This window comes from Erinaceus europaeus, chromosome 7, assembly GCF_950295315.1.
Source record: "Erinaceus europaeus chromosome 7, mEriEur2.1, whole genome shotgun sequence".
Taxonomy (NCBI): domain Eukaryota; kingdom Metazoa; phylum Chordata; class Mammalia; order Eulipotyphla; family Erinaceidae; genus Erinaceus; species Erinaceus europaeus.
The window spans coordinates 6347225-6471714 of NC_080168.1; the positions used below are offsets into that span (position 1 = coordinate 6347225).

At 46.1% G+C, this 124490-nt stretch overlaps 2 protein-coding genes across 3 annotated transcripts; one reads left to right on the plus strand and one right to left on the minus strand.

Annotated features, from left to right (window-relative positions):
- Positions 1-26718: 26718 nt before the first annotated feature.
- On the minus strand, positions 26719-97745 carry WDFY1 (WD repeat and FYVE domain containing 1). Of its 2 annotated transcripts, XM_060193680.1 has the most exons (12): positions 97559-97743; positions 62881-62948; positions 53132-53205; positions 51289-51343; positions 49068-49218; positions 47031-47143; positions 46271-46397; positions 43050-43155; positions 35878-35979; positions 32746-32876; positions 29246-29354; positions 26719-28237 (listed from the first exon to the last, which is right to left on the minus strand). In XM_060193680.1, exons 1-12 carry the CDS (start codon positions 97693-97695, stop codon positions 28178-28180), a joined length of 1233 nt encoding a protein of 410 aa, XP_060049663.1. In that variant the 5' UTR covers positions 97696-97743; the 3' UTR covers positions 26719-28177. The 2 variants fall into 2 exon arrangements, 1 of the variants encoding a protein (XP_060049663.1); XR_009550607.1 differs by lacking the exon at positions 26719-28237 and having other exon boundaries at positions 32654-32876; positions 97559-97745.
- Positions 97746-104786: 7041 nt separating this feature from the next.
- MRPL44 (mitochondrial ribosomal protein L44) lies at positions 104787-112056 on the plus strand. Its single transcript, XM_007531709.3, has 4 exons — positions 104787-105007; positions 108867-109335; positions 110209-110387; positions 111496-112056. The coding sequence occupies exons 1-4, from the start codon at positions 104829-104831 to the stop codon at positions 111662-111664; spliced, it is 996 nt and encodes a 331-aa protein (XP_007531771.2). The 5' UTR covers positions 104787-104828; the 3' UTR covers positions 111665-112056.
- The last annotated feature ends 12434 nt before the right edge of the window (positions 112057-124490 follow it).

Here is a 124490-nt window from a genome sequence, read left to right on the forward strand (position 1 = left end):
TGCAGTGCAGGTTTGTCATTATTTTTGCCATTGGTCAAGCTCTGAGCCTGGCCAGAGGTAAATATTATTAAGACCGCACAGAGCTTAATCCCAAGCCCTGTACATGACAAAAGGCAAGATGGTTTCAGTTTGGCCTGGAGCGTCCAGCCGTGCTGAACTTTCTGCGAAGCTGCTACCGTGACAAGCAGTTAGCATGGCGGCATCTGCACCAGGTATCCACACTGGAATTCTGAACACACAGAGGCCACATCCTGAGGAACTCTTGTGAGTCCTCAGAATCTCCAACAAGGACACTTTTCTTCTAGCATTTGCCCTTCTTCCATAGCCAGTCAACAGCGTCAGGTTGAGCCTGATGTCTGCTTGTTGCTGGCTTTGAAAGTGACTGGGATCCATGTGGATTCAGTCGGCTAGGAAGGATCGTCAGTTTCCCTAATAAATGGGTACTCACGGGATGCACCATGAGAAGGTCGATCCAATGCATCCAACAAGGACACTGGTGACATAGATGTCTTCGTCTAGGATCTAAGGCATGGCTGTACTGTTTAGAGGACCATATTTATAGCTAGAAAGGGACACACCCCTAGTTTGATAGGACTTCATGAAGTTTGGTCCAAAGCTTGATGCCCCATTTGGTGCCAGAGACAGCCCCCTCTGCAATGCATCCAACTCCTTTGCTGATATGAAAATTTCAACATCAGGGCTGGGGAGATAGCATGATGCTCATGGAAAAGACTCCCAAGCCTCAGGCTCTAGAGTTCCAGATTTAGCTCCAGGCACCGATTTCCAAGTTGTTGACTAAATGATGAACGTAAAGGCTGGAATAATGCAGATGACGAGCTGGGGGTAAACCAAAGCTGAGCTGTGCTTTGATTAAAAATAATAAGCAGGAGGGCCCTATTCGGGGAGTCCTGAGATTCCCAAACAGACATGATGGGCCTAGACCTCAAATAAATCCCTCTCTCCATTGTTACTACTCATTTCTATCAGGAACAACAAAATAGACCCCTTTGTGGGCCCCCACTGGACCTTGCCCTCAACTTGGATCAACAACGGTAGAGAATGCTCCATCCTCCGAAGGGAGGCTGGACAACATACTCTATGTTCTACCTGAGGAAGATGGGTCCTGATATTGGGGCAGCTTGGAATGTTCCTACTCATGACCACAGAATGTGAGCTCAGATCTACAGGGATGCAGAGGTCACATAGGCTCCTAAGCTGAATATGGGCCCCAGATCAGAGCAAATCGATGGGGTTCACAGTCAACAATATTTATACCCCTTTCTCATATTAGGGAGCTACTCTCTTCCCTGATCCAGCTTTTTGGTCCTTTTTCCAGCCATGACATCATCTCCCCAGACAATAACTTGGATCCACCTGCATATCAGATGTCAGGCTCAGGGGGGGAAAAAACTAGTATAGTCACAGGCCCTTTGGAATAGAACTAAAATAGGCCTACTAGCTATCAACAAAATGGAGACCCCCCCCCAACTCTTCATCTGCACTATTCCATCCTTTAGGTTCATAATTAGTCAACAAATTGGCTTTATATATTAACTCTCTTTTCAGCCACCAGGTGCTACCATGATGCCAACCAGACTTCCCTGGACAGACAACCCCACCAATGTGTCCTGGAGCTCCACGTCCCCAGAACCCCGCCCCACTAAGGAAAGAGAGAGGCAGGCTGGGAGTATGGATCAACCAGTCAACGTCCATGTTCAGCAGGGAAGCAATTACAGAAGCCAGACCTTCCACCTTCTGCAACCCACAATGACCCTGGGTCCATACTCCCAAAGGGTTAAGGAATAGGAAAGCTATCAGGGGAGGGGATGGGATATGGAGTTCCGTGGTGGGAATTGTGTGGAGTTGTACCCCTCTTATCCTATGGTTTTGTCAGTGTTTCCTTTTTATATATAAAAACTAATAATAATAATATAAGCAGGGTTGGGGTGGGTGGTGGCACACATGGATAGCATAAATATTACAGTGTGCAAGGACCCAGGTTCAAGCCTTCATTCCCCACCTGCACGCAGTGTTGCAGGTGTCTCTTTGACTCTTCCCTCTCTATCACCCCCCTTCCCTTTCAATTTCTGGCTGTCTCTATCTAATAAGTAAATAAATAAATAAATATGATTTTAAAAAATTAAATATATTTAATAATAATCAATAAATCCCCAAGGCAGGGAGAAAGGAGAACTATATCAGTCCCTTCACCCACAAGGGAGCAGGGACAGCTCTGCGAGCTGCCTGGGCCCCCTCAGGGCAAGGTGACCCCCCTGGGCCTGTGGTGAACACCCAGGCTTGTCTCCTTGGGGATGGAGGGCTTCCTGCCATCAGGCACCTGCATATTCATCCAATTTCTCTTTCTTCTAGCAGGGTGACTCTCACAAAGGTGCTGGACCTCCTGGTTCCTCGGTTCTGTCATCTGTGAACTGCTGATGATAATTGCCTTGGCTCCTAAAGACGCTGACTAGATTAGAAGGTCCAGGAATTGTGACCATCTTTACCTGAGTAATTCCTATTAACTGTATGAAAAAAGCAGCCTTGTGGAGAGTCCGGCGGTAGCGCAGTGGGTTAAATGCACTTGGCGCAGAGTGCAAGGACTGGTCGGTGTAAGGATCCTGGTTTGAACCCCAGCTCCCCACCTGCAGGGGAGTTGCTTCACAGGCGGTGAAGCAGGTCTGCAGGTGTCTGTCTTTCTCTCCCCCTCTCTGTCTTCCCCTCCTCTCTCCATTTCTCTCTGTCCTATCCAACAACAGCAACAACAACAATAATAACCCCAAAGATGATAAAACAACAAGGGCAACAAAAGGGAAAAAATGGTCTCCAGGAGCAGTGGATCCCTGGTGCAGGCACCGAGCCCCAGCAATACCCTGGAGGCAAAAAAAAAAAGAAGAAAGAAGGAAAGAAAGAAAGAAAGAAAGAAAGAAAGAAAGAAAGAAAGAAAGAAAGAAAGAAAAATAAAAAGCATCCTTGCAGACACACTGACCAAATGATCTTTCCCAAATCCTATTAAAATGTGCCTGCTTGGGGCAGAGCAATGGTACATATCCACGCTCATGTCTACACTCAGGGACCTGGGTTTAAGCCCCCGGCCCCCACCTGCAGGAAGAAAGCTTCACAGGTGGTGAATCAGTACTAATGATTCTCTCTGTCTCTCTCCTCCTCTCTCTCTCCCCCTTCCCTTTTGATTTCTCTCTGTCCCTACCCAATAAATAAGTAAGTAAGTAAAAAATATATGCTTTTTAAAGGAAGAGGGTAGGGCTACAGAGCTTTGGTGGTAGGTGTAGTACGGGGCCACACGCTGTAAGTGCACAATCTTGGTACCTACTAGTAATCACAAATACAAAAGGGGGGAGGAAGGGAGTAGACGGGTACATAAATCAGCACAAAGCATTCAGCTGCATGGGGTGATGGGATGCATTAGGCTTTGGATGGAGAATTTATTGTAGCATATGCAGATGTTGATCTTAATGATGCACACCTGAAATATATGTCATGCCATAATGCAATGTGATTGCAATCAGAAAATTATTTTAAGAGAAAAAAAAAAAAAACAGGGGCCAGAGAAACAGTTCACTGAGCTAGGGGGGGGTGTGCCTTGCTATCATGCAATCCTGTGTTCAAGTCCCATCACTCATGGGAGTGTCACCCCAGAACCACAGGAAGCTGTAGTGTTATAATCTTTCTTTCTCTCTCTCTCTCTGAATAAAAATATTTAAAAAGTCAGTTTGGTAGTTGGGCAGTAGCACAGCAGGTTAGGTGCAGGTGGCACAAAGCGCAAGGACCGGTGTAAGGATCCCGGTTTGAGCCCCTGGCTCTCCACCTGCAAGGGAGTCACTTCAGGGTGGTGAAGCAGGTCTGCAGGTGTCTGTCCTTCTCTCCCTCTCTCTGTCTCTCTCTGTCTCTCTCTGTCTCCTCTCCTATCTCCATTTCTCTCTGTCCTATCCAACAGCAACAACACCAGTAATAACAATAATAACTACAACAATTTAAAAAAGGGCAAAAAAGGGGAATAAATAAATATATTTTTTGAAAAGTCAGTTTGTGAACAGTGGTGAATAAGGTCCTGGCTCCACTAAATGAATGAAATAGAAGGGAAAAGGGTGTGATTTCTCAGAAGCAGGTTTATAAACCATGGAGAGCTAACCAGGATGGCCAGATAGCTCTGAAACTCCTATCAGCTTGCTCCCAGCAGTGCAGCTGGGACTGATTTCAAGTGACTCCCCAGAAATCAACAGCATGGTCATCTGTGTGCATGTGCACACACGGACTCTCTCTCTCTCTCTCCCTTTCTCTCCCTCTCTCCCTCCCTCTCTCTCTCCCTTTCTCTCCCCCTCCCTCTCTCTTCCTCTATCTCCCCCTTCCTCTCTCTCTCCCCCCTCTCTCTCCCCCCTCTCTCCCTCTCTCTCTCTTTCCCTCTCTTTGTCTTTCCCTCTCTCTCTCTCTCCCTCTCTCTCCATCTCCCTCTCTCTCCATCTCCCTCTCTCTCTCATCCCTCTCCCTTCCTCTCTCTATCCTTCTCCCTCTCTCTCCCTCTCTCTCTCTCTCTCTCTCTCTCTCTCACACACACACACACACACACAGAGAGAGAGAGAGAGAGAAGATTGAGACTATCACAGGGTCTTTAGGTTCAGCAGTTGTGAGTAGATGTGAGTCTCTGCTGGGTCTGCACGAGAGAGATTGTCCCCTGAGAAACTGTCCACCAGCTGTCACCCACATCCAGAAATGTCAGTGAAATAATACCTTTCCTGTGGTCTGGGAGGTGGCACAGAGGATAAAAATGACTGGACTCTCAGTCGTAAGGTTCTGAGTTCAATCCCCAGCAGCACAAGTACCAGAGTGCTGTCTAGCTCTTTCTCTCTCTCCTGTCTTTCTCATGAATAAATACATAAATTCTAAACAAAAAAACTTTCCTTTCTTCTGTTGAAAGAGATCAGATATTTTTCCTCCTGACTCTCATCTTTACAATCAAGTGCTATCATCAATATCCAATTACGTTTTAGCTTTATTTTTCCTCCTGTGGATCAATATCTGACAAATGGAGTTAAACAGTAATAGGTATCGGTTGTTAATCTTATCTTTAAAGCAGACATCCTTCCCTCTGAATCTTGTGATTCAGACGTGGAGGGGGAAGCAAACAGTTGCAGGAATTCATTTTTGGGTGTGGGTGTGGGTGTAAGCTCATTCCCGTGTGGGGGGAGGATGGGTGTGTGTGTTGTGTGTATGGTATGTGTGTGTGTGTGTGTATGTGTGTGTGGTGTGGTGTATATGTGTGCGTGTGGTATATGTGTGTGTGTGTGTGGTGTGGTGTGTGTGTGCATGGTATGTGTGTGTGTGTGTGTATGTGTGGTGTGGTGTGGTGTGTGTGTTTGTGTGTTATGTGTATGGTATGTGTGTGTGGTGTGGTGTGGTGTGGTGTGTATGTGTGTGTGTGTGTGGTGTGTGTGTGTGTGTGTATGTGTGGGTGTGGTGTGGTGGTGTAGTGTGTGTGTGTGGTGTGGTGTGTGTGTGTGGTGTGGGGTGTGTGTGTGTGTGGTGTGGGGTGTGTGTGTGCGTGGTGTGGGGGTGTGTGTGGTGTGGTGGTGTGTGGGGGGAGGGGGGTTGTGGTGTGTGTGTGGTGTGGGGTGTGTGTGTGTGTGTGTGTGTGTGTGTGTGTGTGTGTGTGTGTGTGTGTGTGTGTGTGTGTGTGTGTGTCTTGGGGCAGACAGGAGGAAGCTTTCCCCACAGCACAGGCTTTCTTAGACAGCAGCAGTGTTTTAGTCAGTTCCGACATTATTTCTGTGTAGGAACCAGGGGTCCCAGTTACCCTTGGGCGCGCTCCAAAGAGTCTGCTCCTTGACTCAAGGAAAGATCCCTTTCATCCTTTCATTGTTCTCTTCACTTAGCAAATTCCAAGAGCTTTAGAGCTCTGGACCAGAGAAAGCCAGATTTGCTAGACTACCACACTCGTTTTTTCCACTTTATCCACTCTCCTTTATTGGTTTGCTGTTTTGGTCTTTGACTAGAGGCCTGCTCAACTCTGGCTAGTGGCAGTGCCGGGGTCTGAACTGGGGCCTTTCACATGTTATTCCTATTTCTTTTTTTAAATTTTTATTTATGTATTCCCTTTTGTTGCCCTTGTGTTTTACTGTGGTAGTTATTACTGTTGTTGTTGATGATGTCATTGTTGTTGGATAGGACAGAGAGAAATGGAGAGAGGAGGGGAAGACAGAGAGGGGGAGAGAAAGATAGACACCTGCAGACCTGCTTCACCGCCTGTGAAGCGACTCCCCTGCAGGTGGGGAGCCGGGGGCTCGAACTGGGTTCCTTGCACCAGTCATTGCACTTTGTGCCATGTGCACTTAACCTGCTGCGCTACCACCCAACTCCCTCTATTTCCCCTTCTTTCTTCCTTTCTTTCTTTCTTTCTTTATTTCTTTCTTTCTTTCTTTCTTTCTCTCTTTCCCTCCAGGGTTACTGCTGGGGTTCAGTGCCTGCACTATGTATCCACTGCTCCTGGAGGCCAGTTTTTCCCCTTTTTGTTTATCATTGTTGTTATTATTGCTGTTGTTGTTGTTGGATAGGACAGAGAAAAATGAAGAGAGGAGGGGAAGACATAGAGGGAGAGAGAAAGACAGACACCTGCAGACCTGCTTCACCACTTGTGAATCGACCCCCCCCCACCCCCGCAGGTGAGGAGTTGCGGGCTTGAACCGGGATCCTTACTCCATTCCTTGTGCTTTGCACCATGTGCGCTTAACCTACTGCACTACCGCCTGGCCCCCATCATTTCTGTTTCTATGTGCTGCTGTCATGCTACCTCCCCAGCCTCCCGCACGCCTCCCTGTTTTTTTCCCCCACCAGGGTTACCACTGGAGCTCTATAGACTGCTTCATTCCAGGTGGCCTTTATTCTTTTTTTTTTTTTTTTACTGAGTGGGTGAGTCAGTCAGAGAGAGATAGAGAGGCAGACAAAGATAGAGAGATGGCCTAAGGCTGGGGAGATAGCACATTGGTGATGCAATAAGTTTTTCATGCCTGAGGCACCAAAGATCCTAAATTCAGTCCCCAGCATCTTCATAATCCAGAGCTGAGCAGTGCTCTGGACAAACAAACAAACCGGCTGGGGGAATATCTTAACTGACAGAGCATGCCCAAGGCTTCTTGTTTGGCCCTGTGCCTTGTGCACTATGCATTCTGGCTTCTCTTTCTCCTTCTCTTTCTTCTGTTGTACTCTTTCTCCTCTCCCCATCCCTACACCCTATCATCATCATCATCATCATCAAAATTGTAAATAAACTCAAGAAATAAGTCCTGGGTTCCTAGGAACATATTCAAAATAGGTATCCTAGCCTCTTTCCATTACAGGGTCCCTATTTTCTTTGGCTTGAATCCTACCCCTTGGTTCCTGTTTATTAAACATTTTGTCTTGCTTACTATCTTACTGTCTTTCAGCCACCAAATTCCCAATGCTACCAACATCTCTAGTTGACTTCTCTGTATATTCTCTAGACCTTGTCAACGTGGCCCAGAACCTCATCCCTCCAGAGCTCAATTCAACTAGGGAAAGATAGAGACAGGCTAAGTGCATGGATTGACCAGCCAATATTCATGTCGAGTGGAGAAGCAATTATGGAAGCCAGAACTCCTTCCTTCTATGTCCCAAAAAGAATTGTGTTCCGGACTCCCGGAGAGGAACATGTTAGGGGAAGATGACCAGGGGGTTCTGAACCCCAGTTCCACTGGGAACCAGAACTTTTGTGACATGCAACTTTTTTTTAAATTGTTGTAGTTATTGTTGTTGTTATTGATGTCGTTGTTGTTGGATAGGACAGAGAGAAATGGAAAGAGATGGGGAAGACAGAGAGGAGGAGAGAAACATAGACACCTGCAGACCTGCTTCACCGCCTGTGAAGCGACTCCCCTGCAGGTGAGGAGTCAGGGGCTCGAACCAGGACTCTTATTCCGGTCCTTGTGCTTTGCGCCACATGTGCTTAACCCGCTGCGCTACTGCCCGACTCCCGCGACTTTTGTTTTTGTGTTGTCACTGAGAGGGAAGAGATTCTGGAGAACACCTAAGAAAACCAGGTGCTCTTTGGATTATCTGAGAGGGAAGAGGAAAAAGGAAAGACAACTATGAGATGATTTCACTCATAAGTGGAATATAGAGAACTGACACACATGAACTTGAAAAAAAATTATATATTGTGAGCCCATAACTTGGATCTTGGGAGAACTACGGTGGTTATCATTGGGGGAAGGAGGAGAAACACAGAATTTTAGTGGTAAGAGTGGTGTGGAATTATACCCCTATTATCTTATAATCTTGTAAATCATTAATAAAAATTGTAAACAGAGAGGGGGAGATAACAGAACACTGCTCAGTTCTGGTTTATGATAGTTCTGGTGATTGAACCAAAAGTCTTTTGCAGAACTATCATGCTTTCTCCCAGCCTATATATATATATATTTTTTTTCTTTTAAGCACCTCTTTCCTTTAGTTTTCTGAGTAAAATAGAACCCAAATCACATTATATGTCATGGTTAAGGAATTAGAAAAACAGATTCTTGTTCCACACCCCCTTTCCCCTCTTGGAATTCTTTCTCAGACTGTGGCAGTTGAAGAGACACTTCCAGCAGCCCCTCCTTCTGCCTAAGTGACAGAGGGAATCATTTTTCTTGGAAGGTAGCTACTGGGAGTGTTCCCCATTTTCACCTTTCCTGGGGAGCACTCACTGAACATTCACCAAGACAGTTCTCTTGCCTCAAACTACACTCAGACAAAATGGGGCCTGAATATTAGCTCACAGTTTGGTTTCTGATGAGAGAGAAAGAGAGAGAGAGAGAGAGAGAGGTGGAGAGAGAGAGAGAGAGAGAGGGGAGAAGAAGGAGGAGGAGGAGGAGAAGGAGGAGAGGGAGAGGGAGAGGGAGGGAGGGGGAGGGGGAGGGAGAGGGAGAGGGAGGAGGGAGAGAGAGAGGGAAGGGAGAAGGAGAGGGAGAGGGAGAGGGAGGGAGAGGGAGGGAGAGGGAGAGGGAGGAGGGAGAGGGAGGAGGGAGAGGGAGAGGGAGGAGGGAGAGGGAGAGGGAAGGGAGAAGGAGAGGGAGAGGGAGAGGGAGGGAGAGGGAGAGGGAGAGGGAGGAGGGAGAGGGAGAGGGAGAGGGAGAGGGAAGGGAGAAGGAGAGGGAGAGGGAGGGAGGGGGAGGGAGAGGGAGAGGGAGAGGGAGGAGGGAGAGGGAGAGGGAGAGGGAGGAGGGAGAGGGAGAGGGAGAGGGAGAGGGAGGAGGGAGAGGGTGAGGGAGAGGGAGAGGGAGAAAGGAAGAGGGAGAGGGAGGAGGGAGAGGGAGAGGGAGAGGGAGGAGGGAGAGGGAGAGGGAGAGGGAGAGGAGGAGGGAGAGGGTGAGGGAGAGGGAGAGGGAGAAAGGAAGAGGGAGAGGGGGAGGGAGAGGGAAGGGAGAGGGAGAGGGAGAGGGAGGAGGGAGAGGGAAGGGAGAGGGAGAGGGAGAAGGAGGAAAGGAAAAGGAGGAAGACGAGGGGAGGGGAGGGGAGAGGAGGGGGAGGGGAGGTGAGGGGAGAGGAGGGGAGGGGGGAGGGGAGGAGAGGGGAGGAGAGGAGAGGAAATATGAATCCCGGAGAGAGAGAGCAGTAAACAGCCACCATCTGGCCTACTCCAGGAGGAGGTGTGGTAGAGCTTTGAAGACAGGAAGTTTCTGCCAGTCTAATGCCAAGACGCAGCAGTGGAGACCCCCTGTGTCCATTCTGAGTAATGACGGCTAATGTGAATTCTTTTTTTTTTTCCTCTTACATATAAACAAATAATATATAATATATATTATATACTGTTCACCCATGACTGAATAAATAAGAAAATCTGCTCAAATTCAGTGGAGCCAAGACATAGAGTCAGTGAAGAAGGGTCCTCCTAGATCTATATGGAGCCTTTGGGGTATCGTCTGTGAAAGTGGCAAAGATAGCTATTTTGAATATGTTCCATAATAGTACACGCTTCTGACACGGAGGCTTTGGGAGATAAAAGTTGTGTACTGCCGTTGCTGGAAATCCAAAAAGTTCCCATTCTGTGACGGAGCTCACACAAAGCACAATGAAGAGACTGGAGACAACGTGGGACAGCTTATCATTAAGAAAAAGGAAACTGGGAGTCAGGCGTAGCGCAGCGGGTTAAGCGCACGTGGCTCAAAGCACAACAACCGGCATAAGGGTCCCGGTTCGAGCCCCCCGCTCCCCACCTGCAGGGGAGTCGCTTCACAGGCGGTGAAGCAGGTCTGCAGGTGTCTGTCTTTCTCTCCCTCTCTCTGTCTTCCATTCTTTTTTTAAAAAATATTTTATTTTATTTATTTATTCCCTTTTGTTGCCCTTGTTGTTTTATTGTTGTAGTTATTATTGTTGTTGTTGTTGTTGGATAGGATAGAGAGAAACGGAGAGAGGAGGGGAAGACAGAGAGGGGGAGAGAAAGACAGACACCTGCAGACCTGCTTCACTGCCTGTGAAGCGACTCCCCCGCAGGTGGGGAGCCGGGGTTCGAACCGGGATCCTTATGCCGGTCCTTGTGCTTTGCGCCACCTGCGCTTAACCCGCTGTGCTACAGCCCGACTCCCTCTGTCTTCCATTCTTCTCTCCATTTCTCTCTGTCCTATCCAACAACAACGACAACAATAACAACAACAATAACCAGCACAACAATAAAAAACAACAAGGGCAACAAAAGGGAAAATAAATAAATACAAACAGTTAAAGAAATGAAATTTAAATGGACAACTTCAGTGCTATATATAAGCCAAGTTATTGCAATATTACCCGATTGTTAAATTAGTATAACTACAACTTCCGTCTAATTTACCTCCCTAGATGTGGTATAATTGCCAATTGTAGCTTTCACATTCACTGCATTTGCCTTACTTGTTGAACCATTGTGGTATATACATTGTTTAAACAAAAGGAAAAAGTTAAAACCAAAAAAAAAAAAAAAAAAAAAAGGAAAGAGTAGCCAAGAGAACCGGAGAAGAAAGCTTCAGACAGGAAACCAGAGGGCAGGGCCTGTCTCTCCAGCCATGCCCTCACCCAGCCGGGATGATACAGGGACTGGCATTGGTCCATCACGTTCATTGCCCCACAGAAATGTCAACATCACCTGCTCAGTACCTGGTAGGCCTCTGAGACTTTTCTCTGAATATTTCATCTCCTGACCCAATCAGGCACATCAAAATAGTTAAAATTTACTGGGCATTGAGTGTGTGCTGGTGTTCAAAATATTTTGTATGTGTCAACGCATTTTTTGTTGATTACAATACAGTTTGGAGAGAATTACTCTTTCCATTTTACATGAGAGAAGTCTAGGGCCAGGGACCAAAAAGATAGCTCACCTGGTAGAGTGTGTGTGAGGCGCTGGGTTCGAGCCTTGACACCACAGGTAAGTAGCATGGCATAGGGGTGGGAGCAGAGCTTGACAGATAGTGGAGGGAGTACTATGATCTGTCTTTCTGAAATAAAAGAACAAGAAAGTTGACTCAGGAGCAATGGTATCATGTGTGAGGTCCCTTTGCCACTTCATCTGTATGTATTTCTTTATCTATTTTTTTTTTTTTAACCAGAGCACTGATCAGCTGTGGCTAATGGTGGTGCAAGGGACTGAACCTGGGACTTTGGAGCCTCAGGCATGAGAGCCTCTCTACATAACCATTATGCTATCTACCCCCACTTTTTAAAATTTTATTTATTTCTTTATTTATTTTTGCCTCCAGGGTTATTGCTGGGGCTCGGTGCCTGCACTATGAATCCACAGCTCCTGGAGGCCATTTTTTGCTTTTTGTTGCCCTTGTTCTTATTGTTATTGCTGTCATTGTTGTTGGATAGGACAGACAGAAATGGAGAGAGGAGGGGAAAACAGAGAGGGGGAGAGAAAGACAGACACCTGCAGACCTGCTTCACCGCCTGTAAAGCGACTCTCCTGCAGATGGAGACCAGGGGCTTGAGCCTATATCCTTGAGCACTGTAACATGTGCACTTCACAAGGCGCATCACTATCTGGCTGTGAGGTTAAACAAAAGCCCCGAATCTTGAGAACAGCCGTTAACCCGAAACCAACTGTTCCTTGTTCTGCATAAATATTTCCACCTATACCCACCCTGTGATAACTATAAAAAGGTGAGATGAAAAATGATTGGGGTCGCAGACTTTGTCCTTGCATGGAAAGGTATCGGCAGCCCACGCTTAAGCTTGCTAATAAAGGCCCTTGCTATTGCTTGTGATTCTGGTCTTCTTTGCATGAGATCAGGACTCGAACCTCTGGGCATAACACTGGCTCCTGGAAAAAAAAAGACTTTTTTTCCCCCTTTTGTTGCCCTTGTTTTTTTATTGTTGTTGTAGTTATTGTTGTTGTTGTTATTGATGTCATCGTTGTTGGATAGAACAGAGAGAAATGGAGAGAGGAAGCAAAGACAGAGGGGGAGAGAGATTTAGACACCTGCAGACCTGCTTCACTGCCTGTGAAGTGACCCCCTGCAGGTGGGGATCCTTCCGCTGGTCCTTGTGCTTCACGCCACCTGTGCTTAAGCCACTGCACTACTGCCCGACTCCCAGACTTTTTTTTAAAGGAGGGAAGGAAGGAAGGAAGGAAGGAAGGAAGGAAGGAAGGAAGGAAGGAAGGTGTGAGAGGCAGTAACTCTAGAATAGTTATAAGTATAGTTGCTTTTTGAGTTTGAGTTTTAAGAATAGTTTAAATATAGTTGCTTTTTGTCCTCCTGCCCAGTGAGGTGGAAAATTCCTTGCCCTTTTCCCCACGACAGAACCTAAGAGGCCATCAATTATTTTGACAGACCCTGCAGTGAGCAGGACTCATCATGACCTCTGCAACAGAATACTGTTACCAGACAGTTAAAAATAGCCTGACAAATGATGACCTGATAGATTGCAAACAGATGGTCGGTGGTCCCAATAAAGAACAAAAAAATGTGGTGACCCCCACTTTGGCTGGGACCTATTGGTCTGGTGTAATGTCTAAAACTAGCCCATGCTTTGCTCTGAATAGATCAGACTTTTGCTAAGTTTGAAATGATTGGATATAGGCTGGTAAGGTGATGTGTTCCCCCTCCCTGAGTGTAGTCTGAATTCCTATAAATTGAATGGTTTGAGCTTTGTTCAGGGTCGAACTTGGTAGACTAACACCAGTCACCATCTCGGCCCGGATTGCAATTCGTGAATAAACATCTTTTACTTCCTTGCAGTGGATGGTGGTTTGATTTCGCTCTTTAACATTTGGAGGCTCCAGCGAGATCTCCTCGGACAAGAGATTCCTGAGGACACCCCATCCCAGGTCCGGACCCCAGGAGGCCTTGGAAGCTCTGCCCGGCGCCGGTAAGTCAGGCCTGATTTTTTTTCTTTTTGAGTACGGTACCGTCTGTGTGTCCCTGCAGGGCTTGGGGGTCTGTGGATTGCGGGACGCCGCATTGAAATCCCAGACCGCAGCACTGGGAAGTGACGACTTCCAGGCTGCTTGGGTTGGGTGATAACTGGATCTGAAACAAGGTCCGCATCCTAAGGATCTGAAACAGGGTCCGACAGCCCAGGGTTGGGTGATAACTGGATCTGAAACAGGGTCCGCACCCTAAGGATCTGGAATAGGGTCCGACAGCCCAGAATATTAGTTCTGTCTCTTGTGGCCACTCTTTGTGTCTGTTCTCTCCCACTCTCAATGTGGAATCCAGGGTGTTAGATATTGTCTAGACATTTGTTAATATCAGATTGATTAAGCACGCTTGTCTGTCTGTGTGTGTCTTGTCTGTTTGTCAGTCTGTGTTTTGTGTTCACTCACTTTCACTTTGCAGGAATGGGCCAGGCAGCAGCTCTAGTGCAGGGACAACACCCCCGCTCTGCCTAGGCATGGCCCGTGAGTGCTCCCTCCCCGCCTGCTGTTCGAGTCCCAGCTGCAGGGGCATGCCTGGCCGGCTTGTGAGCCCCCCAACATTTAAAGCTTTCTGCCCACTCATGGTAGCTGAGTTTCCCTGTTGTCTGTTATCCTAATGATTGTTGAACTAGATATTCTCAATGCTCTCCTCTTCCATTAGGGTTTGGTTTCTGATACTCCCCAGCTGGAAGAACAGGCTCCTGGTAATTTTAGTTTTTATCTTTGGAGTACCTAATTCCTGGCCTTTTGCTGTTTTGGTCTGGACCTGACCTGATCTTCAGCACTGCCTGACAAGCTATGTTTTGTGAGTGAGTGTTTCAAATGACTGAATTCTTGGGTGTGTTACCCATTTTGGAAGAAACTTGGTCAGGGTAACTCTTAAAGATGGGCACAGCAAGAGTTTTGTGAAGATGAGCTGAATAGAGATGTCTGGAAACTGTCCTTAATCCTCTTGGGCTTCTCGTGGAGAGAAGCAGAAAGAATTTGTTTATTCCTCCTTGTTTTTTCTAGGGCTAGTTAAGGTCGTCCTAGGAGCTGTTAGTTTAAAAAAAAAAGTCTTAGTATATAAATGTGAGATGTTTCATCTTGAAAAACTGTGTGAGTGCAGGTCTAAATTTGTGTTTGACCAGGTATGTTGCTAAGATGTGTCTGTACTGGTTAAAAGCTGCTCTTTTCCCTTAAACAATCAGCCCAGATATATAAATGATAAAAAGGTGACTATGATATGTCTTACATGTTTATATGTGTGTGTTAGGTTTGTTTTTGTGACCTGAAAAACGTTAATCTTAAGGTTAAAAGTATAAGTGACTTTAAATCTATATTCTTATCAAAGTACTTTAAAAAAGAGTTTTCAATACAGTTCTTATGTGGTAATATAAGGGTAAAAATTAATTTGCTAAGGCAGCTAAAGATTTAAAGTCTTAAGTATTCGATGTGACAATTCTTCTCCAAATTGATATGCAAATTATCTATGGATTTAACTGATATTGGTCCACAGCAAATTTGGCATTTGTCTGACACTGGAGATGTTTTGAGGAGTCACTAGTATGTGTTAACTCTCTAAGTAATTAAAGCTCGTTTAAAGTTTAAAAAAAATTAGTTAAACTGAATTTGGTTTAGAGATCCTGGTTATGGGAATTGCTACAGGAGGTTAAAAAGATAACTTTTAAATGTATGCTCTTTAAAATTCAAACAGAGCTTCTCAAGTTAGGTATCACACACTGAAGATGTGTCTCTATCTCCTGTGTAAAAAAAAATGGCAGAAAAGGTTATTGACATGTAAGAGTTTTAAAATACCTTCTCAACTAAAGAAGTAGAACTGGCTTAGGTGAGTGAAAAATAACACAGTGGTTATACTAATGATTTTCTAGCCTAAGGCTTTTGCTCTGGTTTTCCTCTTTATTATCTTTCTGCTTTTAAAAATTATCTGGTTTGTTTTAAGATGCTGTCAGAGATTTATTCTTGGCAAATGGTGTTTTTGGTCTGATAGAAGACTTGTTTTGGCAAATCCTGATTTAACAAAATTATTGTTTTGAATATTTAAGTTATGAGGTTTACTTTAGCCTTTTAAGTTGCCATATTAGAGCTCTAAGGGGTAAAATCTATTAAGAGTTTTATATCTATGCCTACTCATGATAGCTTTGTGATGAGTAAAGATCTTAACAAAAACTGTTTTAATATTGTGCTTAAATTGTTTAAGCAGTTTTAAATAATGCTAAAGAAATGGTAATCATTTTATCATGTCAACACATTGGGTATTGACTTTATATACTGTACTGGTATATCTGTTTGTTAAAAAGGCCTTCTAAAATTATATAGAGATGTAGAGGCCAATTCTGGTCATTAGATTGTCAATTTTGGTAAGCTCTTAATCTGGTTTTGTGTATGTCTTACTGGTTACAAATGTACAAGTACAGCAGTGATACCCCTTCAATCATACTGCCAGACTCTCTTAGGGGGTCCCCAAGGGGCAGTAAAATGGCCCACAAATCTCTCTAAGGTAAATAAAATGGCAGTAAATTTGGCCTTTTGTTGCTCAAATCTGCCCCAGGTATTAAAAGAAAGTTACAGAAGACAAAAAGATTTTTTTTAAAAAAAGCTGAGAGATTGCTCAGAAGGTTTTTTTAAAAAAAGTTGGCAAATGTTTTGACATTAGACTTAAAAAAAAAAAAAGAAAGAAAGTCAAAAAGATGGGTCTAGGGGTAGAGAAAGACCAGTGATGCTACTGAAAAGAAAAAAGACACTAGAAAAAAAGGCTGTTTTACCAACAAGCCATTTAGACTGCTTGTGGATGAACTTAAAGGCATAAGCCGGGGAGTGCTGACCCAAAAAAACTTGGGCCATGGCACAACACTGCTTATTTGTCAAATATTGGGCCCAGTAGCTGCTGGATGGACAAAATGCCTGAGGACAATAGCACGTGTGGCACAGCTGGTAAGGAAAGCGGACAAGCCATCACTGGGGCAAGTCCAATGCCCACCTAACCTGCTACCAAGTTCTGTTCCTAGACCAGCCGTGAGTGAAATTCAGTGCTGCCACCGGCCTGAACCCTGCCACCCTGATGTTGGAGACGGATCCTGAGGCTCCCCGCAAAAACATGACTACCAAGAGGTATGCCTTTACTACATGGCGTGTGCATGGAGCACGTGGGGAGGGAAGATTCCTGACTCCCGCCGGGAAGATGACCCAGCACAAAAAAAAAAAAACCTACTGGAGGCCACATGGACCCTGCAAGAAGCAGCCGTGACCCATTGTTCCGGACATCAGAAAAGAAACTAGAGGGCAGATGAAGCAGCTTGTACAGCTACACAGCAAGCAGGGCCAGCCTTGGCATTGATTCCACTAGACTCCCTGCTTCCAAAGGACCCTGGATACAGTAAGGAGAAAGATAAGATGGGCGAGAGATTAGGACTAGAGACTAAATAGATTTTACAGAAGTAAAATCAGAGACTTTTGGGTATAAGTACTTGCTGATATTTATAGACACATTTTCAGGTTGGGTAGAGGTTTACCCAATAAAGTCCGAGGGGGCATAGATGGTGAGCAAGAAAATTTTAGATTAAAAACAGTGCCCAGGTGGAGAGTTCCCTCTCACCATTGGTTCTGGTAAACAGACTTTCACTGTTTTTGTGCCTCAGTTAGTGGCCCGAGAAATGGGAACAAATTGGAAATTTCATTGTGCTAATGAGCCCCATATTTCTGGGCAGGTAGAGAGGTAAATTAGATCCTAAAGGAGATTTTAACTAAATTAACCCTTGAAACTGGCAGGGGATGGGTATCGCTCCTGGCTCAGGCCCTTCTGAGAGTGCACTATTTCCCATTTGTAAACAAACTGTCTCCCTTTGAAATGGCTTTTTGCAGACTGCTGCTGTCATGATCTGTAATTCTCTTGTCTCTGATCCATTCCACAACTGTTATCAAGTTCTTACAGATCTCCAGCCTATATTGCAGGACAAAGTAGAGTGTTGTGCTACGAGTCTTTGGGAAAGACCTTATATCGTGATCCTGAATACACCAACTACTGCAAAGGTTGCTGGAAAGTGCCACTAGATTCATCACACTCGTTTAAAGAGGACAGTTGCGGAGCCCACTGAAACAGAAGACTCTTAAGATAATGGTTCTTAGAACCGGGTATGCTGAGGCTTCAACAGAAAGAGAAGATGAAGATGAATCAAGGATTTGATTCCCAGCTAAGACGAGTGGGGAATGTGAGAGGCAGTAACTCTAGAATAGTTATAAGTATAGTTGCTTTTTGAGTTTGAGTTTTAAGAATAGTTTAAATATAGTTGCTTTTTGCCCTCCTGCCCAGTGAGGTGGAAAATTCCTTGCCCTTTTCCCCACGACAGAACCTAAGAGGCCATCAATTATTTTGACAGACCCTGCAGTGAGCAGGACTCATCATGACCTCTGCAACAGAATACTGTTACCAGACAGTTAAAAATGGCCTGACAAATGATGACCTGATAGATTGCAAACAGATGGTCGGTGGTCCCAATAAAGAACAAAAAAATGTGGTGACTCCCACTTTGGCTGGGACCTATTGGTCTGGTGTAATGTCTAAAACTAGCCCATGCTTTGCTCTGAATAGATCAGGCTTTTGCTAAGTTTGAAATGATTGGATATAGGCTGGTAAGGTGATGTGTTCCCCCTCCCTGAGTGTAGTCTGAATTCCTATAAATTGAATGGTTTGAGCTTTGTTCAGGGTCGAGCTTGGTAGACTAACACCAGTCACCATCTCGGCCCGGATTGCAATTCGTGAATAAACATCTTTTACTTCCTTGCAGTGGATGGTGGTTTGATTTCGCTCTTTAACAGAAGGAAGGAAGGAAGGAAGGGGATGGAGGAAATATCTAAGACCAAAGGCTAAACAGTTGAACTGAGACCCACAATCCTTAATAGAATTCCAGTGCACGTGCTTGGCTCCACAGCCCAAGCTCTTAGCCAAGCTTCCCCTCACTGTGCCCACCCACCCAGCTCCATCACACACACTGCTGCCTCTAGTGCCCAGAGCTGTTACAGCACGGACACTCTTGAGCACAGTGGAGTGAATACCAGGAATGAGAGTTTGAACGTGTGGTCACAGAGCTTTTTCTAAGGCCCCAGGAAAGAAAGCTCTGAGACTCCAGGCTCCCCTGTGCGCAAATAGATCACTGTAGATTCGTTACCTGGGGACAAGCATTGGGGGGGGGGGGGGGAGCAGAACACAGTGACGCAATGGAGTGGCGTTACCCAGCTCTACTTTTTGTAGAAACACCCCAGGAACTGAGAATGGCATCAGGCCACAAACCTCAGCTTTCCACCCCAAAGTGAGCTTGCTTCATGGGGCAGTCTCTTCACCAGCTCCTCCAAAACAGAGCTGGGCTTCACTTCCTCCCTTTCAGGTTAGCTGGAAGGAGAAGAGAACAGCTAACATTTCTGTCTACTGTGGCTACCAGGACTGATTTCACACACCTGGATTTTTGCATCCGTTTAACAGGTAGTAGGGGCAGGGCCAGAGTGTTTGCACAAGGCAGCACCAGAATTCAGACTCAGCTTGGGGCCAAAGTCCATGCTCAATCTGGTCTACTTTATCCCATTTTGAAGGCACCCCTCAGCATTTCCTGTTGGCCTCCTTTGGGAATTTGGGCAGGTGGTGAAAAGATATGTTTTAGAAACAGAAATAAAAAAAAGAAAAAACTGGGGATAAGCGCTTCATCTGTAAAAAAAAAAAAAAAAAAAAGAAATCAAAATCAAAATCATTCTCACCACACAGGGTTAAGGATTAAGGATGAAGAATCCGGGTAAAGAATATAGCACTTTGGTTCGAAGGATATACATTTGGCGCCTGTTAGTGGCCCTCCCCTTCCTCCTCCCCCTCCTTTCACTTGCTCCTTCTCCTCCTCCTTTTACCCTTCTCCCTCTGCTTCTCCCTCTAGACCTCGCAGGGCAGCAACAATGCACCATTTTAGAACAGGATCCTCCCACCTCAGTGAAATCTTCAAAGGACTTCTGATCTCAGCCACTCCCAAATTCCTTTCCCCTAGAAACCAACAAGTTTGTAAGTACAAACTTTAAATATTTTGGAATGTTTAAATACTTTGGATTTTTTTTTTTTTTGGAGTGAAACATCTGTAAATAACAAAGGTAAACTCAGGCAACACTTTGCATGGTCCATTGTGAGCTGGCAAAACAGATTATATTACACGGTCATACCTGTCCACATATCTGAGAACTCCTGGAACTCTGTAACACAATACATATCGGTTTATTCATATAGTTTAAGTGGAACTTGTACAAAGATTTCATTATCTTGTTATTATGAGAGAGGGGGAGACCACAACACTGCTCAGCTGTGGCATATGCTGGTGCTAGGAACTGAACCTGGGGCCTCTGGAGCCTCGGACATGTGAGTCCCATCTCTATATCCCTGACCGAGATGTACTAGTTTTAAATGGTTCAAATCCAGACATCACACTGAGGTGATTGCTTAGCTGGTTAGGTATGCCAAAGGACCCAGAGGTGGAGATGTGTGTATCACCCAACTGAATCCTCTCCATCCTACTCAACTGAGGAGCCATCTCTAACTCACTGAACCATCCCAAGAAAATGGGATAAATAGGGGTAGATAGCATAATGGTTATGCAAAGAGACTCTCACACCTGAGGCTACATAGTCCCAGGTTCAATCCCCTGCATCACCATAAGGCAGGGCTAAGCAGTGCTTTGGTAAAAAAGAAAAAAAAGAAATGGGCTTCTCCTTCTTAATCAATCCTGTGTGCTTTGTTACCCTAGAATTTTAACTCAGGTCTAGATAGATTAGCAAGATTCCTGGACACCATCGTTTCAGCAAATCCCTTCTCAGTTCCATCTCACCATAGTGTGATATAATGTCCACTAGGACCGAAACTCATGTTTTCTTAATTCTTTCTTTATTCATTTAAAAAAATATTTTATTTATTCATGAAAAAAATAGGAAGAGAGAAAGAACCAGACATCATTCTGGTACATGTGCTGCCAGGGATTGAACTCAGGACCTCGTGCTTGGGGGCCCAATGTTTTATTCATTGCACCACCTCCTGGACCACTAATTTTGTTATTTTTATTTATTGGGTAGAGACAGCCAGGTACTGAGAGGGAAGGAAGTGATAGAGAAGGAAAGAGACAAGAGAGACACCAGCAGCACTGCTTCACCACTCGCAAAGTTTTCCCCCTGCAGGTGGGGACCGAGGGCTTGAACCTGGGTTCTTGTGCATTGTAACATGTGCAGTCAACCAGGTGCACCACCACCCAGCCCCATCATAGTTTCACTGGAGATATCCAGAAGAATATATCAAGGGAGATGGGCAGTAGTGCAGCGGGTTAAGTGCACATGGCACAAAACTCAAGGACTAGCGTAAGGATCCGGGTTCGAGCCCCCGGCTCCCCACTTGCAGGGGAGTCGCTTCACAAGCAGTGAAGCAGGTCTGCAGGTGTCTGTCTTTCCTCCTCTCTCTCCCTCCTCTCTCCATTTCTCTCTGTCCTATCCAACAACCACGACATCAATAACAACAAGAATAATAATTTTAAAAATCCTTCAAAAAAAAAAGAATATATCAAGACATTTTCTTTGTCTGCATTGATTTTAATAAGGCCCTTGGTGCCTGAGAAAAGGCTGCTGATACCTCAGGGTTTACTCAAAGCACAATTCCCTTCCATGTTCCTTTCAATATTTGGGTTTGTTGTTGTTGTTATTGTCTTCCCGTACCCCCTTTCAATATTTGATTTCCAGACACCAAGGGCAAACCCTGAGCCCTCTTCTGCAAGGTTATTTTTATTTTCTGAGCTGTGACCACACTTGGGGCTTCTGCTGTGACTTGGTTCTCAGGCTTGGGTAATAGGTATAAATAAACCTCTCTCTGTGGTCTGGGAGGTGGCACAGTGGCTGAAGCATTTACCTTTCAGGCATGAGGTCCCTGGTTCAATCCCCGGCAGCACATGTACCAGAGTGATTTCTGGTTCTTTCTCTCTCTTCTCCTATCTTTCTCATTAATAAATAAAAAATATTTTTTTTAAAAAGACTATATACTTGAGAAAAGTCTTATTTATTAAAAAAAAAAAAAAAGCCTCTCTCTATGTACTTAATGAGAAGCTCCCACTGCATTCATTAGGAAGCAGATAAATGGGGCCAGGCAGTGGCACACCTGTTAAGTGCACACATTCCGGTGTGCAAGGACCCAGGTTCAAGCCCCCGGTCCCCACCTGCAGGGGGAAAGTTTCACAAGTGGTGAAGCAGGGCTGCAGGTGTCTCTCTGTCTCTATCACCCTCTCCCCTCTTAATTTCTCTCTGTCTCTATCCAGTAATAAATAAATAAACATTTTTTTAAAAACAGAAGCAGATAATTAGTTTAACCAGGCAGCTTAAAGAACAACTGACATGATTATAAGAACACAGAGACAGTTTCACAAGTAGCGAGGATTTTCCTCAATGTGTGATTACATGGGTGCTTAATTGTGTCCTGTCTTCATGATACATCTTAACATCTCAACACCTAAAACAGTGTTAGAAAAAAAAATCGGGAGTCGGGCGGTAGTGCAGCCGGTTAAGCACAGGTGGCGCAAAGCGCAAGGACCAGTGTAAGAATCCCGGTTCGAGCCTCCAGCTCCCCACCTGCAGGGGAGTCGCTTCACAAGCAGTGAAGCAGGTCTGCAGGTGTCTATCTTCCTCTTCTCTCTCTGTCTTCCCCTCCTCTCTCCATTTCTCTCTGTCCTATCCAGCAACGATGGCATCAATAACAACAATAACTATAATAACAATGAAAAACAATGACAAAAGGGAAAATAAATACACATAAAAATATCTTAAAAAAAAAAAAGAAAGAAAAATCTTTCTACTGTCATTTGGGAATCTGCAGAATACGCAGGGGCCAGGTGGTGGTGCACCCAGTTAAGCGCACATAGTACGAAGCACATGGACTCAGGTTTGAGCTGTAGCAGCCCTGCAAGTGTCTCTCTTTCTCTCCATCTTTCTAATTCCTCCCCCTTTCCAATTTCTCTCTGTCCAGTCAAATACAAACAGAAAGAAAAAAATAGCCACCAGGAGCAGTGGATTTCATGATGCAGGCACTGAACAAAAGTGATGATTCAGGGTGGGGGGGGTAGATAGCAGAATGGTTATGCAAAGAGACTCTCATACCTGAGGCTCCAAAGTCCCAGGCCAGGTTCCCCCGCACCACTATACGCCAGTAAAATAATAATAATAATAATAATAATAATAATAATTCATTGTGGCAAAGACAAAACAAGTCCCAAAGCAGCTCCTCGTCTGTACAATGTTGCTTTGTGGCCACTTCATGGAGGTGAAGGCGTGGGCCTTACCTTCTGGCTTCCAGATGAGGAATTAAGGGTCCAGCTGCCATTCCTCAGCTTTCTCCTACTGTGTGAGAAATCATTCTACAGGGACTGGCGTAAGGATCCCGGTTCGAGCTCCTGGCTCCCCACCTGCAGGGGAGTCCTTTCACAGGCAGTGAAGCAGGTCTGCAGGTGTCTTATCTTTCTCTCCTCTCTGTCTTCCTCCTCCTCTCTCCATTTCTCTCTGTCCTATCCAACAACGACGACATCAATAGCAATAACAATAATAACCACAACAATAAAGCAAGGGGAACAAAAGGAAATAAATATTTAAAAAAACAACAATGGCAATAAAAAAAAAAAAGAAATCACTCTACAATTTAAGAGTTGAAAGGAACCATTTATACCTTCGTGGGTTAAGAATTTAGAAGAACTTGGACGGGAACTCTCCAGCACTAGAGATCCAAGATGGCTTCTCACAGAGAATCAGGTGGAAGTTGCAATGGTGTTTCTGATCTAACCTCAGGCATTTGAACTGTCACTTCTGTCTTGTTCTGCTAGTGAGTCTCTAAAGGTTGGCCCACGTCCCTAACCCAACTCTTAAGAGGAAGGTCTAAGAACTTGTAGAAATGTTAAAACCACCACCCTGATTTTCACACAAGCCCAGAAATGAACACATTTCTGTTTGACCATATGCTTTCTGTCGTCCCCTTTCTTCCTCTTTTTTAATACCACCCTGGGTTGATTCAAGCAGACGTTCTTATTTATTTATAGAAGCTGTTCTCCAATGAGTTCCACTAAAGACTGGTAACCATAATTTAACTTCCCATAACAGAAACTGTCTTCATGTTCAGACTAACACGGCATTCTCAGATGCTTGGGAGGAATATCCCTGCGTGTGCTCTCTGAACTTTTCAATAAGTCAATGAAACGGGCAAGATTTAGATAATGTAAGACCTAAAATTACAGGCTTGTCTGTTGTTGCACAGAGAATCAGAACATGTGAGCTCCAACAGGTGTGCACCAAGTGTCAACATGAGCTGAAGCATGGGGTTTCCAGCAGAGGGAAGGTTTAAATATAATCAAGAGTAGGCGAGACACTCAGGATGTAGTTGGTAGAAAACTGATCAGGGCTGCCATGACTCTCCTATGTCCCCAACAAATAGAACACAAATTAAATTGAGCCAATGGAGTAACAAGCAAGGAATATTTTATTGTATACATATTCTTCCAACAACAACAACAACAACAACCACCTGAACTCACAAGCAGGAGTAAAAACAAAGGGTCTAAGCTCTCTGGGACCTGCAGGGCATTGTCTTACAGAAAGAGCTACAAGACAAAATGGAATCAGCGTTGTTCTGTGCTTTCCCGGGCAGTCACAAAAAAAGGCTGTACAGAAAGACACTTTATATTGGACTCTGATATAAATGTGCTGCACAATTAAGCTTCAGCTTACTCAAAGAGTTATTGTATCAAAAACTGCAGAAAAACAAAGGAGGCATCAGATGCAATCTGCTCACAGTTAATAAGCAAGAGAACCTTGAGTACAGATCGTATGTTACTGGTTTGTTAAAATGCCACCCTGATTCAGGAGCAGAGAGGTTGTCTTTAATAGTGACTGGTTTCAGGGGGCCGGGTGGTGGCATACCTGGTTGAGTGCACTGGTTACAGTGCGGAAGGACCTGGGTTTGAGCCCCCAGTCCCCACCTGCAGGGGGAAAGCTTCGCAAGTGGTGATGCAGGACTGCAGGTGTCTCTCTGTTTCTCTCCCTCTCTGTCTCCCCCTTCCCTCTCGGTTTCTGGCTGTCTCTATCCAATAAATAAAGTTAATAAAAATAAAGAAATAAACAAAATAGTGACTGATTTCTTCGAGGTTTGGAGACGTCAGATCCAGTAATGGAAGTAAGAAAGTGATTTAATGAAAACTAATCTTGAGATACACCACCATCTCCTTGGGCCTCAGCCCATGTCAAAGAATTTCAGTAACACGTCAAGGGTGAAGAATCAGCATTTGCTTGTCAGACCCATAAGAGCTAAGCATATGGACTGTCTCCAACATCCTTTTATTTATATACTTTTATTCATTTATTTTATTGCCCTTGTTTTATTGTTGTAGTTATTGACGTCGTCATTGTTGGATAGGACAGAAATGGAGAGAGGAGGGGAAGACAGAGAGGGGAAGAGAAAGACAGACACCTGCAGACCTGCTTCACCGCTTGTGAATCGACTCCCCTGCAGGTGGGGAGCCTGGGGCTCGAACGGGGATCCTTATGCCGCCAGTCCTTGTGCTTTGCACCACCTGTGCTTAACCCACTGGGCTCCCCGTCTCCAATATTCTGTGCGGATTAGTGTGAACGCACAGGAATGCAAAGCCCAGACAACTATTACTTGACAAATGGTAACTTTGAGAGGAATGTAGCTATTTCCCAGAGGCCTCACTTGATTTGCCCAGTCAGTGAAATTGAGAAAATAATTTTTGCCCACCTCCACCTAAAACTGTCCCAACAGCTACCTGCGACATAGTAGACAAGAGAAGGTTACCCTGTGCTTGTAAAAGGGAAATAACAGGGCTGGGAGACAGCTCCCCTGGTAGACCCCATGCCTGACCATGCACAGGCTGGAACCCTGGTACCACATGAAAAGAGCTGCCAAGGGCACTGGGAAAGCTCTATGGGTGGAGTGGCACTATGGTATCTTTTCTCCCTCTCTGTTTTTGCCTTCAGGTTTATGGCTGGGGCACTATGAATCCACTGTCCCTGGTGGCTCCCCCCACCCATCTTATTGGATAGGACAGAGAGAAATGGAGAGAGGAGGGGAAATCAGAGAAGGCGAGAAAAAGATAGACACCTGCAGACTTGCTTCATTGCTTGTGAAGCGACTCCCCCCCACCCCCGCTGCAGGTGAGGAACTGGGGGCTTGAACTGGGATCCTTGCGTGGGTCCTTGTACTTTGTACTATGTGCGCTTAACTCAGTATGCCACTGTCCAGTCCCCTCTTCCTATCTTTTTCAAAATTACAGAATGGAAAAGAGAGAAAGGAGAGAGAGAGGGAGGGAGGGAGAGAGACAGACAAGACAGACAGACAGCAAGGGAGAGAGAGAGAAGACTCTAGTAAAAAGAATATAACTTGGAGCGTTCCTTTTCAATGCCTAGTGCCACTTCCTATTTCCTCCTGGATCTGCAAGAGCTTAACCCCTCAGGAAGGACTAGAACCATCTTAGTTTCTCTATGGGTTTTTTATTAGACTTTTTAAAAAAGATTTATATTTATTTATTAATGAGAAAGATAGGAGAGAGAGAAAGAACCAGACATCACTCTGGCATATGTGCTGCCTGGGATTGAACTCAAGACCTCATGCTTGAGAGTCCAAAGCTTTAATCACTGTGCCACCTCCCTGACCACTTTATTAGACTTTTAAACAAAGTTTGGAAAGGTGGGTTCAGTCTACCACAGACATTTAAAAAAAAAAAGCTACATTTTACAAAAGTTAAAGGAGAATAAAGCCACAGTCCAGCACTCTTCAGCACAGCAAGGCATCCATCCTACTCTGCTTTCCTGGAGGAAGGGCCTGGTGAGCACTGCCGGGTGGGTAGGAGCACTGACCTTTCAAACCATTTATTTCCAAGTCACCACCGCTCAATTCTTCTTCCAGACTGTTAGTATAAAGAGATATTTTTCAAAATGCCTAGGCATTGTTTTTGTTTGCTTTGTTGTTTTAGCAGAGTACCTCTTCTAGGTGCTAAGAGTATTTCATGGAACGGCAGCACCTGGCCGTTTCGCTTCTGAAGGCAAGTCCACTTCTACGGTGGCTTCTGGAACCCATGGTGCTGGACCTCCACCCCTTTCCTAGTGACCGAGACGTCTTAAGAGTCTTTTGTACACATTGATGGTGAACGGTGAGAATCACTATACCCTCTCACGGCTCTCTGAACAAATTTAGCCCCTTCCTCACATCACAAAGAAAACCCATCTGGTCTTGATGGGATGCTTGTAAGCATTACTAAGTTTGTATCATCTTTGTTACAAAAACTAACCAAAAAAAAAAAAAAAAAAAGGGTTGGCAGACCTCTGGCCACTCATTTCCACATCCACAGCCCTACAAAGAACTGAGGCATGTTCCCTTGCTGAAAAAGAACGGATAAGTGCATGATTATTAAAATATACCCCCCCACCTCTTCTGCATCTAGGGATTAAGGAGGTTGAAAGCTCTGAGAAGTCATTTGCTTCAACTGATTCTGTTAGTTTGTTAGGAAAACAGGTTCTAAGTTAGGAATTACAGGGCAGGACCTGGTTAGGGGTCGCTGTTCTCCGGGTTTCCCACAGAATATAAGCAAAGATAATTGCAAGAGAAAACTAGCATGGTGGGAAATGCTTTGGTTTGATTTTTTCTTCCTTTTTTTTTTTTGACTGCAGCACAGCTTAGCTCTGGTTAACAACAGTGTTGGGGTTCTAACCCCCGGACCTTTCACACACAAGCCCTGTGTGTGACCACTGAACTATCTCCTAGGCCCTTCTGGAGATCTTTACTGAGATGTGTACTCAACTCTCCCGGCCTCGCAAGGGTTCATGTTGGAACCACAGCTCTGAATGTGTCTGGTCGGAGGACTGGGCGGTTCCAGGGAATGGACTTGTCACTTCCCGTCGACAGCTGGGTTCCCTTCAGTTGCTACTAACTGCAGAGAGCAACAGCCGGTGGCCTGTGGGACTCCCACACCAACAGCACCGTAAAAACTGGCTGATCTCTGGAGCACTTCTGGGGGCAAGGGGAGGATGTGGACTGCCCTGGGGTAACACAGAAGTTTCACAACCCAGCAAGGGTTGAGGTGGGTCTCCTGTGACTTGGGAACCAGGAAGTGAGTGAGGTGCCTACTAACTGCAGGGAACAGTCCCACCCCACCGGAAAAGAACAGACACCTTTACCAAGTCTGTCCTTAACTAAATGTGGAGGAAACGCCCCTCCTGCCAGCATGGGAGGAGGTAGGTGGCCCTGGGTCCTTAAGCTCCTATTACACCTCAAGAGAGAACAAATCTTCCTTCTCCCTCAGATTCCTGCTCCATCAACAGAGAGCCACAGGGGGCTGCCCTGCTGGCCAACAACCCTGAAGGGAAGTGTGATTTGGGACAGCTGACAGGAAGTTCCAAGGCTGACAGGAAGTCCTAAACAGTGTTGCTTGTCCTCTCAGACGCTCGCCCGGCTGGGGAGGAAGCTTCTCTGAGGTGATTCTGCACCTGGCTTTGCCACTGCAGACGTCGGGCCTTTTCCACATGGGCCCCCACAGGTTGTTCCGCCGATGCCCAAAAACACACCTGTACATTTTTTTTCTCTTTTTAAAAATGCTGATTCTTTTTTTTTTTTTTTTTTTTTTTTTAGTGGCTGTTGTCTGCTCACAGGACGGAAGGTGTGGAGCGACGGGGAAGGGTGGCATTCGGTGCCGGCTGCCATCAGTGAGGTCCGGACAGTGCCAGGGGCCCGGGTCAGTGTGGGGAGAAGCCAGTGGCCAGGCTGCAGCCCACCACGGGTGTCATGTCCCAGATCTGCAAGAGAAAGGAGACGCAAGAAGCGACATCAACAACAACAATGACCACAACAAGGCTACAACAACAAGGGCAACAAAAGGGGGGGGGAATGGTGTCCAGGAGCAGTGGATTCATGGTGCAGGCACTGAGCCCCAACAATAACCCTGGAGGCAAAAATAAATAAATAAAAGCAATCTGTTTCTGAAAGTGGCTTGGGGTTTAGTGAAATGAAAAAGAAAAAGCATCCCCACCTGCAGGGGGAAAGCTTTGCGAGTGAAGCAGGGCTGCAGGTGTCTCTCTCCCACTCTATCACCCCCTTCTCTCTTGATTTCTGACGGTCTCTATCCAATAAATAAATAAAGATAATAGAAAATTAAAAAAAAAAAAAAAAAGAAAGCATGGCCGCTTCTCACAACCAGGAAGCCCCGGGGCCAGGTGCTGGTGCACCTGTTTGAACGCACATGTTACAATGAGCAAGAACCCGGGTTCGAGCTCCCAGTCCCCACCTGCAGGGGGAAAGTTCTGCAAGTGGTGAAGCAGGGCTGCAGGTCTCTCTCTTTTTCTCTCCCTCTCTATCTCCCACTATCCTCTCGACTTCTGGCTGTCTCTATCCAATACATAAAGATAATAAAGACAACCACAAACAAACAACCAGGAAGCCCTCTGCTGGGGGGTGAGAGGAACACTGGTTAGGGGTAGGGATGGCCAGAGAGTGCTGGGCCGAGGCCCAGGCCAGCTGTGGACAGAAAATGCTGCATCACCCCTACAGAGGCAATGACACACAGATGCCAGAGCCTTCTCAGTGTGGGGACATGCCACCAGGAGAAGCCCCTCTTACCTATCTACCCCACCCCCCCGCGCCCACCACCACCCCTCACTCCCACCAGGAGACTCACAGGAATGCAAGGGGCCAAGCCGCAGCTCTAAGCTGTTTATAAGCAGGCAGACTTGGCATGGTTCACTGTGTGTGATGGAGCAAGCCAGTAATGGGAGTGGGGGGGGGGGAGTTACAATGAAGTTGGTTACCTTAACCACGCGGTCGGTCCCACAGGTCACCATCAGTCCCCGGGCGACGTCCATGGACATGTGGGAAATGTTGTGTTTTCCTTCGTGAAAGGTCGCTAGAGAGGTTCGGCTAGTGGAGAAAAGAAACCGCAGCTGAAGGAAGGGTCCCTTTTCCTACCTTCTTTTCTTTTTAAAATTTTTTTTTCTTTTTAAAGATTTTTTTTTTGTCCTTGTTGTTTTATTGTTGTAGTTATTATTATTGATGTCATCGTTGTTGGATAGGACAGAGAGAAATGGAGAGAGGAGGGGAAGACAGAGAGGGGGAGAGAAAGACAGACACCTGCAGGCCTGCTTCACCACCTGGGAAGCGACTTCCCTGCAGGTGGGGAGCCGGAGGCTCAAACCGGGATCCTTCCTCCGGTCCTTGTGCTTTGCGCCACCTGCGCTTAACCCGCTGCGCTACTGCCCGACTCCCTTCTTTTTAAAGATTTTATTTATTAGAAAGATAGGAGGAGAGAGAGAGAACCAGACATCACCCTGGTACATGTACTGCTGGGGATTGAATTCCGGACCTCATGCTTGATAGCCCAATGCTTTATCCACTGCGCCACCTCCCGGACCACTCTTTTTTTTTTTTTTTTTTTTTTAAGATTTATTTATTTATGAGAAAGAGAAAAGGAGAAAGAACCAGACATCACTTTGCTATCTGTGCTGCCAGGGATTGAACTCAGGACCTCATGCTTGACAGCCCAATGCTTTATCCACTGCACAACCTCCTGGACCACTCCTTCCTCCTTTCCTTTCTTCTTTCCTTCCTTTTGAATACTTTCTAGGGAAATGCCAACTCACCAGCCAATTTCCAAGTATACAATTTCATAGCTCACAATGACAGGTGTCAGAACACCTCACCCTGAGGAATTTCTATCCTTGGAAACAAACAAACAAACAAACCAAAAAAAAAAAGTGATATTTACAATAACAATACTGAAATCTGTACCTGAAAATGTGACTGGTTCTGAATATTTATTTTAAAGATTAAGGATGCTCAGATGCATGTAAGTTGCAAGATCGTTACAAAAAATTTTAGTGTGCTCAGGCAGGTGGTTCAGTGGTTAGAGCATAGGACTTCTGGGTTTGAGGTCCCATGGTCATCCATTACCATGCACCTGCCAGAATGATGGTCTGGTTCTCTTTCTCATCCTTTCTTTCTGTGTGTGTGTTTAATAAATAAATATTTGTAAAATAGACTTTTTAAGACATCAAGATTGAATGGAATTGAGTACAAATGAGGAGACAGAAAGGGAGAGAGAGAGAGAGAGAGAGAGAGAGAGAGGCTGGCAACACTGTTGGCAACACTGTTTCACTGCTCGTGAAGCTCCCTCACTGACCCCACTGAAGGTGGGGGACTGGGAGCTTGAGGTCCTTATGTGTGCACTCACAGCCTGGACCCAAAAAGATTTTATAAAACTACTCCAATAGCTGACTTGTTTGTTTGTTTGTTTTGACAGGAAGAGAGAAAGTGGAAGATTCCAGCCTTGAGGTTCGCTTCAGTGTGATGGGAGCCAGGCTTAACCCTGGGTGGTGCACATGGCAAAGGAGCAGACTGACTATCCAAGTGAGATAGTTTGCTAGCCCCTGACCTGTATATTTTTTAGAAAGATTGGGCTATTCTCAGACACAAAAACAGGAATCTTGAATGCAGAAGAGGAACCTCGCTGTGAACTCAGGCAGCCCAGGCAGACTTTCCCCAGACAGCTGGGAGCTCCCCGCCACCACCTCCCACCCGCCAAGCCCGTCTGCCATCCCACTGTCTGCTCAGAAGCCAGATCTGAGGCTCCACCCTGCTCTCACCAACCAACATCAGAGGTGCCGGCAGGACACACAGACGGCTCCTGAAGAAAGAGACGGCCGGGGGTCAGGCTGTAACGGTTTCTGGAGTTTTCTCAGCATTAGAGGACATGGAACCCCTGGCCTTCCTGTCCTCACAGCACCCAAGAGGTGCTCTGGGGTTCTGCGGTGTCTGCTCGCTGTCTCGGCCCCTCCTTCCTCACATGTCAGGCAAACCTGCCTTAGTTCGCAAAGCCAGAGCACGAATCCTCTTTAGGAACTGCACGTATGGGGGAGGCCACAGGACAAGAACTCATCTGGATCGTACACCTGCTTTGTTGGGCAACGAGCCTGTGGTCCAGAGGACAGCCCAGCCCCCACCACACTAGAGGGAGCCTCGGTGCTGTGGTGTCTTTCCCGCTCTCCCTCTATCTCTCTACCTGGAAAAAAAACCAAAAACAGTACTGACAAAAAGGAAAAGGAAGGGAAGAAGGAAGGATGTACGGTGGCCAGGGAGTTGGCTCTGGTGTAGTGCTAAACATGCATATGTAAGGTCCTGAATTCAACACCTGGGCGGAACTTGAATGTGTAATATATGCCAGTGATGCTCTGATAGGACATAAAGAGATTAGACAAAGAGACAGCCCAGGCCTAAATTCCAATTGTTTATTGGGGCTGGGTGGGGGTGCACCTAGTTGAGCACACACATTACAGTGCGCAAAGACCCAGGTTCAAGCCCCGGTCCCCACGTGTAGGGGGAAAGCTCTAGGAGTGGTGAAGGAGGGCTCCAGGTGTCTCCCTTTCTCTCTCTCCTCTATCACCCACTTCCCTCTTGGTTTCTTTCTTTCTATTAATATTTATTCCCTTTGTTTATAGTTGTTGTTTTTATTGATGTTGTTGTTGTTGGATAGGACAGAGAGAAATGGAGAGAAGAGGGGAAGACAGAGAGGGGGAGAGAAAGATAGACACCTGCAGACCTGCTTCACCGCCTGTGGAGTTACTCCCCCTGCTGGTGGGGAGCCGGGGTTCGAACCGGGATCCTTCAGCCAGTCCTTGTGCTCTGTACCATGTGCGCTTAACCCGCTGAGCTACTGCCAGACTCCCCCCTCTTTATTCCTGTCTCTATCCAATAAATAAACAAAGATAAAATGTCACCAGGACCAGGACCCAGGTTCAAACCCTCAGCTCCTATATGCAGGGGGAAGCTTCACAAGTAGTCTCTCTACCCTTTTCTGTCTCCCCTCCCCTCCCAAATTTCTCTCTGTCTTAGCAAGTAAAATAAAAATAAAGTGGGAGTCAGGTGGTAGCACAGTGGGTTAAGCGCACGTGGCGCAAAGCACAAGGTCTAGAGTAAGGATCCTAATTTGATCCCTGGGCTCCCCACCTACAGGGGTGTCACTTCACAGACAGTGAAGCAGGTCTGCAGGTGTCTGTCTTTCTCTCCTCCCTCTGTCTTCCCCTCCTCTCTCCATTTCTCTCTGTCCTATCTAACAAAGATGACATCAACAACAATAATAACTACAACAGTAAGACAAGGGCAACAAAAGGGAATAAATAAATAAATATTAAAATAAAGTGTTAAAAAAAAAACAAATTGCTTACTAACTAGGAGACAAACAGATCCGTGTCAGGTGTCAGGTTCCTTCCCACACAGAGGACAGACAGGGAGGCTCTAAAGACCCAGGAACACTCACTCCTCGTCCTTGATGGAGTCGTAGCAGGAATCGCACATGCGGACTTGGAACTCGAAGCCCATGACGGGGTAGCAGGAGCGCCTGCTGCTGCACTTCCCGCAGACAGCCTGGCCGCACTTCCGGCAGTGATGCTGCAGGGCGGGGACGGGGAAGGAGGCAATTTTGTTGTTGTTGTTGAATTTTATTTATTTTTCATTTTTTCCACTGTTGTTGACCTTGTTGTTTATCGTCGTTGTTATTGCTGTCGTTGTTGTTGGACAGAGGGTAGGACAGAGAGAAACAGAGAGAGGAGGGGAAGACAGAGAGGGGGAGAGAAAGACAGACACCTGCAGACCTGCTTCACCGCCCGTGAAGTGAACCCCTTCAGGTGGGGGAGTCAGGGGCTCGAACGGGGATCCTTATGCAGGTTTTTGCGCTTCGCACCCTGTGTGTTTATCTCGCTGTGCCACTGCCCGACTCCCAAGAGGCACTTAATTCTGACACGACATAAATGTCTCCATTTATAATCCCCTCAACTCAACTTCTTTTTCTTTCTTTCCTTCCTTCCTTCCTTCCTTCCTTCCTTCCTTCCTTCCTTCCTTCCTATCAGAGCACTGCTCAGCTCTGACTTGTGGTGCGGGGAGGATTGAACCCGGGACTTTGGAACCTCAGGCATGAGAGTCTCTTTGCATAACCATTATGCTATCTCTCCCCTCCCCCCTCAGTTCAACATTTCAGCACAAAAGGTGGATAATCTCCACACCAGCCAGGCTTTCCACACCACCTCGTTTTTACTAGCCAAATCCTCCAAGTTTGCTTACTCGTTTTATCTACCTAGTTAAAACCAAGCTCAAGTTCATTTAGGAGCCCGAACAACTAGTGACTTCAGGAAGAGAAAATCTATCCCTTTGTCAGAGAAGATTGCTGAAGCAAACTGTAATACACATCCAGTAAGAGGTAAAAACACAGTCAAACACCTAGCCATTTCTTCTAGTTCTTTTCAATTATGATTCTGGAAATAAGCTTTGAAGACGCTCCAAGAGTCTTTTTTATCGCTTATTTTGGCAGTTTCTTTCCTCTCTATTAGCTGCTTCGTAAAAGTAAGGCTGATCTCTTCAGGTTTCCTTAGAACTGGGGATAACTTCTCCCACTGATTAAAACAAACAGGTCACCACCGGCCATGCCCTGTGAGGACGAGGCTCCTGCTGGTGCTCGGGGGCCATTTCAGCGCGTCAGAAAGCTGAGCACTGGGAGTTGGGCAGTAGCACAGCTGGTTAAGTGCAGTTGGCGCAAAGCGCAAGGACCGGCTTAAGGATCGCGGTTCGACCCCCAGGCTCCCCACCTGCAGGGGAGTCACTTCACAGGCGGTGAAGCAGGTCTGCAGGTGTCTATCTTTCTCTTCCCCTCTCTTGTCTTCCCCTCCTCTCTCCATTTCTGTCTGTCCTATCCAACAATGATGACATCAATAACGACAATAACTACAACAACAATAAAAACAAGGGCAACAAAAAGGAAATAAATAAATATTAAAAAAATTATATATATATATATATTTAAAGTTGAGCACTAAAAAGAACTCTCATACTGCCTGCCCATCTCAGATTAGGCCTTGTGGTAGCTTTGTCAGTCACACTGGAGAGAGCCGACTAGCACATTAGCACATGCAATCTTTATGGGTCCATCCCTCAAGAAAGTACAGCTGGTAACAGAAGGCAAACAGACCCAGCATGCTCCCCTTACCTACAGAAACTCATATCCTGTCTAAGTGAGGCCTTCAGGGCTGCTGTAGAAACATATATGTGTACATACAGGCCCACATATGTACAGATATATATTTATCTTTTTTAAAATTTTTACTTATTTATTATTGTGTAGAGAAATTGAGTGGAGGAGGTAGAGATAAGAGAGGGAGAGAGACAGAGACAGACAGACACCTGCAACACAGCTTCACCACTCGTGAGGCTTTACCCTGCAGGTGGGGACCAGGGGCTGGAACCTGGGTCCCTGCTCACTGAAATGTGTGCACTTAACCAAGTGCACCACTGCCTGGCCCCTGATCTTTTGGTTATTATAAGAATTTTAGTATTACATGAATACCCAGTGGTCAGAGCATCTTTGAATTTATTTTATTGTTTAACTTTATTTATTTGATTTGATAGGATGGAGAGAAATTTACAGAGCAGAAGGAGATAGGGAGGGAGACAGAGACACCTGTAGTCCTGCTTCACCACCCGTGAAGCTTTCCCCCTGCAGGTGGGGGCCAGGGGCTTGAACCTGGGTCCGTGTGCACTGTAATGTGTGTGCTTAACCAGGTGCGCCACCACCTGGCCCCCAGTGCATCTTTGAAATCTGTTACGTTATTTAGGATATGTTTCTATAACTTCTAAAAAAAAAAAAAGTACTTGAAACATGCAAATAAAAATGCTCCAGGAGGGGCCTGGCAGTACCAAGTACAAGGACCTGGGTTCAAGCCCACACCTGCAGGAGGTAGCTTCACAAACAGTGAAGTGAAGCAGGGCTGCAGGTGTCTCTCTTTATCTCTCCCTCTCCTTTCAATTTCTCAGTGCTATCTAATAAAATAAAATAAGAAAGGAATAAAAAAAAAGAACTGCTAGGAGCAGTGAAGTCGTCATGCAGATACCAAGCCCCAGAGATAACCCTGGTAGCAATTAAAAAAAAAAAAAAAGTAAAAATAAATAAAAATGAACTAATCTAGAGCTTAGGGGGAAAATGTTCCAGGTAATAATTATATGGAGTAATTTATGAGTAGTCTACAATTTTCAGTGTCATAGCTACACTGTTACTTTTTCAATATGTTTGTGACAACACGAGACTTATAATCTAAGATCCTGACCCATTCTACTTGTGTGGCTGGTCAACATAACACACTGAATTTGACAAATACTAGGTCTCAGTGACCAAAGCTGACATCTGTCTTTAAATGGGTTTTGGGGTGGGGGCCTCCTCTCAGGCTCGCCAGCTCTGCCAGTGTAGGACAAGGAAGGCACCAACTGGCTCACAGTTCCACTGGTCTCAGGAAAGTCTCTTTGGCAGTGAGATTAAGAAAAAAAAAAAATGCAGGCATCTGCAGAGAGCGCTTCCCAACAAAATGGATGGCGGGCAGGCCGTCGCACAAACACCCACAGTGCTCACCTGCCTTAGCCCTAGCGTCTTTGTGTCCCACATCTGCTTGATGTTCCAGAAGAAGGGCTGCTCACACTTCTGACAAGAGTCGCTCTCCAGCCACTGCGGAGCCTATGGGGGGAAAGACAGTCAAGGCTGCAGTCAGGGGGCTTCGGACACCGATCCTTCAGAAACCAGGACAGCTGTCTAAGTCCTGGTGTGGGCCAGAATTTATTATTTCGCCCAGTACCACAGTGTTCCCAGGCGATGTACTTGGAGCTCAAACCTGGGTTGTGTGCTGGGCAGAGCAGGTACCCTACCAGGAGTTACACTGCCAGCCCTGAAAATGGGAATTTTTATAAAGTCACTCAGTATCTTATAATTGTTGCCAAGATCAATATGGCGCATACACACACACACACACACACACACACACACACATATACTAGTCATCTTCACTATTTTGCAATGTTTACTGAAGTGTTTGACTTTTAATCTATTATTTTTTTCTTTTCTTTTTTGCCACTAGAATAGTCACTGGGGCTTGGTGCCGGCACAATGAATCCACTGTTTGTGGTAGCCTTCCCCACCTCCCCCTGCCCCATTTATTTGACAGGACAGAAAGCAACTAAGAAGGAAAGGTAAGACAGAAAGAAAGAAAGAAAGAAAGAAAGAGAGAGAGAGAGAGAGAGAGAAAGAAAGAAAGAAAGAAAGAAAGAAAGAAAGAAAGACAGTTGCAGCACTACTTCACCACTTGTGAAGCTTCCCCCTGCAGGTGGGGGTTGGGAGGCTCGAACCGGGGTCCTGGAGCATGGTAGGTAATTCATGTGCTCTGCTGGGTGCATCACAGCCCCAGCCCCCTGACTTTGAACTTTTACCAGGTGAAAGTAACTGAATTTTCACCATGAACACTGAAGGGACTGTCTTGGGACTGACTGCATGGGGGTGAGTGCCGCCAACAGCATGGGATCCACAAGCGCAGGGGAGGGCAAAGAGGGCACCACACAGCTGGCCACACAGCTGGCCACACAGCTGGCCTCAGACCCGGACACACACGGTGTGACTCCTGCCGTGCCACACAGAAGCTGCTCAGTCAGCACTGGAAGGGTCTGCTCACACAGCTGTGCTCCAGTGTGAGCATGCGACTCACGTTCCAGCACACACGCAGGGGGCATGCTCAAATCTCGGTCTCCTAACGTGGTGAGGATTAATTAGATAGAATCATTCTGTGAAGAGCTGGTAATTCGGTGAAGGCCTGGCCCGCAGCTAAGTATCAGACACCCCCGGGGCAGCCTGTGAAGGGCTTTATGGGTCTCCGTTCACTTAGATCCCATCAAGAGCTGTGGGAAATTCAGACCGACATCCTCCCCCTTGCACACACACAGACGCTGGGGATCTAAGAGGAAAGCGACCATCCTTGGTTGTCCTTGGTCTTGCCAACAAAGGTGGGGTCTCCCAGATCCAACCATTATCCCCATTCACTTGAACACCAGGCGCTCCACACAGTCTGTAAATGCCCTGGTCGTTTCAACAGGTGAGCACCTCCAGCCGTGAAAGTGGGCTATGACAAACAACACAAACTGTCCTTCACCCCAGAGCCTAATTCTGTCCAAGAGATTAAGGAAGAAAAGTATTTTGCTGAGCAAGGATGGTTGTAGGATTCGAGGGAAGAGAAACATGCTCAGTATAGTTTGGGACAACAGACTAAACATGGTATCAGAAACAGACTTCTTTGGAGATAGGTTTTAACATAGAAACTAACTTTTGTTTCTTTAAATAATCAGGATTGCTATGATGTAAGGGATCACTGATCATCTAGTTTGTTTCTGTTTGTTTTTTTCTTTTTTTCTTTTTTAACCAGAGCACTGCTCAGCTCTGGTTTATGGTGGTGTGGGAGGGACTGAATTTGACACTTTAGAGTCTCAGGCTTGAGAGTCTCTTTGCATCACCATTATGCTATCTACCCCACCCACTATGCATATTCTTCAAGGATGAAAGTTTTGTTTTGACTGAAAAGAGCAAAAAGAAGACACTGATCAATTATTCTGACCACTTTTCTCTCTTTTCTGCATCTTGTTTCACTTCCCCACTCTGGACAATGATGTCATAACAAGAAGAGTCCCATTATGGTGCCAGTATTCACTACAGCACGAATACACAGTCCCCAAGCGTACCATGCTTCATGTTCTGAGACCGACTACTTTAAATTAAGATTATCTTCTCAAGAGACTGATTCTGAGACCAGGTGGTGGCGCACTTGGCTGAGCGCACATGTTACAGTGCGCAAGGACCCAGGTTCAAGCCCCTGGTCCCCAGCTGCAGGGGGAAAGTTTCTTTCTGGCGATCTCTATTCAATAAATAAATAAAGACACTAAAAAAAAAAAAAGGGGAGTTGAGCTGTAGCGCAGCGGGTTAAGTGCACGTGGCGCAAAGCGCAAGGACCGGCGTAGGGATCCCGGTTCGAGCCCCCAGCTCCCCACCTGCAGGAGAGTCACTTCACAGGTGGTGAAGCAGGTCTGCAGGTGTCTGTCTTTCTCTCCCCCTCTCTGTCTTCCCCTCCTCTCTCCATTTCTCTCTGTCCTATCCAACAACGACGACATCAATAACAACAATGAAAAACAGCAAGGGTAACAAAAGGGAAAATAAATAAATAAATAAATAAATATTAAAAAACCCTTAAAAAAAAAAGAGAGATTGATTCTAACTAGTGCTACCTGCTCATTTATACTCCATGCCCACTTCCAAAAAAGAGCCTTCTAATTATGACCTGGCAGGGAGATAGTTCTGCTTCCAATGTCTAGTATGGTGGCTGACAGCCCCAGCGCATGGGGGAAGGTTCCAGACTGTAAGGACTTCTAGAGGATTTGGAGAGAAATTCCTAGCCAGCAACTGTGAGGCTAGAGAATCTGGGACCAAGTCTCTGTGCTTTTGCCTAGGAAGTTCTACAAGCTGTGTAGACTGCTTACCACTGCACTTCATTCACTCTGCAGGTAGAGAAACAAACTAACAGAAACGGTTAGAAAACAAGGCATCTTTTTGGGCTGGGAGACAGCTCAGCATTAACACAAGGGACTTGCATACAAGAGGTTGAAGGCTCAGTCCGCAGCACCACAAGCAAACAGAGCTGAGCAGTGCACTGGCTACACAAGCAAACAAACGAATAAAAATAACATTAACAATGATCGCATAATGAATAAAGAAAGAAAAAAAAAAAAAGAATGCGTCTGACATTATTCCCTTCTCCAAAAATCTCACCAGCCATGTAGACAGATAAGTGCACAGAGGGATACAGTCAGGCACATTATTGGGGGAAATCTTCCATAAACAGCTAAAAGAAAGACAACTGTCTACACAGGAAGCACCTTGAATGCGAGGCCAATCTTTTCACTCCCCAGATACACAGAGGAACTTAATTCATAATCGCATCAAAACCTTCAAGGTAGGAAGCCCGGTTGTACTTCATGTTTACTTTTTTCTCCTTTTTGTTGCACTTGTTGTTTTTTATCGTTGTTGCAGTTATTATTGCTGTTGATGTCGTCGTTGTTGGATAGGACAGAGAGAAATGGAGAGAGGAGGGAAAGACAGAGAGGGGGAGAGAAAGACAGACACCTGCAGACCTGCTTCACCGCCTGTGAAGTGACTCCCATGCAGGTGGGGAGCCGGGGGCTGGAACCGGGATCCTCACATAGGTCCTTGCGCTTTGCGCCACGTGCACTTAACCTGCTGTGTTACCGCCTGACTCCCGTACTTTGTTTTCTAAAAGAATACACCGAGGACAAGAAAAGTGGATTGGGGGGCCGGGTGGTGATGCACCTGGTTGAGCACACATGTTACAGTGCACAAGGACCTGGGTTCAAGCCCCTGGTCCCCACCTGCAAGGGGAAAACTTTGTGAGTGGTGAAGCAGGACTACAGGTATCTGTCTCTCTCCCTTCCTATCACCCTCTTCCCTCTCAATTTCCAGCTGTCTCTATCCAATAAATAAAAAAAGATGGAGAGAGAGAGAGAGAGAGCCAGGTGGTAGTGCACTGGGATAAGTGCACATGGCATGAAGCGCAAGGACCAGTGTAAGGATGGAGCCCCCAGCTCCCCACCTGCAGGGGAGTCCCTTCACAGGCAGTGAAGCAGGTCTGCAGGTGTCTGTCTTTCTCTCCCCCTCTCTGTCTTCCCCTCCTCTCTCCATTTCTCTCTGTCCTAACAACAACAACAACAACAACAATAAAAAACAAGGGCAACAAAAGGGAAAATAGAAGAAGTGGAAGAAGGAGGAGGAGGAAAAACCACAGAAGAGATCCAAAAGGCCGAGAAACACAGGAAAAAATGCTCCAAGTCTCTGATTGTCAGAGAAATGCAAATAAAGACAACAATGAGATACCACTTCACTCCTGTGAGAATGTCATACATCAGAAAAGGTAACAGCAGCAAATGCTGGAGAGGCTGTGGGGTCAAAGGAACCGTCCTGCACTGCTGGTGGGAATGTAAATTGGTCCAACCTCTGTGGAGAATAGTTTAAAGATCTCTCAGAAGGCTAGAAATGGACCCACCCTATGACCCTGCAACTCCTCTCCTGGGGATATAACCTAAGGAACCCAACACATCCATCCAAAAAGATCTGTGTACACATATGTTCTTAGCAGCACAATTTGTAATAGCCAAAACCTGGAAGCAATCGAGGTGTCCAACAACAGATGAGTGGCTGAGCAAGTTGTGGTCTATATACACAATGGAATACTACTCAGCTATAAAAAATGGTGGCTTCACTGTTTTCAGCCCATCTTGGATGGAGCTTGAAGAAATCATGTTAAGTGAAATAAATCAGAAACAGAAGGATGAATATGGGATGATCTCACTCTCAGGCAGAAGTTGAAAAACAAGATCAGAAAAGAAAACACAAATAGACCCTGAACTAGAGTTGGTGTATTGCACCAAAGTAAAAAGACTCTGGGGCGGGGATGGGGGGAGAATATAGTTCCAAAAAGGATGACAGAGGACCTAGCGGGGGTTGTGCTGTTATATGGAAAACCGAGAAATGTTATGCATGTACAAACTATTGTATTTACTGTCTAATGTAAAACATTAATCCAATAATTAAATTAAAAAATATTAAAACATGATACTACAAAAAAAAGAAAAAGGAGGAGGAGGAGGAGGAGGAGGAGGAGGAAGAAGAAGAGGAGGAGAAGGAGGAGAAGGAGAAGGAGAAAGAGGAGGAGGAGAAGGAGGAGAAGAAGAACAGACTGGAATCCAAGCTGCTAAACTTCCAGAGAGCCTCTAGTGGGCACAGGTTCCTCATGCTCTAGAGAGCACATCTCAGACTACGTTTCCTGCTCACCCAGAACGACTGGCAAATGGCAGGCTGAGAGTCCAGGAAAAGAGCAAATGACTTGTCTGGGTGGATGCGGCCACTTAGGTGACAACGCACTGTTCCAACAAGCCCTTGGGCAGAATGTACTGCGTGCCCTGCAAGACTGACAGCTGCACTGGCTGCTAACAACTACACCGAGCTTTATCAAGTGGCCTCTGGGTAATTCCGGAGGAGGAATTAGTTAGGCATATAAGGATCTCCTCCAGTTCCTTTTCATTCTGCACCAAGGAGTAGACAAGGCCTTGCATATATGTGATACCACTGGCCAGCCTACTGGGGCCAACTTTTTTCATTTAGAAGTAGCAGGAAGGGGTGGGGGGGGAGAGGGAGAGACAGTAGGAGAGAGGGAGACGGAGAGAGTAGAGTGGGAGAGAGAGAGTAAATTGGGAGAGAGAGAGAGGGAGAGGGAAAGAGAGGGGAGAGAGGGAGTACAGTGGGAGAGAAGGAGAGAGAAAGTAGAGGGGGAGAGAGGGGGAGTGGGAGAGCAGGAGAGAAAGAGAGAGACATGGGCCAGGTGGTGCAGTGCTTGGTTGAGCACACGTGTCACAGTGTGCAAGGACCCTGGTTTGAGCTCCCAGTCCTCATATGCAGGGCGGCGAAAGCTTTGCAAGTGGTGAAGCAGTTCTGCAGGTGTGTGTGTCTCCCTCTCTCCTCTCGATTTCTGGCTGTCTCTATCCAATAAATAAATAAAGATAATGGTCTGGAGGTGATGCAGTGGATAAAGAATTGGACTCTCAAGCATGAGGTCCCAAGTTCAAACCCCCCCAGCAGCAGATGTACCAGAGTGATGTCTGGTTCTTTTTCTCTTCCTATCTTTCTCATTAATTAATAAATGAAATCTTTAGAAATACATAAACTTAAAAAAGAGAATAGGAAAACTAACTACTGTTAAAAAAAAAAAAAAAGGAAAGAGGGTGAGATTCACCCGAGATGTTCTAATGCATTATATAGGAGCTTCCTGGCACGGTCCATGGTGTTCCCACTTGGTGCTGGGGCCCAAGAGCAGTCTCCTCACACAACTGGCAGTGTGTGCTCTCCCAGGAGAGCTACCTCCTCACCTCTGTTTGCTTAATTTTTTTTTAATTTTTAATATTTATTTAATCCCTTTTGTTACCATTGTTGTTTTATTGTTGTAGTTATTATCATTGTTATTGATGTCCTTGTTGGACAGAACAGAGAGAAATGGAGAGAGGAGGGGAAGACAGAGATGAGGAGAGAAAGATAGACACTTGCAGACCTGCTTCACTGCCTGTGAAGTGACTCTCCTGCAGGTGGGGGAGCTGGGGGCTCGAACCGGGATTCTTAGGCCGGTCCTTGTGCTTTGTGAGACCTGTTCTTAACCCGCTGCGCTATTGCCCGACTCCCGCTTAACTTTTTTTTTTATTCTATGAGGCAGTAACATAAGGGGCCAAAGCACCTTTGACCACATGTTGCATTCTTTGGCCCTACCTGTGCTGCTCTCACCTGAGGTCTGGGACAGAACCTTGGACCTCCTGAACCTGCCTGTATACCCCGCCACGTTCATGGACACGATCTTGTCTGTTTGGCGGGTTATAAGGTCACTAGCAGAACTACTGATCTTGGGTTCAGAGGACGTTCACTCGGGAGAGTGTACACTTCACTGCATGTGAGGACCTGGCTTCGAGTCTCTGGCAGAGACAGCCGTCTGAACAGAAAACTATCAGGTGCTGAGCTCAGTCTGTCACCTGTGCACCTCACAGAACCCACGTTCCGGGTCACTGGGGCCAGCAGAAGGGGTGACATTCACAGCAACCCCAGACATTGGGGTCCCCCCATAACCCCCAGGAGCCTCTGCTGGGCTGGGCGCCCGTACTCACCTCCTCCCTGCTGACATCCATGTTCCACACCGCGATGCCGCCGTCCACAGAGCAGGACACCAGCTGGCGTGTGAGCTGTAGGTAGCACAGTGACTGTACCCGGTCGCTGCAGGCAAGGGACACGTGTCACTGTCTCCAATCGGGAAAACTCAGGGCGCTGCCCCACTGGGGTGCTGAGCTCACCCAGCACTCAGCAACTGACTCATTTATTTTTTTGATTGAGACAGAGAGAAGTCGAGAGGTGAGAGAGAGAGAGAGAGAAGGAGACACCTTCAGCACTGCTTCACCACTTGTGACGGACGTTTCCCCCTTGCAGGTGGGGGCTGGGAACTTGAACCCAGGTCCTTTTGCATTGTGATGTGTGTGTTCAACCTGGTGCAGCATCACCCAGCCACAATAACTGGCTCTTTATTTATTTATTACTTATTGGGTCTATATAGAGAGAAGGCAGGCAGCGACAAGAGAAGGAGAGAGAGACTGTCACACTGCTTCACCACTCATGAAGCTTCTTCCCTCCCCCTGCAGGTGGGGACCGGGGACTTGAACCCGGGTCCTTGTGCATCGCAACATGTACACTCAGCCGGATGCACCACCGTCTGGCCCCAGCCACCAGCATCTTATCCCTGATGGCTTGGTAGAGCATTCTGGATTCTGGCATGAAGCTGGCAGTCTCACTATACACAGCAGCAGCAGTGCTCTGTGAGTGGTGGAGTCGTGCTCTGGTGTCTCTCCCTCTCTAAAATAAAGACTGAAAAAGCAGGTCCCGTGTGTGCATGTGGGGCCTGGGTTCACAGCTCGGTGCTGAAGAAAACATCATACTGGAGTCAGAGAAATGATGACTAGGACTCCCTGAACCAAGCACTATGATTTCTTCTTCAGGCACACAAGATGCAGCTAACAAAGGTCACAGGAGGCGAGGCATGGCCCCTCTCTTTAGGGGAACAGAACCCATAAAAACAGGTAATAAAACACAACAGAGGTTACTGGGTTACTGGTACTTAAACTTCTCTCAAGAATTCTGCCCTTTCCTGTATGTCTGACTAACCCCTTCTGAACAGCTGGGACACACTCCCTGGCCTGTGGATTCCGGAGAGAAATTGTCTCGGTTGCCTTTCTTTCTTTTATTTTTATTTATTTTTAATTTTTTTAATTTTAATTTATTTATTTATTCTTTTTGTTGCCCTTGTTTTTTTATTGTTGTAGCTATTATTATTGATGTCATTGTTGTTGGATAGGACAGAGAGAAATGGAGAGAGGAGGGGAAGACAGAGAGGGGGAGAGAAAGACAGACACCTGCAGACCTGCTTCACTGCCTGTGAAGCGACTCCCCTGCAGGTGGGGAGCCGGGGGCTCGAACCGGGATCCTTCCGCTGGTCCTTGTGCTTAGCGCCACCTGCGCTTAACCCGCTGCGTTACTGCCCGACTCCCTTATTTTTAATTTTTTTATATTTATTTATTTTCCCTTTTGTTGCCCTTGTTGTTTCATTGTTGTAGTTGTTATTGTTGATGTTGTCATTATCGGATAGGACAGAGAGAAATGGAGAGAGGAGGGGAAGACAGAGAGGGGGAGAGAAAGACAGACACCTGCAGACCTGCTTCACTGCCTGTGAAGCGACTCCCCTGCAGGTGGGGAGCCGGGGGCTCGAACCAGGAACCTTACACCAGTCCTTGCGTGTTAAGTGTGCTTAACCCGCTACGCTACCGTCAGACTCAAGTCCCTGTTGCCTTTCTAACTCCATTCCTCCCTAACCAACAAGGAGGAGAGGAAAGGAGGGGGCTTTCCCTTTACCTCTCATGGCCAGAGGCGGGAGCGTTAACACCACCGTGGCCTAGCATGGACGAATGCGACTCCATCAAACTATGTGTTACCTTCTCTGTTTTTTTCTTTTTTAAGCAAAACAATGTGCTCAGCTCTGGGGTATGGTGGTGCTGGGGACTGAACCTGAGACTTCAGAGCCTCAGGTATGAGAGTCTTGTAAACCCTTCATGCTGTCTCCCCAGCCCCATGTGTTACTTCTTAATGAAACACATGTCTGCATTTAATAAAGCAACACAGGAATCCAGTCTCAGAAAAGGTTACGGTCGCCTGACACGTGGTCGCCTGACACGTGATCGTCCCTGGTCAAAGTCCCTGCCTCCAGTCTCTACCTCCCCAGGGCTTTAGGGAGCTGCTTCAGCAGGGTAACTCCGTGGGGAGGAGAGGTAGGAAGTGCTCTCTGAACCAAGAAAGAAGAAAATCCTGACCCGCCCCCTCTTTTACTACAGACCAGCAGACACTCAGGTACAGAAAGAAGAACGGTTAAGTACTGCACTAAAGTAAAAGACTAGGGTGGGGGGTGGGGGGTTCAGGTCCTGGAACATGATGGCAGAGGAGGACCTAGTGGGGGCTGAATTATCATGTGGAAAACTGGGAAATGTTACACATGTACAAACTATTGTATTTTACTGTCGACTGTAAACCATTAATCCCACAATAAAGAAATTTAAAAAAAGAAAGAAAGAAAAGAAAAGTGATTAAAGCCTGGGGAAATAGCAAAGTGGTTATGCAAAAAAAAAACAAAAACACTTTTAAATAATAATCAAATTATCATTTTAAATGACAGCTTTGGAGAGTCAGGGGGTAGTGCATCGGGTTAAGCGCCAAGTGGCGCAAAGCGCAAGGACCAGCGTAAGGTTCCCGGTTCGAACCCCGGCTCCCCACCTGCAGGGGAGTCACTTCACAGGCGGTGAAGCAGGTCTGCAGGTGTCTATCTTTCTCTCCTCCTCTCTGTCTTCCCCTCCTCTCTCCATTCCTCTCTGTCTTATCCAACAACAACGACATCAATAACTACAACAATAAAAAACAATGGCAACAAAAGGGAATAAATAAATATTTAAAAAAAAGAAAAAAGACAGCTTTGGAGGGGCAGGAGACAGCCCACAAGGTGGAACGGATTCTTCGTCAGGCATGAAGACCGGGATTCGAGCCCCCGACATCCCGTGGGAACACCATGCACGGCATCCAGGGCAGGGGAGCTCCGTGAATCGCGGAGCAGTGTCTTGGTGTCTCTCCTGTCAGAAAAGCAAGGGAAAGAGCGCAGGGAGCAGTGGGATCACACGTGGGAAACCCCGGCAGGCAAACACAGAAGTAAAGAAAAGGCAGGTCTGCAGAGCACAGCAGCGGAATATCGTCTCCCTGGCTCCCGGGACGCAGGCTCACGGTCACGGTCACGGTCACGTACTGGTGGCCCTGAAGCAGCAGCGTGCGGCCCTTCCTTCCTCCGATGTCCCACATGATGATGCTGTTGTCAGAGGCGCCCGAGAAGAGTAGCCTTTGGATCGGGTCCCACCAGAGGCAGGCGATGCTACCTGGGGGTGGGGAGGTGGGGAGGACTGAGTGTGATTCTGTGTTAGGACGGACATGGTCAACAGCTCAAGACCCAAGTGCGACCTGCAGAGTCTTCGAATAAACATACATCTTCCACTGTACCAGGGCCATTCAACACATTATCATGAGTCACAGGGAAGACATATCATGGGGTTAAGAGAAAGCTCAGCCAGTAGAACGAACTTTACCATGAGCGAAATGCTAGGTTCGAGGCCCGGCCCCACCCGAGAGTCCATATGGCAGAGGGAGCTCCAGATAATGAAAAGTGAAACACTGATGTGGCTGCATGTAAGTGTCTCTGTATGCTGATATTTTACTCCACTCCACTCCACTCCACTCCACTCCACTCCACTCCACTCCATTTTGCTTAACCGGATGCGCTGCTGCCTGGCCTCCCACACAAGCAATTTAGAAGAAACTCTGGCAATGCAAAGCTCAATTCAGCAGCGTCCCTTCACCGTGTTTCCCCCCCACACAGCCTCTGAGATTTATATCCCATTCATGCCCGTCAAGCTGAAATCTAACAGAACATGTGAGCTGATCACTCGTGACAGACACCACAGAGCTGAGGATGAATAAAGTGAGAAGCCTGGAGAGACCCCACAGGCTCTTACCTTCATGCCCTTTGAGGGTCGTGATCACTGAGCAGGTACTCTGTTCAAGCTTCAGCAAGGTGATCTGTCCGGAATAATCGCCAACAAAAGCGTACTGAGTGTCAAAATCATATCTGTGGGGGCATGGTCAAGGGTCAGTAACGACACTCCAGCTCAGTTATAAACGAGAAAATATGCATTTTAAGAGATTAGCCGTGGTCCGGGAGGTGGCACAGAGGATAAAGCATCGGATTCTCAAGCATGTGATCCTGAGTTCAATCCCCAGCAGCACAGAGTACCAGAGTGATGTCTGGTTCTTTCTCTCCTCCTAGCTTTCTCATGAATAAATAAATAAATAAACACTTTTAAAAAAGGGAGATTAGCCAAACATGTACTAAAGTTTTGTTGTTTTTTTTTAAGGGAAGAAATATGCAACAGAGAAACACACAGGGTGTACACACTGAACTTCGAAGCTGCTGGGATTACTGGGAAAATTAATATTCACTCAAGCATTCAGCAAGGATTCACTGAGTCCCCGCTGCTGTGCCAGCTGATACTGTAGGAACCGGAGTTAAGAAAGGTGACAGCTAGTGAAAAAGACAAGCGTGAAAATAAGTCATAATGAAGGTTGATCACATCAAACGGTAACCACCGCAGGGAAAGAACGGAAACAAAACACCTCTGGGGCTGGCACAACAGCTCACGTGGATCATACACTTGCTTCACCACCTCTGTGACCCAGGTTTGAGCCTGGCCTGCCACCACAGTGGAGGAACCTTTGGTGCAGTCTTTTCTCTCTCCCTCTCCCTCTCTGTCTCTAGCAGAAAGAAAAAAATCAGGCTGGGGGGCCAGGAGGTGGCGCACCTGGTTGAGCGCACATATTGCAACGCACAAGGACCCAGGTTCAAGCCCTGGGTCCCCGCCTGCAGGGGGAAAGCTTTGCGAGTGGCGAAGCAGGGCTGCAGGTGTGTCTGTTTCTCTCCCTCTCTATCTAACCCCCTCGATTTCTGTTTCTATCCAACAAATAAATAAAGATAATTAAAAAAAAAAAATCAGGCTGGAACTATAAAGCCTCTAGATGGGAAAAACTGCGAGGGAAGTGGGGAGAGGGACAGGGAGAGAGGGGAAAGGGGAGGGAGAGGGGGAAGGAGGGGGAAATAGAGTGAGAAGGAGGGGGAGGGACAGGGAGGGGAGAGAAGAGGCACCACCATAATGCAGAGAAGAACACTGTTACATAAATAAACAAGTAAATATACAAACAAATAAATAAATCACCTTTAAACAAAAAAGTCTGTTCAGGGTTAGAGAAAGAGCTAGCTCACCAGGTGAGGTGTGTCTCTCTTGCCAAGTACAAAATCCAGGTTCAAATCCCAGCGGGGCAGCACTGAGAGAAACTCTTTTTCTTTGACTCAAAAAAGTGGCCTCTCCTGTGTGAGGCCCCAGCTCTGGGAAGGGGGTGTGGGGAGTGTCTCAAAATGCAAAAGAATGGGGGAGTAGCATGAACTGACCTTGGGTTTTCCACAATTTTTCTTTTCTCCCTTCCTCTGTCTCTCTCTCCCTCTCTCTTTCTTTTTGCCGCCAGGGTTATTGCTGGGGCTCAGTGCCTGCACTATGAACCCACTGTTCCTGTGGCCATTTTTCCCCATCTTATTGGATAAGACAGAGAAATTGAGAGAGGAGGAGAAGAGAAGGAGAGAGAAAGACAAGACACCTGCAGACCTGCTTCACCACTTGTGAAGCCGGACACCCCCCCCCCCCCACCCTGCAGCTAGGGAGCCAAGGGCTAGAACCTGGGTCCTTGCAATTTGTACTGTGTGGGCTTCACCAGGTGCACCACTGCCCAGCCCCCTCCACAAGTTTCCTATTCGCAATTATTTGGCAGTTCCTGCAGCCAGGGGTTGTAGGCCAATTACTCTGGGCATTGTACATCCAGGGAAAGCAGAGACAGGACTGCTCGGGCCTCGCGGTCACAGGCAGGAGGAATCACTCATCCGTCCTCCAGCCTCAGGCTCCAGACTGGCCACGTGGGGCCACAGGGGGTGCAGGGCACAAGGATACTGCAGGCAGGAGGCCCAGGAGGAGAAGAAGTGCCTGCCCAGCATGTTCCCGCTTCGTGTGCACATCCAGCTGACACACTTGTCGTGCCCCGTGCTGACCACCCACTCCGCCGCCAAGCTGAAGACGATCGCGGACACCCGGTTCTGATGAGCTGCGGAGACACACAGGGATGCTTCTGTGACCTTCGGGAAGAGGTGCCCCACCCCTGTGGCATCCAGTCGCCATGGCTGGGCGGCACCATAAGGAGAATGTTGCCCCGTGCCTGCGACCAGGTTTCAGCTCTCTGATCCACCCGCCCGCCCTTCCCCCGCCCTGTCCCCTTGTCCCCCCAGGCCAAAGGACAGTCAGAAGCTACAGGTCATCCGAGAAGGACAGAGTAGAGGGGGAGACGGGGGGGGGGGGGGGGGGGAGATGAGCTCCTGTCACTAGCAGCAGCACACACCAGACAGATGGTGAGGGGGTTATGCACCCAGCATGATCTCACGGATGAATGGAAGACAGAGACACAGAACTGGGGGACCAGGAAGGGGGCTCGGCAGGTAAGTCTCCATCTCCCAGAGTAAGGCCCAGGGCTTGGTCTTTGGCACCGCATGAGTAGAGCAAAGACAGAAACGGCCAGAATTCCATGGGTGGACGGTGGGGTGGTCTTTTGTTTTGTTCTCTCTCTCCCCCTCCCTCTCCCTCTCCCTCTCCCTCTCTCTCCATATCCTAATTTTTTTTAGTTTCAGGTATTGGGTCAGAGGGGTAGTTCAGTGGTATCACACATGCATGAAGTCTTGGGTTCAATCCTGAACTAAGAAAAACAGTGGTTTCCCAGAAGGAAAAGGGGAGACTGTGGGTAAGTCAGATGCAAGGGGTCAACTAGGTGGTTGGGTGTGGAAACTGGTCACGGGGTGCGGGGGTGGGGGGTGGTCACAGTGTGGTATGTGCAAGTGTCAAGTTATGGTGCTGACATATAATGCTGCACACCGCACTACTTCAATAAAAACTGTCTTGGGGCCAAGCGGTGGCACAGCCAGCTAAGCACACAATACTGTGTGCAAGGAGTGGGGTTCGAGCCCCTAGTCCCCACCTGCAGTTGCACGCTTCACGAGTGGTGAAGCGGGTCTACAAGTGTCTCTCTCTCTCCTTCTCTATCTCCCCTGCTCCTCTCAATCTCTCTCTGTCCTATCAAATAAAATTAGAAAATAATTTTTTTCTTTAAAAATAGTAAAGTTTAAGAGGGATTTCAATACTATACTACAGATTAAAACACTTAAGTACAGATGAGTTCTGCAAGTCATACAAGACTTAGTAAAACATTGCCTTTTAAAACATTTTATTTATTTATGGGATAGAGACAGAGAGAAATTGAGAGGGGAGGGAAAGATAGAGAGGGAACAAAAGGCACACTATAGCCCTGCTTCACCACTCAAGAAGCTTTCCTCTTGTATGTGGGGACTGGGGACTTGAACCTGGGTTCTTGAGCATGGTAACATGCGCTCAACCAGGTAAGCCACCACCCCCGCCACACACACACACACACACACACTGCTTTTTATTATCTATAATGCCAATATTTTGGTCCTTTAGAGTCACAGACACTGTGAACAAGAGCAAGTACTTCCTGAAATTTAATTGTGCAGATGTGTAATTGTCACATTTACAAAGAGGGACAAGGCTTATACTATTAGTGGTAAAAATGCCGGAAGCAATAGCTACATATTCTTTCTTGGAAAGAGCTCATTGTTTATAAGAGGGCTTTTGTGTGTTTGTTTATATCTTGTCTTTTGTGAAGTGAATTTAGAAATGTATGTTTCGCGGGAGTCGGGCAGTAGCGCAGCGGGTTAAGCGCACATGGTGCGAAGCACAAGGACTAGGGTAAAGATCCCAGTTCGAGCCCCCGGCTTCCTATCAGCAGGGGAGTCGCTTCACAGGTGGTGAAGCAGGTCTGCAGGTGTCTGTCTTTCTCTCCCCCTCTCTGTCTTCCCCTCCTCTCTCCATTTCTCTCTGTCCTATCCAACAATGACGACAGCAACAACTACTACAATAACTACAACAATAAAAAAAAAGGACAACAAAAGGGAAAAATTTAAAAAAAGAAATGTTTGTTTTGCTACATTTTAAAAACTGCCTCATATGGCAGAATAAAAAGCTAGACAATCGCTAGAGCACTTCTGATCAGAAGAGAAGGCCACGTTCCAGTCTTCTGTGTGTCTATGTGCGAATGTGTTATAATTACCTGGGTAGGTCTTGATAAAGTTCATTTTGTTAAAATCTTCTGAGACATGGAATTCCTAAAAAGAAGCACATGCAGTAAGAAAAGGTATGCTTTAAAAAAACAACAGGAATTTTGCTTTCAAAGGAGACAGTAAAATCCAAACATGTTCACACAAACATGTCCACAACTAGACTTGGGATTACTCAAGGTGAGCTATGTAAGCATGACGGGAGCTCACCAGCCCTCGGGCCAGGCCACCATTTCTTTGGCAGAAAACGGACCAAGAAATGAAAGTGCATCTAACCAGAGCAACACTGTTGTTCTCTTCCTCCTCCACGTGTGATGGTTTTGGGTTCTCTCTCTCTCTCTCTCTCTCTCTCTCACTGCAAAGGACACGTCATTCTAATGTTGCTCAAGATGGCACAAAAACAAAGCCAAGCTGAAAGCCGCACTATTAGCAGTGTTTGCAGCTACAGCGAGAGCCAGCCACTGGCTACTTGCCAAGGGCACAGTCACACGATTAGTAAACAAACACAGAAATAGAAGAGAGGCAGAAGCTGCAGATGGTTTCCTCTCTCTCTCTCTCTCTCTTTTATAACACTTGTATTTTTATAGGCTATGTGATACTTTATAGGTTAAAATAAATCAAAAGTATGTATTTCTTTTTAAAAATTTTTATTATCTTTATGTAGTTATTGGATAGAGACAGCCAGAAATCGACAGGGAAGAGGGTGATTAGAGAGGGAGAGAGACGCCTGGTACAGCTTCACCACTCGCAAAGCTTTCCCCCTGTAGTTGGGGGGGGGGGGAACCAGGGGGCTTGAACCTGAGTCCTGGTGTACTGTAACATGTGTGCTCAAGCAGGTGCGCCACCACCCGGCCCCAAAAGTATGTATTTCTTAAAATGAAAATGAGCAGGAAAATGAACAGGATGATAAAATATTAAAGATCACTGCTTACAAGATTATCGTCACGACTGGAGAAAGGTCTCCAGTGGCAGCGCACTGGGCCCGAGTGTCTAAGGTTCAGTCCCCAGCACTGCAAGTACCAAGGTGTGTCCTGGCTTCCTTTTCTTTGCTCTGTCCCATCTGAAACTCTTTCTCTCCTTATGTCATGAATAAAACAAATCTTCAAAAAAAGTTTCTATTGTCCTCTACTAAATAGTAAGCTCTTACAACTCTAAGTAACCGAAATATTATGTACTATGGACTAATCAGAGTGGGAGGGAAAAAAAAAAATCCTAAAGGGATCAAAGTAGAAAAGCAGGCGTGAGGATGGCACGTGGACAACTGACCCGCGCTGGGCGGGAGGTGACTGGATCACTCACTAACCAGTAAGGAATCGGATCCACGCCGACCCTTTCCACTGAATCAACTCTTCTATCTATCCTGTAACCGCAGTTTACCCGGCAGCCAGGAGTCACTAGCGGGGCCCTCAAAAATAAACACATGACTGCTCTCACCACCAGAGAAACCGGGCAAAGCTTGCACTCGGGGGCTCCCTGGTCTGTGGTGCATCCATCCCCGTGACAATGTGCTAGACTGTCTTCAGCAGAAGAAGGGAAAACTGGCTGTCACTGTCTCACCTGTGGAGGGACATCAGGCTCACGGACTTCATTTTATCTCCCTTTCCTCCACCTGCCTGCTGGGCTCTTTATGGTCAGAAACCATGACTGCAACCCTGAGCTCCCCAGAACAAGTTTAGAATGAAGCACCAGGTAAAATTCACCCGGTTTCTTGGCTTGTCGTCTGTACTGAACCCAAAACCAGTTTTCTGCCACACCATCAGGTATGGGTGGGTCGATCCATCTTCTCGGTGAGCATGGGGAGGTTGACTTGGTGAAGACGTTCTGGAAGTGACCTACCATGACGGCTCCGTTATCCTGGCCCACAAATATCCGTCTGCTGTCCTGATGGTAAGCCAGGGCAGAGCAGGGGGCTGCCAGAAAGACAGAGACCACGTCACAGGCCAAGCTGGGCAGTTCAAGTCATTGCTAAAAGTCCACCACTATGGGGATTGTGCGAAGCTGTACCCCTCTAATCCTATGGTTTTTTCAGTGTTTCCTTTTTATAAATAAAAAATTAACAACGACAACAAAAAAGTCCACCACTAGAGAGAGAGCTACACATTTTAGACTGAGAAAAAGAGGGCGACATTGCTTAGTTAAAAGCCTTCGTGTGAACTCGACTGACTGTGTGGCGGACGTTCTTTGTTGCTGCTGCTGTTTGGATCTCAAGACTCTTCTAAATTCTGACTGTGGGTGAAGGAAAGCGGGATGAAGCTTCATCAGAGCAGAACTCCTCCTGCCTGTGGGCTGGGGAGGTCTGGGGACCAGAGCTCCAAGCGGGAGACCAGGAACCCAGGCTCCACACTCATCCTGTCCCCACCCCTTCCTCACATAGTTCAAAAAGCTGTCACTTCAAGCTGGGAGTATAGATCGACCTGTCAACACCCATGTTCAGCGGGGAAGCAGTTACAGAAGCCAGACCTTCCATCTTCTGCACCCCACAATGACCCTGGGTCCATACTCCCAGCAGGTTAAAGAATAGAAAAGCTATCAGGGGAGGGGATGGGATATAGAGATCTGGTGGTGGGAACTGTGTGGAGTTGTACCCCTCTTATCCTATGGGCTTGTCCATATTTCTATTTTATAAATAATTTAAAAAGCTGTCATCTGCAGTTAAGTGGGGTTCCCAGCACCACTATTCCTAATTATTGGCTGCAGTCCTCAGGCTGAGGAAGCTAGTGTGAAATCACTTTCTTCCTCCCAATATTCCCCCCCCAAAAAAAAACACCTCTCTCATTTGCAAAGACACCCTTTGTCTGCTGCCGGTGCCCGCCTATTCTCAGGGCCTATGCATCCCTCCCAGAAAGCCTGTGTCAGATGAGCTCACTGCCATGAAATCATTCATTTTGAAAAATAAATAAATAGTCTTTAAAAAAAAAATCAGAGTTCTAGTGGTTGAGGGAATAAGACACTGAGGGGGAAAAAAACTGTCTGGATTTGGTTCAGCCTCAAGAATTTTGATTGACCAGGGAAGAGCGGCAACAAGGAAATAAATACAAGTGGAGGACAAACGCGCCTGAGTGTGCTCTAAAATAAGGCTTCTCCGGGGCTGGGCAGTGGTGCACCCGTTAAGTGCACACGGTACGAAGCGCAAGGACCGCATCAAGGATCCTGGTTCCAGCCCCTATTCCACACCTAGAGGGGGATGCTTCCTTTCCTTTCCTTTCTCTCTTTCTTTCTCTCTTTCTTTCTCTTTTTAATATTTATTTTCCCTTTTGTTGCCCTTGTTTTGTTGTTGTTGATGATGTTGTTGTTGTTGCATAGGACAGAGAGAAATGGTGAGAGGAGGGGAAGACAGAGAGGGGGCGAGAAAGACAGACACCTGCAGACCTGCTTCACATCTGTGAAGCAACTCCCCTGCAGGTGGAGAGCCGGGGGCTCAAAACAGGATCCTTATGCGGGTCCTTGCACTTCACACCATATGCGCTTAACTTAACTGTGCTACCGCCCGTCCCCCGGGATGTTTCACAAGCAGTGAAGCAGGTCTACAGGTGCCTCTGCCTCTCTCCTTATCGCCCCACCTCATCTCAATTTCTCTATCCTATACAATAAAAAGGAGAAAAACAGAGTCGGGCGGTAGCGCAGTGGGTTAAGCACAGGTGGTGCAAAGCTCAAGGACCGGCGTAAGGATCTGGGTTCGAGCCCTGGCTCCTCACGTGCAGGTGTGTCAGTTCACAAGCGGTGAAGCAGGCCTGCAGGTGTCTGTCTTTCTCTCCCCTTTCTGTCTTCCCCTACTCTCTCCATTTCTCTCTGTCCTATCCAACACAACATCATCAATAATTACAACAATAAAACAACAAGGACAACAAAAGGGGAAAATATTTTTTTTAAGTTAAAAAAAAAAGGACTCAGAACCTCACTTATAGAAGCAAGCTGTGTCCTTAAAAAATAAAATAAAATAAAATGGAGAGAAACAAATGGCCTCCAGGAGCAGTGGATTCAAGCCTCAATGATAACCCTGGAGGGGTTAAAAAAAAAAAAAAAAGGAAAAGAAAAGAAAAGAAGAAAATGTTATACATGGAGTCGTGATCTGAAGAGGTTTTCTCTCTCTACAGTGGGTTGGTATTTCCTACCAGAGGGAGAAAATACATTATAATATGGACTGTACTCTGAAGTAATGACATGGCTACTGTATGATCAGACTATAAAAAGAAATATCTTTGCTGTAGCTGTACATAGAAGACTTAAAACTCAGAGGGCCAAGCAGTGGCGGTATACCTGGTTAAGCGCACATACTACTTACTATGTGCAAGGACTCAGGTTCAAGGCTCCACTCCCAGAGGGGAAGCTTCACAAGAGGTAAAGCAGGTCTGCAGGTGTTTCTATTTCTCTCTCTCTGTTTCCTTCTTCCTTCTTAATTTCTATAATAAATAATAATAAATACTTAACTTCTATAATAAATAATATAAATAAATAAATGGAAAAGATGGCTGCTGGGAGCAGATGGATTTGTAGTGCCCACACCAAGCCCCAGTAATAGTCCGGGTGATGCTATAAATAAATAAATAAATAAATAAATAAATAAATAAACACAATAACTGATAACTGACTCCAAACCTGACTCCTTTATCTCCCACACTGACAGCAAAATGACTATGCTTAAGGAGTGTAACTTCTTCTTCTAGCGTTTGTCCTTCTTCCGTAGCCAGTCAACAGCGTCAGGTTGAGCCTGATGTAAAGTTTCGAGACCTCCTTTGAATCTGGAGAGGTGGCAGTCGTTGGCTATGTGCGTCATAGTCTGTCTGGAGCCGCAGGGGCAGTTCGGGTCGTCTCTGGCTCCCCAGCGATGGAACATAGCGGCGCACCGGCCATGGCCTGTTCGATAGCGATTGAGGAGGGCCCAATCATAACGTGCTAGGTCAAAGCCGGGATGATGCTTGCAGGGGTCTGTGATGAGGTGTTTGTTCTTTACCTCAGCTGACTGCCAGCTCTGTTTCCAAGAGACTGGAACAGAGAAGTTCAGTGTAGGCATAGGGGACCAGATTGGGTGACGAGACGTCAAGTGTTGGACAGGGTGGACGAAGATATCCGCGTATATTGGCAGGTCCAGTCGAGCGTAGACGTGGGAAATGAACTTAGATGATGCTGCATCCCGACAAATATCTGGCGGGGCGATGTTGCTAAGAACTGGCAGCCATGGAACCGGGGAGGAACGGATGGTTCCAGAAATTATCCTCATGGAGGAATATAATTTGGAATCGACCAAGTGGACATGGGGGCTACGGAACCATACTGGGGCACAGTATTCTGCAGTGGAATAGCAGAATGCCAGAGAGGATGATCGTAGTGTGGAAGCGCTCGCACCCCATGAGGAGCTGGCCAGTCTTGCAATGATGTTATTCCTCGCGCCCACCTTTGCTGCAGTTTTTATGAGATGTTCGTGAAATGACAGACTGCGATCGAGAGTAACGCCAAGATAGACTGACTGGGCTTCATGCCGGATTCTCGTATCGCCAAGCTGCACATTAAGCTCACGCGAGGCCGAGGCATGGTGTAGATGGAAAACAGATGATACCGTTTTTGCAGTGCTAGGGATTAGTCGCCATTTTTTACAGTAATCAGATATCAGAGACATGTCTTTCCTGAGTGTTTCCTCGAGGATGTCGAACTTGGATGCCTAAGTTGTAACTATAATCAAAGAGATCTATGTCTTCATAAAAAGTGATCTTTAATAAATACACAAAGTATCTCTGATGAAGCCATCCAGGCTTTAATGATTTCAAAGGTTCCCTGTCATCATTTCTGCTTTTTTTCAGTGGGTACTAAATCAAATGAGTTACTGTTAAGATTCTTTTATTAAAGTCCAACGTTAGAACTCCATAAATATTTTTTGTCTGGGAATTACAACGTGGGTAGTTATTTTATGAGGCTGGAGATGGCATACGGTTAAGACAGAAAAAAAGGCTTTCCTGGTTTTGAATAAAGATGTCCTGGCTTTCTTCCTAGAAGGCAAGTCTCAAGTGAAACAAGCAGAAACAATTTTAAAAAAATAATGCTTTTTTTATGGCCAGTCATATTAAAAATAAATGGCACAAATCATCTTTCACAATCTTCTTTTGAGAAAAAAAAATTTTACTTCAATCTTAAATCATGTGCTTAAAAGTCTTGTTTTGAAATCAAGCTGTTTCTATTCATTTGGAGTTGAGCCAAGCCCTTTCATGAGCGGTGTTTATAGCTGCTGTCATAATGTAATGACTTGAGAAGTTGCCACAGATAGTGTTTGGCCCTTAAAACCTCAACACTGCAGTCTGGGAGGTAGTTCAGTGAATAAAACTGTTGGACACTCAAGCAAACGAGGTCCCACGTTCTATTCCCAGCAGTGCACTTGCCAGAGTGATGCTCTGGTTCTTTTCCCCCTCCTATCTCTCTCAATAATGAATAAATAAGACCTTTCAAAAAGGGTGGCCTTGTGGTGGCTCACCTGGTTGAGTGCACATGCTACAATGCGCAAGGACCGGGGTTCAAGCCCCTGGCCTCCACCTGCACCGGGAAGGCTTCACAAGTGGTGAAGCAGGGCTGCAGGTGTCTCTGTCTCTCTCCTTCTCTATTTCCCACTCCCTTTTTGATTTCTCTCAGTCTCTATGCAAATCAATAAATAAGTACAGAAAAACACTAAACATTTACTGTCTGGCCCTTTACAGAAAGAGTTAGTGGCCCCAAGCCACACCTATGTGGGAAGCAGTTTTGGGATGAGGTGAGTGTGGACTGTTACTCCAACCAAAGGCAAGTCACTGGCAGCCTCCGTTTCCTCCTCTGTTGAAGGGTAACATTGCACAGCTGAGGCAATGACATCATAAAACAGCCTCACCAAAAATAAGGTGCAGGCTCAAGTGCTACGGGGCATGCGTCTCGTCTGCTGTCACCTAGCAGAACACCTGCAGTGTTATCAGGGGACATGAGCCCAGATGGAGGCAGCAGAGAATCATCCAGAAGCAATAAGCTCCACAAGTGTAAGTACAAACCTTCCTCGGCCGCCAGCCACCCACAGCGCAAAGGTTGGGCCTGACCTTTCAGTGTGTACCAGCCTTTCCGGTATCAAAAGGCAAGGAAATCGGCCTGAAGCCGACCTCTCCCTTTGGTATATGTGTGAGCCAAAAGTCAGGGCTCAGCCGACCTGGTTCTGTGAAGAGACAGCATCCCTCAACACCTGACTCAGAGAGGGAGCACGGACCCGGGGACCCAAGACACGGTCTGCACCAGCCGCCGAGGATATGTGGCAACCCCCAGTTCCTAGCAGAGTAAGATAAAGGGGTAAATAGAAAAATAAAATGGCCTTGCCAGAAATTGAAAAACAAGATCAGAAGGGAAAACACAAGTAGAAACTGAACTGGAATTGGCGTATTGCACCAAAGTGAAAGACTCTGGGGGTGGGTGGGGAGAATACAGGTCCAAAAAGGATGACAGAGGACCTAGTGGGGGGTTATATTGTTATATGGAAAAATGGGAAATGTTATGCATGTACAGACTATTGTATTTACTGTCGAATGTAAAACATTAATTCCCCAATAAAGACATTTAAAAACTAAATAAAACAAAACAAAATAATAAAAAAAAAAGGCCTTGCATGCAGCCTCAACACAGACAGAACTTCTGCTGGGTCATGGGGACAGTCTGTGGGATTTCCAAAGTCCTTGCTTACTGTGACTCCCCGAACATAAGCACACTGTATGGAGTCACCAGGGTAGGATCCAACTGTTGGACCAGTTCTCTCAGAGAAATGTGAGGGCTTCTCCCAGGTTTGAGAGCACCCCCCTGCCTCCGCAGCTCAAGTCTTCGCTTTGACTCTTTGCCAAAACATACCAGAAATCTAAAGTATAGTGACTTGTTATTCAGTGACCGCCAGCCATGGCATTTTGGGATCTACCCGCAGGGGTTATAGTTCAGCCAACTCAGCAACGATGACAACAGAGAGCTCCAAAGCCGCGAGCCCAAGGTCTTTAAGGTTAAGGCCGAGCACACGCCTGAACCTAACTGCGTGTTTTGGTACCGTGGAGAGAAGTTAACTACGGAGGGACCAGGCGGTGGCGCACCTGCTTAAGTGCACACAGTATACACTTCGAAGGACCTGGGTTCAAGCCCCTGGTCCCCACCCGCAGGGGGGAAAGCTTCAACAAGTGGTGAAGCAGGGCTGCAGGTGTCTCTCTGTCTCTCTCCCTCTCTATCTCCCCCTGCCCTCTCTGTCAGAGTTTCTCTCTATCTCTATCTAATAAATAAATAAATGAATAAATAAAAATTTAGAAAAAAACAAACAAGTTAACTACGAGACTCTCCTAAATACATGCTGAGGAATAAATGAGTGAAGTACAAAACAAAAGTCATCACGGTTTTGTCTCCAGTGACAGTAAGCTCCCAGGATAAGTACTGGAGGAGATTAAGCTAAGACCCAAGTCTGAAACACGGGGCAAGTGGCAGGAGAGACAGCACTACTAACCCGGTTACCCACAGAGATGACAAAGGCGAGGAACTCTTTCCAGCCTGGGTCAGGAGTTACCAGTTTTGTTACTGGGCCAAGGGTGGGTTCAGAGGCCCGGCGTGTCCTGCCCCACCTTCATCCAGGTCCAGAAAAAGCCCCCTGGAGCAGCTTCGTGAATTCATGGGTCATGAATTCAGTGGTCATCCCACTTCCGTTTATCTTGTCCATCTCCAAAACTCTCTCCCTTTACACTGTCTGAACTGGAAGACGCTTTGAAGAGGGTTAAGCCGGGAACAGCTGCTGGCTATGATAACATCACCCCAGAACTCATTCTTAACTTGGGCCCCGCGGCAAAGAAGTGGCTCACTACATTCCTGTCCCACATCTTGGAATCTGAATCTATGCCCAAAATTTGGCGTCGTGCGAAGGTAATAGCAGTTTTGAAACCAAAGAAAGGCCCAACACTGGCCGCCAGCTATAGACCAATTTCTCTCCTCTCCGTGTGTTACAAACTCCTTGAGAGGCTGCTTCTGTCACGTATTTCTCATCTTAAAGAGAAATTCCTATCACCCGCCCAAGCTGGTTTCCGCCCAGGAAGATCTACCTGCGAACAAGCCCTGGCCCTCTCAACTTACATTGAAAATGGATTCCAGAAGAATTTAAAGACGGGTGCTGTCTTTGTTGATCTCACAGCAGCCTATGACACGGTATGGCACCGTGGTCTCCTAGTCAAGATCTCAAGATGCCTGCCTCCATGGATGGCCAACACTATATCGTTTCTTCTCCAAAACAGAAGATTCCGGGTGCATCTGGGTGACAAGTCTAGCAGATGGAGACTTGTCTCAAGTGGCCTCTCCCAGGGCTCTGTTCTGGCTCCTACGCTATTTAATATTTACATCAATGACCTCCCAGAAACTTCTTCAAGGAAGTTCATCTACGCCAATGACATCTGCTGTGCAACTCAGGCATCCAAGTTCAACATCCTCGAGGAAACACTCAGGAAAGACATGTCTCTGATATCTGATTACTGTAAAAAATGGTGACTAATCCCATTAACGGTATCATCTGTTTTCCATCTACACCATGCCTCGGCCTCGCGTGAGCTTAATGTGCAGCTTGACGATACGAGAATCCAGCATGAAGCCCAGTCAGTCTATCTTGGCGTTACTCTCGATCGCAGTCTGTCATTTCACGAACATCTCATAAAAACTGCAGCAAAGGTGGGCACGAGGAATAACATCATTGCAAGACTGGCCAGCTCCTCATGGGGCGCGAGCGCTTCCACACTACGATCATCCTCTCTGGCATTCTGCTATTCCACTGCAGAATACTGTGCCCCAGTATGGTTCCGTAGCCCCCATGTCCACTTGGTCGATTCCAAATTATATTCCTCCATGAGGATAATTTCTGGAACCATCCGTTCCACCCCGGTTCCATGGCTGCCAGTTCTTAGCAACATCGCCCCGCCAGATATTCGTCGGGATGCAGCATCATCTAAGTTCATTTCCCACGTCTACGCTCGACCGGACCTGCCAATATACGCGGATATCTTCGCCCACCCTGTCCAACGCTTGACGTCTCATCATCCAATCTGGTCCCCTACGCCTACATTGAACTTCTCTGTTCCAGACTCTTGGAAACAGAGTTGGCAGTCAGCTGAGGTAAAGAACAAACACCTCATCACAGACCCCTGCAAGCGTCAACCCGGCTTTGACCTAGCACGTTATGATTGGGCCCTCCTCAATCGCTATCGAACAGGCCATGGCAGGTGCGCCGCTATGTTCCATCGCTGGGGGGCCAGAGACGACCCGAACTGCCCCTGCGGCTCCAGACAGACTATGACCCACATAGTCAACGACTGCCACCTCTCCAGATTCAAAGGAGGTCTCGAAACTTGACATCAGGCTCAACCTGACGCTGTTGACTGGCTACGGAAGAAGGGCAAACGCTAGAAGAAGAATGGGTCGCTTCATAGTTCAGACGGAGAAGCCAAGAGTAAGAGCCGCTTTTCTATGGGGACGTGCGTAACAACAGAGATGTCTGCCCTGCCGCTGATGATGAAGTTTCTCTGTTTCTCAGAGCACTGCTCAGCTTTGGTTTATGGTGGTGTGGGGGATTTAACCTAGGACTTTGGAGCCTCAGGCATGAGAGTCTGTTTGTATATCCACTATGCTATCTACCCCCTATGATTAAGTTTCTAGGGTAGTCTTTGTCTAGTTCTGAAAGTATGGGAAAATATAGCCCCCTCTTATTATTATTTTACCATCAATATCACCTAAGTAGGAAATTTCTCATACAAAGCAAGATAAAGGAAAGGCTGGTATGTATGTATGTGTGTGTGTGGCAGGGGGGTAAATTCCTTTTCCTCTTCTCCTTCCCCCCAGTTCTGTTCAAGTTCAGTTCAGTTAACCCAGTGTCCCAACTTCGTCTACAAAAGCCAAGTTTTCCTGCAGTTCACCCCAGTCTGACATAGACAATGATTGGGCAACCAAGAATCCTGTTCTACAATTGATCGGTCGTTTTTTTTTCCTTTCTTTCTTGGGGGGAATTAATGGTTTACAGTTGACAGTAAAATGTACACGTATAATATTTCTCAGTTTTCCGCATAACAACTTAACCCCCCCTCCACTAGGTCCTCCTCTGCCATCATGTTTCAGGGCCTGAGCCCTCGCTACTCCCCACCCAAGAGTCTTTGACTTTGGTGCAATACACCAACTCCGGTCAAAGTTCTGCTTTATGTTTCTCCCCTTCTGTTCTTATTTTTCAACATCAGTCTATGAGTGAGATCATCCCACCTTCATCCTTCTCTTCCTGGCTTATCTCACTTCACATGATTCCTTCAAGCTCCATCCAAGACAAGGTGAAGAAGATGAATTCACCATTTTAATAGCTGAGTCGTATTCCACTGTGTATACAAACCACAACTCATGAGTGGCTTTTTTTCTTGCGCAGAGCACTGCTCAGCCTGGCTTGTGGTGGAGCCTCGGGCATGAAAGACTTCTGGCCCTAAGCACTCTCTCCCTCTCTCCCCAATCCTGCAGTGGGAGCACACCTTAATCTGACCCTTGAAACCGAAACCATCAAAGACATCAGAGGTGCTGTGCTCTGGGGGGTGGGGGGCTCAGCTACTCACAGGCCATCGTGTGGTAGATGCTGGGCCAGTACTGCCCACTGTCTCGTTTCAGCCATACTCGGATGGTTCTGTGGAGAAAAGAAAGGAAGAAAAAGTGCTCAGGGGAAACTCAGTGACTGGATTTTCAGCGGCAGGTGGCAGGGGTCTGAGTCATGCTGTGGGTCATGGGCTGTAAAGCCTAAGGACAGACACACTTTGGATTCTGAAGACCAAGCAGGAAAGATCATTCAGACCAACTGCGCTCTCAGGCACAAACAAACAAAAGTCATCTATATTATTTCCAAACTGGCCACACAGAGATTATCAAATGAACAAATGATCACACACACACACGGAGAGTATTGCGTATCATGTAGTATATTCCATACACACACACAATACTCATGTAGTATATTCCACACACACACACAATACTCATGGAGAGTATTGTGTATCATGTAGTATATTCCATACACTATTTTAAATATTTTTTATTGTCTTTACTTATTTATTGGATAGAGACAGTCAGAAATTAAGAGGATGGTGGTGACTTCACCATTTTCAGCCGATCTTGGATGGACCTTGAAAAATTCATGTTAAGTGAAATAAGTCAGAAACAGAAGGATGAATATGGGATGATCTCACTCTCAGGCAGAAGTTGAAAAACAAGATCAGAAAAGAAAACACAAGTAGAACCTGAAATGGAATTGGTATATCGCACCAAAGTAAAAGACTCTGGGGTGGGTGGGTGGGGAGAATACAGGTCCATGAAGGATGATAGATGACATAGTGGGGGTTGTATTGTTAAACGGGAAACTGGGGAATGTTATGCATGAACAAACTATTGTATTTACTGTTGAATGTAAAACATTAATTCCCCAATAAAGAAATAAAAAAAAAAAGAAGAAAGAAATTAAGAGGATGGGAGAGGTAGAGAGGAAAAGAGACAGAGAGACACCTGCAACTCTGCTTCACCACTTGCAAAGCTTTCCCTCTGCAGGTGGGGACCAGGGGCCTGAACCTGGGTCCTTGAGCACTGTAACATGTGCCATCAACCAAGTGCACCACCGCACCAGCCCCTGGTATGTATTTAAGATACATAGAGAATATGCTTATAGTCTATACAGTTACATGTCATATAGCCACCTATGATTTGGCTACAGAGTATCTACAAGTCAGGAGTTCAAACTGTTTAAGTATTAAAAAGGTTCAAATGCTGGTGTGTGTTTGTCTGTTTGTTTGACCAGAGCACTACTCAGTTCTAGTGCTGAGGACTGAACTTGGGACTTTTTGACACTTCAGGCGTGAAAGACTTTCTGCAGGACCACTATGCTACTTCCCCAGCCCGTGCTCCTAATATAAGGGCACACAAAGGAACTTGGGCTTTTATTATTATTATTATATTTATTTTCCCTTTTGTTGCCCTTGTTTTTATTGTTGTTGTTGTTATTGATGTCACTGTTGTTGGATAGGACAGAGAGAAATGGAGAGAGGAGGAGAAAAGATAGACACCTGCAGACCTGCTTCACCACCTGTGAAACAACTCCCCTGCAGGTGGAGAGCCAGGGGTTCGAACCAGGACCCTTACACCAGTCAGTCCTTGCACTTTGCGCCAAGAAAAAAGAGAAAGAAAGAGTGGGGGGAGCTGGGTGACAGGCACCAAGAGCACAGCCCACAGGGCAGGCTAGTCCGGCTGCTGCTAGCTCCGGTGGGGACGGCCCCGAGGGGAAGCCGCTCCACACAGGACTCTGCTTTCATCAGAACCCACACGGGCAGATGAGGAAATCCCGCACATCCGCAGGGAAATCACAAGTGGCCAAAATAGGCCACGTTTAAGATTCTGGATCATTGCCTCCAGAGAACAGTAAGAAAGACGGTGTGTGACCTTGTCCCTCCTCCTCTCCCAGAACCTCCTCTCAACTCCTGGCCTCTTCCTCGTGGGAATTCCTCAGGGGGGTTCTCTCTAGGGCAGCCACATCCAGCCTCCTGTGAGAGGAAGACTCCCAGCCATCTTGTCCACCGTCTTCTCTTCCTTTCCTGCCGGCTCAGCCCCAACACCTGCATCTCTCACAGCTGTGCAGTCTGGCCCACAGGCAGCTCGAAATTCATGTTCACAGTCTCAGACTAACACACCTCAAGCCCAAACCCTACAAGTTAGCATTTGGTTCACAGGTTTTTTGTTTGTTTTAAGATTTTATTTATTTACTAATGAGAAAGGAGGAGAGAGAAAAAGAACTAAACACCACTCATGGTTGAGAATCCAATGCTTTATTCACTGTACCACCTCTAGGATCACCATATATTTATGATTTTATATATATGTTATTTACTTATTTTAAGATTTTTAAAAAATACTTATTTATTCCCTTTTACTGCCCTTGTTTTATTGTTGTAGTTGTTATTGTTGTTGTTATTGGATAGGACAGAGAGAAATGGAGAGAGGAAGGAAAGACAGAGAGGGGGAAAGACAGACACCTGCAGACCTGCTTCACCACCTGTGAAGCGACTCCCCTGCAGGTGGGGAGCTGGGGGGCTCAAACCGGGATCCTTGAGCTTTGTGCCACATGCACTTAACCCGCTGCACTACCGCCAGACTCGTTATTTATTTTTAATGAAAGAGAGATACACAGAGAGATCAGAGCTCTCTACTGAGTTCTGATGTATGGTGGTGCTAGGAGCTGAACCTGAAAGCCTTTTTTTTTTTTTGTATTATGCTGTCTCCCAAGCCCAGTTTCCAGGTTAAGACAAGTGAGACTGGTCCACGAGGATAGAAATCACAGGTTGTTGGGAGGAGGTGGGGTTTGGGGGAGAGGTTGGAAGGGAAGGCAGGAAGGCAAAAGGACAAGAGGGAACTTTGCAGGTTAATGGCCGGGCAGGTCAATGGAGACCAGTCATAGAAGTGCCTGAGTAGGCCAGGACTGGTCCCACTGCGTTTCAGATCTCTACAGAGCACAGTGTATGATTAGATCATAAAAAATAAATAAAGGGGCCGGGTGGTGGCACACCTGGTTGAGCGCACATGTTACAGTGCGCAAGGACCCAGGTTCGAGTCCCCGGTCTCCATCTGCAGGGGGAAAGCTTCATGAGTGGCGAGGCAGTGCTGCAGGTGTCTCTCTGACTCTCTCCCTGTGTATCGCCCCCATCCCTCTCAATTTCTGGCTGTGTCTATCCAATAAATAAATATTTTTTAAAAATAATAATATAAATAAATAGATGTTGAGTTTCAGTCATCCAGATAAATAAATCAGATGACCTGAGCTGGTGGACATAATACCCTGTCACCTGACAGTGATGACTGGTCACAGTGTCACCCTTTTAATCACAGTGCTGAGTCTAACATGTGCTATCTCTACTTGGGTCCATAAGTTGTTTTTTGCTTTCCCCTCCTGGGAAATCAGAAACCAGGAGAGAGAGAGAGAGAGAGAGAGGGAGAGAGAGAGAGAGAGAAAGAGAGAGAGAAAGATGGAAACAGAGACAGAAATAGACCAGTAAGTCTCCTATAGTTTAAATGGCTATTTCTGGGGCCAGGTGGTGGTGTACCTGGTTGAGCGCTCACATTACAGCACACAGGATCCAGGTTCAAGCCCCTGCTCCCCACCTGCAGGGGGAAAGCTTCACGAGTAGTGAAGCAGGGCTGTGGGTGTCACTCTTTCTCCCTCTCTATCTCTTACTTTCCTCTCAGTTTCTCTCTGTCTCTATCCAATAAGAAATAAATAAAAATTATTTTTAAAATGGCTATTTCTGGCTACATGTTCTGCAGTGAGACTAGAGAAACCTTCCTACCGAAGTGTGGGTGAGGGGGGTGAGGATGGAAAGAAGCAGAAACGAGCTGAAGAGACACCCCTCCCCCCATGAGTTGGCTGCTCAAGGCCCAACTACTCCCCTGCACTCAGATTCTATGAGGCAGACATCACTCACCCTTTGTGTTTGATGAGTTTTTTTGATATGGAATAGAAGAGAAAGGAAGGAAAAAAGGGAAGAAATTCTTTTTTTGCATAAACAAAATAATAAGATGTGCCCCACCTGCAAGGAGAAAGCTTTGCGAGTGGTGAAGCAGGGCAGCAGGTGTCTCTGTCTCTCTCCCTCTCTATCTCCTCCTGACCTCTCAATTTCTATCTAACAAAGATGAAAAAGAAGAGATGTGGTAAATTCACCTCATGAAATATTATTCACCAATAAAAGGGAATGACATTCCAGAACATGAGTGAATCTGAAATATTACGCTGAATGAAAGACACCAGACAGAGGAGAATACAGATTGTAACGTGTGCGCTCAACCAGGTGCGCCACCACCCGGCCCCTGAAGAGAACATAGATTGTATGATTCCCCCACGTGGAAACTGTCCAGAGCCAGAAAGTAGATGAGTGGATGCCTAAGGCCAGATGTTAGGAGATGGGAAGTGATGTCTAGTGGATATGTGTTGGGAAATTGTGAGGATGTGGTTGAGCTTGGCAGGGCTTGAACCATAGGGGTGCGTCTTTCCTGTCAGTCTCTTTCTCTACCAAGGTTGAACAAGAAGGACAGGAGTAACCCCAAAGGTGTGCCACGTCCTATCAGACTCCCTGCCTCACAAAGCACCCCGCATTCCTGATACTATGGCCATTAGATAAAAAGAAGGGGGAGATGTCGGGCATTAAGCCAGCCCCGTGCTCCACCCTGCATTGCTGATACTATGGCCTATCTACATAATCATTGTTTTGCCTGAGAGATCCCCACCCATTCCATTCATTTGATCTATCTTCTTTCTACCTTGAGACCCTCCCTGCCTGCAGGGTATTAATTAATCCCACCAGTTAAAACACTCGAAACAGTTGCTAAGGAAGTTTCTACCTTCCCAGCCCGCTTTTGCCTTTCTCCACGCCCCTTCCTAGCCATTTCCATTTCTGACTTGCCACTTCCGGTTCTATCCTATAAAAACATTGTCTCTCTGATCAATAAAGGCATTGCGTTACCACTCTACCACGAGTTCAAGACTCTCTCTCCTGCATTGCTGAGTGAGTAGCAGCTCAGGCTGGCTCCAGTTGAGTTCCCTCCAATCCAGAGAGCACATGCCTGGTAAGAGTCACCCCCACGCTAGCCCAGCAGATATGGAGTTATCTTATGTAAAAAATTATTTAAATGATTTCCAAAATTCAATTTTAGTGTTATATAGCTGAGAGTATTCTAAAGCTATTAAATCTTACCACTCAATATGAAATTATTTACCACTATATATACTAATACTTTATATCTTTAAAAAAAAAAGGATATTTTCCTAATAAAAGTGGAAAAACAGGAAGGAAATAAAAAGAGGGAGAAAAAGGGCCGGGAGGTGGTGTGCCCACTGTAAATCAGAGCTGAGCAGGACTCTGGTAAATCAAAAAAAAAAAAAAAAAAAAAGGAAGGAAAAAAGAGAGAAAAACAGGGTGATCCTACAAAGCATGCACAGAGGCTGACCATGATTAATTTGTAAGCCTACATTTAACACAGGTGTGAGGCAATGTTTAAACCACTCTTATTTATTTATTTGTGTGTATTACAGTTCATGAGCACCTGGTGTTATTCTTTCATAAACCTCAGAGGTCAAAACTTTTCCATGACACAGAGATTTCTAGTTTGAGAACTTTTAAATCACATTATGAAAAATAGTAATATATATATATATCAAGATATACTTAAGTGGCAGGGGAAAAAGCATTCATGATATAAAGTCCCACACAAAACAAGTAACTGCAGTGTGGTACCAATTTTATTTTTAACAACTAAAATGAGGCTGAGGGGAGAAGCTGACCATCATTATTTTAGCCAGGGAGTCACAGCAACCCCCACCCCCACAGGCTCACAGGGCACCAGCCCATGCACCCCACACTCCCCAGCAAGCTGCTATGCTCAAGGGCCCCAGACACACCCTGCTGGGATCATGTCCTAGGCCTGCCACCCCCTCCATGCCTCCAAGGACCTTTCTCTTCAGGAAGTAGCTTATCCAGGTGCAGGGCAGGACGGCTATTTCAGCCAAACCCCTTCTTCTGAGGCAGGTGACTGAACTGTGCTGCCGAACCACTAACGCAAAGCTACCTCTACCTCTATGTTCTGTGTCAATACAGAGTGCTTGTGTAGGGAGTTGTGAGGATGTGATTGAGCATGGCAGGACCCCCCCATTGAAAGATGGGTGCTTGGGGGGGTACAACCATCCTATTAGTCTCTCTCTACCAGAGGCTGAGCAAGGAAGGACATGACCACCAAGATCTGCCCCCCTTATTCTCCCTGCCTCACAAGGACCCTGCACTCCCTGACACAGCAGCCCACTTCGTTGTTCCTGAACCAGATGGTCTGCTTACTCAGAGGTTACCAGAAGTTCATCTCCTTTGATCATATGTAATCCATATATCATTGTTCTACTCTGTCAAACAGTAACTGAAAGTCCTCTCCCTACTTCCCTACCTCCCCCATCCCCCTGATTATACCTGATTCATCTTCTCTCTGCCCTCAGGACCCCTCTCTGTCTGCTGGTTATTGATAATGCTATTTTCTCGTTCTTTCAACCAATTAAACCCCTTGCTCAGCAGTCACTAATCAAATCCTGACCTTTTCCCAACTCCTAACAATTTACTCGTTCCTTAGATGACTCACTAAAGAAGCCCTGACCCTCTCCAGACCCCTTGTCTCTCTACCATATATGGTATATACATGTTACTTCCCCCTGCGACCCCTTAAAAACCTTGCTTTGCTGTTCAATAAACGGACTGTACTCCGGCACAGTCCCCGGGTCATCTCTTGTCACGTTACTAGCCATGGACACTGAGAGAGTCCTGTAGTACTCTCCCCTTCTGCTTCGAGATATAGCCTTCTTGGCACCTGTTTCTGGCACACGACAGAGCGGGCACATCAGAAGGCTTGTACCTAAGAGAGGCCCCCCACAAGAACCTAGCATGCTTGGGGAAGGGAAAGCTCCTGGTCCGAACCTGCTGGGGGAAAGCTTCACCAGTGGTGAAGCAGTGCTGCAGGTGTCTCTCTGTACACCCCCCATACTTTTAACTTTTTAAAAATTATTACTTATTGGATAAAGACAGCCAGAAATTAAGAGGGAAGGGGGTGATAGAGAGGGAGAGAGACAGAGGGACACCTGCTTCACAACTCGCAAAGCTTTCCCCCTGTAGGTGGGGACCAGGGGCTCAAACCTGGGTCCTTGCAGATTGTAATATGTGCGCTCAACTAGGTGCGCCACCACCTGGCTTCCCACTCCCCCTTTTTAAATGAAACAGAAAGAGAATGAGAGGGGAAGGGGAGATGAAAAGGGAGCAAGAATGAAAGACAGCTGCAAAGCATGGGAACAGAAGCATTCTACCAAGTACACCACCACGTGGGAACAGAAGCATTCTACCAAGTACACCACCACCTGGCCTCTACTCCCAGCAATTTTTGAAAGGCCGTGTCCTTGCTTTAATAGGACTAATGTCAATGCTATCCATCACTGGGCTCCTAGATGACTCATAGAGAAACTGACTGAGCTTCAATCACCTCTGCACAGAGCAGAGAGCGAGGCGACCAGCTCAGGTGATCAGGTGGTCCGGGTCCAAGCCCCAACACCAAGATGGGAACACCACACCACAGGAAACTGGTTTTTGGTGTCTGTCCCTCACTATCTATGAAAGAAAAAGCCATCTAGAAGCAGCCAGGTTATGTGTGAGGCTCCCAGCTCTGCAAAAATAAAGTGATTTCTTGGAGTATTTGATTCTAAACAAAGACCACCTTGCTGGCACCATGTTGCTACTTGAGGGGTTAGGTGGTGATGCCCCCAGCAGAGTGCACGCATTGTATGCACAGGAAACTAGGTTCAAGCCCCCCACTTCCCACCTGGAGGGGGAAGGAAGCTTCATGGGTAGTGAAGCAGGACTGTAGGTGTCTTTCTCTCTCTCCCTTCTTCTCCCTCAATTTCTCTGTTTCTATTAACAAAAAGGGAAGGAGGGGGGTGGCTGCCAGGAGTGGTGGATTTACCATGCAGGCAGTGAGCCCCAGTGATAACCCTAATGACATTTTTTTTTAAATGTGCTGCTCAGTAAATTAGAAACAAAACCTGCTATTTGCTATGCTGAAAGCAACATGGGTTTGCAGTTTAGTTAACATTTCACAGGAGAGGCTATTAACAACTTAAAGATGTTAGTAATCAGCCATTTCATTACTGAGGTGTCAAGATCATATGGCTTCCTTTTTATAAAACTCACAATATTTTCTATCTCCATAGATGTCTCAGTCTCTTTTCCACGGACATGCAATAAAATAGCTTAACTTTTCCTTTAGTGTACTTTGACAACTTTATACCCACTCACCTAAACTCATTTTATACTTCTCTTTTGTTAGAAGATACATTTATTTATTATAGAAAAAAAAAATGAGAAGGAAGGAAGAAAAAAAAAAAAACTGGAGCACTGGGGGACCCAGCGGTAGCACAGAGTTAAGCACACTTGGTGACGAAGTGCAAGGACCGGTGCAAGGATCCGGGTTCAAGCCCCTGGCTCCCCACCTGCAAGGTCACTTCACAAGCATCTGTCTTCTCTCCCCCTCTGTCTTCCCTTCCTCTCTCGATTTCTCTATGCCCAACAACAGCAATAGCAGTGGCAACAACAACAAGGGGAACAAAATGGGGAAAATGGCTTCCAGGAGTAGTGGAGTCCTAGTGCAGTCACCAGGCCCCAGTGATAACCCTAGAGATGGTGCTGGGGACTAAACCTGGAATATCTAAGGCCTCGGGCATACAAGTTGGTGCTCTACCAGACTGAGTTCTCTCTCCTGCCCTCATTTTATGTTTTTCTTGCTGCATGTGTTACCCAACTTTTTTCTTTCTAAGTGAATAGATTTCCTTTGATATTCCAAGATCACGTCAACCAGAAAAAAAAATTTTTTTTTAAAACGAAATACCTCACAAGCACCCTGGTTTGAGCCCCCAGTCCTGAACTGCAGGGGGAAAGCTTTGCAAGGGCTGCAGGAATCTCTCTCTCTCTCTCTCTCCCTCCCCAATCCCTCTCGATCTCTGACTATATCAAAAAAAGATAATTAAAAATTAAAAAAAAAGAAAAATCTCAAAGACATATTCATTCTTTGCTGATCTTTATTTTTGCACCATTTTCAAACAATAGCCTGATCTTTTTTCCTAAAGGTGATTTAGAAAGGAAATGTGTCATTTCTTTCAGAGTCTGCATGCTTTCCAAACTTCCGCAAGGCTACAGATATTTCTGTGGAGGGCTTTGCTATCAACTGCCTCTGTCACCTGGGTAGAGAAGCCTGGACTTAGCAATAGCTGTGTATCCTCCATGAACAGATAAGAAACAGAATGACATCATCTTGTTTGCTTGTTCTGCATGGGTGATAAGAAGTTTCTTTCTTTTTTTTCTTTTCTTTTTTTCTTGTCTTCTCTTTTTCAGAGAGAGGAAGTTGCGGGGCAGGGGAAGGCAGGCAGTGGTGCACCCGGTTGAGCTCTCACATCACAGTGCTCAAGGACTCAGGTTCAAGCCCCTGGTCCCCACCTGCAGGGGGAAAGCTTCACGAGCGGTGAAGCAGGGCTGCAGGTGTCTCTCTGCCTCTCTCCCTCTCTGTCTCCTTTCCTCCCTTCTCAATTTCTGTCTCTATCCAATAATAAATAAATAAAAACATAAAAGATAGAGAGGGGAGACCACAGCACTAAAACTCCCTTCAGTGTGGTGGGGGCTGGGCTTGACCCTGGGTCACACACAAGCAATGTAACACACTCTCCATCTCAGCCCATCTTTGGCCTTGCACTTGTTTGGAACATTCATTGTAATCTTTAAAATATATGTTGCTGTGAAGGGATAAGCAAAGGAATGAGTGATAATAGTAACATAATGCTGTTTCTCTCTTCTTTTGTCACCTGGCTTAACCCAGGGGTATGCCTAAGGCCTTTTTTCACGGGTCTCGGAGCTTCATGTCAGCACTGTGAACTAGAACCACCTTGGCCAGAATTTTATTCCAAATGTCTAGTCACACATTTCCTACCTAATAGGAATGATAATAATAACAACACTTATACATTGAGTTAGGAATTCTAGGCTTGACAACTGATTCTGAAGTCAGTATGAGATTAAAAAAAAAAAACTACTTTTTAAAGATTTTTTTTTTACTTTCCAGCTGCATATTTTATAAGTTTTTCTTATACTTAAAAAGAAAGATTTTTAAGACCATCATTTAAAGGAATCAAAACTGAGGGGCCAGCTGGTAGCACAGCAGGTTAAGTACACATAGTGAGAAGCACAAGGATCCCGGTTCGAGCCCCTGGCTCCCCACCTGCAGGGGAGTCGATTCACAAGCGGTGAAGCAGGTCTGCAGGTGTCTATCTTTCTCTCCCCCTCTCCGTCTTCCCCTTCTCTCTCCATTTCTCTCTGTTCTATCCAACAAAAACAATGGCTTCCAGGAGCAGTGGATTTGTAGTGCAGGCATAGAGGCCCAAAATTGGAAAGGAGACTCAAATGATGACATAAGAATGAATATGCAGCTGGTGCATCTCATTATTGGAGTGGGGGTATGGAGTGTGGGTGGTACAGCAGATGAAAGTGCTGGACTTGCATGAGGTCTTGAATTTGATCCCTGGCATCACGTGTGCCACGGTGATGCTGATTCTCTCTGCTCTTTCATCAATAAATACAACCTTAAAAAAAGTAGCTATGAAGCTGAGGAGGTAGTTCAGTTGTACAGTGAGAGGTCCCAGGTTTAATCCCCAACAATAAACAGACTGAGTGATGCTCGGCTCTCTATCTCATGAAAACACATTAATCATAATAATAATAGATGGGAGTTGGGCAGTAGTGCAGTGGGTTAAGCGCACATGGCGCAAAGCACAAGGACCAGCATAAGGATCCCATTTTGAACCCCGGCTCCCCACCTGCCCAGGAATCGCTTCACAAGTGGTGAAGCAGGTCTGCAGGTGTCTATCTTTCTCTCCCCCTCTCTGTCTTCCCCTCCTCTCTTGACTTCTATCTGTCCTATCTAAAAATGACGACATCAATAACAATAATAATTTTCACAATAAAAACAAGGGCAACAAAAGGGAATAAATAGCAAATAAGAATAACAACAACAACAACAACAACAATAATAATAGATACAGGGCCCAGGAGATAGCATAATGGTACTGCAAAAACATCCTTATGCCTGAGGCTTCAAGGTCCAAGGTTCAATCACCTGTAGCACCATAAGCCAGAACTGAGTAGTTACGGGAGAAAAAAAAAAGTACAAAGACCAATGAGTCATGAGGAAATGTTTATGAAATGCTAAATGTGTTTGCACAAGGATCCGTTTTCAAGCCTCTGGTCTCCACCTGCAGGCAGGGAGCTTTCACCAGAGGTGAAGCAGTGATGCAGGTCTCTTTCTCTATCTCCCACCTCCCCTCTCGATTTCTCTCTGTCTCAATCAAATCAAATGTGAAAGAAAGGTAAAAAGAGGGAGTTGGGCTGTAGCGCAGTGGGTTAAGCGCACGTGGCACAAAGCGCAAGGACCAGCGTAAGAATCGAGGTTTGAGCCCCTGACTCCCCACCTGCAGGGGAGTCGCTTCACAGGCAGTGAAGCGGGTCTGCAGGTGTCTGTCTTTCTCTCCGCCTCTGTCTTCCCCTCCTCTCTCCATTTCTCTCTGTCCTATCCAACAACGATGACATCAACAACAATAATAAGTACAACAAAAATAAAAACAAGGGCAACAAAAAAGAAATAAATAAATATTTAAAAGTTTTTTAAAAAAGAAAGAAAAGGAAATAGAGAAAGAAAGAAACCCAGCTAAATTGTACAACCACCCAAGTGTAGTACTGCAGGCAGGTGAGGAGGCTGACAATGACTTTGGCCCCCAAAGGAGAGAGGGGACAGAGAAGACAGGAACACTGAGCACTGCAGGTTCTAATCCCTGCCCCCCAGCAGGTCAAGACCTGCACACCTCTGCATGAGCACAGAGGCGGTAAGAACTCCTTTTCTCTGCTGTGAGTGAAGGCTTATCAATTACCCGGTCACCTCGACCCAGAGGCAAACAGGAACTGGCAGGCAGACCCCAGCAGCTGTGAGCGCTGGAGTCAGGTGACTGCAGAGAACAGCCTCTCCTTGTCTCAGATCCAGAGAGGCCCTGGGCAGGGAGGCCTTGACTCCCTGATGATTGTCCCTCTGAAGTCAACCTGGAAAGGTTTGTGGCCCTCCCCGCCCCAAAGGCTGAAATTACGTGATGTTGTGCATCCCCGGGGTCAGTGTGGAGAGTGAGGAGACACAGGAGACGGGACCTGAGTGGGGTCTGCACGGTCTCCCTGCCCAGGGCCAGAGTCAGGGGGACAGAACTGAGCCCCAGAGTCAGAGGCAGAAAAACAGGGAGGAGCATATACAACCAAAATGGCCCAGAGCTGGCTAGACTGACAGACAGGAGGCAACAGAGGTGGGCCTGCATGAGCTCTGGCTCCTGAGTACATGTCCCCACGCCTCCTGGCAAAGGTGGTGGCCAACACCTCCATACTACACCCAGGGAGACAGAGGAAGGAGGGGTGCTGCTGCTCCTTTGTCCAATTTTACAGTGTTTCTGATTGGAGGACAACAAAGATTTCACAACTCGAAATAGAGAAAGGGAAATGATTCCAGGCAAGGCAGCTTGACATGGTAAACAATAATGGAGGCAATATTTTTAAAAGCTTCTTCAGAGGACCTGGGTTAACTGGTTGAGCACACGTTACAAAGGCCCCTGGTCCCCACCTGCAAAAGGAAAGCTTTTTGAGTGGTGAAGCAATACTGCAGGTGTCTTTTACGTGAGCGCTTAACCAGGTGCACCGCCGCCTGACCCCAAATATTTCATGACTTTTCTGTATTTTTTTCTTTTTTCTTTTTTTTTACCAGAGCACTGCTCAGCTCTGGTGGCATGGGGCATTGAACCTGGGTCTCTGGAGCCTCAGGCATGAGAGTCTCTATGCATAACCATTATGCTATCTACCCCTGCCCCTGCAGAATCTCTTTCTCTCTCTTCCCCTATGCTCTCGATTTCTGGCTGTTTCTAGTCAGTAAATGAAGATAATAAAAATATTTTTTTAAAAAAGATTCTTCTACATTTGATCCTCCAAAGCATCAACTTCAGAACAGTATGGGAACATGAAGCAAAAAAGATATTTTTTAAAATTTATTTATTTGTTATTGGATAGAGACAGACAGAAATTGAGAGAAGGTGAAGATAGAGAGGGAGAGAGAGACAGAGAGACAGAGAGACACCTGCAGACCTGCTTTACTGCCTGTAAAGCGACTCCCCTGCAGGTGGGGAGCGGGTGGCTCAAACCAGGATCCTAAGTGGTCCTTGTGCTTTACACCATGTGCGCTTAACCCGCTGCACCACTACCGCCCAACATCCAAAAGATTTTTTTTTTTTTTTTTTCAGAGTTGTTTTAACCTCTTTCATTTTCTCTCTCTGTCTCTGCTTCTATCTTGGAGAGAGAGAGGGACTGAGGGAGAGAGAGTGAGAGGGGACTGAGGGAGAGAGAGTGAGAGAGAGAGAGAGGGAGAGAAAGAGAGCTAAAAATGCTCAGTATACAATGGTAATTGTATCAGGAGATGTACTTTGATTTCTCGATGCAGCATCAGAGTTTAAACCTAGGACCTCAGTCATTATAAACTGCACAGTCTACTGGGTGAGCTATCGCCCAGCTCTTATAATTCACTGTGCATAGAAAATGTTTGCAAAACCACGAAACTTTCAGTAACATTTGCCAACCAATAAACTTTTCCTTTTATTTTCCTACTTTTTTTTTTCTAAAAGATATTTTTTTAAATCTCCAGATTAATCCATAGTATGTATAGTCAAGCCTAGGTCTAACATCAAGTTCTCAATTTACTAAAAAAAAAAAAAAAAAAAAAAAAAAAACCTTTTGGATTTAAATTGCAACATTGACTCCCACAAACCTCTCACTGTCTCCAGGGCTGGTTTTCCTTGACTTTAAGTGCTGTATGAAACATGACATGTCAGTGCCATGGGGGTGGGGAAGTGGGGAAGTTGCAGAACTGTGCCCAACTCTCTCCCTCCTTCCCTGTAGCCATGCCCTTGGCAATGGGGCTTCAGTTTGCTTCCCATCAACAGGTGGGATCTATTTCTCTGACACTGGAAAGTAGAACAGTTTGTGGCCGGGGTGGGCTAAGAGAGCATCTCACAGTGAAGGAGACCCCAGCCCCCTGAGGAACCCACCAACCACAGTTCTATGAGTAGGCTGGGCAAGTCAGCTGGGGGGAAGACAGCCCTCCTGGCCTGGTGGAAGCCCTTCTTCATGCCAGCTCCTTGAAGTGAGAAAAAGACCAGCTCAGACCCACAGGGCCAACACACGGCTGCAGTGAGTGAGTGAGCACAGACACAAGAGTGAGCCCGGTCGTGGCTAGAAGGAATGATCTGGTGGCCCACAGCCTCATGTACCCAGACAAGACTTGTCCTTTTGTCTTTCAAAAGATTTTATTCTATTTATTAAAGACAGGAAGAGAGAGAGAGGAGAAAGAAACAAGATAGGGCCAGGTGGTGGTGCACTTGGCTAAACTCACACACTACAGTGTGCAATGACCCGGGTTCAAGCCCCTGGTTCCATCTCCGGGGGAAAGCGTCACAAGTGGTGAAGTAGAACTGCAAGTGTCTCTCTCTGTCTCTGTCTCTCTCTCTCCCCCCTCCCTCTCTCTTCCCACTCAATTTCTCTGTCTCTATCCAATAATAAATAAAGTAAAAGAATTAAAAAAAAAAAAAAAGAAACAGTTATCATTCTGGTACATGTACTGCCCAAGATTGAACTGGGGACCTCATGATTGACAGTCCAATGCTTTATCCACTGTGCCACCTCAGGGACTATCTCATTCCAAAAATAAGTCAACTTTTAAGACTACTTAGGAGTCAAGGGCCGGGCAGTGACACACCAATTAAGTGCACATATTACCAAGCACAAGGGCAGGGTTTGAGTACCTACTCCCCACCATCAGGAGGTCTACTTCATGAGAGGTGAAACAGGCCTGCAGGTGTCTTTCTCTCCTTCTATCACTCCATCTTCACAATTTCTCTCTGTCCTAGCTAATAAAAATTAGGGGGGAGGGGGAAGGCCACTGGATAAAGTGGACTGGTAGTGCTGGCACCGAGCCCCCAGAAATAACCCCGGTGGCAAGGGGGGAAAAATGACTAACAGTCTGACCTTCCTTAAAATTAAAAACTGAAGGTAGCATTTGGCACTTCACCAGCACTGAGGATTTCAAAGTACTTAGCAGACAAATTACTTCTTTTGAATTGAAATGCAGGATCCTTGCCCTGCACAGATGAGACTGTGAAGACTGAATAAGTTCCTGAAGTTACCAAAGAGTTTAAAGGCCAGCAGGGAAGCTCAGGAGGGTCACGCACTTGCTTTGCCGTGTGCAAGACGCAGGTCTGACCCACCACTGGAGGAAGCTTCAGTGCTAAGCTGTCTTTCTCTCCCCCACCCCCCACCCGCCTCTCTCTCTCTCTCTCTCTCTCTCTCTCTCTTTTTTTTTTTTTTTTTTACCAGAGCACTGCTCAGCTCTGGTATATGGTGGTGTGGGGGATTGAACCTGGGACTTCTGAGCCTCAGTCATTAAGAGTCTCTTGGCATAACCATTATGCTATCTACCTGGCCCTTCTGTCTATCTCTCTATCACTCACTGTCTGAAAAAGCTGACCCAGACGAATGAAATCCTAAAGACAGCAAGTAACTACATAAACAGCAAAAAAAATGAAGCCATTGCTCTCTTGATATATTTTATTGTATCTCAGAGGGAGAGAGGGATTTACCTGAGACTTCAAGAGAGAGAAGCCAGATCACTGCCTCAGACACAAGTGCTCTGGTGCCAGGACTCAGAGGAGGAACCAGAGGCATGCAGATCCCATGCACCACAAGCTGACCTATTTCCTCAGTTGAAGTCGCTCTTAAATCTTGTGCAATGTTCCTCCTCCTGTGTGCCAAGGAATGTTCTTTCCCCCTTCCTACGGTGCATACATGAAAAGCCAACTGACAGGGTCCTAATTAAGAATAAAGTATTTACTCCAGGGAGCTCCGTCTTTGATCCCTTCAAAGATCTGGCTGATGATCGGCACAGGTGGTGTGAAACCCCCGTCAGTCGCCCTCAAAGAGCTGACAGGTCAGCTGAGCCTCTATGCTGGGGCTTCACAGTCCACAGGGAGCGATGCACACGGGGCAGCAAAGATGGGTCTGGAGTGGGGGCTGGCTTCAGAGAAGCATTGACTCTCCAGTCAGAGAGCAGTCTGTGAGACTTAAATAAATTTACAGCCACAACTCCAAGAGGGCAGATGTGGGTTCAATTCTTATTATTTTCTGGTAAGGTTAAAAAAAAAAAAAATCAAGCCTACACTGTGATAAGCACACAAGAGTTTCCGTAAAACCACAAGGCGAGAAGTCGGACTGTAGCGCAGTGGGTTAAGTGCATGTGGTGCAAAGTGCAAGGATCCCAGTTCGAGCCCCCGGCTCCCCACCTGTAAGGCAGTCCCTTCACAGGCGGTGAAGCAGGTCTGCAGGTGTCTGTCTTTCTCTCCCCCTCTGTCTTCCCCTCCTCTCTACAGTTCTCTCTGTCCTGTACAATAACAACAGCAATAATAACTACAACAACAATGAAAAATAAGGGCAACAAAAGGGAAGGAAAAAAAAAAAAAACACAAGGCCAGCTTCAACCGTCCTTAATGCAAGAGCCTTTCCAAAACAAGAGTAAAAAACGTCCTCGTGGTCCGGGAGGTGGTGCAGTGATAAAGTTTTGGACTCTCAAGCATGAGGTGCTGAGTTCAATCCCTGGCAGCACATGTGCCAGAATGATGTCTGGTTCTTTCTCTCTCCTCCTATCTTTCTCATGAATAAATACATAAAATCTTTTTTTAAAAAAAAGTAAAATAAAAATTTAAAAAATGTCCTCAATACACACACACACACACACACACACACACTTTCATCTTCAAACCAAATCAGCATCCAGCAATTACTGATTTGGGCAGCTTCAAAGAGAATACAGAGCATATCCTGTGCTACAAATTAACCCAAGGCCTAATTTCCTTTAATCTCTGATTTTTCAGTTACTCTTAGAGCTGCTGCTACTGTTCCCTATTTTGGTCAACCTCCAAACATTCCTGCTATCTACAGCGAGGGATATTTTGTGTCTAGACTGGCCATACCTCCAGGGGAGGTTATAAACACAACTCTGCAATTTGGGAGGCCTGAATGATTTCTGTAACACTGAGTCATGAGCCGACCAAGGAGGGAGAGCATGAGGGAGGGAGAGACCTGCTCCCCTGAGCTATCTGCTTTCATCAGACAAATTGCAGCTCTAATCTCCTGAACTGTGCCCTCCGCCTTCCTACAGCAGAAAGCCTTCTTTCTCCTGCAACAAAGAGAGGAAACATGAGATTTTTATTGTGCTGCTTATCTAAACCGAAAGGCAGTGAAGCCAGCCTCTCTGAGTGGAGAATTAGCCTGGCTGAGGAAAGCCACAATGTCTGTCTCTGACAGTCTGCGTGAGTGACCGTGGCTGGGAGGACTCTCACACTGTCAATCTGAGTGGCTTATCCCTGGAGGGAAGCCCCGTGTATGAAGTGAATGTCTCTAGAAGCATCAGAAGTCTGGCTGGGGCCAAGGAAAGAGCTCAGCCTGTTGGAGCGCCAGCGTGTACCCCTGAGACACCAGAACTCAAAGTTTCCATACTTGGTTTCACTTCATGCCACAGCTGAGCAGTACTCTGGCATCTCTCTCTCTCCCACTCCCCTCATTCTCTCACAATAAACAAATAAGTCTAAAAGAAGGGGGGTTGAGTCACATGGTGGTGCAGCTAGTGGAGCATAAACATTACCATGTGCAAGGAAGGAACCAGGTTCAAGCCCCTAGTCCCCACCTGCAGGGGAGGAAGCTTCACTGGCGGTGAAGCAGAGCTGCAGGTCTGTCTGTCTGTCTGTCTGTCTCTCTCTCTCTGTCTCTTTCCCTCTCTATCAAAAAATAAATTAAATTAAATGAAGTCTGCCTGGGAGTTGGGCGGTAGCACAGCGGGGTAAGTGCACGTGGCGCAAAGCACAAGGACCGGCTTAAGGATCCAGGTTCAAGTCCCCGGCTCCCCCCCTGCAGGGGAGTCACTTCACAAGCGGTGAAGCAGGTCTGCAGGTGTCTGTCTTTCTCTCCCCCTGTCTTCTCCTCCTCTCTCCATTTCTCTCTGTCCTATCTAACAATGACAACATCAATAACAACAACAATATAAAACAAGGACAACAAAAGGGAAAACAAATAAATACAAAAAAAAATTTTTTAAATAAAAAATAAAATCTGGCTAACTTTCCATCTGCAAGTCTTTTGTTTCTTCTTCACTTAAGCGACCACACCAGGCTGGAGTGACACAGGGCCTGAGGAGTAAGGTCTAAACTCTGCCTGGGGTCCAGAAGGTGGCACAGTGGATAAGGTGCTGGACTCTCAAGCATGAGGTCCTGAGCTTGATCCCTGGCAGCACAGGTACTACAGTGATACTTGGTTCTTTCTCTTTCCTTCTCTCCCTCTCATTAATAAATAAATGAAATATAAAAAAAATAAGGAAAACTCAGACACTTCCTACAAATCTTGAACACAAGGTCAAGGCAGCCCAGTAAAGCATATTTCCTTTACTCCCGACGGGTTTGTTTATTGGTTCACTCAAGCCAGTCAGAAGCTGCCTCCATGGTCAATCACCAGAAACAAAAATCAACTCCAGGGAGTCGGGCTGTAGCGCAGCGGGTTAAGCGCAGGTGGCACAAAGCACAAGGACCAGCATAAGGATCCCGGTTTGAACCCCGGCTCCCCACCTGCAGGGGAGTCACTTCACAGGCGGTGAAGCAGGTCTGCAGGTGTCTGTCTTTCTCTTCCTCTCTCTGTCTTCCCCTCCTCTCTCCATTTCTCTCTGTCCTATCCAACAACGACAACAACAATAATAACTACAACAATAAAACAGCAAGGGCAACAAAAGGGAATAAATAAAATAAAATAAATATTAAAAAAAAATCAACTCCAAATGGATCAAGGACCTGGATGTTAGACCAGAAACTATCAGATACTTAGAGGAAAACATTGGTGGAACACTTTCCCACCTAAACCTCAAGTGCATCGTTGATGAAACAAACCCAGTTGCAAGGAAGACTAAAGCAGAAACAAACCAATGGGACTACATCAAATTGAAAAGCTTCTGCATAACCAAAGAAACTATCACACAGAGACCCCTCACAGAATGGGAGAAGATCTTCACATGGCATACATCAGACAAGAGACTAATCACCAAAATATACAAAGAGCTCAGCAAACTTAGCACCAAAAAAGCAAATGACCCCATCCAAAAATGGGCAGAGGATATGAACAAGACATTCACTTCAGAGGAGATGCAAAAGGCTAACAAACATACGAAAAACTGCTCCAGGTTGCAGACTGTCAGAGAAATGCAAATATAGACAACACTGAGATACCACCTCACTCCTGTGAGAATGGCATACATCAAAAAGGACAGCAGCAACAAATGCTGGAGAGGCTGTGGGGAAAAGAGGAACCCTTCTGCACTGCTGGTGGGAATGTAAATTGGTCCAGCCTCTCTGGAGAACAGTCTGGAGAACTCTCACAAGGCTAGACATAGACCTTCCATATGACCCAGTAATTCCTCGCCTGAAGATATACCCCAAGGACTCCATAATGCCCAATCAAAAAGATATGTGTACACCTATGTTCATAGCAGCACAATTCATAATAGCTAAAACCTGGAAGGAACCCAGGTGCCCAACAACAGATGAGTGGCTGAGAAAGCTGTGGTATATATACACAATGGAGTACTATGCAGCTATCAAGAACAATGAACCCACCTTCTCTGACCCATCTTGGACAGAGCAGAAGGAATTATGTTAAGTGAGCTAAGTCAGAAAGATAAAGACGAGTATGGGATGATCCCACTCATGAACAGAAGTTGAGAAAGAAGAATAGAAAGGGAAAGGAAAAGCAGGATCTGATTAAATTGAGAGTAGGGCACCAAAGTAAAAACCCTGTGGTGAGGGGAGAGGGTGTACATCCCGGGGAGGCGGCGGGGGGGGGGGGGGGGAGTGGTTGGGTGGGATGGGACACAGTCTTTTGGTGGTGGGAATGGTGTTTGTGTACACTCCTATTAAAGTGTAGCCATATAAGCCACTATTTAATCAATATGAGAGGGGGAAATTGATCCTATGTCTGGAACTTTTTAAAACACAGACTGAGTCTTTTTAATACATAGTCTTTGATATGCTGACTTTCTCAAAAGTCTAGACCAGGTAGATCAGAAGCAACCAGTGGCACAGCTATATACAAGATGCTGGGTATTATACAGCAAACCCTAACAAAGGGACTTTTCAAAGTTAACCCAATTACCAAATAATGTGATGATAACAATAACTATCCATTGTCTTCTTGAACCCTAAGATAGCAGGAACCTCACAATTCCACAATAGAGCCTGTATTTCCCCCAGTCCTGGAACCTTAGGGTGGGGCCCACTTTCCTGCATGCTTCTCTCAATTCATATCAAATAATATTGCATCTGTCGATCCCAACCTAATCAACGCAACGAGTGCCACCCCAGCATGCTTCACCTCAGACTGTGTCCAGAGACTTCAGGTGTGGAATGATAACCCTTCAGCTTCATTACTCAGGTGAGACCTTTCCTTTCATAGTATTCTCTAATTCCACTCCAGGTGGTCCACTCCCCAATAAAGACCCCAAACCTAGATATAGACCAGGTCCCCTGAGATAGAGCATAGGTTCACATGTGTCCATAAACCAGGGAAAAATATATACCTGAAAGCAGAAGTACACAAGAACCTGCAGGGAATAACCCCCAACACTTCATCTGCACTGTTCCAGCCTTTAGATCCATGATTGTTCAACAATTTGTTTGGCTTTATATGTTAACTCTCTTTTCAGCCACGAGGTTCCGGATGCCAGCATGATGCCGACGAGACTTCCCTGGACTAAAGACCCCACCAATGTGTCCTGGAGCTCCGTTTCCCCAGAGACCCACCCTACTAGGGAAAGAGAGAGGCAGACTGGGAGTATGGACTGACCAGTCAACGCCCATGTTCAGCAGGGAAGCAATTACAGAAGCCAGACCTTCCACCTTCTGCAACCCACAACGACCCTGGGCCCATACTCCCAGAGGGATAGAGAATGGGAAAGCTATCAGGGGAGGCGATGGGATATGGAGATCAAGTGGTAGGAATTGTGTGGAGTTGTACCCCTCCTATCCTATGGTTTTGTTAATGTCTCCTTTCTAAAATAAATACATTTTAAAAAATGCATCCAAAGCAAAAAAAAACCTCCTGCAGGGTTGAGGTTGAATCAAATCATTCTTCTTCTTCTAGCGTTTGCCCTTCTTCCGTAGCCAGTCAACAGCATCAGGTTGAGCCTGATGGAAAGTTTCGAGACCTCCTTTGAATCTGGAGAGGTGGCAGTCGTTGACTATGTGGGTCATAGTCTGTCTGGAGCCGCAGGGGCAGTTCGGGTCGTCTCTGGCTCCCCAGCGATGGAACATAGCGGCGCACCGGCCATGGCCTGTTCGATAGCGATTGAGGAGGGCCCAATCATAACGTGCTAGGTCAAAGCCGGGTTGACGCTCGCAGGGGTCTGTGATGAGGTGTTTGTTCTTGACCTCAGCTGACTGCCAACTCTGTTTCCAAGAGACTGGAACAGAGAAGTTCAGTGTAGGCGTAGGGGACCAGACTGGATGACGAGACGTCAAATCATTAAATGCCGCATTAAATGCAGTCTGAGATGGGCTTTTCTGACAGCAGGAGTCCATGCTCAGTGCTGGAGGGAAGTGCCTTCCCAGGGCCAGGACTCTAAGGCGCCAGCACCTGGTCCTCGCTGCCCTGCCCTCTCCCCCCTTTCACTCTAAGACACAGGGGTCTCCTTGAGAACCACAAGTTGTCCGTCCTCGAAGGACATCAATGAACTTGGGGTGACGGAGGACCCTCAGGCAGCAGACAGACAGTATTATAAAGCAAAACTCAGGTCTAACATAACTTTCTTGGGGGTGGGGTGGGTGAGGGATGGAAAGCCAGCATCTTAACCTCGCATGACTGGCTTGACTTCTCCATTTACGTGAGCGAGAGAGAGAAAGAGGGTGAGAGACACCACATCATCAGACCTGCCACAGTGCTGCGGCACTTCCTACATTGTGTGGGGACATGGACCCAGGCCACACACACATAGTAAGGCTCACACTCTACCCAATGAGCGCTAGCGCTTGGGTGCAAGTCTGATGTAGTGTATTTTAAAAATATTGATTTTCTTTACCATTTATTGGAATAAAGACAGAGAGGAATTAAGAGGGGAGGAGGAGGTAGAGAGACACCTGCGGCCCTGCTTGTGAAGGTTTCTCCTTGCAGGTGGGGACCGGGGGTAGGGGGTACATGTAACCATGTCCTTGTGCGTGGTAACACGGGTGCTCGAGCAGGTGCACCACTATCCAAGCCCGTTTTTACGTGACCAGGTGTGGTCATGGAGAAAATGTGTGACTTGAAGACAGTTATAAATCTAGTAAGATGTGTTAAGAGACACCCTCCCCAATGGTACTGCCCTACTAGATGGCAATGTTTAATTGTTTATATATATATGCACACACACAGTAAACAAAAATGCCTGTGATGAGTTACATGGAAAACAGACATCGGGCAGGGGTAGATAGCATAACGGTTATGCAAACAAACTCTCATGCCTGAGGCTCCAAAGTCCCAGGTTCAATCCCCCCCACAAACCACAAGCCAGAGCTGAGCAGTGCTCTGGTAAAAAAAAAAAAAAAAAATTAAAAAAACACTTTAGCTTTATTTTTTTTAATTTTATTAGTGATTTAATAATGATTAACAATTTTTTAAATATTTATTTTCCCTTTTGTTGCCCCTGTTGTTTTTCATTGTTGTCGTAGTTATTGTTGTTGTTACTGATGCTGTTGTTGTTGGATAGGACAGAGAGAAATGGAGAGAGGAGGGGAAGACAGAGAAGGGGAGAGAAAGACAGACACCTGCAGACCTGCTTCACTGCCTGTGAAGCGACTCCCCTGCAGGTGGGGATCTGGGGGTTCGAACCCAGATCCTTATGCTGGTCCTTGGGGCTTTGTGCCACCTGCTTAACCCACTGCGCTACCGCCCGACTCCTACACTTTATAGCTTTCTGTAAGAATCTAGTGGCCCCCAACCCCATGGCACTTCTTAAACACAATACTCAGAGCTCAAGTTGTTTTTGCTGGAATTGTTTCTGCATGAACAGCTGGTAAGTCCACACCCCACTCAGTCATGGTAATATGCTTTAAAGGCTGAAGAGAAAAAAATCATATTAAAATACACAGCTGGTGCAACAAATGAAAAGGTGCAACCAAAAATATTTTAACAGCTGGTTTTCTGTAGTTGTGTTTAGCAGCCAAAGCAGACCATCGTAAGGGATTTCAAACACTCAAGCTCTGCCTTTATTTGGCCTCCGCCAGACAAAACCAAGTTTCTGGTGGAGCTCCATCTTGCTCTATTGTGGGACCCCTTCTGTTACACTGCTTGAGGTTGTGGTCTATTTACATGGTCATTCTGTTACGTTGGTTTGGTCTCACTCCCCCTGCCTCTGGGAGGTTTTGGTTTTGGTTTAGTCCTCGCTGGTTCAGGCTTCTCCCTTCTCCCCGCCCCTATCCTATGTACTTCCTTGGTTCCTGACGCTGCCTCCGGAAGAGAAGGATGCAGGACAGAATTGTGTTGTGATAAAAAGAGATTAGTTTGTTGTACTGATTCCCCGCTCGTCAATAAAGAAATACTGCTCTCCGCTCAGCCATGAGTCCCTGGTCGTCTCTGTCTCCCGCCCATGAAGCCAACCGGGCAAAAACAACAGTCTATAGATCTTGGGGGCATATTATAAGCATGTTGAACTCCCAAACTCCAGTTTGCAAAAATGAAGGTGGCAGATGCAGTCTGCATGGATTCATAAAGCTTATAATAAACATTCCTATGGAGACAGAAAAGGGGGGGCAGAGTGTGTAAGTAAATGCCTATCTCTTTTTAAAAATTTTTTTTAATATTTATTTTCCCTTTTGTTTTTTATTGTTGTTGCAATTATTATTGTTGTTGTTATTGATGTTGTCATTGTCGGATAGGGCAGAGAGAAATGGAGAGAGGAAGGGAAGACAGAGAAGGGGAGAGAAAGACAGACACCTGCAGACCTGCTTCACTGCCTATGAAGCAACTCCCCTGCAGGTGGGGAGCCAGGGACTCGAACCGGGATCCTTCAACCAGTCATTGCGCTTTGCGCTATGTGTGCTTAACCCGCTGCGCTACCACCCAACTCCTGTAAATGCATATCTTTTAAAGGTTCTGTCCTTCATCTTTCTAAACTTCAGGTTCCATCACGACAATGGCCAGTGTGTCTAGGGGATGGGTTCCTCCCAGCTCTATTCTACGAGCAGAGCCTCCTCTTCTGTTTCCCCAGCAGGGAATAAATGGCAGCTGGGCTGTATCACCTTTTCACAGCACCACCAAGGCTATGGCATTTTAACTTTTTTTTTTTTTTACAGTTTCCTGATTAAAACACAATCCTACTTAATTCAAGGATGTTTCCAACTTCACAAATGTTATCATTTTTGAGTTTTTTCATTCTTATCAAGATAAAGTTAACATGCGATTAACTTTATTTATTTGTGATTAATAGTAGGTTACAAGGTTGTAGGGTTGGTTATAGGGTGTAGTTCACACCACACCCACCAGGAAAATTGTGTGCTCACCCTCCCAGTAGTAACCACCACAGTTTTCCTTCTTTCTTTCTATCTGAATTTTATTTACTTATTCATGAAGAATGATAGGCAGAGTGGTCCAGGAGGTGGCGCAGTGGATAAAGCACTGGACTCTCAAGTATGAGGTCCTGAGTTCAATCCTGGCAGCACAAGCTTATGGACCACCAGTGTTGTCTGGTTTTTGTGCTCATGCTCTCTCTCTCTCTCTCTCTCTCTCTCTCTCTCTCTCCATCTCTCTCTCCTGTCTTTCTCACTAATAAATATAATATTTTAAAAAAAAAGAAGAAGAATGACAGACAAGGAGGAAGAAAGAACCAAATATCATCCTGGTACATGTACTGTTGGGGATTGAACTCAGGATCTCATGCTTAAGAGTCACCTCCTGGACCTCACCACCATTGTCCTCACAAGGTCTTAGAGACAGTTTGTTCCATTTCATATAAGAGGCATAAAACAGGCAGACAGGCAGACACAGGTCGGAGCATCATTCTGTTTTCTCTTCTGATCTTTTTCAACTTCTGCCTGAGAGTGAGATCATCCCATATTCATCCTTCTGTTTCTGGCTTATTTCACTTAACATGGATTTTTCAAGGTCCACCCAAGATCAGCTGGGAACACTGAAGTCACCGTTCTGCCTCATTCTGGCAGAGGCTGCGTCACTCAGGGACTGAGCTCAGGACCTCACACATGGATGTCTAAGGATGTACTCACGAAGCCTGACTTTTCATTCTGATGCTCTGCCGTCCCAAGTGTCTTTCCAAAGCTCACACACAACTGAGAACTAGAGTTAAAAAGTCGAAGGAGGGTAGTCGGGCTGTAGCGCAGCGGGTTAAGCGCAGGTGGCGCTAAGCTCAAGGACCGGCGTCAGGAACCCGGTTCGAGCCCCCGGCTCCCCACCTGCAGGCAGGTCCCTTCACAGGCGGTGAAGCAGGTCTGCAGGTGTCTGTCTTTCTCTCCCCCTCTGTCTTCCCCTCCTCTCTCCATTTCTCTCTGTCCTATCCAACAACAACGACATCAATAATAACTACAACAATAAAACAACAAGGGCAACAAAAGGGAATAAATAAAAAAAAAAAAGTCGAAGGAAGCAGGCACATCTCACTGAGCACACATATCACAGTGCACAAGGACCCAGGTTCCAGACCCTGGTCTTCACGTGCAGGGAAGATTCAGAAGTGGTGAAGCAGTGTTGCAGATCTCTCTCCCCTTGTCTCTATCTTCTCCTTCCCTCAACTTCTCTATCTAAAATAAAATTAAATTAAATAAAAATTTTAATCCTAGTTTTGGAGGCCGGGGGAAAAGTAGCCCAACTGGTCAGGTGCAGGGCTGGCACTCTGAGGCTCCTGGTTTGGTCCCTGGCGCTACCGGTCTTAGAGTGGAGTTCTAGCTTCTCTAGAGCTCTCACAGGATTAAGACAATCAAATAAATCTTTAAAAAATGTTAATGCAGGAGTTGGGCGGTAGTGCAGTGGGTTAAGAGCATGTGGCACTAAGCATAAGCATCCTGGTTCAAGCCCCCAGCTCCCCACCTGCAGGGGAATCACCTCACAGGCGGTGAAGCAGGTCTGCAGGTGTCTGTCTTTCTCTCCCCCTCTCTGTCTTCCCCTTTTCTCTCCATTTCTCTCTGTCCTAACAAGGACGACATCAATAACTACAACAACAATAAAAAAACAAGGGCAACAAAAGGGAATACATAAATATAAAAAAATGTTAATGCAGATGGGGGTTGGGCAGTGGCGCAGTGGGTTATGGGCACATGGCACAAAACGCAAGGACTGGAGGAAGGATCCCGGTTCGAGCCCCCGGCCCCCCACCTGCAGGGGAGTCGCTTCACAAGCGGTGAAGCAGGTCTGTGGTGTCTGTCTTTCTCTCCCCCTCCTTTCTCCATTTCTCTCTGTCCTATCTAACAATGACAACATAAACAACAACAATAAAAAAAAAAACAAGGGCAACATAAGGGGGAAAAAAGCAAATTAAATTTAAAAAAAATAAATAAATAAAAATAAAAAATGTTAATGCAGGCTGAGCAGGAGAGTGACATTTAAATAACAGGGCACAGGGTAGTTAGCACTTTAATGACAGAGTGCATGTCCTGGAATCAGTCTCTTAAGTGCTAGAATGTTGATAAAGAAAGACGAGAGAGCCGGCCTCCTTTGAGAAAAGTTAGGTCTGCCCTTGGTGTGAGTCTTCAGCTTCCAAGAAGCAGTCCCAGATGTTAAGTGAGGACTTACCTTGGAGAGGCATGTAAACAAGAGGAGTGCCTGGCTGGGGAGCCAGCTTCAGGGCTCTGCAAAAGACTCTTGTGCCTGAGGCTATGAAGTCCCAGGTTCAATCCCCAGCACCACCAAAAGCCAGAGAGATGAGTAGTGCTCTGGTCTTTGATCTTTCTCTCTTTATCTCTCCTTCATTAAAATAACTTTAAAAATTAAAAAAAAAAATATATATATATATATATATATTTTTTTTTTTTAAGAGAGAGATGGTCCTGGAAGTGGCACAGTGGATAAAGGGTTGGACTCTCAAGCATGGGGACCTGAGTTCAATCCCTGGCAGCACATGTACCAGAATGATATCTGATCCTTTCTCCTCCTATCCCTCTCATAAATAAATAAATAAATAAATAGTAGTGGCTTCTCTGTTAAGCCTTCAAGGCACAGTGACCCCTGAAGGTTTCTGACTGGCCCAAAACATGAGCAGAGACTCCAGGGAGGAAGCCCCAGTGGCCTCACTGGCTTACTGCTTTTTTTTTTTGGGGGGGGGGGAGGGGGCTCTAGCCTGTACTCGGCTGTCATATACAGCTTGGATTTACTGGGGGGGGAGGGACAGGTGGGTACTGGGGGTCAGAATGCCTGCAGGCAAACAGCTCCCAGAAGCTGACAGGAAGAGGAGCCCAGGGATACTGGGGGCTGGGGGTACTTCACAGACAAGCCAGGAGGGGCTGTGCCTTCTTGCAGAGCTGTCCTCAGACAGAGGTTTCTGGGCCGGCAGCTTCGCTTCTAACATCGCTGGGAACTTGGCAGAGGCAGGAGAGCAGGTCCCACCCAGGCCTAGTGAATCAGAATCTGGGCTACAGCCCAGCCACCAGGGTGGTGACCCAAGTCCCACGCGGCTCTGAGGTTTTCTGTCTGGAGAGACCAGATAACAGGCCCATCCAGCAAGGCCAGGAGGTTCCCCCACCTGGGTGCTGCTGCCCTCCAGGCTGGAAAAGCCTGAGCATTATGGGATGCTGGGCAGCATCCGTCCTGGGCCTCTACCAAGTAGAGGTCAGTAGCAGTAGCCTCCCCAAGTCATGACAACCAAAATAAGTTGCTAGACACTGTCTGATGTCCCCTGGGGGAGGGAGCGCAGGATCACCCCTCCACCACGAGTTCTTAAAGCTACTGATGGGAGGGGGAGATAGATAAGGAGAGACATTGGGAGTCGGGCGGTAGTGCAGCGGGTTAAGCGCACATAGTGCAAGGACCAGTGTAAGGATCCTGGTTCGAGCCCCCGGCTCCCCACCTACAGGGGAGTCGCTTCACAGGCGGTGAAGCAGGTCTACAGGTATCTGTTTTTCTCTCCCCCTCTCTGTCTTCCCCTCCTCTCTCCACTTCTCACTGTTCTAATCCAACAATAATAACCACAACGCCAATAAAACAAGGACAACAAAAAGAAAATAAATAAATATTAAAAAATAAAATAAATAAAAATATATATATTTGAAAGGTAAATCAGGTGGTCCAGGAGGTGGTGCAGTAGATAAAGCACTGGACTCTCAAGCATGAGGTCTTGAGTTCAATCTCTGGCAGCACGTGTATCAAAGTGACTGATGTCTGCTTCTCGTTCTCTCTCTCACTCTCTCTCCTCCTATCTTTCTCATTGATAAATAAATAAAATCGTAAGAAAAAAATAAAGATAAATCTGCTTCTGTCAGACCCCATTTCAAATACTAAATGTCACTTTTGGGTGAAATAAAGCTGATGCTACATAGAAAATATACACACAAGGGACCAGGCAGGAACACACTTAGTAAAGTACACACATTCCAGCATGCAGGACCCTAGTTCAAACCCCCTCTCACCACCTGTGTGTGTGTGTGAGGGGGGGGGGTCACAAGTGGTGAAGGAGTGCTGCAGGTGTCTTTCTCTCTCTTTCTCTCTTGCTCTCTACCCCTCGCTTTCCTATAAATTGTTCTCTCTGTCTCTAAAACGAAAGAAAATGTAAACACTTATTTCTTTTTAAATTTGGGGAGGGGCAGGGTTGCACACCTAGGCCCTGAGTATAAGACAGTTCACCATTCCCAAGCCAACTTTCTTGTCATTCTTTTTACTTGGGGGAGATACCATCAACAGCAAAGCTTTCCTCAGGCCACACATATGACAAGGAACCAAACCCTACCAGGGGAGCAATCTCTCAGTCTTAAAAATTTATTTTGGGCGGGGGAGATAGCATAGTAGGTATGCAGAAAAACTTTCATGCCTGAGGCACCAAAAGTCCCAGATTTAATTCCCAGCACCATCATAAGTCAGAACTGAGCAGTGCTCTGGAAAAACAAACAAACAAAACCCCCAGAAAACACTTAACAGTCTTCTTTCTTTTTTACAGCCTCTTCCCCCCAGGAAAGAAGAGAAACTAACTGAATGAGAGCAAAAGTCAAATCCTAGCACGTTACACTCATTGCTGGAACTGTGGACCACTGGTACTGCCTGGACTCTAAGTATATAGAACAACTGAATTCATGGTAGAAAGAATCAGGGTCTCAGAGCCAGACCGTAGGTGAAGTCTCAGTCCTCTCATGGACCAGCTACAAAACGCCCAGAAGTTATTCCAAGGTGTCTGGGGCCCTTTTCTAGCCCGCCCAGTGGCTGCTGGGACCAGATGCGCACAGACATTTCACCACACTCCACTGCTGAGGCCACCACCTGAACACGCCCTTGGGCTCTTTCACAATCAACAAATGAATATTTGACTGTGGAGTCTGTTCAGTTTTAGCAAGGATCCAGGTTCAAGCCCCCTGTTCCCCACCTGCAGAGGGTTGGGGGGGGGTGGAAGCTTTACAAGCGGAGAAGCAGTGCTGCAGGTGTCTCTCCCTTTCCATCTCCCCCTCCTTCTCACTGTTACTATTCAAAATAAATACATAAATAAATAAAATAATAATAAAGCACAAACTCCAGCTACCTGCTTTGAACTCTGACGCTTCCAAGCTGTTTAGAAAGGAAGTACCTAATTCCTAAGGGGAATGAATTGCCCACAGGACAACCGGTCCCCACGTTCCATGAAATCATTGGGCTCCTTATTTCTGCTGCCTGGGCAACCCCGACTTCCTTTATAGCATTTACACACATATAATCCATGGAATACTACTCTGCAGTCAAAAAAGAATGATATTGTGTCCTTTGGGACAAAAATGGTACTTCCTTTACAGTGGCGGGGGAAGGGGGACACCTTTCAACCCTGATTCTCCCCCACAAAGACACTCCCTCCTCTGAGTCTTCTCAGCACCCTGCAGGTGGACAGCTTACTGCTTTCTCTTCATGAGACTGTCTGTCTGTCAGTTGTCTTTCTACCCTACACCTAGCAGGCTCCCCAAATGCTTGTTTGTTGGTTAGGGACAGTCTGCTATTTCTTCAACATGTGGGTTCTACCAGGTCAGTGACCAGAAAATTCGACGGAGTCAGAAGTCGCAGGCGGACAGGGTTCTGGCTCTGGTTGCTGCTGGATGCTTAGGGCCTGACATTTGGCAAGCACAGTTTTCTTTCAATAGATGAAGGAATAAATGAATGAGTGATGACTGAGCAGGCCGCTGGGTGGTGGCACATCTAGTTGACTGTACATATTTACAGTGCACAGGGACTGGGGTCCAAGAACCGGTTCCCCCATTCAGCAGGAAAGCTGCAAAAGGATGATGAAGCAGTGCTACAGGTGTCTCTTTCTCTCCCTCCCTCACTCTCACCCTTTCCTCCCAATGTGTCTGTCACTATCCAAAACAAATTAAAAACATTTTTTCTTAAGAAAGAATGCCACGGAGTTATGACAATGTAAAAACACTGTAAAAAAAAAAAAAAAAAACCAAAAAGAAAAAAAAAAAACTAGGTGGTGGCACACCTGGTTAAGCGCACACATACGGTGCCCAAGGACCCAGGTTCGAGCCCCTGGTCCCCACCTATAAGGGGAATGCTACACAAGTGGTGAAGCAGGGCTGCAGGTGGCTGTCTATCTCCCCCCTCTCAACATCTCTCGGTCTCTATCCAATAGTAAACAAAACAAAATAAATAAATAAAAATAAAATAATAAAAATAAAAACATACCCCCAGGAGTCCAGGAAGTGGTGCACTGGCTAGACTGTTGGGTTTAGAAGTATGAGGTCAGGCTGAGGAGACAGCATAATGATTCTGCAAAAGACTCTCATGCCTGAGGCCCCAAAGTCCCAGGTTCAGTCCCTAGCACAACCATAAACCAGAGCTAAGCAATGATCTGGTTTGTATGTCTGTCTCTCTCTCTCCCTCCCCTGTTCCCTGGTTTCTCTCATTAAAATAAATAAAATTTAAAAAATTTAATTTAATAAATAGAAGCACAAGGTCCCGAGTAGGTTCCCTGGTAACATATGAGTGCTCACAGTACTCTACTCTCTCCTTTCTTCCTCTCATGCCAATAAATAAAGGAATCTTAGAAAAAGACACGTCACCGCTAAAAGACAGACCCTGAAGTCATGTGCTTTCATTAACTCTCATGAAGGGGGAGGCCTCCTAAAAACGTTGCCTCCTCTTTCAAGAAAATGCCAAGTGGCTGAAACAAATGACAAAACCAAGAAAGCACCAAACCCCTCTCCTGGAGCCTTCCACCCAGGGCCTTGCAGAATCAGCTGTGGGGGTGGAATGAGCTGACCTTAGACTCCCCCAGAACATTTCAGTCCCAGAGCAACGAAGTCATCACTTTCCATAAAACATTGATCAGCACGGCTCCGGGCCAGCACTCTCCAGAACCCAGCAGTTTACCCACCAAAAGGAAGGAAGACAGCGGTTTGTATGAAGTGTTGTCTGTGCTGGTGCTCATAGGATGCAAATGTTATCATTGGTCCTTGGCCTTGATTTATGTCTAAGTCCATGTTCTCCCCGGGACCCATGAACCAGGTCTCCCAATCATTTCTAGCTCCTTGGAGGTCAGTTCTATGTGAGTTGGCAAACTCAACTCAAAAGCAAAAGGCAGGAAGTTGGGCGGTAGCACAAGAGGTTAAACGCAGGTGGCACAAAATGCAAGGACCCAGAGTAAGGATCCCTGGTTCGAGCCCTGGCTCCCCACCTGCAGGGGAGTCGCTTCAGAAGCGGTGAAGCAGGTCTGCAGGTGTCTGTCTTTCTCTCCCCCTCTCTGTCTTCCCCCTCCTCACTCCATTTCTCTCTGTCCTGTCCAACAATGACGACATCAATAACAACAATAGTAACTACAATTAAAAAAACAAGGGCAACAAAAGGGAATAAATAAATAAATATTTTTTTAAAAAGCAAAAGGCAAAAGTCAGAGAAATGGGGGAGGGGAGGAAGTAAGGTTCATTATCACTTAATTCTCTTTTTTCTTTTATTATTTGTTTCTAATCAGAGCTTTGCTGGGCTCTGGCTGGTAGTATGGGGGATTGGACCTAGGACTTTGAAGCTGCAGACATGAGAGTCTCTTTGCATAATAACCATTATGCTATCTCCCCCACCCTAATTTCTATTTCCACTTATTAATGGTTAGATAAGAATGGAAACTTACTGTAACATCACATATCTCAAGCCAATTACTTCCTGCTTATACCAAACTAAAACTGTGATCCACCATAACAATTATAACTATAAACAAGTTTTTATTGTGAGGGAGAAGAGGAAGAGGAGGAAGAGGCATGCTCCTTTCAGAACAAGTCCTCAAAGTGATTTACTTCAAAAGAGATGCTTACAAAAAGCTGGCCTTTACAGAACACCACCCTCTACCTCCCAGAAAGTCTCCTGACTTTTGGAATCTCCCCACTACAGAGCACTCCTTGTATCTAGGAAACACAGTTTTCATTCAGTAAACACTAGTAGTTTCTTCCAGATTCCCACAGGAAGGGTCATTGACCTTTTCAACTTTCAGCTGGAGAAATGCTAAAGTCTTTAAAATAAATAATCTCTCTCCAATCCAACTACACAGCCCTTGGGGAGAGCAGGGAGTTGGAATAGGGAGTCCCAGAATGCATTGGGGGGGGAGTCACCACATGTCTCCATGGGTAAGATGAGTAAATCGGATCACACTGTTGCTTCCAGTATTCAGTGCAAGACGTCTGAGCACAAAAATAATGGCTCAAATGCACAAGATCAGGTGGGGTAGATAGCATAATGGTTATGCAAAGAAATTCTCACACCTGAGGTTCCAAAGTCCCAAGTTCAATTTTCCCCACCACCACCACTATAAACCGTAGTTGAGTAGTGCACTGGTTAAAAAACAAAACAAAAAAACCCACTAACTTAGATGCACAAGATCAACATGCTATTGTTTATTAACATTATAACAAATAGTATTGATAAACTGGTAAGTAATATCGATTTTCCATTAATGATGAAGACATATGTCCTCTGGAATAAAAACATCTTTAGAAAAAAAATCACAAGGGGGTGGTGATAGAAAAAAGAAACTAGGCAGGAAATAAGAAATCAGGTGGTTCTAGCAACTATGGAAAAATATCTGGCTAGGGCCCTGGGCTTGTGCTGAAGGGAAGTGTAGTCCCCTGGAGCAAAGGGGAAGGGAGAGGGGATCCCATGTGGCTGCAGGTGTGTTTGCAAGAAGGCAATCCCTGGAGTCAGGGGCCCCACCTGCCTCTGCCCCCCCTCCCCAGACTCGGGGCTGCTGAGAAAGTCCCCCTTCTATGGGAGGCCTGAAGCGCTCCAGCAAAAGCCCACACAGGAGAGGCAGGGGTCCCAGGCTGGAGGGGCACGGTAGGGACCAGGGACGGGGTCCCAGATGGGAAGAGTGAGCAGAGGTGGGGGGAGAAGGGGTCCCCAGGTGGAAAGGAATGGGGCAGTGGGCTGGGAGGCCCCAGGTGATAAGGGAGGGCATAAATGGGGGTGCAGATTGGAGGAGCAGTGGGATGGGGGGTACCAGGTGAGTGGGCTCTCAAAGACTGGGGGGAGGGTCCCTAGTTGGGGAGGGTAAATGGGGGCCGGGCTAGAGAGGTTCAGCAGGACTTGGGGGAGGGGGTGGTCCCCAGAGTCGGGGGCAGGGTGGAAAGGGGGTCCCGTGTTAGACAGACTCAGCAGGACTGGGGGATCACCACAATAAGGGGACAGGGTGGAATGGGGGTCTGGGGTTGGACAGGCTCAGCAGGACTTGAGTGGGTCCCCAGAGTGGGGGTGCACGGGGGAATGGGGGTACACGGGGGAATGGGGGTCCGGGCTAGAGGCAGGGGCTAGGAAGGGGTCTCAGGCTGCAAGGCGCAGAGGAAGAAGGATCTCGGGCTGGGGAGGGGGCTCGGTGGGGACCCCAGAGCTGGAGGGGGACCCCAAAACTAGAGGGAGGCCCCCAGATCTGGAGGAGAGACTCCACATGTGGAGGGAAACCACAAAACTAGAGGGGAGACCCCACATCTGGAGGAGGGACCCCACATCTGGAGGAGAGATCCCACATCTGGAGGAGGGGCTCCAGATCTGGAGAGGAGACCTCACATCTGGAGGAGGGACCCCACATCTGGAGGAGGGACCCCACATCTGGAGGAGGGACTCCAGAACTGGAGGGGGAACCCCACATCTGGAGGAGGGACTCCAGATCTGGAGGGGAGACCCCACATCTGGAAGGGAGACCCCACATCTGGAGGAGGGACCCCACATCTGGAGGAGCGCCCCACGAGCTGGGGGTCTCAGGCACAGAAGGCCGAAGCTGGGGGTCCCCGCCGGAGCGGACTAAGGGGGGGTCCTCCAGGGACGCCCCCGCGCGGACCCGAGTCCCGGCCGCCGGCCCTACCTGTCCTCGCTGGCCGTGATCACCCCGTCCTCCTTGGGGATGAGCAGCGCGGCCGTGACGGCGTCCTGGTGGCCCTCGATCTTGCTCAGCAGCACCGGGCGGCTGCTCTGCGGCCTGGAGTGGATCTCGGCCGCCATGTCGGCGGCGGCGGCGGCGGCTGCGGGTTCGGGGCGGGCGGGCGCCGGGCGGGCGGGTTCCAGCGGGGCGGGTGGGCGGGGACACAGAGCTGAGCTCCGGCCACGTGGGCGCCGCGCCGCCGCCGTAAACCCCCGAGTGAGTGCGCGACCGCGCTGTATTGCCTAGAAAAGCGGCGCAGAAAGAAGGCCCGGGACCAAGGACCACTGGGAGTACCCCAGAGCAGTAGGGGAAGCTTACAAAGGTTAGAAAGTCCATCATTTATTCACCCATGAGTGGACTGAGCACTCAGAGAACACAAGACTACATTTGTATCCATTTTTTTAAAAAAATTAAGATTCCATTTATATCATCATTACTTTAGCAGGGCACTGCTCAGCAATAGCTTATGGCAGTGCAGAGGACTGAACCTGTGACTTTGGAACTTCAGACATGACAGTCTTCTTGCATAACCACTGTACAATTTCCCTCATCTTCCTTCCTTTATTTTATTTGATAGGACAGAGAGAAATTGGGAGGGATGGGGAGATAGAGAAGGAGAGAGGGAGAGACCTGCAGCATTGCTCCACCACTTGTGAAGCTTACTTCCTGTAGGTGGGGACTGGAGGCTTGAACCCAGGTACTTGTGCATAGCACAGCAATGTGTACACTTAATTAAGTGTGTCATCTAAGATGCCATTGTTTGGAAGAGACCCCCCAGCTTCAGAAAGTTAAGCTGTAAAAATGTTTAGAGTGTTAGAGTCTTTGAAATATAATGGGTTGGAAGTCATAGAGTGATCTATATCAGGGAGAAATTAAGTCACTTGTTTACTTAAGGTCACAGAGCTGTAAGAAAAAGGAAAGGCGGGGAGTTGGGTTGTAGCGCAGCGGGTTAAGCGCAGGTGGCGCAAAGCACAAGGACCGGCACAAGGATCCCGGTTCGAACCCGGCTCCCCACCTGCAGGGGAGTCGTTTCACAAGCAGTGAAGCAGGTCTGCAGGTGTCTATCTTTCTCTCCTCCTCTCTGTCTTCCCCTCCTCTCTCCATTTCTCTCTGTCCTATCCAACAACGACAACAACAATAATAACTACAACAATAAAACAACAAGGGCAACAAAAGGGAATAAATAAAATAAATATTAAAAAAAAGAAAGGAAAGGCAACGCCCACCCCTTAATATACTAGGAGCTATCCCAATTTCTTTACATCTCAATACTAGTAACCTTGGACTGGAGAGACAGCATAATGGTGCTGCAAATGACTTTCATGTCTGAAGCTGAGGTCCCAGGCTAAATCCTCTGCACCACCATAAGCCAGAGTTGTGCAGTGCTTGCTCTGGGGTCGGTTTCTCTCCCCCCCTCCTCTTTTTTGTTTTCCAAGTTTTTTAAAAAGATTTTTATCTATTTGTTAATGAAATAGATAGGAAAGAGAGAAAGAACCAGATATCACTCTGGCACATGTGCTTCTGGGGATTGAACTTGGGACCTCATGCTTGAGAGTCAAGTGCTTTCTCTACTGTGCCACCTCCCAGACCACATCTCTCTCTTCTCATCATTTTGTGAACAGATAAAAAACCAAGTTACTTATATGGCTCCTTTGGTATTTCAACTAGAGAGTGCTGTAGTATTTCCTAATGCCTCATTTGCATGCAGGGGTGTATTAATGCTTCTGTTAAACAAGCACTGTCCACCTCCTGTGAGGAAGACCAGTTCCTGACCAGCTTGCAGAGTAGAGAGACTAGATGAGCCAGAGAGCCAATACTTCTCAAACAATTTTTACCGAGTGCCTGTGAGAAGCCCAGCGTCATTCAAAACAGAACCTTTACAGCTAGGCCTTTTCCAGGCCAGTGAAGAAATCAGATAATAAGCCAAACAAGAAAGACAATGACAGTGTGAGGAAATGGAAGTCCCCAAATTTAGACTAGTCCATTGAAATAGAGAAAACGTCTGAGGGACTAGATGAGATGAAATACACTAATGCACTAAATGTTTCAGCTCCGCACCTGGCGGATACGAATGTTGATCTTGAAACTGCACACCCTGTAACCCCTGCTTCCTCAGCTCTATGTTAACCTGTCCACTTGGCTTCTGTAAACACTGCTGGCTTCCTCCCTGTTAGATAAGAATGGATTGTTCTCCTTGAAACCCTTTATCCCAAAAAAAAAATTAGCAAGGACATGCAGACCACCCCAATCATGCAGACCCCCCTTCACTTTTCCCTTTTTTATTATTTATTTATTTATTCCCTTTTGTTGCCCTTGTTGTTTTACTGTTGTAGTTATTGTTGTTGTCATCATTGTTGTTGAATAGGAGAGAGAGAAATGGAGAGAGGAGGGGAAGACAGAGAGGGGGCGAGAAAGAAAGACACCTGCAAACCTGCTTCACCGCCTGTGAAGCGACTCCCCTGCAGGTGGGGAGCTGGGGGCTTGAACTGGGATCCCTATGCCAGTCTTTGCGCTTTGTGCCACATGCGCTTAACCCACTGCGCTACCGCCCGACTCCCTGCTTTTCCCTGTTAAAGGAGGGTGAATTTCAAGCCTGGTTATCTCAGAGTGATGGGACCAGACTTGGTACTGGCCTGAGATCACCCAGCTGGGTTTGTCTTGTCTTGTCTTTTGTCTTTTGGTGTCATCTCTGTGTTAAGTCTGAGGACTGGCCTTATTTTCAGTCTTTCAAACTTAAGAATAAATTCCTTTTATTCCACTTATATACGGGAGTCGTGTCAGTTTGTGTGGGTCCAGATCAGAAGTGCTCTTACAACAGAATGCACTAGGTGACAGGGAAAAAGCTGCAGGGAAAAGGAAGCTGGAGAGGGTAACAAGGCTCTCGGGGGTGTTGCGGATTTAAATAGGTTGATGTGTCACATCTGCAGAGACACTACACGGAGCAGATATGCTCTGGCTTCTAGCTCCTCGGGGCACTGTCTCAGCTGCAGAGAACCCCATGGCCTTGTCCACCTTCATGGGGGACACATAGATGCAGTGACTGGGTAAACCAGAACTACAAAGATCTGGCCATTTCTTTTTTTTTCTTTCTTTCTTTTCCGAGAGCATTGAGCAGCTCTGATTTATGATGCTACAGGAGATAGAACAACTCACGGAAAGTCTGAATTTCACCCACTCAAGTAGGAAGGCCTGGAAGCTTCTTCACAGACTGGGTGCCGGTAGCCAACCCCCTCCCGTCTCCCATCCTCCCGTATCTCCAAACTCAGTGGCCAGTCACCTAACTCAAGTTGGACGTGCTAAGATCGACCCAGTCTGGAAAAGAGAAATTTCCCATGAGTGATCATCCCACTTCCGGTTATCTTGTCCATCTCCAAAACTCTCTCCCTTTACACTGTCTGAACTGGAAGATGCTTTGAAGAGGGTCAAACCGGGAACAGCTGCTGGCTATGATAACATCACCCCAGAACTCATTCTTAACCTGGGTCCCGCGGCAAAGAAGTGGCTCGCTTCATTCCTGTCCCACATCTTGGAATCTGAGTCTATGCCCAAAGTTTGGCGTCGCACGAAGATTATAGCGGTTTTGAAACCAAAGAAAGACCCAACACTGGCCGCCAGCTATAGACCAATTTCTCTCCTCTCCGTGTGTTACAAACTCCTTGAGAGGCTGCTTCTGTCACGTATTTCTTCTCTTACAGAGAAATTCCTATCACCCGCCCAAGCTGGTTTCCGCCCAGGAAGATCTACCTGCGAACAAGCCCTGGCCCTGTCAACTTACATTGAAAATGGATTCCAGAAGAATTTAAAGACGGGTGCTGTCTTTGTTGATCTCACAGCAGCCTATGACACGGTCTGGCACTGTGGTCTCCTAGTCAAGATATCAAGATGCCTGCCTCCATGGGTGGCCAACACTATATCGTTTCTTCTCCAAAACAGAAGATTCCGGGTGCATCTGGGTGACAAGTCTAGCAGATGGAGACTTGTCTCAAGTGGCCTCCCCCAGGGCTCTGTTCTGGCTCCTACGCTATTTAATATTTACATCAATGACCTCCCAGAAACTTCTTCAAGGAAGTTCATCTACGCCAATGACATCTGCTGTGCAACTCAGGCATCCAAGTTCGACATCCTCGAGGAAACACTCACGAAAGACATGTCTCTGATATCTGATTACTGTAAAAAATGGTGACTAATCCCTAGCACTGCAAAAACGGTATCATCTGTTTTCCATCTACACCATGCCTCGGCCTTGCGTGAGCTTAATGTGCAGCTTGGCGACAGAGAATCCGGCATGAAGCCCAGCCAGTCTATCTTAGCGTTACTCTCGATCGCAGTCTGTCATTTCACGAACATCTCATAAAAACTGCAGCAAAGGTGGGCGCGAGGAATAACATCATTGCAAGACTGGCCAGCTCCTCATGGGGCTCGAGCGCTTCCACACTACGATCATCATCTCTGGCATTATGCTATTCCACTGCAGAATACTGTGCCCCAGTATGGTTCCATAGCCCCCATGTCCACTTGGTCGATTCCAAATTATATTCCTCCATGTGGATAGTTTCTGGAACCATCCGTTCCACCCCAGTTCCATGGCTGCCAGTTCTTAGCAACATCGCCCCGCCAGATATTCGTCGGGATGCGGCATCATCTAAGTTCATTTCCCACGTCTACGCTCGACCAGAACAGCCAATATACGTGGATATCTTCGCCCACCCTGTCCAACGCTTGACGTCTCGTCACCCAATCTGGTCCCCTATGCCTACACTGAACTTCTCTGTTCCAGTCTCTTGGAAAGAGAGTTGGCAGTCAGCTGAGGTAAAGAACAAGCACCTCATCACAGACCCCTGCAAGCGTCAACCCGGCTTTGACCTAGCACGTTATGACTGGGCCCTCCTCAATCGCTATCAAACAGGCCATGGCCGGTGCGCCGCTATGTTCCATCGCTGGGGAGCCAGAGACGACCCGAACTGCCCCTGCGGCTCCAGACAGACTATGACCCACATAGTCAACGACTGCCACCTCTCCAGATTCAAAGGAGGTCTCGAAACTTGACATCAGGCTCAACCTGACGCTGTTGACTGGCTACGGAAGAAGGGCAAACGCTAGAAGAAGAAGAAGGAGATAGAGTCTTGGACTTCGGAGCCTCAGGCATGAGAATCTCTTTGCATAGCCATTATGCTATCTACCCCTGCCTGGCCATTTCATTCTGAACAAGGACACACTGATCAAACACATTTGTTGCAGAACTCTCTTCTGGGTGGAGGATATCAGACTTTGCCGGGTCTGCACTGCATTTGACTCCTGCCTAATCCAATTCCATGCCCCAACCCCAGTCTTTGAATCCTTAAATCAATGCTCTATGCATCCACCTCTAAGCATGTGCTTTGGGGAATGCACCCTGAGATTGGTGGCCAGGGAAGGCTGCAAGGTGAAATCTGAGCCAAGAGGAAGTGGAAGATATTAAGCCCTACAGAAATCTCAAAGCGCTGGGCTGGCAAAGGCAACAGCAAATGCCAAGCCCTGGAATGAGGGCCCTCCTGGGGCTTTCTACAAATGGCAGGGGAGCGGACAGAGCTTGAGCAGAGAAGTACTAAGAGAGATGAGGACAGCAGACTCACCCGGCAGGCTTCACAGAGTCCTGAGGCCAGGAAGAACTTTGATTTTTATATTAGGGAGGTTCCAGGGTCTGGGGAGTATGTGGTATGTGTGTGTGTGTGACTCAGCCTGAGCTCAATTTGAAAAGGTAAGGATATTAGTCCTGAATACAGTTTGAGCAAAGAGAGTCTTTGTCTGACACTGACTTTGAAGATTCATGACCTTGGTGATTCATACAATATAATTAGGTTTGTGTCAGGGAAATGGAGGTAGGCGAGCTGTGTCCAGGTGAGAAAGGTACAAGGCTATTTGGAGGCTGAATACAAGAACCTGGGAGAGGGATAAGGCTGGTCACTGGGCTGTTTCCGTGAAAATACATAAAAAAGTAACTTGGTAACTGGACAGAAGAAGATGTTTGTGGAAATAAGAACAAGTGAAGACATAGGAGTCCCATCAGGATGAAGGCTAATGCTTTTAATAAGAAGTGAGGCCACAGAAACAGACAACTGGACCACCGAGATAGATCACTAAGCACAGAGGAGATATCATAGTGGTTATGCAAAAGAACTTTCATGTCTGATGCTCCAAAGTCCCAGGTTTAAAATCCTGCACCACCATCAGCCAGAGCTGTGCACTGCTCAGATCTCCTCTCTCATTAAAATAATAAAATGCATTAAATATATATATTCATATTCACTTGGACAGTGTGATGACTTGCCAAGTGGAGCATCCAGGTTCAAGGCTGGCCTCCACTACACTGAGGGAAGCTTGAGTGTTTTGCTCTTTTTCTTAAGTGACAATTTTTCAAATATTTTATTTTTAATTAGTGAGAGAGATAGGAGGAGAGAGAAAGACAAAGAAAAAGAAAAAGAAAAAGAAAAAGATAGTACTCTGGTACATGTGCTGTTGGGGACTGAACTCAGGACCTCATGCTTGAGGGTCCATCGCTTTACCCACTGCGCCACCTCCAGGAACTCTGTGTTCTTTATTCATTCTCATTCTCATTCATTCATTCTCTCTCTCTCTCTTTCTCTGCCTCCCTCTCTCCCTCTCCAGGACCTCTGTGTTCTTTATTCTCTCTCCCTCTCTTTCTCTCTTTGCCTGTCCTCTATCTAAAATAGAAAAGACACAACACAAAATTGGAAAATCAGATAACCCTTCCGTGTGAATTAAGACTAGATTTAAAATTCCAACACTTGGGTAGGAATGCTACATGATACAATAATATTGCTAAGGAAATACTAAATATGTCCATACAAAAATATTCCTTTTATTTTATGGAGAATTTGTTTTCTTTTAAACCTGAAACATCTTCTTGCTGCACTATAACGAGCTAAGGAGGAACCTGAGCTCAATTATCAAAAAGAAGCAACATCGGGGCACTCTGGATCCAGATGCCAGGCAGATCTCACTGCTCAACAGGAATCCATAGGCGAGTGAAAGAGCTCTTTCACGCACGCGCAGTACAATCACATACCCCGCCCCCCCGCAAGATGGCCCCGCCCTCGATAAATTGGCCCCGCCCACGGAGCATCCTCACCGCCTGTTTCCGGGGTCGCGGTGTTACAGCAACACAGGGCCGGCTTCTCTCCTTCCGGTCTCCTTGCTGTCCTCCTCTCCTGCAATGGCATCTGGGCTGGTGAGGTGGCTGCTGCGGGGGCCTCGCCGACTCCTGGCTCCGGCCGCCCCTGCAGTCGCCCCGCCGGTCCGCGGGGTGAAGAAAGGCTTCCGCGCCGCCATCCGTTTCCAGAAGGAGTTGGAGCGCTGGCGCCTGCTCCGGTGTCCGCCTCCGCCCACGCGCCGGTAGGGGTGACTGGGGAGGATGAAGGGGTCGGGGGTCGGGGGTCAGGGGTCAGGGATGCTGGAGACCCGCGGCGGCCTGGCGTGAACCCCGGGTTGGCGACTGACGCCCGGAACGTGGGCGCCTACCCGGGGGTGGGGAGGGGTCGGACCCTGAGACTTGGGGACCCGGGTGAGGGCTGGGGGCTCTGGGTGCCCGAGACGCCCTCGGGGTGCGGGGCGGGGAGAGAAGAGCGGCGCACCCCGGGCTGCCATGTCGGACAAGAAAAAAGAAGCCATCAGCATATTGATATTGCAAGGAGAGTTCGCATGAGGTCTCTGCACCCCGGTGATGGGGTGCCAATAGAGTTTGGCTCCAGAGCAGCTCCTGCCTTGCACGGAGTTTTGCATCTTGTTGTTGTTTATCAGTATGTCTCTGACAGTCGTGACAGGTGGTACAAATCGATGCATCTATTTCTCCTCCCCCCCCCCGTTATTATTATTAATTTTTTTTTAGTTTTTTTTTTTTATTTAAGAAAGGATTAATTAACAAAACCATAGGGTAGGAGGGGTACAACTCCACACAATTCCCACCAACCAATCTCCATATCCCACCCCCTCCCCTGATAGCTTTCCCATTCTCCATCCCTCTGGGAGCATGGACCCAGGGTCATTGAGGGTTGCAGAAGGTAGAAGGTCTGGCTTCTGTAATTGCTTCCCTGCTGAACATGGACGTTGACTGGTCGGTCCATACTCCCAGTCTGCCTCTCTCTTTCCCTAGTAGGATGGGTCTCTGGGGAAGCTGAGCTCCAGGACACATTGGTGGGGTCTTCAGTCCAGGGAAGTCTGGCCGGCATCCTGATGACACCTGGAACCTGGTGACTGAAAAGAGAGTTAACATACAAAGCCAAACAAATTGTTGAGCAATCATGGACCCAAAGCTTGGAAAAGTGGAGAGGAAGTGTTAGGAGGGTACTCACTGCAAACTCTAGTGTACTTCTGCTTTCTTACTTTGGTGCCATACTCCAAACTCAGTCAATTTCTGCTTTGCGTTTCTACTTCTTTTTTTTTTTACATGCCTAACATTCCCCAGATTCCCATTTAACAATACAACCCCCACTATGTCATTCATCATTTTTCATGGACCTGTATTCTCCCCACCCACCCACCCACCCCAGAGTCTTTTACTTTGGTGTGATACTCCAACTCCATTTCAGGTTTGACTTGTGTTTTCTTTTCTAATCTTGTTTTTCAACTTCGGCCTGAGAGTGAGATCATCCCGTATTCATCCTTCTGTTTCTGACTTATTTCACTCAACATGATTTTTTCAAGGTCCATCCAAGATCGGCTGAAAACGGTGAAGTCACCATTTTTTACAGCTGAGTAGTATTCCATTGTGTATATAGACCACAACTTGCTCAGCCACTCGTCTGTTGTTGGACACCTGGTTTTGGCTATTACAAACTGTGCTGCTAAGAACATATGTGTACACAGATCTTTTTGGATGGATGTGTTGGGTTCCTTAGGATATATCCCCAGGAGAGGAATTGCAGGGTCATAGGGTAGGTCCATTTCTAGCCTTCTGAGAGTTCATATTATTAATTCTTATTCTTATTCCTAGATAGTGAGGGAGTTGGAGATCACCGCGCCCAGGCTTCCTTCAGTGTGGTGGTTGGGGGTGGGGGGCTGAGCTCCACCCTTGCAGCGAGCTACTTGCCTTCCAGCACCTCTTTATTTTCTTTTTAATTACTTTTTCATTTCTTTATTGGGGAATTAATGTTTTACATTCGACAGTAAATACAGTAGTTTGTACATACATAACATTTCCCAGTTTCCCGTAGAACAAGACAACCCCCACTAGGTCCTCTGTCATCCTTCTCGGACCTGTATTCTCCCACCCACCCACCCCAGAGTCTTTCACTTTGGTGCAATACGCCAATTCCAGTTCAGGGTCTACTTGTGTTTTCTGATCTTGTTTTTCAACTTCTTCCTGAGAGTGAGATCATCCCACATTCATCCTTCTGTTTCTGACTTATTTCACTTTTTATTTATTTATTTATTTATTCTTTTTTTGTTGCCCTTGTTTATTGTTGTAGTTATTATTGTTGCTGTTATTGATGTCATCGTTGTTGGATAGGACAAAGAGAAATGGAGAGAGGAGGGGAAGACAGAGAGGGGGAGAGAAAGACAGACACCTGCAGACCTGCTTCACCGCCTGTGAAGCGACTCCCCTGCAGGTGGGGAGCCGGGGTTCGAACCGGGATCCTTATGCCGGTCCTTGTGCTTTGCGCCACCTGCGCTTAACCCGCTGCGCTACAGCCCGACTCCCACCACTTTATTTTCTGTCTCTTGCAGAGGTCAAGAGGGAAGGGGTTGTGGGAGAGATAGGGAAGGAGAGAAACACCTGTTTCACTACCTAGGAAGCTGTCCCCCTGCAGGTGGGAGGGGACTGGTGGCTTGAACCCAAATCCTTGAGCCTTGTAACTAGTGCTCAGTCCGGTGTGCCACCGCCCGGCCCCTTTTTGACTCTTTTTATGGACATTTGAGTTCCGTGGGGTTACTGTTACTACTGGTGTGACAGTAACCTGGCAGTTACTACCCCTTTGGAAAGTTAGAATGAAATTTTGGTGGCTAGGGGTGTGCACACCTGGTAGAGCACACACGTTACTGTCCGAGCCCCCCCCCCCAAGCCTCCCGTTCCCATCTGCAAGGGAGAAGCTTCGAAAGTGGTGAAGCAGTGTTGCAGGTCTCTCTCTCTCCCCTCCCTCAGAGTTTCTGTCTGTCTTGATCCAAAAATAAATCAATAAAAATTTAAAAGTTGGTAGCGCCTGTCCCCACCTGTAGGAGGAAAGCTTTGCGAGTTGTGAAGCAGAGCTGCAGGTCTCTCTCTCTCTCAATTTCTGGCTGTCTCTATCCAATAAATAAAGATGATAAATTTTTGTTTTAGAAGTTGGTAGCTAGTTTACTATTTGCCTCTCTCTTTAAAAAAAAGTTAATGATTTCTAAATTTTCCAGTAGGAATGTAACCATTTGCATTTCTGTATTCAAATAAATAGAATGTTATATTCTATTTGGCAAAAAAAAAAATAGATCTCTATATAGAAAACTGGGAAATGTTATGCATGTACAAACTATTGTATTTACTGTCGAATGTAAAACATTAATTCCCCAGTAAATTGAAAAAAATAGATCTTGATTCATATTTCTTTGCTGTGAAGTAAGTTACTTCATACTTTTTTTTAAGTTTTTATTTATTTATCCCCTTTTGCTCTCCTTCTTTTATTGTTGTTATTAATGTCATTGTCGTTGAATAGGACAGAGAGAAATGGAGAGAGGAGGGGAAGACAGAGAGGGGGAGAGAAAGACAGACACCTGCAGACCTGCTTCACCATGTGTGAAGCGACTTCCCTGCAGATGGAGAGCCGGGGGCTCGAACCGGGATCCTCATGCAGGTTGTTGGCTTTCCGCCATGTGCGATTAACCTGCTGAGCTACCACCGGACTCCTCTGACTTAAGTATTTTAGTTAATTTTTTATTGCCACCAGGGTGATTGTTGGAATCAGTGCTTACGTAACAAACACAATCTCCTCATCAGCCACCCCCCCCTTCATGTTTGATAGGGTAGAGAGAGATTAGGAGGGAAGAGGTAGGGAAAGAAGAGGCAACACTGCCTCACCACTCACAGAGTTGTCCCCCTTGCAGGTGGGGACAGGGGACTTGAACCAGCTAACTTGAGTTTTAACTTGTATGAAATCAAAGCTTGGCACTAAAAAGAAACCCAGTCCTTAATTTCCTTTACATAAGTTAAGGAAATAGCATCGCAGTGAAAAAACATTTGAGTCTAACGACCATTTTGCTCTTCCATCCTGTCTTATATCCGCAGCTCAGAGAAGCCCAACTGGGATTACCATGCAGAAGTCCAGGCCTTTGGACACCGCTTGCAGGAAACCTTCTCCTTAGATCTTCTCAAAACTGCATTCATTAATAGCTGCTATATTCAAAGCGAGGAGGCCAAGCGCCAGAAACTGGGAGTCAGCCAAGAAGCCGCTCTTCTCAATCTTAAAGACAATCAGGAACTGTCTGAGCAGGGGGCAGCCTTTTCACAGATGTGCCTCACCCAGTTTCTGCAGGACGCCTTTCCAGACTTGCCCGCCGAAGGCATCCAGGCTCTCGTCGATTACCTCACTGACGAGGAAGTCCTGTGCCATGTGGCGAGGAACTTGGCCGTGGAGCAGCTGACGCTGAGTGCAGAATTCCCAGTCCCCCCGGCCGTGTTACGACGGACTTTCTTTGCGGTGATCGGGGCCCTGCTGGAGAGCAGCGGACCTGAGAGGGCCGCACTGTTCGTCAGGGTAGGTCACTGCTAGCTGCACCCAAGGGCACACCTGGCTGTGACTCCTTCCTCTGTTTGGCTTGGAAGGTTGTGTCTGCATGAATTTTCCCAAACCGACAAATACCTCAAGCTTTTTAAAAGTAGTGTTTTATCACTGAAGACATCTGAGGTGGATATGTTATTAACTAACTTCAGGGCCAGATACTCTAGTAGAGCACCCAGTAGATCAAACACATTACCATGTGTGGGGACCCAGGTTCAAGTTCTCATGAAAAGTATCACTGTTGTGGTCCGGGAGGTGGCACAGTGGATAAAGCATTGGATTCTCAAGCATTAGGTGCTGAGTTCAATCTCCCATAGCACATGTACCAGAGTGATGTCTAGTTCTCTCTCTCTCCTTCTATCTTCATGAATAAATAAATAAAATATTTAAAAAAAAGAAAAATATCACTGTTTATTCATCAGTTCAACTTTTAAAAATTATTGGAATTCTTTTTTTATAAGTATTCATTTTTTTTAAAAAAATTTTATTGGGTAGAGACAGACAGCAAGATGGAAAAGGGAGAATAAAGTGGAAGGGGAGAGAAAGAGAGACACAGCCACAATATTGCTTCACTGCTTGTAAAGCTTTCGCCCTGCAAGTGGAGACCCAGGGTTTGAACTTAGGTCCTTGCACACAGTAAAATGTGCACTCCGCCAGGTGCATCACTACCTGGCTTCCAATTATTTGCTTTCTTACTGATAAAGATATAAGTTATGACGTCAGATTCATGTTCAACTCTTAACTTTCTAATCATGGACATTTTGTTATTTCTGTTAGACATATGCTTTGAATTACAGCCTGGTTTTCTTCATGTCAACTTAAATCTATACATTGGTTCTTTATATACAGGACTTCTTAATTACTCAGATGACTGGAAAAGAGCTCTTTGAGATGTGGCAGGTAGTAAATCCCATGGGACTCCTTGTGGAAGAATTGGAGAGAAGGAAAGTCCCAGCCCCCGAATCCAGGCTCACCAGGCAATCTGGCAGCACTACGGCCTTGCCTTTGTATTTTGTTGGCTTATACTGGTGAGTAGAACTCTAGTCTCCACCGCATAACATTGATTGGAAACCTGAAGGAGAATGGCATGGACAAATGGGGGAAATGTTCGCTCATTTTTTTTTAAGGTCATATTTATATGTGTGGAATGATGATGTTTTCTCCCCTGGATTTTATGGTCTTTTGAGAAGGTGGTCATTGGATTATAAAAAACAAGATGAAAACTCTTGCTCTTACAATTCAGTCTTAAATGATTTTTCTCTGTTCCTAACTTTGTTCGGACATGGATGTGTACAATCGTAAAGTTCAACTCACATGATTAACTAGTGTCTGATGTCGACTTCCAGTAGTAGTACTTTTCTTAGAAAATTCCATCCATATGACTATTACTTTTTTTTTTCCCCTTGTAGTTTTGTTAATCATTCATTTGACTTGAATTTTCTTAGCTTTTAAGTCAACATGGATTGAGTCCAAGCTGTTACATGGAGTTACCCACCACAGCATTTAAAAAAAAAAAAAAGCTTTTTGAGTTGCCGAGGTGGGATTCGAGTTTGGGAAGTATCCAGGAAGCAGCTAAATATATTTGCAAAGTGACCATTCGCACCATCCTCGTGTACTCAGCCTATTTTAGCTGATAATGTCCACAGCTTCTGCTTCCGCTTCTTTACAGGATCACAGTTACTTATTTGAACAAGAGTTTGCTAGTTATTATCATCAAGATTGTAAAGCTGAGGGCTCCCCATTTTTGTTTTATCGTGTGTGTGTGTGTGTGTCTGTGTGTGTGTGTGTGTGTGTGTGTGTGTGTGTGTGTGTGTGTGTGTGTGTTTTATTGCACTGTGGATCCACTGCTCCTGGTGGGCATTTATTCTTTTCCCTTTTTATTTCCCCCTTTTGTTGACCTTTTATTTTTTTATTATTGTTGTTGTTGATGTCGTCATTGTAGAACAGAGAGAAATGGAGAGAGGAGGGGAAGACAGAGAGGGGGAGAGAAAGAGAGACACCTGCAGACCTGCTTCACTGCCTGTGAAGCGACTCCCCTACAGGTGGGGAGCCGGAGGCTTGAATCAGGACCCTTGCGCTTCACGTCTCGTGTGCTTAACTCGTGTAATTTCCAATCACTGTTGGCTTTCTTTCCAGTGATAAAAAGTTGATTGCAGAAGGGCCTGGGGAAACAGTACTGGTTGCAGAAGAGGAAGCTGCACGAGTGGCGCTGCGGAAGCTTTATGGATTCACTGAGAACAGACGGCCCTGGGACTATTCTAAACCCAGAGGGAATGTCAAAGCGAAGACCATTGCCGTCAGCTAACCAGCCAGAGATGTGGCGGCCTGAAATTCTGTGAGCAGAGCAGTGAGAGTTGGACGTCATTTAGATTTCAAAGCTATATGTTCATCACTCTGAGTTCCTACAATTAGACAAGTGTTCATTAGATGACAGCTTGATTTTCCTTTTTGTATTTTTGTGTCCGTGACTGGCTGGTTAGTGGGAGAAAGAAAACCAGAGGACCCCTGTGGCACATGGGGTGCTGGGGGTTGTACTCAGGAGCTTATACTTGAGAGTCCAGGGCTTTAGCCGCTGCACCAACTCCCAGGGCCCCAGGGAGGTATTCTGCTCTCCTACATTTGAGGGATCGGAATTTGAATCTGTATATTCTATATGAACTTTGCTGGAATACCAATAAAAAAGTTTTAAAGATGTGACATTTGCTGAATTTGATGTGCCGACATCGGTCAATTTATTCTTCTTTAATATAACCTTGACTCAAATCATAACCTTTAGAGAAATGTAAGGTGTAGGGCTGAGAGAGAACTTAACCTGTTATGGCACCAGGTGAAACACTATAATGGGGAGTAGTGCCGGGGTGTTTGTCTGTTTGCCTGTCTGTCCCCCCCCTTCTGAAATTAAAAGGGGGAGGGAAATCCGCAAGAAGCAGTGAACTTATGAATGTGTGAATAAAAAGAAGTATAAGGTACAGATTATAACAGATTATAACAGATTATAATCTTCTCTTGGTTCTAAGTTAAAAATTCTGTGTTTTTTTTTTAAATAATTTATTTCTTTATTGGGGAATTAATGTTTTACATTCAACAGTAAATACAATAGTTTGTACATGCATAACATTCCCCAGATTCCCATTTAACAGTACAACCCCCACTATGTCATTCATCATCTTTCATGGACCTGTGTCTCCCCACCCACCCACCCCAGAGTCTTTTACTTTGGTGCAATACTCCAATAATTCTGTGTGTTTTATAGTCATTCAGTTCCCGAACTAGGGAGACAGCATAGTGGTGATTCAAAAAGACTCATATCTGCGGCACCAAAAGTACCAAGTTCGATTCTCAGCAGTGCTGTGAGCCAGAGTCAAGCAGTGTGTTACGGTTAAAAGGAGAAACAGGACCAGGTAGTGGTGCACTTAGTTGAGCGCACATGTTACAGTGTACAAAGATCAAGGTTCGAGCCCCTGGTCCCTACCTCCAAGGGGAAAGCTTTGTGAGTGGTGAAGCAGGCGCAGGGGTCTGTCTCTCTCTCCCTTCCTATCACCCCCTTTCTTCTCAGTTTCTGGCCTGTCTCTATCCAATGAATAAATAAAGATAAAAAGCCTTTTAAAAAAATAAAAGGAAAAACAGCAGCATAGTCACTCAGTTTCAATTTTTTCGTAGTTGAATTTTTGTAAAACAAATGTCAGAAAAATGTTTCTAAAGGAAACTGAAAACCAAAAGCTAAAAATGTTTATTCTAATGGGAAAAATTCAATTTAACCTTCCATTTCTGTAGCTACTATTTTACTGGCTAGGTTCTAGTTCTATAAGCCTTTATGTTCAATAACCCTGCAACTGCAAATTCCCTTTGAACGCGTTATTTTTTAATTTTTTGGCAGCTAAAATTTTTCAGTTTTAGGCTGCCAGTAGTGATAGCAGGAAAAGTAGCACTTGGGAGTTGAAAAGTTTTCAAAAGAGACAAAATGTTCAAATAATCCTTTTCCCATGGAGTCCTTTTATTGAGGAAGATGAAGGACCTTTAAAATTCCTTTATTGGGGTTGGGTGGTGGTGCACTGGTTAAGCGCACATAGTACTTAGTGCAAGGATCCCAGTTCGAGCCCCCAGCTCCCCACCTACAGGGGAGTTGCTTCACAAATAGTGAAGCAGGCCTACAGGTGTCTATCTTTCTCCCCCTCGTTTCTATCTTCTCCCCTCTCAATTTCTCTGTTCTATCCAATAAAACAGAAAAAATGGCCACCGGAAGCAATGGATTCATAGAGTAGGCACCAAGGCCCAGTGATAATCCTGGAGGCAAAAAATAAATACAATTCCTTTCTTGACTGATTACTGTGTTGTGTGCAAGGGTTTATGGTCACCACTTCTACACCAGAGGCTGTTGCAAGAGAAAAGTTAAGCATAAACTCACTTGGTTTTTTGTTTTTGCAATTAGGGTTATCTCTGGCCTCTGTCTGCCTACAAGGGTGAATCCACAGCTCCTGGTGGCTATTCCCACCACCACCTTTTTTTTTTCTTTTTATTTAATAGAATAGAGAAATAGGGGAAGGGGTGACTGATAAGGAGAAAGAGATAACATCAGCAATATTCATCGCTCCCATAGCTTCCCCCAGGCTTGAACCCTGGTCCTTGTACATGGTGAGCCTTGCACTTGTGTGGGCTTAAGCAGGTGTGCCTCCTTCATGTGGTAGTTTGAATGTAAATGGTTTCACCTTTCTTTGAGAGTTAACTTCAACTCCTAATAATTCAGTTATTAGAAATACAGGATCAAAGGAGGAAAAAAAACTACCATAAGTTCAGCAGGGAAGCAATTACAGAAGCCAGACCTCCCACCTTCTGCACCCCATAATGACCCTGGGTCTATACACCCAGAGGGATAAAGAATAGGAAAGCTATAAGGGAAAGGAATGGGATATGGAGTTGTGGTGGGAATTGTGTGGAGTTGTACCTCTCTTATCTTGGATTTGTGAGTGTTTCCTTTTTATAAATAAAAATTTAAAAAATGCTACAATAAATAAGCATGATTTGAGAGGCATCTCATGGATAAAAGACAAAAGAGGTGGTAATCTCAGGCTACAGCTGTCTGTCTCCCTTTCTCTCAATTTCTATCTCTATCAATAATAAATAATTAAAAAAGAATAATACACACACACACATATATGAGAGATTGTAGTCTCACCATACACAGTGCTGATGGCTTGGCCTGGCATTTGTCTTCCTCAGGGCAGTTGCTATTTTGAATTCACAGGGTTGGAGGGGAACTATCTTTATCCTTAGATTAGCAAACTTCTTGAGCTTGCCCGCTTCTACGTTTACATAGGGAACAAGTCTGGCTCTGCTTCATGAAAACTACTTTGCGAGTATGAAGACATTTATACCCCTTATAAAAATGTCATTTCGGGGCTGGGTGGTAGCGCAGTGGGTTAAGTGTACATGGCACGAAGTGTAAGGATGGGCGGAAGGATCCTAGTTCGAGCCCCCTGGCTCCCCACCTGCAGGGGAGTCGCTTCACAGACGGTGAAGCAGGTCTGCAGGTGTCTGTCTTTCTCTCCCTCTCTCTGTCTTCCCCTCCTCTCTTAGTTTCTTTCTGTCCTATCCAACAACAATAATATTAACAACAATGATGAACAAGGGCAACAAGTGGGGAAAAAGGCCTCCAGGAGCAGTGGATTAGTAGTGTAGCTACCGAGCCCCAGCAGTAACTCTGGAGGCAAAAAAAAAAAAAAAAAAGTCATTTCTGGTGGGGGCGATAGCATAGTGGTTACGCAAACAGACTCTCATGCCTGAGGCTCCAAAGTCCCAGGTTCAATTCCCCCCCCCCCACCACCACCACCATAAACCAGAGCTGAGCAGTGCTCTGGTGTTTCTCTTTCCCTCTGTATCTCTCTCAAAACTAAAATAAATAAAGTATTTAAAAAAAATAAAAATGTCATTTCAATACAGTTGCAAGTAAACTATTCTAAACTGCTATTGTTTGGTTTTCCATTTTTTTTACCCTTTTAACAAAGCACAGCTCAGCTCTGGCTTCTGGCAGTGCAGGAGACTGAACCCAATTGGAGCCTCAGGCATGAGAGTCTCTGCAGGGAAATCAGGTGGTGGTGCACCTGGTTAAGCACACAAATTAGCATTCCCAAGGACCCAGGCTTGATCCCCTGCTTCCCACTTGAGGGAGGATGCTTCATGAGGGTGGAGGAGGCATGCAGATAACTTTCTCTCTTGCCCTCTCTTGTCTAACCCTTCTCCTCAATCTCTTTGTTTTTTTTAAATTTATTTATGAAAAGAAAATAAAAATCATAGGATAAAAGGGGTACAAATCCACACAGTTCCCACCACCAGAACTGCGTATCCCATCCCCTCCCCTGATAGCTTTCCTATTCTCGGTGGGAATTGTGTGGAGTTGTACCCCTCTTATCCTATGGTTTATTTTGTCAGTGTTTCCTTTTTATAAATAAAAATTTAAAAAAGGAAAAAGAAAAAGAATCTCTTTGTATAATTACTGTACTGACTCTCCCACCCTGAAGTTAAATTGTTAAAAGCACTTTAAAGGCACTCAGTTATCATGGGTTGATGTGGAAAATAGATGATTGACAGACTTGCGTAGCTCTGTCCAAAATAGCTCCAAATTTGGAACGGACCTCTGACAGCTATTTAGTTTCCTATCTTTCTAAGATGTGTGGGACATGTGACTTTGAGGGTGTGGTGAAGAGTGTGTGTGAGCCAGAACACTCAATGACCATTTGGAGGACTGGCTTTCTGACAAATATGTAACTTGGTCTGAGGAGACATTAAGTTTTTTTTTTTTAATTATCAATGAGACAAAAAGAACTGGAGCATCAGTCTGGCATACGGTGTGCTGGGGATTGAACTCAGGATGTTTCTACTTGCAGACCCTTTAGTCTACTGTTTGTGTCGCAGCTCCTGGTATGCTGTTTTGAAATTTGAACACACTTCTCCAGCTCTTTCTTTTTTCACCAGGGCACTGCTCAGCTCTGGCTTATGGTGGTGTACAGGATTGAACTTCGGGTCTCCGGTGTCTCAGGCTTAGAAGTCCTTTGTAGAACCATTAAGCTATCTCCCCCAACCCTTCCTCACCTTTTTTCCACTCCCCAGTTCCCTGCCCACAAAGTTGCCCCTAAAACATTCCTTAGCCAAAAATATGAAGTCTACAAAACTGACTAAATAAGCTTTTTGTTTGTTTTTAAAGCACATACTGTGTTTTCGCTATACGTGTAGATCAAAATGCAGACTATTGTCTTCAACATGTGTTATGTGGTGTTAGGAAAGTAAGCTGTTGGGACTGGGCAGTGATGCACTTGGTTAAGCGCACACATTACAATACACAGAGACCCAGGTTCAAGCCCCCAGGCCCCCCTGCAGGGGGAAGGCAGTGAAGAAGCAGGAAAGTAAACTATGAATTGGAATTTCGTTCCCAGGCATGAACAAAAATTACTTTTTTGTGATCAGCATTGTATAGACTTTGGCCACAAGATGGTGCTCTAATCCTACTTCATAATTAGCCTATACCATAATTAGCCTATCCCAGGCTATGAGGAACATTATGTATTCTCTACAGGAAAGACTAAAACATTGACTTCTACTGTGATTCCTATTATTCAGTAGTTTGCAAACACTAACAACGGGCTCATGCAGAACAGTGATTTCTCATTTAGCAAATGTTTTCTTCTTTATGTATTTATTTACCCAAGCCCTACTCAGCTTATGGTGGTGTAGGAGATTGAACCTGGAACTTTGGAGCCTCAGGCATGAGAGTCTCTTTGCATAACCATTGTGCTATCTAACCCCACCCTCCTTTTTAAAATTTATTTATTTATTTATTTATTTATTCCTTTTTGTTGCCCTTGTTGTTTTATTGTTGTAGTTATTATTGATGTTTTTGTTGGAGAGGACAGAGAGAAATGGAGAGAGGAGGGGAAGACAGAGAGGGGGAGAGAAAGACAGACACCTGCAGACCTGCTTCACCGCCTGTGAAGCGACTCCCCTGCAGGTGGGGAGTGGGGGGCTCGAACCGGGATCCTTAGGCCGGTCCTTGTGCTTTGCGCCACCTGTGCTTAACCCACTGTGCTACAGCCCGACTCCCCATCCTTTTTTTTTAATTAGAAGAAAATTGAAGTTGACAAAGAAGATCAGAAGAGAAAACACAAGTAGAACCTGAACTGGAATTGGTGTATTGCACCAAAGTAAAAGACTCTGGGGGTGGCGACAGGTGGGGGGAGAATACAGGTCCAAAATGAATGACAGAGGACCTAGTGGGGGTTGTATTGTTGTATGGAAAACTGAGAAATGTTATGCATGTAGAAGATAATAGATAAATAAATAAAAAGACAGAGGGGGTAGATAGCATAATGGTTATGCAAAGAGACTCCCATGCTTGAGGCTCCAGGTTCAATTCCCTGCACCTTCATAAAGCAGAGCTGAGCAGTGCTCTGGTAAAAACAAACAAACAAACAAAATCCAAAAAGATACCTGCAGACCTGCTTCACTAAGTGAACCACCCTACCACCCACCACAGGGGCCTGAACCCAAGTCCTTTCAGATGGTAATGTGTGCTGGGGATATGGAGTGTTCATCTGGGTGTACCACCACTGGGTTTCCCCAACACTTTTATTTTTATGAGAGAACAAACAGAGTATCTTATGTTCTACTGTGAGGGACTGAACCTGGGGCATCATACAGGCAAACCACACTCTGCTTACTGAACTGTTGGTATGCATGAGACCCCTTCTGTTTCATTTGGTTTAAATCCCCCCTGCTTAACACTATTCTTTTTACATAACCACTTCATTCTATTTATATAACCGCTGTTAACAAGCACCTCCCTCCAGGGCATTGGTTCAATCCCCACTGTTTCATGATATGTTTTTGCTCCAACCCCCCTCCTTGTCACACCCTGGTCCTCTCTTTGTCACACTCTGATTTTCACGAGTCACTTTTCTCTCCACCCTCTCTATGTCACATCCTGTTTCCACCCTACTTGGGAAGTATATATAAAGACAGCATTGTGAGTTTTAGAGTACTTTACCTTGAGTTTAGCTTAGCTCGTCTTAGATTGTGCTGCGTCCTGCATGAATAAAGAGATACTGCCTACAGCTCAACTATGAGTCCCTGGTCGTCTGTTACCTGCCCCTGAAGCCAGCCCAGAGAAAACAACATAACCCGTCGAAAACGACATATGGCGCCTACAACGTGGGACCAGACCTGCGCAACTCCCAGATAAGTGAAGACTTTGCCTACCTATGCACTATGGTCTTCTCTTCTACTTACGAAGAGGTTTGCCAAAGCCTCTACTGTTTCATTATGAGACAGTTTCTCTGTCTCTGGAACATTTTACTCTGGGCCACACTTCGGTTCCCTCACCGGGAACTTTGGTTTCTTATGACCGGGATCATAGAGCTTGGGAGATGCACGGAGATTTCTCCTTGGACTTTCTGGATTCCCTCTCCCATGTTTCCTGAGGAAAAGGACTACATTTTGCTCCGGGCCACAATTTGGTTCTTTATGACCGTGATCGTAGACCTTGGGATATGCATGGGGATTTCCCCTGGGACTTTCTGGACTTCTTCTCGCATGTTTCCCATGGAGAAGGACTACTCTAGTTTGAGGAGCATTCTCGAGTACCCTGGCAGTTCCCAAGTATGGAGACATGTGGTTACTTCTACTCTCCTGATTGGATTCTTTCTTCGGTGGGAAGATGCTTTTAAAAATGGGTGCCTGAAGCAATCCAGCAGGAACAGTCAGAAACACCCTAAATGGAATTTCGAGGACCTTTTTGGACTAGGTCGCCCTCCGGGATTCTTAATCCTACATGATGAGATCTTGATAATCTGGTTCAAGTTGCGTTACATAAGAGAATGATTTGAATGACTGAATTTTTGTTTGACATTGACTTAAAAAAAAAAAAAATGCTGGACGCAGCCATGATTTCTAGAGACATCCAGAAACAATCCAAAAAAATGTTTTTTCCTCCTTTGATTTCTCTTTTACGTCTTGACATGAATCTGAAACGTTTAATCCTGAAAACTGTATGAGTTATGGGTGGGGCAGATAGTGCAATGATTATGTTAATTATTCTCATGCCTGAGGCTTTTAACCGTGGTTCTTCTGTTTACCTTTCCACATTTTATTGAGTTTAAACTGTTTAAACAACCTTAAAATCATACTAGAAAGGACTTCCAATTATAATGGAGTTATCAATTATAGTAAACTTCTAATCTGCTACAAGTTTTGTTTGACAAGTAAGTGAATTTCAGCTGTCAAAGTCTTCACATGAAAAAGCATCTACTCAAATGGAATTCCCGGAAATCCATTTGGACCCCTGTTCTCTGACATCGCCCCTGGAAACCAATGATGTGACCTGGCACGGCCTGAAGAAACAGATTCACAGACTCGAAAGCTCACTCTCTACAGAAAAGCAGAATTCTGGTGGCTAACATTCCCCATCGAGACAGATGTGCAGCGTTTCATCCTCCGGCATTTTCTTCTGTGGTCAGCTACTTTGGACTGACACCTCCATCGGACTTACTGGTACACACAGCTGTGTTTCTCAAAGACTAACTTCAGCCAATTGCCTTGAGACTTTATAGACCATGTCCCCTCGCCTGCAGGCTCTGTCCCAGAGGCAGAAAACTCCCCCTCCTTATTAGGTTATGCCCACAGAGGCATGAAGCGCCCCAAGAGGCAAGAGATGCCCACAGAGGCAGGAAACGCCCTTTGAGGCAAGAGATGCCCCCAGAGGCATGAAGCGTTCCCAGAGGCAATAAATGCCCTTTCGCCTGCTAGGCCTTGCCCTTTGAGGCAAGAAAAGCTCCACTTGGCATCACACTGGTTATTGCTGCTCGCCTATTTTGTTTTCCATGTCATATGCCAGTTCTTTTGAAAACGCCTGTACAATATACATTTCTGTTCACCCCGCAATGGCCATTAGTTAAAAAGAAAGGGGGAATTGTTGGTATGCATGAGACCCCTTCTGTTTCATTTGGTTTAAATCCCCCCTGCTTAACACTATTCTTTTTACATAACCACTTCATTCTATTTATATAACCGCTGTTAACAAGCACCTCCCTCCAGGGCATTGGTTCAATCCCCACTGTTTCATGATATGTTTTTGCTCCAACCCCCCTCCTTGTCACACCCTGGTCCTCTCTTTGTCACACTCTGATTTTCACGAGTCACTTTTCTCTCCACCCTCTCTATGTCACATCCTGTTTCCACCCTACTTGGGAAGTATATATAAAGACAGCATTGTGAGTTTTAGAGTACTTTACCTTGAGTTTAGCTTAGCTCGTCTTAGATTGTGCTGCGTCCTGCATGAATAAAGAGATACTGCCTACAGCTCAACTATGAGTCCCTGGTCGTCTGTTACCTGCCCCTGAAGCCAGCCCAGCGAAAACAACCTAACCCTTCGAAAACGACACTGAACCACCTCTCTGGCCGCAGATTTCTCCTTTAAATAACAAAATCTACATTCCTTTTTCAAGATTTGAAAGTTGGTCTGATGGTCAGATGTGAGAACTGTAAAGAAAGGCCTAAATCTGTATCGTTGGCCAGCAGCCTGTCACCTCTCAGGACGAATCTGTGTGAGGCCATTCTGGAAAGCTGAACTCTCCTGGTCTTTCTGGAATAAACACTGCTGGAATCACCGCTCAGGACGACTCTGTGTGAGGCCATTCTGGAAAGTTGAACTCTCCTGGTCTTTCTGGAATAAACACTGCTGGAATCACCTCTCAGGACGACTCTGTGTGAGGCCATTCTGGAAAGCTGAACTCTCCTGGTCTTTCTGGAATAAACACTGCTGGAATCAAGAGCCCAGGGAACTAGTCTATAAAAAAGGTCGCTACAGCCTCTTTGATATCTTTCTCTCGACTGAAATCTATTTTGTCTTTCTTCCTTTTTCTTCTTTCTTTCAAATATATTTATTATTGGATAGAGACAGAAATTGAGAGAGATGGGGGAGGTAGAGAGGAAAGAAAAAAAAAAAAACAACAGAGAGACACCTGCATCCCTGCTTTACCCTTTGTGAAGCTTTCCCCAAGCAGGTGGGGGGACCTGGGCCTTGAACCTATGTCCTTGTGCACTGTAATGTGTGCAGTTCACCAGGTATGCCACTGCCTCGTCCCCTTAGTCTTCTTTCTATATTTTGTTAGGACACCTTCATTTGCAACAAATACTTTAGTATCCTCCCAAGATTAAATTACTTAAAGTTAATATCTAAGTATACATTATTTAAATAGAAAATGCCTAATGTTTATCTCTGCAGTCTTAGGACTTAGTACGCATTAGTAACTTGAATGGCAAACGCTAGAAGAAGAAGTAACTTGAATGAATGTAGCATATGATTCTCAGATTGCTATTCTACTTAGAATTTTAATTAAACTATTCAGAATAATGTAGGGGCCCAGTGGTGCTGCACATCGTTGAACACACATTACAAGGCACAAAGAGCTGGGTTCAAGCCCCCTGGTTCCCACTTGCAGGGGAAATCTTTGTGAGTGGTGAAGCAGGGCTGCAGGTGTCTGTCTCTTCCTCTCTCTATCACTCCCTTCCCTTTTGATTTCTGACTGTTTCTATCCAATAAATAAATAAAGATTTTAAAAAAAGATGGAAAATGAACTACTAGGGTGGGAGTAGATAGCATAATGTTCTGCAGAGACTCTCATGCTTGAGGCTCCAAAGTCCCAGGTTCAATTCCCCCATACCACCATAAATCAGAGCTGAGAAGTGCTCTAGTAAAAAGAAAAAAAATAATGTAACTGAATAAGAAAGGTGAATCTCCTGCCTGCCCCCCTCCAAAAAAAAAAAAAAAAAAAAAAAACTGGCTCTGCAAAGAGTGTACTAAGAGATGCAAGGGCAGGTAGCCTAAGATAGGCCTTCAATTAATGTTTTTGGGGCAGGGTAAATAGCATAATGGTTATGCAAAGAGACTCTCATGTCTGAGGCTTCAAAGTCCCAGGTTCAATCCCTTGCACCACCATAAGCCAGAGTTGAGTAGTGCTCTGGTAAAAGAAAAGAAAACAACAAACTAATGTTTTGGCATTTACTCTATTTTATTAGTGATTTAATAGTGATTTACAAGTTTATAAGATAATTGGGGTAGAGTTCCACGCATATTCCTCTACAGTCCTGTAACCCCATCACTCCAATGAAAACCACCACGTTCTCCCAAGGTCTTAGATAGAGGGTGATTTTTTTTTTTTTCCTTCTTCTTCTTCTTCCCCTTCTCCTCTCCACGCTCCTCCTCCTCCTCATTCATGTAAATTTCAGTTCTCTAGATCCACAAATGAGTGAAACTTTCTGGTAGTTGTCTTTCATTTCTTTACTTACTTCACTAAGCATAATCACCTCCAGTTCCATTCATTTTTGGCTCAAATGATGCATTATTATCTTTTGAAATTGCTGAACAGTACTCCATGAGTATATATCCCTTACCTTCTCTAGCCAGCCATCTGTCAGTGGGCAGTTGGGTTTTTTCCATCTTTGGGCTATTGTGAATAATGCAGCTATGAACATGGGGGTGCATATGTTCCCTGTGTGGCTACATCTGGCATACTCTTAAATAAGGAAAACACCTGCCTCCCCTTCCCTTCTCCTTTGGGTAACCATACTTATATAGCTGCAACCAGCAAAGTTCATATGCCCACCAGATAAATATTATAAATGACACTTTGGTAGGGATGATGAATGTGAGGTTACAGTGTATAAAGAGTGACAAGTAGAGCACAGGGGTTAAAAAAAGAAAAAAGAGGGGCAAGGTGGTGATTCACCTGGTTAGGTTCATATGTTACAATGCACAAGCATGAGAGTTCAAGACCCTTGTCCCCACCTGCAGGGGGAAAGCTTTGCAAGTGGTGAAGCTGGGCTGCAGGTCTCTCTCTCTCTCTCTCTCTCTGTTTCTTCTTTATTTCCCCTTCTCTCTCGATTTCTGATGGTCTCTATCCTATAAATAAAAGTAATAATAAAAATTTAAAAAGAAAAAGTACTTTTAAGGTTTCGTTAATAGATGTCTTAAGTCATTTTGATTTAATTAAGACTCTTCCACTATTTCAGGAACTTGTAGGACTCATGAAAAAAAAATCCAAACAAATCAATCCTGATAACATTAGACTTGTGATGAATTCTGGGTGTGGAAAACAGCATAATGATGATGCAAGACTTTTTTTTTCTCATGCCTGAGGCTCTGAGATCCCAGGTTCAGTCCCCAGCACCACCATAAATCAGAGCTGAGCAGTGCTCTAGTCTCTCTGAATCTCTAATTAAAAAAAAAGGAAAAGGAGAATTGTTGTGTTCTAAAAAATAACCAACAAAGCAAACAAACAAACAAAAACAACCTCAAAGATTTGTTTAAAAAGTTGCTCAGTCTATCAACAAAAGTGAAGCAGTCACACACAAGTCCCTCAGATTTCTTTTTTTAAATTTTTTTATGTTTATTTATTCCCTTTTGTTGTCCTTGTTGTTTTATTGTTGTAGTTATTACTGCAGTCGTTGTTGTTGGATAGGACAGAGAGAAATGGAGAGAGGTGGGGAAGACAGAGAGGGGGAGAGAAAGACAGACACCTGCAGACCTGCTTCACCGCCTGTGAAGTGACTCCCCTGCAGGTGGGGAGCCGGGGCTTGAACCGGGATCTTTAAGCCAGTCCTTGTGCTTTGCGCCATGTGTGCTTAACCCGCTGTGTTACCGCCCGACTCCATGTCCCTCAGATTTCTGAGCAGGTGGCTACTCAGATATATCTTTCCGTGCTTGCTCCATAACCCCTACCACTGCTGAAACCCTGCCCTCACTAGAGTGGACACAGATGAGATTGGGGGGGGGGGGGAGGGGAGGATTATGCTGGTAGATTCTCCTTTGAAGTAACCCAGCAGTTGAGAGTGGCATCTGATGGCAGACCAGATGCAGGGTTCAAAGGAAAGGGAGAAGGCTAGAGGTCTGGGGTAGGGGCTCTGAGGAGGACTCTGGAGCAGCAGGGTGAATCTCTTTGCATAACCATTGTGCTATCAGCAGCCCCTCACCCGCATCTCCACCAAATGCTAAGTTTTGTTATCAGAGAAGAAAGTTTCCAGCGAGGTGGTGGCACACCTGCTTGAGTGCACACATTAGAATGCGCAAGGACCTAGGTTCAAGTCCC

Coding starts and splice junctions, on each gene's coding strand:
- MRPL44 (XM_007531709.3), top strand. CDS start 104,829: ATGGCATCTGGGCTGGTGAGGTGGCTGCTGCGGGGGCCTCGCCGACTC. Junction 105,008..108,866: donor CCGCCTCCGCCCACGCGCCG/GTAGGGGTGACT, acceptor TTATATCCGCAG/CTCAGAGAAGCCCAACTGGG. Junction 110,388..111,495: donor TATTTTGTTGGCTTATACTG/GTGAGTAGAACT, acceptor CTTTCTTTCCAG/TGATAAAAAGTTGATTGCAG.
- WDFY1 (XM_060193680.1), bottom strand. CDS start 97,695: ATGGCGGCCGAGATCCACTCCAGGCCGCAGAGCAGCCGCCCGGTGCTG. Junction 47,144..49,067: donor TCCTGGGCCTCCTGCCTGCA/GTATCCTTGTGC, acceptor ATGCCCCCACAG/ATATGATTTTGACACTCAGT. Junction 32,877..35,877: donor AGACGCTAGGGCTAAGGCAG/GTGAGCACTGTG, acceptor CCCGCCCTGCAG/CATCACTGCCGGAAGTGCGG.